Below are 107,762 nucleotides of genomic sequence, written 5' to 3' on the forward strand. Positions count from 1 at the left end.
GCAGCCTTGTGTGATTGAACCCTTAACTTGGGTACTATCCCTGGGTAGACACTATTAGAATTGAGTTAAGTTGTAGGGTTAAGTTGACTTGTCCAGGGTTCCCTTGCTGCCTGGCGTGGTGCTGGTGGCTCCTCCCTTGGTTGCACACCCCAAACCAAGTCTGGCCTAGAGGTCACCACGGAATCCATGCAAGAACAGAAGGACCACACATGGGGAGTGGGGCCAGTCCCAGGCCCCTGAGGTCAACTCGACCTTCTCTAGTGCCTTGGGGTCCTCCTTGCAGCTCAGCAGTCCCTGATCTTGATGTGCCATGAGCCTGGATCTGAATGACCCAGGGAACTTGGGACTCCAGGGCCACCACTAGCACTTACAGGGTGTATAAGCCTAAGCATTACATTGAACTGTATGAAATGGTTGTTGTGTAGGTCAACAATGATTATATATCGTCAATTTCATGATTCAACCTAACGGTTAAAGGCATCTACTTCTAGCAGAATCCATGGCAGGACCAGCAGAAGGTATGCTGGACTCTAGCCCCCTTTGGCTCCCTCCAGCCTGTGGAGCCCCACTTTGCGTTCACTGACCCAGAGCTCTGCTCTGAGAAAGGGCAACAGACAAGAGGCAGGGTGGCGGAAGCAAGTGGACCGGGCCTGCTGTTGCAGGGTCTCTCTTGGCTCAACTGTCGCCTGCAACCGCAGACCCTTGAAAGCAGCTGGGACAGTGCTAAGAATTAGGTACCCAGGAATCAGAGGAAACCAGACAGCAGAAGGGAAGTGATATCAAACTTGATCCTGCTCCTTTTGGGTCTTGGCCAAACACAAATTGCCTACCATAGAAAGAAACTTGAGCCCAGAAGAATGGCATTATTTGATGGCTGAGTGGCCAAGGACATTGGTAAAAAGCCTCATGTGTTTGGTAAACCTCAGGAGTTGCAAGTTAAATGGAAGGGGGTCTTAAATACTATTTCTACACACACACACACACACACCACTGCAAAACAGCCCCTATAAGGGAGCCTTTCTTCCCCAATGTCAAAATGAAGTCACCACAAAACTCTCATTGAACATGCTTGTCCCGTAAGTACACACCAGAGGGCAGTGTACACCAGGGCAAGGGAAGGAAATGTGACAGGATTCTCCACTGTAGCCTACAGGGTGAGGCATCACAGGGCCTCATATCAAGAGGACGCTGGGGAAATGGGTGTTGAGTGGATTCCTGACGCAAGGTAGCCTTTGAAAACCATCAGTGCTAGGCAGAGGGGGTCTGGCAAAGGTGTGGAGAGGAAGCGTTAGCTATCTCAGAACTCACCTGCCTCCAAATCCTCAAAGGGCCTTGCCCCCAGCTCAGGACAGGAAGGTTATCGTGCACTTCTTACGTGCCAGGCACTGAGCTAGGGGCAGTTTTCCAAAGGTGGGTAAAAATAAGTCACTTGCCCCAGTTGAGGGCCTATGCTATACCAATCTCTTTACATGTATTATCGCATTTAATCCTTACAACCTTAAGGTGCTTTAAGAATCCTCCCCATTTTACAGATGACAAAAGACAGGCTCAGAGGGGTGACATACAGTCCAATTAGTAACTGGCAAACTTGGAGTTTAAACCCGCTCTCTATAGATTCAGAGCCTGGGCTCTTACCACTGTACCAGAGCCTTCTCAGCATGTGCTCTCAGCAGCAAAGGGGTCCATTTGCTATCTCAGTACCAACCAGGCAATTGCCACTCCCATCCTATGCTGCCAGACTGCCCAGGAAAGGCCTGGATGATGTTCATCCCATCCCCAGAAGCACAACAATCTCCCCTTGGCTAGGATATCAGAGTAACATAAATACACGACTAAGATTTCAGTAACATACACAATATATAAAATAGACTCACAGAGTGAGGATACCAGTGCATGAGTACGTGAGTGCAATGCCTGTTCCCTATGGATTTTGAAGGGAGAAGGCTGAATTTGACCCAATATGGAATGGGAAGTCATTGCAAATCCCTCAGGAGAAGAAAGATCAGGCAAAAGTGGTATATCTGTGTACCTTTATATCTTCCCTTTGCCCCTCCAGGTTCACTCCCCACTCTCCCCACCCTGATCTGTACCCAGGAGGCTGACTGTATGGACTGCATTCCCCAGCTCCCTTGAGAAACACTGGAGGGTGTCTCTCAGGAGGGAAGGACAGAAGTGAAATCAGGGTTTTAATTCCCCCAGCTCCTTCCCTTTTGGGCTTCAGTAGTTGATATTCCTCTCTCTAAGGCCATAGCTCCTGTCAAGGGCCTTCTCCGCCAACTCTCTCTAGGTCCAGTAATTGCTTCCTTCCCTGGCCCCTAGGGGTAACAGTGGCCCCCCACTGTTACAGACCTGGGGCTTTGCTCCATCCCTCGTTGACTTCCCTAAAGCCCACCTGCACCTCTGTTACGAGTCCCTTTATTACACTCCGCAATTACCTAGCTTGACTGTGCCATGTCTTTCCTTCTGGAACCCGAGTGTTCTAGGTGGATTAGTCTGATAAGATGGGAAGCCCACTGTCTGAGCAGGACTGAGTGGAAGTGCCTTATGAGATGCCAACCAACAAAGGAAGAAGGCAAAGACACTCCAACACCTGTAGGCCGAGGACGCCAGATCGCGAAAGATGGATCTAATTGTACATTAGTCTCTGTGTGAATTAGTGAGGAAAGAGGGGGGTGACAAGGGAAATGGTTAATTTGATTTCAGCCAAACTGAGAGTGGAGAGATGTTGGCATAATAATAGGAAATTGAATGGACTTTTCTTGTTGCCTGGAATAGGTCCCTGGGCTCAAAGTTGGGGACAAAGAGACATTAAGTAATCCATATTCTAAGAGAATATTTACCAGTGGAGGGCCAGATTCTTCCGGGGGCCTATGAAGAGTCTGCCAAATCTCTGAACATTGCTGAATATCTGTAACTTTTCCAGAAAAAAATAAGTAAATAAATGTTATGATAACCTTCAAACCAGCCAATACTGTGACAATGACATAGAGGGTTTAAGTGCAGGCTTCAGAGCCAGACTCCCTGAGTGCAGATCTTGCCAGGTCCACTTACCATCTGTGTATCCCTGGGCAAGTTAGCCTCTATGAGACTCAGTGTCCTCACCTGTAAAGGGAGATGAATACAGCACCCACCTCAGAGGTGACTGAGCAGATTAATGAATAAATACATTAAAGCACTTAGAATGAAACGCAGATCTTAAGAAGCCAATAAGTGTGTACTTTTGTTAAGAGCATTTCCTCCTCCAAGTGACTTATATCATAATGAAGTACAAACTCAAATCTGCTGCAAGAGGAAATGAACAGCATTTGGCCTATTCTCTTGGGTAAAGGGCAAGGAGAGAAAGCAATAAAAGCAACTTTCATTTTTGCAGGTTGTTGAAGAGCTGGATTAGAGGCCTTTGGGTAAGGGGTTGGGTCATGCCCATTGATCTGGTAAATTCTTTCCTGGAAAAGGAGAATGCAAGACAGAACTGGAGCAAATGTATACAGCAGATAAGGAAATAAATGCAAGTTAGTGTTCAGAGACCAACCTGGCTTAAAAAAAAAAACAGGGGCCAGCCGGTGGCTCAGGCGGTTAGAGCTCCATGCTCCTAACTCCGAAGGCTGCCGGTTCGATTCCCACATGGGCCAGTGGGCTCTCAACCACAAGGTTGCCAGTTCAATTCCTCGAGTCCCGCAAGGGATGGTGGGCTCTGCCCCCTGCAACTAAGATTGAACACAGCACTTTGAGCTGAGCTGCCGCTGAGCCCCCAGATGGCTCAGTTGGTTGGAGTGCATCCTCTCAACCACAAGGTTGCCGGTTCGACTCCCGCAAGGGATGGTGGGCTGTGCCCCCTGCAACTAGCAACCGCAACTTGGACCTGGAGCTGAGCTGCGCCCTCCACAACTAAGACTGAAAGGACAACAACTTGAAGCTGAACGGCACCCTCCACAACTAAGATTGAAAGGACAACAACTTGACTTGGAAAAAAGGCCTGGAAGTACACACTGTTCCCCAATAAAGTCCTTTTCCCCTTCCCCAATAAATTCTTTAAAAAAAGAAAAGAAAAAAACAGCTGCAGTCGTGATAAAGGTCATGTAATCTATTTTACAAACTATAGGTGTTGCAGAGGGGTCAGGTCACGTAGCTCATGGTGGAAAAGCCAACTAGAAAATCATACTACCACAGCCTAAGCTGATGGTAAGATGGGGCATCTTACTGAGCTCCGCCATCTGCTCCTTCAAATCCCCCTCCACCTTTTTCCATTCCCAAGCATAAGAATAAACAGACTTCCCTGAGAAAAAGAGAAAAGGAAAAACAAAAGCCAACAGGTTGGCTGATGTCCGCTGAGGAAGAAGGGACCCAAACTTGGGTGGACTGCTTTCTGGTCAGAGTATTGTCAATGAAAGTTCAGGACTTGGTCAGGTGTTTGGTGGGACTCCTGCCTTTATTAAATATCCAGGCTCAGAAACACAAGATACAAATATGTCAATTTGCTACTGAATACCATATATCAGTTCTTATTACAAAATGGCAGCAGTTATCGACATTAATGTATGGAGGGCTTTACTCTGTGCCAAAATCCCACTCTTACTCATGACAATCCTATGGGATAGGTACTATTATTATTTCCATTATCTCCAAATCTCAGCCTGGAGAGATTAAGTAACTTTCCCAAGGTCACAAGACCTTAGAGAGCCCAGCATACAGCAGGCATCTGTACTTTGGAGGGCTGGTTCCCTGTACTAATGACTTTTTAAAGTTAGGGAGCATCCCAGCTAGTGGTTAGTGGTGCAATACCTGTTCAGTAGTTCTATCCTTAGATCTCACATTAGCCACCTTTTTAATTTTGCTCCAATGACATATGAGGTGTGATCAAACAATACAGTGAATGTTTAAATTTTAAAAACTTTATTACAGTAAAGGACATATTGCCATTAATCTCCCTCAAAATACTCCCCCTCGCTTCGAACACACTTATCCCATCATTCGTGCCACTTTCTGGAGCAGTGCTGGAAGTCCTGTTTCGTGAGTGTCTTTAGTTGCGCTGTCATGGCTGCCTCGATGTCCTGAATCGATTCAATACATTTTCCTTTCATGGTCATTTTGACTTTGGGAAGAGCCAGAAGTTGCACGGTGCTAGATCCAGTGAATAAGGTGGATGAGGACACACAGTAATGTTTTTATTTGACAGAAATTGCCACACTGGAAGCGATTGTGACATGAAGCCTTTACGTTGTGATCACAAAATACAATGAATGCTGCTGCCGAGTGCCATCCAACAGAAATGCAGGGATCTTTAATACGAGGAATGGCATGTTGAACCTTAATCACAGTGTGTGACAAGTTTCAACTTGTTTGGTGCAGTCAGCCAAGTGTGAGCAACGATTAAGAGAAGGTGTGTTTTAAAGTGTGCCGTAAATCATCCTCCAGCATGACAATGCTTTATGTAACACATCGTTTCTGGTATATGGCAATTTCTGTCCAATAAAAACATTGTGGTGTGTCCTCATCCACCTTATTCACCAGATCTGGTACCACGTGACTTCTGGCTCTTCCCCAAAGTCAAAATGATTCAGGACATCGAGGCAGCCATGACAACGCAACTAAAGACACTCACGAAAGAGGACTTCCAGAACTGCTTCAGAAAGTGGCAAGATGATGGGATACTGTGTTCAAAGCGATGGGGGAATATTTTGAGGGGAATTAACAGTAATGTGTCTTTTACTGTAATAATTTTTTTTTTAAGATTTTTTTTTTTTTTATTGGGGAAGGTGAACAGGACTTTATTGGGGAACAGTGTGTACTTCAGGACTTGTTTTTTCAAGTCAAGTTGTTGTCCTTTCAATCTTAGTTCTGGAGGGTTCTGTTCAGCTTCAAGTTGTTGTCCTTTCAGTCTTAATTGTGGAGGGCGCAGCTCAGCTCCAGGTCCAGTTGCGGTTGCTGTTGCAGGGGGCACAGCCCACCATCCCTTGCGGGAGTCGAACCGGCAACCTTGTGGTTGAGAGGACGCACTCCAACCAACAACTGAGCCATCCGGGAGCTCAGCGGCAGCTCAGCTCAAGGTGCTGTGTTCAATCTTAGTTGCAGAGGGCAGAGCCCACCATCCCTTGCGGGACTCGAGGAATTGAACTGGCAACCTTGTGGTTGAGAGCCCACTGGCCCATGTGGGAATCGAACCAACAGCCTTCGGCGTTAGGAGCATGGAGCTCTAACCGCCTGAGCCACCGGGCCGGCCCCACTGTAATAAATTTTTATTTAAACATTCACCATATTATTTAATCACACCTCATATTGTTACCATAGCCTAGGTAGGCCCTAAAACTGGAAGTCTAGACCCTGCTAGAAATCAAGCTTCTACTCCCTGGAAACCTCCCAGACATTGTCAACACTGAACAGACACTGGAAAGGCCCAGTGCTTACCAACAGCAAAGATGTGTGTGTGTGTGTGTGTGTGTGTGTGTGTGTGTGTGTGTTGCTCCTCCTCCCACTGCCCATCCAGCATCAGATGGAACTGCAGCTGCAGTACTCCTTTCCTCTCATCTCCACCTCATTTTCTTGGAGGCTCTTTCTTTTTCTTTTTCTTTTTTTTTTTAAATTTTTTATTGGGGAACAGGGTGTTTTTCCAGGACCCATCAGCTCCAAGTCAAGTCGTTGTTTTTCAATGTAGTTGTGGAGGGCGCAGATCACTGGCCCATGTGGGAATCGAACCGGTGACCTGGGTATTATGAGCACTGTGCTCTAACCAACTGAGACAGCCAGCCACCCATTGGAGGCCCTTTCTTATTTGCTACACTTAGACCTCACCATCACTTCTTTCCTTACTCATCCATTAGCCATCTACCTCACTTACCCTTTTACTCTCATCTTCTGCATTTGGGTCTTTGTATTAGTCAGTGATTTCCACCATAATGCTGTGTAACAAATTTCTCCAAAATCCCGTAGCCTACAACAAGCATATATTTTGATTACTGATGGGTCTGGAGGTCAGCTAACATCAATCTACTTCAGGCTGCGGGTCAGCCTGGCTTGAGGGTACAGCTTAGATTCAGGTTTGCTTCCTGGGATTTGTCTCATTCCTCTGGGATCAGCCGCTGCCCAATGCATGTTCTTCTCATGTAGAAAAGCATAAGCACAAGAGGAATGAGTGAATTGGCACATTGTCAGTTCTACCCATATTTCTGTTGGTCAAAGCAAGTCTCATGGGAAAACCCAAAATCAGTGAAGTGAGGCATGTACTCTACACACACCAGTGGGCAATAATACAAAATCACATGGCACAGGGTGTGGATGTATAGTTCTAATACAGGGAGGGTATGAGGAGCTGAGAACAAGAATTTCATGCAATGAATTTCATCCATCCTCAACAGTTCCTCCAAAACACCCAGGGATTCAGGAGGCTATTGGTCTTTTTTACTTTACAAGTGAAGGGAAAAACGTCTTCCTCTTCAGTCTTCTCCAACTCTTGTGACAAACTTGTAGTCCACTTTTCTGACACTTTGCTCATGGTTCACTCATGGGGCTTTGCAAAGACTAAGGCCTCGACTGCAGGACTGCCTGCTTCCTCCAAATCAAATGCCCTCATGATTCTCATGCTCTGGAATAAGGCAGGAACACGTCCTTCCAACACTGCAATCTTCCAAAACACTGTAATCTTTTCAAACTCCTATTCTGTTTATCCCAGAAACAGTCTAAACCAGATATACCTTTCTTCCAGATGAAACAGTCCTTTAAAAGTTCCAGGTGTTCCTCAACTAAAGAGTTCCTCACTCCCACAGGCTGGGTAGAGAAAGCAGCGAATGGGGACTTGTATCAGATCTCTATATACAGGGGAAGCCAGTTTCAGAATTCCAGGGGAAGAAAAAGCCAGAAGAGTCTGAACTCAGCACTCCTAGGCCCAGGAATTGCAGACTATAACTTATTTAACTGTTCCCTTTTGATGGTCTTTTAGGTTACTGCCAATATTTTGCAGGGAAAAAACATGCTACTCCGAACAATTCTGTACATGTGCGCATATTTCTATAGGATAAGTTCCTCAAAATAAAATTGCTCAGGAAAAAAAAGAAAGCTCCAGATGTTCCTTGTTCAACTAAACAGGACTCAGATTTAGGGAAGGGGTCAGGGCAGGAAAGAGGCAGAACTGCATACTTAACACATTTTTGTTTTAAACACTCTTGGATAGGAAACCCTCATATTTTAGGAAGCAAGTCTTTCAGAGCAGATGAAGAAGAAACATTCAGAAATCATCACTATTGGAAGAAGCATCTTTCAAACATGGTTTCGATTTCTTCTAAGACAGGGAGCTCATACCACCACTGAGCACTCAAACGAATCCACTTAAGGAGAAGAAATCCACTTATCACTATGGCAAGAGAAGTTAACTGTGAAGTTGGCATTTCCTGTTACTCACACTGGAGACAGCGGTCTGACCCTGAACTATTCACTGCCTAGCAGTTTCTCATGGTGATGACAGGAAATGAGAGAAAAATCCCTAAGAACAGTCTTCGAGGCTCCACTGCTAGCTGGGGACTGTCATCACACAGCGGGACATTAATAAACTTACACTAAATAAAAAGAAATGGGAGGCACGTGGTGTCTGAGGGCCACAGCCAGTCCACTCGACATTGAAAGTCCACCGCCACATAGGAGGTGCCCGGGGTGGTCAAATTCATAGAGCTAGAAAGTAGACTGATGGTTACTGGGGGTTGGGGGATATGGGCTGGAAGAGAAGGGACGGAGAATCAGTGTTTAATGGGTGCAGAGTTTCAGTTGGGGATGATGGAAACGTTCTGGAGAGGGATGGTGGGGATGGTTAAACAACAATGTAACTGTACTTAATGCCGCTGAATTGTATACTTCAAAATGGATGAAATGGTACATGTTATGTATATTTTACAATAAAAATAAAATGTTTAAGAAGTCCATAGCCACTGGAAAAATCCCTCCAGGAGTTCACCTAAGCTCAGCTTTCTGCACCTATGTTATACTTCAATGACAAGTTTTAAAATGGCAGAGAAATAAATATGAAAATGAGAGCTAGAGATAAGTGTTGTGAAGAAAATGAAACTGGGTAAGAGCATGGAGAATGAAGGAGAGTGAGGAAGGGCTTGCCAGACTAGGTTAGGGATTGCATTCTCTTTTCTAAGAACATCAGGAAGTCATTTTATACTTTTTTGGGGGGCAGGGAAATTAGATTACAATTCAACTAACTAGTGCAGTGTGCCAAATAGTTACTGCTCAATATATTTATCTATTATATCAAAGAGAACAATGTTAACTCATTCGGGGTAAATTAGAAGCCTTCTCATTTATAGTTGAAATTTCATTTCAGCCAAATTCAAGGGCTTTTTGTTCTGGTATTCTATTTAGTCCATTTTATTTATGTATTTATTTATTTACTTATTTATTTTGCATCTTTTTTTATCTGGTCTTAACTTGGGGGACTGAAAAAGTAATCAAAAAAGTTGGGGTGAGCCCCCAAGGAAGCCAACCTGAAACCACAATTCAGGGAAAGACAGTTGTCACGACTGGCCCTATTCTACCTCTGCTTGTTCTCTGTGTCCCGCAACTCACTCCTCTATCCCAACTACCATAATCTGGACTTTTTTCCTGATTTAATACTGTCTGGGGACAAGAAAATGTCAAATGTCTTTCAGGCATCGATATTTCTGCAAAACTGTTCCAAAGTAATTAATTACTGACATTCTTTCTCAGTCTGCCAAGTGCCATCTAATATCTTCAATTTGTCTTTCCTTGCCGTCCCTTGCCTGGGTAAGGGTATCATCATCCACAGAGCTGACAACCAGAGTTAAATATTTTGCCCATTATCTATCAGCCTGTCACTGAGGATGAGAGTGAGCGGGAGCCAACGCTGCTTCTGTGAGCACTCTTTCTTTTTAATCCTCCCAGCTCCTGGCTACTGCGTCAGCTTTTACCACTACTTAAAAATGAAAGAAGACACTATTAGCTGAAGACCCTCTGATTCCTGGATGACACACCTAGGTAATACCTGCTTACCCACATTCCAACAGGGCACAAAACTAAAGTTTGCTGGAAACTGTCCCGTGGGTGGGAGGCGCTTGGAACCAGAAGGAGAAAGAGGGGAACTCAAGATGTTAGTTTCATGGGACATGTTTCTCGGGGTAGAGAAGCTCCTGAATGGGCTTTTCAGCTCCAACTCCCCATTAAAACACAAGTCCTCCTCTCTGTAAGGGAAGCTCGGCACTGCCAAGAGCTAAATCACTGGTCCCTGTTACTTTACAAGTAGAGGGAAAAACATTTTCCTCTTCAGTCTTCTCCAACTCTTGTCACAGACTTGTGGCCCACGTTTCTGACACCTTGCTCACTGGTTCCCTCTGTGGGGCTTTGGAGGGAGTAAGGCCTTGGACTGCAGGACTGCCCACTTCCTCCAAATCAAATGTCCTCCTTCTACTCAGCTTGGATGTCCCTCCCAAGAGCCTTCCCGGAGGCCCCAAGTCGGGGATGGGTATTGTGCCCATTGGGGTTGATCACTTCCTATATCCGCAAGCTCGTGTCTGTGTCCGCCCCCTCGGCCCTGCACCCCACTGGCAGGGCTCCCTGACCACAAGGACTCTATGGCCTTGTCTCGCACATAGTAGCCATTCCATAAATATTTGTGGAACCGAATTGAATTTACATCCTCGCCTTATAACATCAACCTTTTTCTGCATTTAGAAAGTTTCTGGGGATGTTTCGAAATAATTAAAGTTGCCCTATTAGACCTCATTAAAGCTTGTTATTGAACCCTTTCTAAAATGGTTTGACTATGTCCTTGATTTGTTAACAAAATACAGCAAACATAGCATAACCGTTCTGTAATGTCCTGTGGATATTCATTGGCTTGTGAGTTTGGCTGCTCTAAGGGAGATTTAAAATGGTTTTACAAGGAGTATTTTTCTCTCGCATGAAACAATGCAGGAATGAACAGTCCAGGACACCCAGGGTGACTCCACAGGGTCAGGGATACAGCCCTTTTCATCCTTTGCTGTTATCCCTGGGTATTTCCTTTCTCACCACCTGACCCTAAGATCACATCCCAGCCCACGGAGAAGAAACGGCAGAGGGCAGAGCTGGTACGACCTGGCACATCTCGCTTCCGCTCCTAGTCCAGGGGCCAAAACTTAGCCACATGGTCCCACCTAGCAGGAAGAGACTCAGCAGCCACGGTCCATGGAAGAGTTGGGGGTTCTATTACTAAGAGGAAGAAGGGGAAATGGAACATGGAGGACAGCTTATTGTGTCTACCACAGCCATCTTTATACATCTGAATTGTGGTACTATATTAGGTTTTGGTGGTTCCTGCAAGGACAACTGAAATGTGCGGGAGTGACTCCTAGCAAGGAACCAGACTGCTTGAGTTTACAGGTTCTCCATCTGTCTCTTGATGTTATGAGTATGCTTGCTTCTAGTAGCCCTAATCTGCTGAGAGTTAGAAAACCAAATATATAAGCTTTTTAGAATTATGTGTGTTAAACACACACACACACACACACACACACAATCAGAGGAACACGAGTAGAAGTGGTGAAGGAGATAGGCTCTGGAGCCCGGCTGCCTAAGATCAAATTACTGCTCTGTCACTCACTGTGTGACCTTAAGCAAGTCACTTAACCTCTCTGTTTCTTCATCTGTAAAATGGGAATTACAATAATCCTCATTGTATCGTTGTGAGGATTAAATAAGTTATTACATACAAAGTATGTTACCTGGCAAACAGTAAGTCCCCAATCAGGGAGAGCTGTTATATTAATATTAAATAAGTTAGTGACTCCACAGGCCCTGAGCAAGTGTGGGAAAGAACCTCCTTTGAATTGAGCTTCTTGAGCTTTATGGCAGCCCTTTTCACTGCTCAGAGGCCCTTTTCCCCTACTCCCACGCTCTGGGCTGTGTTCCAGATCGCTAATGCTGCTGGAAGCAGGAGGGCCAGGGAAATGGAGCCATTGTAAATTGGAATCAACTTGAATTTTGATATGTTTTATCTCACTTGTATCCTGTATGCATTTTTAATAGCATCTCAAAGACAACAGAGTAAGCTGGTAACAGAGGGAAACTTCATTAATGTTAGGATTCCTAATTCTGTGTTTACTTTTCCATTCTCCAGACATCCTTACAGACAGAGGCCCCATCTCAAGAAGGGATAATGGAAATCTGTGTTCTAATTTATTAGATACTTATTACAGAGGGACTTGTCATCAGCAGTCTCCAGACCAAAGCCAGAATGACTATCTCCATCCCTAAAAGCTCAAACAAGAAAGAAGGAAGCATCAGGGAAATCAGATATGCTGGCGAGTGAGCTAATTTGATTCCCAGGAGCCACGGCCATCACATGATGCCTGACTTTGCAGCATGTGTTCTAGAAGACAACACTATTCTGCCTCCACCTAAATCCCACCTACAAGTACAGGCAGGGGTCGGCCCACATATCTTTGTGAAAGAGGAAGATGTAATGATAAACTATAGGATAAACAAAATTTAAAAAAAAAAACAATGAGAAATAGAACCAATATCGAAATAATGTACCTTGATGGATGAGTCTGATGCACGACATTTATTAAGACAGAGTTCTCTAACTCACTACGTAGGGCTGGTCTTTGTAACTAAAATTATGGTTAATCAGGGAACGCTGCCGCCTTATAATTTGCCATTTTTATTTATTCCAAAGAACTGGAAAGCATCATCTCATGTTACTCTATATGCTCTTTTTATATTTCATTTTGATTGGGAAATACATTTAAATAGCTTGCAAAATCAAAAACTATAAAAAGGTATGCAAGCAAAGCCTCCCTCCCACTGCCTCCCCTGTCCGGCTAGGCCCCGCCTCCACCCCATCCCAATAGAAAACACTGTTATTGCTTGTGCAGCCCTTCCAGAAAATATGAGCGTTCTTTTTCCATCCCTTTGTGCACAGTTACAGTATACACTCACACCATGCCGCGTGTTTTCCTTTTCACCTTTGGAGAACTTTTCATAGCTTTACAGAAAGAACTGCTTTATTGCAGATTCTCTAAGGAAGGAAAAAAACACTACACAGGTCCCCCAGCCTTGGTCAACTGTGAGGAGAGAATAGATTCTTAACTGTACAGCCCCCTGGAAAGCTACTCAGACACTTCCAGCACGAGCCTTACTGGCTACTCAAGCACAGTGCCAAGCAACAGGGCTGGGTTCACGGACATGCTCTTTGTACATCTTACCCTTTCTCCTTCCCCTCACAGCATCAAAGCACCTCTGGCCCACAACTGGAAGGTGCTTTCCTGTGCACCACACAACTGTATCCTTCAAAGCCACACTTAAATGAAGCTGCTCAATCTTCAGCTTTTCTACACTACATGCACTTCTGAAATTTAAAAAAAATATGCAATGAATACTACTTTAAAAAAATCAGCGAATACATACTGGTGCCCCATTAACATGTGGCCTACAAGTTTTGAGTCCCTTTTCCCACTGTCTAAAATGAATACCTCTAAAGCTATCCTATTTCTGATGCATTCTAAAAGTAAGAAATACCCGAATGCTTCACCTCTAAATAGTATAGCATGTATGTCATCAACTGGGTTGAATATTGGTTTAGTTTTTTAAAAAATTATACACCATGAAATGTTTTGACATGAGTTTTCACAAACGCCTACATTACCTTGGTTAGCCAGGGTAATGATGTTTCAGTTTTCTATCTGCCTATCTGGAAAAGACTGCTTGACTCGGGACTGCCGCTGAGATGATGAGAGAAAATCCCATCAGAGCCAATGTTAGTGATAAGTGGAAACTTGCTTCAGCTCCAACCAAAATGCGTTGTAGGAATAGAGGGTACAGAAAAATGCCACCCTCTGAGGTATCAAACGTGGTTCCATGTACCAGCTGGGAAGGTAAGCGGGAGGGATGAAAACCTCATAGGATTAAAATCCAAACAGAACCCATAAACTCTGAAAAGGGTCTGACAAATAGTCTGGGTACTCAGCTGGCTGTCTAGCTCTACAACCACGCCTTCTAATTTCTTGGCATTTCCCATTCCCCAAACGCGGGTTATTTTATGTACCTTTGACTCCGGTGTGCAAAGTTGTGGTTAAGAAGTCATGGAAAATACCCATTGGATAACTGACTTAAAATGTGACAACCTAACTCACTGTGTCATATGAAGAAAAAAAAAATCTGTTAACAGAAGCATGGAGTCTAGAAAGGAGAAGACCAAGGGTGAAAAGTGCGTTTCCAGCTCTGTCCAGAAGAGAGTGTGGGAAGTCCAGCCAAGGTGAACCTTCCGATTGGATTTGCAGGCCTGCATCTGGTCCTGTAACTCAAGGACGTCAGCCATTAAGCCATCATCCCACTCACTCCTCTTACTGTACTGTTCTGCTCCCCAAACAGGCTTCCGAAGATATTTGTTTCTCATGCCCATTAAGAGAATGCAATGACCACCTGCCCCACACATCCGACCCACTAGGCACTTCCATGTGTCATCATCTGGTCTGTGTAGTTTTCTACTGTGAAGGGGGATGGCATGATCTGGGCACATATGGGGTGCTCGGATGTTTTAGTTTCTGGACTTGCAATCCTGAGACCCAAACGCTGAGCCCTGGTACAATCATGCCACTTGGAGATCCTGCCCAAGTGGTCAACTGTCCTCCTTAGTTTATACTGCTATCTTGATTCTCCATAGTGTTAAGTGCCCGAAGCAACAGGAAAACCAGTACTATATGTAATCCCCTTGTCCAGACAGGTCCACCCTAGCTAAACATTCAAAGGTAGAGATTCTCTCTAATTGCCCTCCCTTTTTTCCATTCTCCATTCCTGATCCCCTTGGTCCTTTTACTCTTTCTCCCCACCCCCACATTAATACACACCTATCCAGTTCCAGGTCTATTGGTTCTACACAATTTCCCTTGAGTCCTCTGAATTGCTAAAGGGGTCCTTTCAGCCCTTCAGGTCCCACATTCTCTAAAGGTGTCTCGACCAGGTGCAAAATTCTCCAAGACAAAGAAAATTTCCCCCCAAAGAAAATTCATTATGAAAATTCCAAACATAAAATTGAAAGCATTACTAGTAATCATTCATATACCCACCACCTAGATGTTATAATTAAACCAAATTTTAATATTTATTTTTAATTAATTAAAATAAATAAATCCATTATATATTAACATAAACAACACATTTTTATGAAAAATATTTTTTTCTAAAGAAATAATGAGAAGAGAGGCACTGCTTTACATTTTTGCAAATCTCTTTAATGTCTGGCTTAAAAGACAGATGGCTCCTCATACCAACTTCTGCATTCAATCTGTTGTGATGTGTTGTTTTGGTTGGCGTATGTGAATAAAAGCCAACCTCACAGAGATATGTAGTTGGAAAAGGGAGGACCTCGCCAACCTCATAAGTGGGATTTGGGGGCCCCCAAAGTCCTTGTACCACACTTTGAGAAGCTCTGCTCTGGGGATTACAATATACATCTTTAACTTTTCAGAGACTATCTAAATATTATAACACTTCATGTCAAATGTAAGAACTTTACAACTATATAGCTCCATTTACCATTCCCTTCCTTTATGGTATAGTCAGTTATATAAATACATAACATAAAGGATGGGGCAATAAATAGAACCACACAATTGTAAAATTCTTTTGCTTTAAAGATTTAGGTGTGTTCTAAATCAATTGAGGGAAAAAGATAGCCTTACATATTCATTCACGGTTATCATTTCCAGTGTTCTTTATTCACCTAAAGACTCAACTTTCTATCTGGTAGTATTTCCCTTTAACCTGAAGAATTTCCTTGTGGCAATAAACTCTCTTAGTTTTTACCTAAAACTTTTATTTTGTCTTCATTCTTGAAAGATTATTTATGCTGGATAAGAAATTCTGTGTTGACAGGTTTTTCTGTTTCAGCACTTTAAAGATGCCTCTCCACTGTCTTCTGGCCTCTATGGTTTCTGATGAAAAGCCACCTTAATGACAACTTTTTCTCTTACTAAACTACTGACTATTTCTTTAACATAATTTTTAAATGTTATAAGCTAACAGTCTCTCGTCTCTTTTCTCCACCTTAAAGTAACAAAGCTTCCAAAGGAGGGAGGGCGCAGGGAGGGGAAGCCACATATCATATATATCATTTTTGTTTACGGTTTGTGTTTTAAGATTTGAGACATGATACTCACTAAGGCTATTAGATGAGATGAGCCTATGTGGATAGAGTTTAGAACTCAAATACTGAATGAGGTTCAGGACTTGAACCATTTCCCTGCAAACACCCTTACTCATGCCTGCCCCCCCCCCCACCTCCATCACACTCAGATGGCAGAACTCCAGACCCAATTACACCCCATTACCCGTCGGCTCTGTGCTTGCACCTGAGCACCTAAGCACGGACAGCGAAAACCCCACTGTGTGACGAGTCTCCTTTTAAATTGATAACCTCAAATCTTAAAAGAATGGCCAACACTGTTAGCTAATCCTACTACACTTCTCCAGTAAGTCTCCTTCTCTCTTTCAAGACAGGAATTTTATCTCTTCACCTCACTGTGTACTCACTAAGGAAATAGATGCATGAGGATGGGTACGCCCCAGCTTTGCCGGCCCTAGACCCACTGACCTACTAGCATTTGTATCCGGCTCTCCCTCTCTTATTATAGTGGAAGGAATGTCCCTGCTCATGGATATGGCCTATCCCTCCGTTTTGCACTGAATTTTTCAGTCTCTTCAGATACTTAAAAACTTTGCTACTGCGATCATCCTCTCATTCTCTTGCTTTATCAGTTTCTTCCTGGTACTGGATCACATCCATTGGCATACAAACTAGCCTTAAAAATTATTATTAAAAATAAACAAACATACTACCTAAAGCCCACAGCCCTTGCCAGCCTCCATTATTTTTTTTCCAGCTTTTCTTCCCAGCAAAAGCCCTCCAGACTTGCCTGCATTTCCTGTCCCCACCTTCACACCTCTCCTTCTCACTCACTCTGGCTGGGCTTCCCTTCCCACCGTCCCCCTGAAACCACTCCCATCTCGCCCAATCCATTGGTCAGGTCTCCGGCTCTCATTTCACTCAACCCTCAGCAGCACTTGATACAACTGGTCCCTCCCTCTTTCTTTTTTTTTTTTTTTTAAGATTTTATTGGGGAAGGGGAACAGGACTTTATTGGAGAACAGTGTGTACTTCTAAGACTTTTTCCAAGTCAAGTTGTTGTCCTTTCAATCTTAGTTGTGGAGGGTGCATCTCAGCTTCAGGTCCAGTTGCCGTTGTTAGTTGCAGGGGGCGCAGCCCACCATCCCTTGCGGGAGTCAAACCGGCAACCTTGTGGTAGAGAGGACACGCTCCAACCAACTGAGCCATCCGGGGCTCAGTGGCAGCTCAGCTCAAGGTGCCATGTTCAATCTTAGTTGCAGGGGGCGGAGCCCACCATCCCTTGTGGGAATCGAGGAATCGAACCGGCAACCTTGTGGTTGAGAGCCCACTGGCCCATGTGGGAATCAAACTGGCAGCCTTCGGAGTTAGGAGCACGGAGCTCCAACTGCCTGAGCTACCGGGCCGGCCACCTCCCTCTTCCTTGAACATTATCTTCTCTCCTTGAGGCTTGGATGTAATCACACTCTCCAGTTTTCTGCCTGACCCCGATTGCTTTCTCAGGCTCCCTGCAGGGGTCTCCTCTTCCAGCTCCCCAGCATGCAGCTCAGGACCTGCCCATCCATCCCACTTCTCCACCAGTTGATCTCACCTCATCCAGGACCAGCGACGTACTGCTAACTCCCAAATCTATAGCGGCAGCCCTGATCGTGTCTCTGCACTCCAGACTTTTACACCCAAATCGAGTGACATCTCCACTTAGATGTCTGAACTTCAACTCCTGATTCCCTTCCACACCTGGCTACCCCTGAGGTTTTGCCATGTCTGTGAACGGCACCGCCACCACCCAGTTACTGAGATCGTAAACTTAGAAATTAGTCTTTTCTCTCTTTTCCTGCATTCCATCCATGGGCATAGGTACTTCTGTCTCCACTTATAGTCTGAATCCAACCACTTCTTGTCCCTACTGCTGCAGTCCTGGCCCTCCCCTCTCTTCTGGACAACGACCTAACAGGCATTCATTCCTGCCTCACCTCTTGTCCCCATAGGCCATTCTCTCTCAGTGGGATGATCTTTCAAAAGCGTAAATCAGATCATTGCTCCCCTGCTTAAAATCCTCGAATGGAACATTTTATCTGTAAACATATATTCTCCCTATCTGTGTCCTCTATAAAAACCTAGAAACAATGACCAGCCCAGAAACAATGAGCATCCCTAGCACCCAGTTCGTAGTTTTGAGATACCATTTCCCACTAAAAGAAACCAGGACTTTTGGAAATGACTTATTCCAAGTCTGGGGCAAGAAATATACAAAAAGAGCCAGGAATATCTTCTCATAACAGAAAGCAAGAAACCTATCAATGACTCCCAGGGTCGTGTCAAAAGGGCTCAGAAGCCAAATCGAAGAGGTTCCCACTCACCAAAGGTGGGCCAATTTGAGGTTTAACAGAGATAATTGCTGTCATCATAAGACACGTCCAAACCTACAGAGAATTTTTATGAGTTTATTTGAGCCAAACTGACAACATAAGCCAGGGAGCAAGACCTCAAATGCTCCCAAGAATAGCAATTTTGCACCTTCTTTTATGCATTTGAAATTAAGGAGGGAATAAGATTATGTGCCCTCTTGAGAGTTAGTACCTCCTTCAAGGAAGTATTATTTCTGGCATTGTAAAGTTGTGTTAACCTAGATGCACAAGAACAATGGACATGGCTGGCTTCAAACCTTTCGCTAGAGAAGTTACAGGCCTGGGCGTGACTCCCCACCATGACCTGCCCAGTTAGGCGTTTATGATCAGATCACCCTGTGAGGTGACTTTCCATAGAACCCCTTTTTCTCGTCCACCTGGCCGTCCGTTTTCCCGTCCAATCCATGAGTTCATAATGCTATTGAAAAATAAAATGATAGGTCATTTTTGAAGAGTGATAAGAAACAAATTCATTACCTTAAACACTGATAACTAAAGGGGAAAGAAGTCAAGCATTTATCCTGCCTTTTCTACATCGACTCAACCACTGGTGAACAAATAATAGATTAGAGGAAGCACCTCTTTATGGAAAGATTCCAACTAATGAAAAAGAAATAATAGAATTAGAATATCACCACGTTTCACCCTCCAGTGATTTCACAGATATAGGCAGTATGTATAAGTGGCTGCTAAAACCACAGAAAGACAACCAGACATCAGCGTGCCCTCTTCTGAAAGAGCACAGTACCATCTAGAGCAAGAGTGTCCAAACCTTTTTCAACATTTTTCACCAAGGGCGATATGTGGTAAAATACACAAACAGCCGGGCCACTCACATGAGGTGAAGTACATATTGCCTCACCTGGTTTATTTAAGTAAACTAAATATATTTTTGGAATTTGCTGCAGGCCAATAAAAAAATGGATCATGGGCCGCAGTTGGCCCGCGGGCCGCAGTTTGGACACCCCTGATCTAGAGTCTTGCCAAAAGGATCTAAACCTGTGTCTGATCAAGTCTCTGGATCCAGATGCTAATGTGCATGAAAGGGAGAAGACAGAGGAACATGGTGAATGTGAGTTAATGTTGCATATGTAGACAGTAAAAACTTAAGACTGTGGGAAACTCTACAGGTCACACCTCCCTGGCTCTGCACTAGACACACTCTAAGGAAAAAAGGGGGATTAAGAGGAAACCTATAGACTTAAAACGCATATCAAGTAAGCTTTCTAAAATAACAAAGAAAACTATTAACATCAAAGGATGGATATGAGGACAAAATAAAGGGGTTCCATGGAAAGTAACCTCCCAGGCTGAGCTGATCATAAATTCTTAATTGGGGAGGTCAAGGTGGGTAGTCAGGCCCCAGGCCTGTATAAGGTTTATCTTTGTCTTAAGCTGAGGCCTGTCCATTGTTCTTGTGTATCTCAGTTAACACATTTTTGAAATACCAGAAGTAATACCAGTGGTATTATCCCTCAAGAGAGCATATACCTTATTATCTACCCTGTAATCCAATCCCCACCTTGTTTTCTCCAATTTTCCTTGCCTTTTCTACGTCCCCTCCTTAATTTCAAATGCATAAAAGCTGCTGCAAAACTGTTATTCTGTGAAGCGTTTGAGATCTTGCTCCCCCGCATATATCATCAGTTCGGCTCAAAAAACTCTTACAAAAGTTCTTTACAGGTTTGAACGTTTCTTATGTTGACAGATATTTGGGTGATAAAACTATAAAGACCGGCGAAGTAGTGATTACTATGAAAGCTGGGGGAGTAATCACCTTTGGGAGGAGGTAGGTGGTAGGGGTGAAGGCAGAGTCTAAGGAGGGCTCCTCAGGTGGTTTCAAAGTTCTATTCCGGACCTGGATGGTGGATACAAAGATGTTTGCCTTCTAATAATTAAACTTTTAAACCTCTAATACAGGGGTTGGCAAACTTTTTTCAAAGGACCAGATAACACGAATTTTGAAGGCCAGGAGGCAAAATCTAGGATATTGTGTAGGTACTTATATAACCATTTAAAATGTAACTATTTAATAATGCATAAAAACGAACCTGAACATTGCGACCCTCAAGGGTCCGCTAATTCTTTCATCTCTGATCCTAAGAGGCTTCCACCCCTGGAGCCTTGCCATCCGTGCCCTCCCTAGGTCTCCCCAGGGCGACGCTCCCCTCCGTGGCTGCAAGTTCGGGCTACCGCTGCGTCTCAGCAACAGGCGCGACCCTCAAGACCACCAAAGGTGGAGAGGATGGTAGGAAAATGAGCACGCATGCGCAGTAGGAGCTCTCGGCTCCACCCACCCTCTCCGGAATGAAAAGGAGAACCGAGGGGCACCCAATCCCGGGGGCCTGGCCCCAGCAAAAGTCTGTGTCCCAACTCATCCCACAAGTTCTCTACCACACCTTTGTCACTCAAGGTATGGTCTAGTAGACGAGGGGATGCAACAGCATCTCCTAGGATGTGCCTGCTAGAAATACAGAATTTCCACCTCATCCCAGACCTACTGAATCAGTGTCTGCATTTGTAACAAGATCTCAGGAGATCCCCATCCTTATTCATGTCTGACAAGCCTTGCTTTCACAATCCAGATAAGGCAAAAATACTTCAAGCTAGGGACACCTCTTATAGGATGAACTTTTAACCTAGACACTACAAGACAGCCTTTATAATTTATAAGAGGAAGTTCCCAAAGCTGAGTTCTCTATGCTCAGTAAGAGTGAGAATTCCCTCGTGTCTCCTCTGACCATCAGTCCAGGACACAATGCGTCACTGACCTCAGGTTCCTGCTCTGAAAGTCAATGGGGAAATCAGGAAGGACAAGTTTCATTCCCAGAATCAGGGTGTTGCTTCTTATGAATAACGTGGAAAGAGAGGGTTCAAAGAATGGGCACCTTGGATCTGCCACGATAAGTAAGTAAAATGGCAATGTAAGGGCAATCCTAGACCCAGGGAAAGCAGCACCCAAACCTAACTGAACAGCTCCCAGGAAACAGAACCCACTTGCATTTTAAACCCCAAATGAAATTCCTATGAATACTAAGTCAGTGGATAAATACTCCTGAGAGAAGTTCCCAGGTCAGTCACTTTCCAGTCTGGCGAGTTCTCTCCACATCCATCAATCTTGGGAAACTGCAGACCTCAAGTTTAACTTCCTCATCAGATGACAGTGGCAAACCAGAAAAGACACGTCCCAGTCTCAGAAGAACGACTTTGTTTAACTGGGAAATATTAAAAAGAAGAGACTGACTTACCAGAGAACACCACATTTAAAGAAAAGAAAATGATCATTTTCTTAACGGCAAGGAAAAAATAGTAAGATGGGGGGAAACCCTTTTTGAAACAGAAAACAAATTTAAAAAACCCACATTTCTAAAAATCCATGATACATGCTACAACATGGATAAACACTGAAAATATTACGCTATATGAAAGAAGCCAAACACAAACTTATTGCATGGTTCCATTTATAGGAAATGTTCAAAATAGGCAAATGTATAGGGACAGAAAGTAGATTAGTGGTTGCCTACGGAAAGAATTGGGAGATTGGGTTAATAGCTAAAAGGTGTGGGTTTCTTTTGGGAGATAGTGAAAGTGTTCTAAAATTGATTGTAGTGATGGATGACAAGTCTGTGAATGTACTAAAAGCCACTGAATTGTATGCTTTAAATAGATGAATTGAATGCCATATGAATTATATTTCCATAAAGCTATTTGAAAACAAAAATCCATCGATCCATACTAGATTCACACTAGTCTAAAAACATGAAATTCCTACTATAAGTTCCTACTATAAAAACTTTCTGAACAAAATCCTAAGGGAAAAAAAAGTTAACATCAGTACTAGGTAAAGACTCCAGCTAGATTTTTCTATGAAAACACTGCCATCTCAGTTTGGGGAAGAATTTCACAGAATTGTCTCAAGATCATCCGTCTCACAGAATCCCCCATCTGGCTTTAGGTTCCTTTTCCAAAAACACCGGAAAAAACAAAACAGGCAAAACACTTTCAAAACAACACCTTTCATCTACATTCGCAAAGGAAAAAACACAGGATCATGGGATTGATGCTATGGTCTCCGCCAGAATAAAAAGTTAAGAATTCACTATCACTATCTATAGAAACTCAAAGTCCAAAAAAAGACTACACATTTCCCAAGGAAACCATATTTCAAAAGTCCCTAAATAACAACTCACAAAGAACAGTAGCCAAAAGAACCCACCTGGATGGCGGAGGTCTGGTAAGTGACTACATGACCTCAGCTCTGCTCCCACGATTTGGGCTTTCACCGTGGCAAATTCTCTTCTCAATCTGTTTAATTTCCCAAACCAAGAGCAGAGGGCATCATGTGAAGCCCCATGACGACCCTGGCCGAATTTGTAAGGGTGAAACTTGGGAAATTAATGACTTAGTTAGACTTAGTTCAGGCACCTCATAGCTTGCTATTCATGTTTTCTTTTTGTTTTTCCCCTTCACTCCTTGACTTAATGACTCTGCGTGGTTCCCTTTCTTAAGACTACATATACCTTATTGATCTAACTAATCAGCAGAGCACTAACCCAGAAAGAACAATTTCTCAATTCTTAGATGCCCGGATACCAGGATCTATGGTTACAACTGCCCTGCAGTTTTTGCTGATGACACATGAAACACTCAAGCCACGGCAGCTGAGTTGGAGACAACCTTATGAAGCTGACCAGGCGATGGAAGGCGATTTCTCAGACCAGGCCCTGGGAGGCAATTTCTCAACTGTCAGCCCTGAAACTTACATGACCAACTCCTACTTTTCTTTATTCTTTCCCCCACCTGCCTGCCTGACTATAAAACTTCCTGATTATTCTCAGTTCAGGGAAGGTGGTTTTTTTCTGGACCTTAGTCTGCCATCTTCCTTAGCTGCCAGAATCTAGAATAAAGTACGCTTTTCTCCTCACCAACCCTTGTCACTCAAGTTCTCGGACACTGGATGACAAGCAGCGCTGGACCTATAAGGCTGGTAACACAACCACGAGGGCATGTGTTGGCCTCATGGTCACAGCTGTCACCATGGAGAGAAAGACAGAAGGGGAAGATAGAACAGGTATCTCTCTTACAAAGCAAAACACACAAAACCCTAGGGCATTGGGAGGCTCAGAGAGAGGAGAGGAGAGGGAGGAGGGAGGGAGGGAGGGAGGGAGGAGGGAGGGAGGGAGGGAGGGAGAGAGAGAGAGAAATCTCTGCAGCTATTGGCCAACAGCTTCATCCTGCCCTGACAACCTGGAGTCTCTCTCGTCCCCAGGCAAATAAATTAGAAGACCAAATGTTATTAAGCAATTAATAATGGAGCAGATGCTATTTGGCTTCTGCGTCTCTGCTAGACTCCTACTCTAAAGGGTCTGCTTCCAAATGGCCATTTCCAATGCCAGGGGCACAGGGAATTGGTAAGTGTCTAGAACAGTACCTGGCACATAGTAGGTAGTCAATAAATTTGTTGAATGCCTCTTGAATGAATGCTGATACTAACTTCCTTGCCACTCTCTGCCTTTGTCCCTCAGTCTGAACACACACACACACACACACACACACACACACACACACACACACACACGAAGTTGACTCCACGCCTGTTCACCGCAACTCCATTTGTAACTTTGCAAAATGAATAAACATAACAATTACTGCTACAATAGATTAATGGAGGGCAGGGATTTTTGTTACTTTTGTTACTAATATAAACTAAGCGCCTAAAACCATGACTGGCACATAGTAGGCTCTCAATGAATACTTGTTTAATGCCAAATGAATTAAGGGCCTACACTGTACCAGGCCGCCGCGCTAGGTCACGCCTGCATCATCCCCTTCACAGTCGTTTCCATCCGGGCGGTAGAGGCTGTCTTGAGTCCTCCCACTACTAGGAGGCGCTGTAGGAAAAGCCCGGCTTCTTTCCCACGTCACTTTCTATCCCCGTGGTGTCCTTTGACCCTGTGAAGTCTCTGCCCCGAGTTAAGATGGCGGCGTCGGTGGCAACGGCAGCCGCCCGACTGCGGCGGGCCATTCGAAGGTCGTCCCCGTGGCGGGGCCCCAGCTGTCAGCCCCTGTCATCCGTGCCCCCTTCAGTCCAGGCGGCGGCCGTGCGTGACGCCTTCCTGAGCTTCTTTCGGGACCGCCATGGCCACCGACTGGTGCCGTCCGCTTCCGTGCGGCCCCGCGGCGACCCCAGTTTACTGTTCGTTAACGCGGGCATGAATCAGGTGGGGGCGGAGTGTGAGACAGAAAGGCGCTACGGGATTGGGCAAAAGAAGCAAGGGGCGGAGCTCATAGCTTTTGGGGCAAGAGGGCAGTGCGTGGTTGGGCTAAGTGATGGGGGCACCGTTAGGGTTTGGGGAAGACTCGACCTGGGAACGCCTGGGTTGGATTGAGCTTTAGGCCCAGGAATGGTTGGGGTGGGATCCCCTGGGGAAGACTGGTGGGGGACGTCTGGCTTCATTTATTCATTCTTTATAAAGATCATTCATTCATTACATAAATATGTTTTGAGCACATGCTATCTGCTGGACTATGTTCTCTAAGCCTTTGACTTTGAGCACCAGTTAACCTCCCTACACTTCGTTGTCTTCATCTGTAAAATGGGCGAGAATAGGTTAACCTTAGAAGCTATCCAAGAGCCCTCTTAAATGCTGCCATTGTTAGGCCTGCCAGTGCCCTGTGGTCTCAGTTTTGTCCTCTGAAGTTATTGGATGTTGTTGAAGACGCTGAGATGGAGGATGTAGCCATTCAGGGCCCTTCTTCCAGCTACCAACACATTCCTCCTCTTACCTTACCTATTTTTTCTAGCAGAGGGTCTCTGTTTCATGATTTGTTTATCCTTTGCCTACCCCAGACACACCAGAGATGGGTGCCCCAAAGCTCCAAAGTTGCCCCCCTGGCCAAGATCACACTGCACTCTCAGGAGCACAGTCAGCCTTCAGCCAGAGCAGCCATCTCTGTCCTAACTCCCCACCTTTCTCTTCTACTGAGATAGCCCTCTCCCCTTTCATGTATTTCCAGTTCAAGCCAATCTTCCTGGGCACTGTGGATCCACGAAGTGAGATGGCAGGCTTCCGACGTGTAGCCAACAGCCAAAAATGTGTGAGGGCTGGAGGACGCCACAGCGACCTAGAGGATGTGGGCCGAGACCTTTCCCATCATACCTTCTTTGAGATGCTCGGCAATTGGGCCTTTGGGGGTGAATATTTTAAGGTGAGTCTCCAGGAAGCCTTGGAGTTAGGAGAGGGTCAGCGGTCAGCCAAGAAGTGGGTTAAGGTTAGTCCTGCCTCCATTCTAACAGTCTGCTTAGGCCTCATACCAGGCGCACAGGCAAAGAGCAAGATGAGCATGTATAATGGGAATGTCTCATTTCCCTAATTGGATTGCGTCTCATTTCCCTATGCTCCTTGAGGGCCAGGACTGTGCCCGCTGCCTAATGGTTGGTCAGTAATTGTATGACTAACTAGTAATACTAAAATGCAGGAGTTAAAAATCATCCCAGGCTAGGGTGGTTAGAGGATTTCATGGAGCAGGTGGGACTTGAAAGAAAGGAGGGTTTAGAAGAGGAAGGGAACTTTCTGGGCAGGAAAAAACTCATAACAGAAATGATCATGTCTTGTTCTAGAAACACGGTGGGCAGCGGAAATGGTTGTGTCTTAAGCTGAGGGCTGAGCTCACGTGGCTTGATTGACGCTTCAGGTGGGGTTTCTTCTCATCCATCTTCCTCTGCCCACCCCACGTGGGTTTCCACTGCAGGAGGAGGCTTGCAGCATGGCCTGGGAACTGCTGACTCAGGTCTATGGGATCCCTAAGGACAGGCTATGGATCTCCTACTTCGGTGGCGACCCCAAGGTGGGGCTGGACCCAGACCTGGAGAGCAGGGACATCTGGCTCAGCTTAGGGTAAGTCTGCCCTCCCTAATGTCCACTCCTGGAGGGCAGGAGCCTGGGAAATAGGGACTATTAGCACCTGTCCTCAGAGTCTCAGCGTATTCCAGGCGATCTTGCTGAACTTGATGGAGGGGCTCTCATGGCAGAGAGGGTCCCGGCTTCTGGCTTTGTCTGTCTCCCCACCACTCATCTGGCTTTCTTTCCAGGGTGCCTGCCAGCCGTGTGCTTTCTTTTGGACCACAAGAGAACTTCTGGGAGATGGGGGATACTGGCCCTTGTGGGCCCTGTACTGAGATCCACTATGACCTGGCTGGTGGGGTGGGAGCCCCCCAGCTGGTGGAGCTTTGGAATCTGGTCTTCATGCAGCACAACAGGTAATGGGAAGCTGAAGCAGGAGGAGAATCCCTGGCTAGACGTGGAAAGGGTGGCAGTCAGGAGACTTTGATCCATTTCTTATAAAAAGAGTTCAATGGCACTATGTGCCAGGCTCATTTCTAAACACTTTTCAGATAATAATTCTAATCTTTGCCCATGACAGTTTAAACTAGTCACTGCTGCTCTCTGGCCTCTGCTGTCTCCTCACATGATAGAGTTGAACTCTTAAGATTTTCTTCCAGCCTTGATATGTCTCTTTCCAAGGCAAAGAATTACATCCCAGAAAGGGGATGTCTGGGTCCAGGCAAGGGCCCAAGTGGGAGTGAGGATGGCGATGCCCCTTTATGAGAAAGGACGGGACCTGAGGCCATCATTGTCTGAATTCGGGAGGGGGGGTGGGGGAGCATACTGCCCTCAGGTCCCTGCCCTGTCAGCCCCCTTGGGCCCCTCCACATTCCTCTACTCCACTTGAGCATCTGCCTCATACCTGTAATCCTGGGCACGGCCTCACCTTGCATACCTTCCCCTGCCAGGGAGGCAGATGGAAGCCTGCAGCCCCTGCCCCAGCAGCACGTAGACACAGGAATGGGCCTGGAAAGGCTGGTAGCTGTGCTGCAAGGCAGACGTTCCACCTACGACACTGATCTCTTTTCCCCACTGCTCAACGCCATACACCAGGTGAGCCTGCCTTTTTCCTCCCAGAAGCCTCTCTGGCCTGCTCATCACCAGTGCTCACTGCTGTTGCTTTCCATCTTTGTTGAGAAGTCAGGGTATTCCCGCAGGTGGGGACAGTGACCAGCCAAGGATATCAGGGTGTTAAACACGAGGCTAGGATTCATCTTTGTTACCTGATGTCCTGATACGGCTCCTAATTCCTCTCTTCCCTCATTTATTCAAAAAATATGTGCTGAGTGCCTATTTTGTGTTGAGTTCTTTGTGCTTGGTACAGGAGATACAGCAGTAAACAGAAAAGGTATCATGAAGACTACATTCTAGCCTAAGAGATAATAAGTAAGTGTATTAAAGAACAAGATAGCCGCTTACAGATTGAGAATAGGCAGTAAACATGGGTGATAGTAACTAGGGCAGGGGGGGCAGGGTACAGAGGAATCTTAGACAAAGCATTTGGGGAAGACTCACCGAGGAGATGGTCTCTGAGCTGAAACCTACAGGAGGAGGAGTCAGCCCCAGGAAGATCATCCCAGGCAGAGGGGATAGCAGGTACCAAGGCCCCAAAGCAGGAAAGGAACAAACAGGGTGGCCAGCAAGCTACAGTCGAATCACATGGGATGTAGTTGGAGAGTGTGTCAGTTAGCTTTTGGTGTGTAAGAAGCCATCTGATACTTTGTGACTTAAAACAACAAGCATTTATTTAGCATATCAGTCTGTGGGCTAGCTCTGTAGTCTGAGCATAGCTGGGTCATTCTTTTGATCTGATATGAGCTCACTCACAGGTCTGTGGTCAGCTGCTTGGCAGCTGTACTTCTGGGAGTTGGCAGCTGTCAGTTTTGGGCAATGGGAGTGACCAGTCCGTGTGTCCCTCGTCATCCATCAGGCTAGCTTGGGCTTATTCACATCACAGCTCAGCAAGGTTCCAAGGAGAGCAGGAGCACACGAGGCTTCTTGAGGCCTAGGCTCAGAACAGTGTCATTTCCACCACATTCTGCTGGCCAAAGCAAGTCACAGGCTAGCCCAGATACAAGGGATGGAGAAATAGATTCTATCTCTGGATGGAAAGCAACTGTAAAGTTATATTGCAAAGTGGCATGCACACAGAAAAGGAAAGGATTGTGGCCATTTTTACAAACAATCTACCAGAGAGAGAAAGGCTGGAGTCCAATCTACTGGGACTTTGAATTCCCACGTGAGGCTTTTATTCTAAGTGTGGTGAGCAGGACTCTAAGGGGGGAGGGGCATGATCTGATTGACACTTTTAAAAGGCTACTCATATTGCTGTGTGGAAAGTAGGCCGAAGGGAGACAAGAGTGGAAGCTGAGAAACCAATTGGGAAGCTATTTTATAGTCAAGGGAAGAGACGATAGGGCATGGCTTAGGCTGATAGAGTGGAAGTGGAGAAAAGTAGATTGCTTTGAGAGAGCTCGTGGAGGTAGACGCAAAGGCCCTACTGATGGATCGGATGGGGAGGGCAAAGACAGTCAAGGCTGGCTAAGTGTTTGACTTGAGCAGTGCGTTGAATGGCAGGACTGTTTACTGAGGGGGGAAGATACAGCTCTGGAGCTGCATGAATCATGCACTCTGCTCTGGAGCACATAAGTGTACACGCAGCTTACACCCTCCCTCCCCGCCCCCTGTAAAGCCTGTGGAGGTGGGTGTGAGTGATGGAGTCAGGCCCAGTTCACATCTCAGAGCTGCTCCTTAGGAGTGGTGTGGCTTGGTGGCACTTAGCTCCTCTGGGCCTCGGTGTCCTCTTCTTTTTTTTCTCGTTACCTCAGTTTCCTCTTAAATCCAGGATAGTAATAGCTCCCAGAAGAGAATGTTTTGGGGATTAGACATCACATCATCCAAGCACCCACGCAGTTCTGACAGTAGAAAGTCAGTAGAGGGTCCCAGCCGTGATCAGCGTTAGTGTGAACGTGGGCCCTGTGAGGGCAGGGGCTGGCTCCCACTCATCTGGGAAGCCTCTTCCGCCAGGCGATTGCAGATGTGCTCGGCTGTAGGTGGTGAAGAGCATCCCAGCTGGGCCAGGTCAGGGGGGACCAGCAGCCATGTCTCCTTTCTCCTGCTCTCCAGGGTTGCGGGGCACCTCCTTACTTGGGCCGGGTAGGGGCGGCAGACGAGGGCCGCACAGACATGGCATATCGAGTGGTGGCCGATCACATCCGCACGCTCAGTGTCTGCATCGCCGATGGTGTCTCCCTTGGAATGTCAGGTGCCCCGTGAGTCTGGAAGGACTACAGAGAGGGGCAGGGGCAGCTGGGGCTTCCGGGGAGAGGAGGGAACAGATGGAGGGGTGGATTGGGTGGAGCTGGCAGGAGGAGCGGGGGAAGGGAGAGGGCTTTGGGATGGGAGCACACGCTCTGGACCCCGTCCTCCCCGCTCCCCATACTGCTGACCAGGGGCTGCTGGGGTTCATAGCTGGACTCTGAACCCCTCTAGGCTGGTTCTTCGTCGGATCCTCCGTCGAGCCTTGCGGTTCTCAACAGAGGTGTTGCGGGCACCACCTGGCTTCCTAGGCAGCCTGGTGCCCATAGTGGTGGAGACGCTGGTAAGGACAGAGCTTCCTCCCTCCTCTGGGCTTCCCTGGACACTCAGGGAACCTGCCGCTGAGCCCAGGCAGTGCCCCCGGCCTGGGCTCCCCACCCTAAATGTCCGGCCAACGTCCTACCAGCAGGCTGAGAAAGCTGAAATTGCTTACAAAAGGCAGGGAACCTTCAGGAGACCCACTTGTCCAGGTTGCTGAGCCTTTGACCTTGGGACGCCTTTCTGTCTATGTCCCCCCTACACACAGGGAAGCTGATTCCCCATTTGGGTCCCTCCCCCTGTCCATCAGCCTGTCTGAACCTCCAGGGCAAGTGTCCTCAAGGAAGCCCAGGGTGGGGAGGTGGAGAGCGGGCTGGTTGCCTTTAACCCCTCAGCCCTCTCCACTTCCTCCAGGGACACACGTATCCTGAACTGCAGAAGAACTCAGCCCAGGTACTGGGTTCGGATGGGGGAGGGAGTGGCTGACAAGAGTGGTGGAGAGAGGCTCTCCCTTCAGTCCTGTCCCGCCCCTGGTTCAGATAAGCAACCTGGTGTCAGAGGACGAGGTCGCCTTCCTGGCCTCCCTGCAGCGAGGTCGGCGCATCATCGATCGGACCCTGAGGCGCCTGGGGCCGTCTGATGTGTTCCCTGGTGAGTGGGGTGCCTCGCCAAGGCCTGAGCCCTCGCAGAGGTGAGCCAGGGCAGGCCGAGGAGGGCGCCCTGGGCCTCACACCCACAACCTCCTCCCATGTCCCTCTTCCCAGACTCTCCAACACCCAGACCTGTCTGTGGTGTGAACAGCACCCTGCTTCTCCCCATTTCCCCACTTCCCAGCTGTCCTGCTGGCCCTGCCTCAGTCTCTGCTTTCCAAGGCTGGCTTCATGCCCAGAACGAGCTTCCCTCCTCCTCGGAAATGACAGTTGCCGAGGGAGTATCCTGAGCTACTCCCAGCTCCGGCCTTGGAGCACAAAGCCTGAAGGTGACCCCTGTCCTGAGCCTGCCCGGCATGGGGAGGAGGCACTGTGCTTGGCACCTGCTGGCTCCTGTGTGGTTAAAAAAGCCCAGGCCCTTACTTCTCCCTCACTTCTCCTCCCTCTATCCTGCCCCTCCCCACTCAATACCCCATGTCTTTCTTCCCCAAAGCCCAAGTCGCCTGGTCTTTGTCAATGTCCGGAGACCTGGGGCTCCCCCTGGACCTGGTAGAGCTGATGCTGGAGGAGAAAGGGGTGCAGCTGGACTCTGCTGGGCTGGCACGGCTGGCCCAGGAGGAAGCGCAGGTACAGGCCGGAGCACCCCCACCGGGGTTCTGTTGGGACAGTCGGCCCCTTCCCCAGCCCTGAGTTCCTAGGGAAGGAGCTGTAGCTATCGAGGGAAACAGGAGGCTGAGGTAGGTAGGGTCTGTCCCTTCACCTCAGGTGCCACCCACGGAGGAACACTAGTGCAGTGGGCTAAACAGAGGAGTGAAAGAAGAGAGGGCAGCACAGCGTCCTAGGAGAGGCCTCCAGGGGCAGAGGTGGGTGAGGGAGGTCTGTCCTGAGACCCAGCACAATGGGTGGTGCACCAGCCAGCCCAGGGCCTCTAGCAACCAGCCACGCCCTGAGGGCTTATTTCAGAGGATTCCGCAGGGTCCACACAGCTGTGAGTCAGGGACAGGGATCTGTGGAGGCTCCAGTCCCATTGCATTCTCCGCGCACCCCTTCGTACATACACGCCCATCCTGCAGCACCGGGCCCGTCAGGCTGAGCCAGTTCAGGAGCAGGGACTGCGGCTCGACGTCCATGCACTGGGGGAGCTGCAGCGCCGCGGGGTGCCCACCACCGATGACAGCCCCAAGTACAGCTACTGCCTGCGACCGAGGGGGGGTTATGGTGAGAGCCTGGACTGAGGTGGGTGACCACAGGCTTGCCTAAGCGTCATGGGGAGGGACGGCAGAGATGGTGGCTACCAGCCCTATGCACTCCCAGGGGTAGCCACCAGGGGTCACTGTGGCCCTCAGCTGAATTTGATGCCCCCCCCCCCCCCCCCCCCCCGCACACACCCCCAGCCAGGTGCCTCTTGGCTTGAAGACAGACCCACATGCACATCCCAGACCCCTGCCTAGCACTAACCATTGTTTGCCCTGGCAGAATTCAGCGCCTGTGAGGCCCAGGTGCTCCAGCTGTATACAGAGGACGGCACAGCCGTGGCCTCTGTGGGGGAAGGCCAGCGCTGTGGCCTCATCTTAGACAAAACCAACTTCTACGCTGAACAGGGGGGTCAGGCTTCAGACCGAGGCTACCTGGTGCGGGTGGGGCAGCAGGTGAGCCCCCGTCCCCCCCCCCCCCCCATACACACACACACACATACGCAGAGGCTGACTTCTGCAGGAGGCAGACCTGAGCCAGGAAGGGAGCCAAGGGGAGGGAAAGGCTATAGGCGGTCACTCCAACACCTTGTCCCGTACCCTTCCCCAGGATGTGCTGTTCCCAGTGGCCCGGGCCCAGGTCTGTGGAGGCTTCATCCTCCATGAGGTGGTGGCCCCTGAGTGCCTGAAAGTGGGGGACCAGGTGCAACTGCACGTGGATAAGGTAAGGACCCCAGCCCAGCTATTCTTCATATCCTGTCGCCCCTGTACTTTCCCCCGCCCTCACCCTCACCCAGGACGCTGGGTGACACTAGTGTTTCAGGCCTGGCGTTTAGGCTGCATGGAGAAGCACACCGCCACCCACCTGCTAAACTGGGCCCTGCGGCAGGCCCTGGGCCCCAGCACAGAGCAGCGAGGCTCCCACCTCAGTCCCGAGCGGCTGCGCTTTGACGTGGCCACCCAGGTGAGCAGGGCACAGAGACAGGTGTCAAGTGAGAGAGTCGGGGCAATCCGAGGGCCTGGGCTCCTTGTCACTCGTCACGGTGGGAACTGGGTGGGTGTCTTCCCATCGGGCTCCTCCTGTGCCAGCAAGGGGTCAGCTACACAGTGTCTGAGCCTTCCCTTCACCTCCAGCCACCCAGTCCGTGTTCCTGCTGTCACCCAAGCCATTCTGCTCAGGCTGAGCTGCCCTCTCCCTTCTCTGCCACCCTGTTTCCCTCCTCTCCTTGCATATCTGGCTCAGATACTTCCTCCAGGAAATGCTCACTAAGTCCCATTCCACCTAACTACTCCTTGCTCTGCAGCGCTCCCATCCTGTGCTTCTCTTGCGCTGGGCTGCCCCTTGTTATAAGTTCCCTGAGTATGGAGCCTCCATTTTCTGTTTCCCCATCAACTTTCAGTGCCTAATAAAAGGCCTGCAGCTCCCAATAGGCCCAACTCCCAGGTAGCTTTCTAAGGAAAAGAATTGTCTGCTCCACAGGTGTTTCCTGAGCACCAGTTATGTGCTAACCAGTATTCTACAATCCCAGGGAGCTCAGTGAACGGGGAGCGCTTCTGAATGCATCAGTTGCAGGCACGGGGGGGCCGACTGCCTGTTGATCAGTCCTTTTCCCCCTGACCCTGCCAGGCTCCATTGACCCCAGAGCAGCTCCGGGCAGTGGAGGGCCTTGTGCAAGAGGCCGTGGGGCAGGATGAGGCCGTGTACATGGAGGAGGTGGCCCTGGCACACACCGCCCATGTCCCTGGCCTGCGCTCTCTGGATGAGGTGAGTTGGGTGACACCCCCTGGTGGAGATCGCCTTCCCCTCACACACACAGGCCAATCAAGAGACCAGTCCCCTCTCATCCACAGGTATATCCAGACCCAGTGCGGGTGGTGTCAGTGGGGGTGCCCGTGGCCCACGCGCTGGACCCGGCCTCCCAAGCTGCACTGCATACTTCTGTGGAGTTGTGCTGTGGGACGTGAGTCACCTGCCTCCGCCTGCCCTGGCCTGGGGCTGGATTCTCACCTCTCCTTGGTCTTTGAAGCCACCCTCCCCTGGCTTGGAGCTCAGGCTGCTCTTTTCTCTCCCATCATCCCGTCTTCCTCCCCCCCTGTGCCCATAGGCACCTGCTACGCACGGGGGCTGTAGGGGACCTGGTTATCATCGGGGAGCGCCAGCTTGCCAAGGGCATCACCCGCCTACTGGCCGTCACTGGAGAGCAGGCCCAGCAGGTGAGCACAGCAGCAGGGCCCAGGAGGCTGCTGAGTGGGGCGCGGGGGGGGGGGGGGGGGGACACACAGCTGACAGTCTCAGGCTGGGGGACGCCCAGCAGCAGAACCCGTGTTCGTGCATGTGCACTGATGTGGCCGTAAGCTGCTGCCATCTATTTTGATGATTTGGTACATTGATTGGTCCTGATTTTTAAAAACTTCTAATTTGGCCCCAAGCAGCAGTGGTGTGAGAGCCCCGAAAGTAAGCTGCGCAGCCCTGACCATCCTGTTCCCTCCCTGCAGGCCCGAGAAGTGGGCCAGAGCCTGGCCCAGGAGGTGGAAGCAGCTGCAGAGCGGCTGAGTCGGGGCAGCCGGGACGTGGTGGAGGCTCAGCGGCTGTCCAAGGACATGGGACGACTCACTGATGTGAGGGCCACCCCAACATGGAGCTGCGCCCCCCACCCCACCCCCGTCTCCTGGCTCTGTGCCCCTCCCCGAGCCTCCTCGGATGCTTCCAGTCTCCCCCCAGCATTCCTGTTGGGCCCCAGCTGGCCCAGATACTTGTCATTTGTCTGCAGGGCAGGATGGTGGGGATGGTCTCTTCCCTGACCCTGCTGGTCCCTGCAGAGGCTGTGGTTCAGGGGGAGGGCAAAGGTGATGGACTGCTTCTGGCCACAGGCTGTGGACAGCGCTCTGATGCCCCAGTGGCAGCGGCGGGAGCTGCAGGCCACACTGAAGGTGCTGCAGCGGCGTGCCAACACTGCCATCCGGAAGCTGGAAATGGGGCAGGTAGGAGGAGGCAGATACCAGGCACACCCAACATGGGTCAGAGACACTAGTGCACACACCGAGACGCCTCAAGGCAAGGCCCTCTCCTGCCAGCTGGATGCCGTCACCTGGTGTCCCTACTTCTCTCTGCCAAATTGTCTCCCCAACTCCCAAGTCTGCCTCAGGCTCTTCCTCCAGGAAGCTGGCTGATGTGGTGACTCCATTCAGCCCTAATTACTCCTTGACTTTCACCCTCCTTCCTCCTGCCCCCTCTCATCCATCAGTGCTCCAGCCTTAGTCCTTTTACTTTCAGCAACCTATTTGTAGGGTCCTGGAGCTAAAATGAAAGGTAACAGATGAGGTAGGAGAAGAGGGACATAAGTGGGACCCAAAAGAAGGAAGTCATTCTAGGCAGAACTCCTGGCCCCTCTGGTCAAAGCTAAAGACCTTAGCCAGAGGGAGGGAGGGGATTTCTGGACTGGGCCTCAGGTCAGAAGTGGGGGCCAGTTGCCCTCTAGCCTGACCCATCCACTTTCCTTCCTGCCCCACAGGCTGCACAGAAAACCCGGGAGCTGCTGCAACGGCACTCAGAGGAGCCCCTGATTGTGGACACAGTTTCCACTGAGTCACTATCAGTGAGTTATTGGGGTTGGGGGTGTCCCCAGGGTCTGGGAAGGGGAGTCCTGACAGGGAAGTAGCTGGGAGCCTGGGGCCTATGGGGTCACCACCTGCCCTCCCTTATTCAGGTGCTGGTGAAGGTGGTCCGGCAGCTGTGTGAGCAGGCGCCCAGCACATCCGTGCTACTACTCAGCCCCCAGCCCATGGGACATGTGCTATGTGCCTGTCAGGTGGCCCAGGTGAGGGACGTGGGAGAGCAGCCCCCCATCCTGCCCATCTCCTGGTCCAGCCCCCTAATTCCACGCCTTTTATTCCTCCCAGACAAGGGAGCCAAGGCTGGATAGAGGTGATCTATGAGGACACCCCAGGACGGGGATAGGGCCATCTTCTTGTCCCCAACCACCGGAGAGGGTACCATGAGATTCCCTAATTACCACCACCCCCCTCCAGGCTGCACGTCCCTGCAAACAAGTAGCAGACATTCATCAGCCTCCACACACACCCCCAACCCATCCCTCGCCTGTCTCCACCCAGTGGCCTCACCGTGTGCCCGGCGAGGGAGGGGTTGCTAATCCCCATGACGCCACTCTCGAGGGTACATTGAGTGGACGGGGGCAGAGAGGGCTGCTCTGCATTGCTGCCCCTTCTGTTTCTGTACAGAGTGCTACGCCGACCCTCACAGCAGAAGCCTGGGCACTGGCCGTGTGCAGCCACATGGGGGGCAAAGCCTGGGGCTCTCGAGTGGTGGCCCAGGGCACCGGAAGCACTGCTGACCTGGAAGCTGCCCTCCGTACAGCCCGAGCCTATGCCCTCAACCAGCTCTGACCCAGGGACTCATACAGACTAAAGAGACAGCAGACAGGCCAGTGCCAGGAGCCCTGGAGGAGTGAGCAGAAGCTCCCCGAGGCTGAAGTAGAGGACTGGAGGCCAAGACCAAGCGCCTGGGCTGCGCCGACGCAAGCATGGACGCAAGGGGATGTGGGCTGGTGAAGGCAGAAGTCGGCCCAGAGACACACCCACACTAGGTGAATGTGAAAACACGGCTGTCCTGGCTGTGATTGCTCATTAAAAAGTTTCACAGAAGAAAGGCAGTTCCAGCAGATTATTTTGCTTTAAAAAAGAGCAGACTTTCCCCTTCCAAAAACCTGGTATGGGGGCCCCATCACCAGTCTGACCTCTCACACTGGGCTAAAAGGCCACCCAGTACCCACATCAGGACCGTCCTCCTCATCACGAGTGCTCAGTCAGGCGCTCTATGCCAGCCCGTTCTGGGCACCCACTGGGGCATCCCTGGCCACCAAGATCCAGAACTGTGGTGTAGAAGTCATTACAGCAGGGCAGACCCTCTCTGGGGTCACTTCTTTAACAATGACTTGTCTTAGTGAAGGCCCTGGGGATTTGTTGATAAAATGAGTAACAGGTACCGGTCAGTTACTAAGAATGTGGCAAGAACCAAACAGACAAAACTTCCTGCCCTTGTGGAGCTTACGTCTTGTGAGGAAACAGGCAATACAGAGAAGAGGGTGTCAGAGGCGATGTCTATGGAGAAAGAGCAGCCTGGGGATCGGGTGGGTGGGGTGGTGGCATTGCCTCACTGAGGCGGCGTCTGAGGGGAGGGTGTGAGCCACATGGTTTTCTGAGGGAAGAGCTTCCCAGACAGGGAACAGCCAGTGCAGAGGCCCTTAGGGGGAGAAGACCAGGCACAGTGAGCTGGGAGATGGCAGCTCCTGGGCTCAAAGAGCAGGAACCAGGGCGACTTTTTGCACAGCACCTGCCCTATGCCTGAGCTGAAGCTGAAAATTGGCAGCTCAGAGCAGGAGGAAGCTGAAGGATAGAGGGCAGCCCTCCTTCCCTACCAGGACCTATCCAGATGCCGGAGCGCCACCTCTATTCCCAAATCCCTGTTGCTACATAAAGGAAAGGACCTCATGGACTCATCTTCAAGTCAAAGGCTCCTGGCTATTAAGTTCTGGGGCTGTTTAGTTAAAATTATTAGAGCAGAGCAGGTCCTCCTGGCTTCATTTCCTGCACCATTTCTCATTCTGATTGAGGCACCTGCGGTATATTGGTAAATCACTGCTTGCTCAGCTCTGTGGGATTTGCAAAGCTTTACCTCGAGATCTTGGTAACTGCAGCTCAGCAAGGGCCTGGCGCTTTACAGGGCCCGGCTCTTTACACGTGGACACTGGTGAGAAGTTATACTCCCATTTACTGATGAGTTAACAGCTGCTGAGATGTTACCTTATCCAGGGTAACCAATTACCATGTTTCCCTGAAAATAAGTCCGGGTCTTATATTAATTTTTGCTCCAAAAGATGCATTAGGGCTTACGTTCAGGGGATGTCATCCTGAAAAATCATGCTAGGGCTTATTTTTCAATTAGGTCTTATTTTCCGGGAAACGGTCGTAGAGTTGACCCTGAGCAGTGCAGGGAGCAGAGTTAGAGGAGCCAACCATCCTTGCAGTTGAAATCCACGAATAACAAATCAGCCCCCTGCATATGTGGATTCCCGGCCACTGAGCAAAAATACATAATCATTATTGGTGGGCTTAAAGCTAAGCTCTGCCTCTGTGAAACTTGCCACCACCCTGGTTGCCTTTCTCCTCCTGAAGGGCAATTTCTGCTTCTTTCTAGCCAACCCTTTGAAGTTGGTCATCCATGCCCTCAGGGGCACCAACCATGTCCTGTCACCCAAGGTTGGGGGGGAGGAGACACCACATCCTGTCATCCAGGGCTGTGTTGGGGGGGCATCAGGCTTAGGACTGAGTGAAGGAGTGCTGTGGAGGCTGGACCCTTCCTACCTGGTGCCACACATCAGCCTTGTTTACATCTTAGAGAAAGGTGGAAGGTGCCCCTCTGCAGGGATGCTGCAGCCCACAGCTCTCCTGCAGGGCCTGGTGGCAACGGGAGGCTGCGGGAGTTCCAGTAACTTCCAGAAGAGACTGTTGATGCTTCTCCCAGATCTTCCTAACACCCCCATTTCCAACAAAATGCACCAAGAAGGAATAGCACTCCAAGAGTCCTACCCGAGTTCTCCATTCCTCGCCTTCCCCCACAAAAGCCCGTTCATAAACGTCCCCCAGAAGCACAAAGAAGGCCTCATGCAGAGTTCCCACAGCCCGCACAGCGGCCCTGCACAGCGTATGAGACAAATTTCCTCGCGTCAACCCCTTGCCAAGGCTCGTAGTGACAACCGCCGAAGGACAGCCCTGCGCGCCTGCACCGCACCCGACCGAGACCTGGTGCAAGCACACGCGCGGGCACGCGCATGTGCACACTGGCCCTCGAACCCGCCCCCTGGAGACGCCGGGCGTCCCTAACGACCGGTGCTGGCCGCGCGGGGGCCCTTCCGGAAGAAAAGTGCCTGGGTACCCGGAGCGGGTGAGGTGACCTCCGGGAGAGAGAACACTCAACTCTGGTTCTCCACTATCGGGCTGAACTCTCCCTGCCCCCACTCTTGCCCGCGGGGTGCCCTCAGCTCACCCGGCCCGAAGCCCGCAGATGGCCCCAGTCTTGGCTCCCACATTTCGCATGGCGGGGTAGTACCTGCAGAAGGCCCTCCAACCCCACCCATTTGAGCCAGACCGGTGCCTCCTCCCCTGCCACAGCCACTGTCTGCAAACTGGCCCAGAGGCTTGGGTTTGCGAGTGAGGGGAGGCGGGAGGGTGGAGAGGGGACCTTAAGAAGGAGGAAGAGAAATGTGGGGCGTCCCGTAGGGTAGGTCGTGGAGGAGAACAGCCCTAAGCCCGGGGCCCCAGTCTTCTCAGGAAGGCTGATCCCTCACCCCCCACCCCAGCTCCTGCGGGCTGCACCCTCCTGCAGGTCCAGAAGCTTCCGCACCTTTTTCCCTCCCACAGCGGGACTGGTTTCCCTGGGTTACCGAGGAGAAGCTCGGGCCTCATCACCCTAGGCGGGTTGGGGGAGGGACTCGCTGGCCTTTGGAGATAAGCTTCCCCGCTGCGGTATCTGAGCTGAAGGTAGGGATGAGGGGTGGAGAGAAAAGGCGCGGGTCCTTTTTAAGACAACAGACTTAAGTGGACGAGTGGGAGGAGGGCCAGGCCCAGGGCTCTGAGAAGGGTGCTTGTTTCACTCCCCAGTGACCAAGCAGGCTGGGCCTGCACCCCGACAGAGAAATTTTTTTTCCTTCTTTTGTGATTCCACAAAAGGGGAATTCCCAAATGGGGATTTGGTAGTGACCTGGCCTGAGGTAGGATCTGACATGATGGGCATGAAAGAGATCGGGGAAATGTAGACAGAAGCCCAAGGCCCTGAGGACAGATGCCTGAGCTGAAGGAGAGGCTGGCTGAGAAGGCGTGGGAAGCACCAGAGAAGTGGGTGGAGTGCTGGGGAACTGGGGGGGCTGTGCCAGGTAGCACATGGTTGTGTCCAGGGGCAGAGGTGCTGGTGGGCCTAAAGAAGGCCAGAGGCTTCAGCTTCTCGGTTCAAAAGAGGGAGGTGAGGACAATTGAGGACCAGGGGTGTGATGAGCAAAAAGGAGAGAGGGCTTCCTCCAGCATCTTCAACTTTCCCATTTGGGCAGGTGGGAGGAGCCTCTGCCCAAAGCGGTTAACTGGGAACTTGAGGAGGATGCAAAGGGTCTGAGACCTCCTCTGAGAGGACGGAATGTGTAAGAGATTCAAGCATTGAATCCTAGGTCTATGAGGAACAGGGAGGGCAGTGTGAGCTGTGGGGCAGGCGAGCACAGCTCTGCAGGATTCTCCTGGGTCCAATGGGGCCTCAAGCAGAAGGATACAGGCCACAGTCCAGTTCGGTGGAAGGACCCTGTACCTGGCAGTGATATAGGGGGTGAGGGAGACTGGATTGTTCAGGTCAGCACCAGAAGGGGACCCTCAGGCTCCATACTAGTGATGAGACGAGAGCGCTCATGAGCTGGAGAAATTGAGAGGTCCACGGGGAAAGTGCTGTGAACAACCAGCCTGGGGCATTTAGGCAGCAACCCCCACATCTCACTAGTTCTTATGCTTTTGTGCACAGAGTAAGAGAGGACTTTGAACAGACATCTGCTGAAACCTCAGCTTATCCACTTACTAGCTATGTGACACTTAGCAAGTTACCGGTACTTAAGCTTTCCTTATTTGTGAGATGGGAATAATAGTGTTAAAACAACAATAATAATCCTCCACAATAAATCTGAAGATTTAATAAACGTAGGAAGGTCAGGCATCTAACGTCTTCATACAATATCGAACCCATATCTTGAGTGCTGGCTCCGGGCCCAGCACTATATGAAATGTCTCACACACATTAGCTCCTTAATCCTCTAGATAATCCTATGAAGTAGGTACCATTAATTACCATTTCCATTTATAGATAAAGAAATGGAGGCTTACTGGGGTTAAATGACTTGCCCAAGGTCTCTCAGATGCTAGGGAGCAGAATGGAGATTCGACCTTAGGCAGCGTAACTCCGGGGTCCTTAGCCAGCTGCTACACTGCCTCTTGCTGTGCACATGCAACTGAGGGCCTAGACGTCAATAAATTGTAGCTCTATATAGGCAAGGATATGGTTCCCAGAATACTTGTCCACCGGACACAAGCCATCAAAACTAAGGACAATCTGGCCAAACTGGGAGCATCTTATCACTTTATATTACCTGTGCCTGGGCATGTAGAGAGCAGACCTTAAGACCTAATCCTTTGAGGTGTGGCCTGAATCTGACTTCAGGACCCTGGACCCTGGTCCTGAGGACTCAGGGTGGGGACCTGGAAGGGAGGAGGATTGGCCTTCCCCCCGGGATTGTGGTCCTGGGGTGGATTGGCTTGATGCTGGAGACATAGCATGTGAAGCCCAACAGGCCCATGAGACAGGTGCCAGGCGATGAAAGGTCCCTGAGCATGTCCCCTCTCCCCCATCTCAGAGCATGTCCCCCTTAGATGAGGACACCAGGTGGTGGCACAAGAGGCACTCACTGCTGTTGGCCCCAACCTTCTCCCTGGAATGTCAGGGAGGATTCCTGCCCCGGAGGACTAGAGTTCTGAACGAGCTTCCAGCCTTCAAACTCTGGGATTCTCTGACTGCCCGGGGCGTTCCCTGGGGAGAGAAGGCTCCAGAGCGGAAGGCGACTGCTCTGCCACTTCTGGGGCTGCCATCTATGGGCCCTTGGGGGCTGTATGGGTGAGGCCCCTGGATAATGTATGTCTACCCATCCCTGCAGGCTTCCAGGAAGGATTTTGCCACCTACTACCACTCTCAGCTGAAGACTGGTGATGCCCAGGCCAGACTGAGGCCACCCTGTGAGGTAGGTCTTCTGCCTTCTCGTTCTCCTGTGGCCCTCCCCACTCTCTCCCCACTCGGTGGTACATTCTCCTTCTCCCCTTCCCAGCTTTGTTTTTGGATCTGAAACTTATTCACACTGAGGCATGGATGACTGATAAAAGGATATGGAGATATATATATATATATATATATTTCATTTCTGTACACTTAAACTGTTAGAATAATATATCAAATGACTGCCAAATTATTTCAGTTTGCTACATTAGCGTCAGTATATATTTCATAATTTACTACGTTTGACTAAAATGAGATGCATTTTTAAACAGCAGTTCAAGGTTAACATATGAATATATACACACCTGTATAATATTAAGATTTCATTTCATCAAGGGAAAAAGTACATTTTAATGTAACAGGGATGAAAGCCTTATGTTAGGAGCCTGACATTCCCACTGTGGGGTGCCAAGGCCTGGTTGCCCTCCCAGCCTGGAAGGCCCTCCCTGACAGGTCCTCTCTGTGTGACGATAGGACTCCTACTCTCCAGGGAACATGCTTTCTTCTTTCCAAGTGGAGAGTAGGAAAGTGTGGGGAGGGGGACACACCAAGTGACTGTGAAGAGCAGTGCACTGTACTTAGAGGCAGGAGTCTGCCCTCAGGGCCTGGCCCCACCCCTCCTAATGTCCTAGGGCTAGTCAGTTCCTAGAGCTAATCTTGTCCTCAGTTTCTTCATCCATAGAATGGGGCTAAGAAGCCTGCCCTGCTTCCATTGTAGAGTGCTTATAAGACTCAAATGAGAGAAGAGTTAGTTCTGAAAGGAGCTTGTAAGTGTTAAGTGCTGAGTTGTAAATTGCCGATACTGACCTATGGCTGGAGAGATGGGAGTTGAGACCGGAAGCTCAGGATGGTCAAGACAGGAAGAGGCCACAGAAGTTAGAGGTCAGGCCCTGTGCATAATAGCCTGCGGACCTTTGGCCCTTCTCGGCCATCCCCTTGAACTATTTCATTTGCTGATTGAGTAGCTTACCCATAATTTCATTCACCAAACAGTGAGCCTATCAAAATGGTCAGGACCCTTTGGTCAGAAAGGGGCAGAAATCCAACTCAGCGTCAGCAAAAAGGACTCATCAGAAGACGCCCAGTTAGGTCTCAGAATTGAAGGAACCGCGGAGGAACCAGGCAGTTCTGGGGCCTCAGGGACTAGGAATGGGGACTGAAGGTAGCCCGGTGCTCTCTGTCCACCTCTCATTCCTGCTGGTCTCCACCAGGCTTCTTCCTCCCGCTGCAGACAGGAAGGAAGGGAAACTGCTGCCAGCAGCAGGGCATCCGAATCCTTCAAGGACAGATGTCCTCTGTCTACCTCCAAGGACTCTGATTGGCTCGCATCAGGTGGCCAGCCTAAACCAATCACTCTGACTGATACAGGACACTTCTATTGGCCAGAATTTATTATCAGAAGGGGGTGGGGCAGCCCAAAACACCAGCTACCTCACCTAAAGCAGACCTGATGTTGGCTAGGAGCTAAAGACCAAAATGAGTAGGAAACAGTCCCTGCACCCCCAGGAGCTCACAGTCTAGTGTGGGTGTGGGGAGAAAGTAGTCATTCCGATCATTGAAGTGACACAGGTACAGGGGCTCTGATAAAGGGAGGGATTGTTTGGGGGTGGGAGTGGGGGACAAGAAAGGCTGAAAAGCTTCAGAGAAGAAGTGGTGCTTGAGCTCAAAAGGACCCTTGCTTCCTTGGCTGAGAAGGTAGAAAAGGCATTCCAAGCAGCGGGGATGGCATGAGCAAAGGCTGGGCAGCATAAACTAGCCTGAGGTATTCCAGATGCAAAGAGGAGTTTATTTCAAACAGAGCATCCAGCCACGGAATACCTTCCGTATTGAGCTGAGGAAGCTGAGCTGTACCCAGTGAGCGGCGGTGAGCCATCAAAGGGCTCGCACAGAGGCCTGCCAGGGTAACCGTGGGAAGGCTTGATGTGAGAGGACTGGTACACTGGATGACAGACTCAGGGGCTGTACGGCTGAAGTTACGATCCAGGCAGACCATGAGGCCCTGAGCTAAGGCAGCAGCAAGAGGGAGACCACGGGCTGCTGGGGTGGGAGGCAGAACTGAGACACTCCAACAGTAACCAGATGTGGGGGGCCTGAAGAAGAGCAGTGAGTCCCCAGCTCCTGGTTTAGGCACCGTGGTGGCCCTGGCCAAGGTCGGGAGCCAGGAGAAGCAACTTGGGGGAAGCACTGAGTGCTCTTGGGGGGCAGCTGAGTTTGAGGGAACTGGGAGGCCAGTGGACCCAAGTCTGCAGCTCAGAGGATAGGTGAGAGCTGCCATCCATCAAAAGGAGTGAGGCAGGGTGACGGCCTCCTACAACAGAATCCCGAGGAACCGCAACTTGTGCAGGGCAAGCAGAGTGAGGGGAGCCTGCGCTGGAGACTTTGAGAGAATGATCAGCGCAGGAAAGAGAGCCCAGAGGGTGGCAGGCTTGTGGCGGTGGAGAGGGCAGGGGTCAGGCGCACGACCTGCCAGGGAGGGACCACACATCACATCATCTTCGTAACATGAATAACAGCAAGGCAATGAGCTTGTCTTGCTCCTATCCTTTTAAACGTACTTTGTTTTGTATATTATTCGTTTTTAATAATAGATTTTTTTTTAATTGGAACTAAAGTTCTCCTTAGAAGAATCCTCCGTGTTCGATAATAATTTGTTTCCCAAAAATACTTTTTGAAAAATCAAGAAGTTCTTAAGTGAAAACGATCAACTCTGACCTTATTATGAGGTTAATGGTTTCAACATTTGCCTTACAAATGACATCAGACCTGGGGCCACGGAGGTTTCTATAAACATCACGGGACGGTAGGGGCTCTCTTTTATACCAACCATGCATGTGGAGCCCATGGAGGGACGCTTTGCCCCTTCCTTTCAAAGAGATGGTTCTGGGCTCTGGGACCCACCCCGTTTCAAGTCCGGCAGTGTTCCACTCAGAGGTGGACTGCAGGCTCCAAACAGCCGCAAGAGCAATTAGGACCAGACCTCGGGAGGAGATGCCAAGTCCTGAGACAGTGAGGCATTAGGCAGTGGGGCTGGGCCCACCCCGCTTCAGAGGGTGCCCCCCTGGCCCCAGATGAGGTTGCCCAACATGTGGCCTCCCGGGAGGAAGGAAAGGCATCACCTACCAGGATGGTGAGGGCAGACAGTATTTTGGGTAACACCGGGAGAGCCAGCTCCAGGGCAACACCTGCCAGTCACCTGGGGCTTCCCCTGTTAGGCTGGGTCCCACTCCCTTGGGTGTGGCCCTTATGTTGTCTTGGGCTGCATGTGGGACTGAGGAGGACACAGACATGTTTCAGGCCAGGACTTTGGAGGGAGCCCAGGGGTGGAGCTAGCAGGAACAGGGCCGGCCAGCGGTCTCTACCCTCTTCTCTTGCCCGGAAGGCCAGGCCCACCTGTCCTTCCATCCAGCCCTGAACACCACCACCGCCACCTTGCCCCTCACATCTCCCGTGGAGATAGGGAAGGGTCTCGCTCAAAGATATCATCTCAGGTCAGCACTCAAGAAGCAGGTGTCCAGGTATCCTCTCCCCAGCCTGGGACCCCTGTCCTTAACGCCTTCATCCTCCACAGACCCCCTCCAGTACTCTTGAAATATCATCAATATTATTCAAATATTATTTCAGAGAAATCTCCACAACAGCCTGCCTACGTAGGAACATAATAGTATCCCGTTTTACAGATAAGGAAACCAAAGCTCAGCTAGGTTAAGGAAGTTGGCCAAAAGTCACAGCAAGTCACTAGCAAAGCCAGAAATACAAACTCATCTGACACCTCTAAGAGCAACCCCCCCCATACAGCCACACCCTCTGAGGAGCCATGAGTCAGAGGGCACCAGTCGGTGATTCCACAATGCAAAACAGCCTGTGAATTTGCATTTGATTTGCATTCGGTGTCACAAACAGAGATATCCTCCATACACTGCCCTCTTCTTTGTCTCTCCCTCTCTTTCTCTGACACACACACACACACACACACACACACACACACACACACACACACACAGCCAGGCTCTTCTTCCTTGAGATGCCTGGCAGGCTGGGGAGCACCATCTGGTTCCCTCCATCTGCCAAGGACACCTTCGCTGGTTCAGAGTGTTCCTTCCCACGGGTCACTACACAGGACCCAGAGTCAGGGAGCAAATCTGAGGGGAAACTGCCTGAAGGAGGAACTTCAGGCCGGGCAGCCCCATTGCTGCTGCAGTCCCGGGGCAGGAATGGACAAAGGGGAGGGGCCCCAGCCCCTCCCCCGCCCTATACGCCCTCTGTCTTTGGTCTTCAGCCCCAGATTTAGCTGCCTTTTTGCCTCCCACAACTTCCCACTGCTGTCTGGAATGCAGAGAGGCTGGGAAAACTAGAAGGAAGACTAGGATGGGGAGATTGAAGGGAAAGGGGCCCAGAGTTTGAGCCCTCACAGGGGAGGAGGAGAAGGTGCTGGCATCTGGCAAGGCGTGGGTCTGGATTCCCCTCCCCTTAATCTCTCAGCCTGCCCTGTCCAAAATAGTAGCCACCAGCTACTTCAGATTCTGAAGGCTTAGTATGAAAAAAATATATAAAATATCTCAGTAACTTTTATATTGATGATATATTTCAATGATGCTATTTTGGACATATTGGGTTAAATACAAAATTAGTTTCACCTGTTTCTCTTTACTTTTCAATGTGGCTACTAGAAAATTTCAGGTAGTGTATGCGGCTTGCCTTTGGGCTTGCTTTCTATTTCTGTTGGCCGGTGCTATTCCCAAGCCATCCTCTGCGCCAGGAAGTTGCTGTTCTGTAAAATATTTAGAACAGGGAGCTGTTTTGAACGAAATAGTTCTTTAGTATACCTCGGTCTTTTGGCAATAGACACCTCCCCAGCCCTCACCCTCAGAGGGGCAATACGATGTAATGGTAAGAGCATGAAGTTGATAGACTGTGTCGAAGTCCGTCTTTTGTTATTTTTTTTTATTAGTTTCAGGTGCACAAGACAAAGCAAAACTTAGACGTTTATCATTTATATCCCTCACACTGTGTGAACCCCCCTCCCCCATCCACTATCCCTCTGTACGTTCCCCAAATTAATTTTCAAACCGTCTTTTGTTATTTTTAAGCTGTCTTGACATTGAGCAAGTCAGCTAACCTCTCTGTGCTTCATTTTTCACATCAGAAAAATGGGAATATCACAAGCGCCTTTCTCAAAAGGCCTTTTGTGAGGATTAAATGAGTTAATATGCATACTAAAAAAGTGTCCATCATACAGCAATTACTGGTAATTACTATGCAGTTATCGCATAAAATTTGGGGCTGTCCCTTGCTACAGTGTGGAAGTATGCTATGCATTCACTCCTCCCAATCATCTTATTGGTAACTGTTATCCTCATTTCACACTGGAGGCATTTGAAACTCAGAGAGGTTCAGTAACTTGCCCAAGGCCACACAGCTAATCAGTGGGATTTGTACCTGGACCTGCTCTACTCCAGAGACTGTCCCTCCAGACTCTGTGCTACCTCTCTTGGTAAATGCCCACTGAGACCCTCCAAAGTAACACTTCTACCCACCCCTCTGGCTCCAGGTGCCCATCAGCCAGTCACCAGTATGCAGGAATCCCTAGCAACACCAGCACCCTCAGCTCCCAGCCGCTCCTTCATCTCCATCCAGGACCCATCCTCCACTACAGATCAAGTTTTGAGCTCAGGTCCACAGCTCTCAAAGCCCTCAGTCCCACCCCCCGTGAAGTCCAGGGGCCCAAATTCTGGGGCTGGTGCACATCGGCTGCGCAGGATTATCGCCGAGGATGCTGAGTGGTCACTGGCCATCGTGCCCCTGCTCACAGAGCTCTGCATTCAGAACATTGTCAAGAACTTCCCAAGTGAGTCTGTCCCTGCCTGAGGCAGGAGGGAGAAGGCCAGGATGGGGCAGGGTGGGTGGGGACTGCCTGGAGGAGGGGCCTTAGATGCTGGGCCCTGGGGCAGCCACTTCCCTCTCACTCAGCATCCTCATCTCCACTCAACACTTCTCTTCACCCCTGCGGCCGGGACAGTTTCTCCTGCTAGCCCTATTTCCAGGCCCCACCAGACTCACACCCACACTGTGCCCTCCATGCCTATGCCCTCTTCTCACCTTTCCCATTCTCTCCAGCAAAACCCAGCCCAAACCCTATCTACCGCCTCCTCCAGAAAGCCCTCCTTGGTTTTGATCAACCTTCACTCGCTTGGGGTCTTCCATGGCATGGATGTTCTGCACTCTGTGCTCTGTGTATGTTCAAACCTTTCAGAGATGAGTTGTCAGCCTCTTTCACTGGATGGGAGTTCTCTGAGGACAGGGCTCTCATTTTGTCTTCAGCACCTATCACCACCTGACCTACAATATATTTGCTTGATTTGTGTATTGTTTGCCTCCCCTCATAAGAGGGAGCGCCTTCCTCTGTTTTGTTCACTCTTGTACCCTCAGCACTTCGAACAGCGTCTGGCACATAGTAAGTGCTCAAATTTTTGTTTGTTTGTTTTGAAATGAGAGCATCAAATCAAATTGGGAACCTCTGAAGTCAGGGATTGTCTCCACCATCAGACTAAGTGATGACTGAGGGCTGGACCTGAGATTCTTCCTCAGCCTGGGAGCTCCCTGAAACCAGATGCTAAGATATCAGCCTTCAGGCATGGAACACCCCAAAGCCAGGGGCTATGTCAGCCCCCTCAGACTGAGACTTCCTCAGAGTATAGTCTGTCTGCTCTCTCACACTGGGGCTCCCTGAAGGCAGGGGAGGGTATTCCCTGTTGTTGGTGCCCCCAGGTAGGCCCAGCCCAGATCACCCTTCCATCCCCAACTCAGCGACTCCTGCTTGCCTTCCTCTGTTCCCAAAGACAACCCTATCCTGACGCAGCTGCTCCCAGAGCACCAGCAGAAGGTCCTGAACGACCTGTCTCCTGACCTGCCACTGGCTGTGACCGCCAACCTGATCCACGATGAGAGCTACTGGCGCCGCTGCTGCATGCATCGCTGGCCTGTGTGCCACGTGGACAGCCATGGCGGCAGCTGGAAGTGCATGTTCTTCGAGCGGCACCTGGAGAACCTGCTAAAGCACTTCATCCCAGGCACCACGGACCCCGCGGTGATCCTGGACCTGCTGCCGCTGTGCCGGAACTACGTGCACAGGCTCCGTGTGGATCAGTTCCTTCCGCCCGTGCATCTGCCTCCCACGCCGCGGAGTGAGGACCAGTCCGACTCCGGCAGCGAGGGAGAGACGGAGGAGCCCACCAGGGACCACTACCAACTGAATGACCTGGTGGCTGGCCTGAGCCAGTTGGAGGAGCTGGACCTGGTGTACCGTGTCAAGGACTGTGGCATGAATTTCGAGTGGAACCTCTTCCTCTTCACCTACCGCGACTGCCACTCCCTGGCGGCTACCATCAAGGCATGCCACACTCTCAAGGTACCATCCGCCCCCAGCCTTCCTCCATGTCCCATTCTCAGCGTCGCTGATTCCCTGCCCTCTCCTCTTCCTCCGCTATGGTCATCTTTCTCCTCCCATTTCCATATTCGTTGACCAAGCGTCGTTTTTATGCACGCTGCACCCAGGTGGGTTCTGGGGAGGCTGAGACGAACAAGGCACTGCCCTCCCCCAGTTCACCAGCCATTTATTCATCCAACGAACATCTGCGCTCCAGGCCCTGTCCTAGGTGCTGAAGACTCAGCATTGAGCAAAATTATACCATTTGTGCCCTGTGGAGCTAACTGTCTAGTGCGATAAAAGGCACTCATCAGCAATCATATGAATGTAAAATTGCAACTAGGGTAGGGCTGCCAGATTTAGCAAATGAAAAAAAACAAACAGGCTGTCCAATGAAATTTGAATTCCAGATATACATCAAGTAATTGTTTAGTATAAGTATGTCCCGAATATTCTGGTTGGAAGAGGGAGAGCCCGCCAGGAAATCAGAGAAGAACAGGGGACAAGGTATTGTGTCACCAAGCCAAGGGAGGGCTGTGTTTCAAGAAGAGGGGGTAAGCAGCACTGGGGTGAGATGGGGATGGAACTTAGATGGATTTAGCAAACGTGGAAGTCCTTGAAGGGGTGCTATGTCCGTGGAGTGCCAGGAGAGAGGCCAGAGTGGAGTGGTTTATGTAGAGAGAGGGAAAGGAGGAAACGGGATGACTGCAATCAACTTTTTCAAGAACTTGGCTGTGAAGGGAGAGAAAGGTAGAGTAGTCAAAAGGTGAGGGGTTCGGGTTTTCTTATGAAGAAACTGCCATGTGTTTAAAACCAATGTAAAGTTCCATCCAATTGCAAGAAAGGGGTTGCGTACAGAACAGAGGCCCACATTCATTGACCAAGAAAGGTTCCTGAGAAGGCAGGAGAGGGCAGGTGGCTCTGGGCAGAGGGGAGAGTGGATGTGGTGGGTAGCAATGGGTTTGTGTTTGGTATTAGGAAAATAAGGGATTCCCATTCAATGGCTGGGGAGGTGAGGGGAGATTTACTTGCTGAAAGGAGGCTGCAGGGTGGCCCCTGAAGTTTGAGGAGGCTGGAGAAGGTAGAAATGGTTGTTGTAGATTATGAGAAAGTATGTTGGCCAGAGAAACAGAGTTGAATTTTCACACAGCATTGAGGGCCTAGTGGTGGTTCCAGTGAAACCAACCAGTCCTGTCATGTGACGTTTTTCATCATGTCAGTTGCCTGGGCACAGACATGCAGAACATAGAGAGAGGGCTGGATCCAGGTTCGGAGCTTTGCCAGATAGATGCGATGAAAAGACTAGAAGCGCTAAGAGGAATGTAAAGAAAGGAGAGGACCGAAGGATAGGGAGAGAGTGGAGAGGCCAGCCACTCCGAGGTCTCAAGGAAGAGGAGGAGTGGAACCAGCCAGTGAGAAGGGAAGGGACTGGGGTGCCCATCCCCAACACCCACAGTGTTAGTTCCACCCCCTTCTTTTATCTTTTTTTCCCCAACCCATCCATTCCCTGGTTCTCACCCTTCCCACTTTCTCTCTCACTCTTACCCTGGCAATCTCCTTCAAAAAGTTCCTCTGTTTGCCACGGTTGATCTTAGCCAGCTGAGGAGGGTGCAGTGAGGGGCTACAGACCTGGATTCGAAACCTGCCTCCACAACTTCACCCCAATGTGACTCTGGGTAAATGAGGCGTCTACTCTAAGCCTGTGTTTTTTTTTTATCTGTGAAATAGAGAGAACTCGTTCTATCGCACTGGGATGCAGAGGGTGAGAGACAATGGTTATGACATGTTCTAGCAGCATGCCCAGCACATAGTAATTTCTCAAGAAATGATAGCCTTTTCCGCCTACTACCTACCACCAATTCGGCACCCCTCTGCCGTGCTAGGCAGGCCTTACCCAGCCAGGTGACCACTACAGGGTGAGCAGAAGCTCCGGCCTCCCTGTGGCTCCCCCTCTACCTGCAGAAGGTAGGTAGGCAGGCAGGCTATCCCTGGCTGCCAGGTGCTGGAGACCCCTTACCTGCCCACAGATCTTTAGGTTGACCCGAAGCAAGGTGGACGACGACAAGGCACGTATCCTAATCCGCAGCCTCCTGGACCACCCGGCCCTCGAGGAGCTGGACCTGTCACACAACCTCATTGGGGACCGTGGCGTGCGCGCGGCCGCCAAGCTGCTGAGCCACAGCCGCCTGCGTGTGCTCAACCTGGCCAACAACCAGGTGCGTGCCCCTGGTGCCCAGTCGCTGGCTCATGCCCTGGCACACAACACCAGCCTCCTTTCCCTCAACCTGCGCCTCAACTGCATTGAGGACGAAGGCGGCCAGGCACTTGCCCACGCCTTGCAGACCAACAAGTGCCTCACCACGCTGCACCTTGGCGGCAACGAGCTGTCGGAGCCCACGGCCACGCTCCTCTCCCTGGTGCTGTCCGTCAACACCACGCTCACCAGCATCAACCTGTCCTGCAACCACATAGGACTGGTGAGCCACAGCTTCTGGGGCCTTGCGGGTGGACATGGAAGCGAACGGTCAGGGGGTATTTACAGGGTGATTGCTAAGATCACAGGCTTTGCCTGGTTCAAACCCCAGCTCTGCCACTTAGCACTTAAGTTCCTTAACCTTTTGGGGCCTCCACTGTCTCCTCTGTAAAGTGGGGATAATAAGAGTATCTACTTCTAAGTGGTCTCACTAGAAGGATTAAATGAGTTATACTTGTGGCTTAAACAAGAGGAGTATTCATTATGTCCCATAATCAGAAGCCCCAAGGTAAGGGGTTCTAGGGTTGGAAAATTCCTTGGCTCGGTGCCAGCCTCTGCTCTGCCCACTCCAGCCTCATGTCCTGGGGCCTCTCTGATAGCCCTCATGTGGTCCCAAGGTGACTGCTGCAGCCACCTGGGGCCATGCTCAGAGGCCGACAAGGGGAGAACACTCCCTCTTTTGTTCTCTTTTTGGAATAAGGAAAATCTTCCCAGAAGCCATTCCCTCCAAATTTCCTCTTCACATCTCATTAGCCAAGTTTGTCTCACGTGCCCATGGCTGAACGGAAGGAATGCAATTACCATCATTGCCATAGAGACATGTTTTTCAAACCATTGCAGTTGAAAAATCAATGTCGTGAGTCTTGAGCACCCTTTTTCTTATGGAACAGGATAGAAGGAGATAAGATAGGAATAGAATAGAAAATGCCAGTGTACTGCGCAGATAGGTTACGTACTGTTCTGTGAAATTTTTATTCCAGTCACATCTCTATATAAGTGTGTGTGTGTGTGTGTGTGTGTGTGTGTGTGTGTGTGTGTGTGAGATCCTGGGTAAGGATGTAAAATGATCCCTTCCTTTGTACTCCTCTCCCAGGACGGCGGGAAGCAGCTCTTGGAAGGCATGTCAGACAACAGGACTCTGCTGGAGTTTGACTTGCGCCTGTCTGAGGTGGCCCAGGAGAGCGAGTACCTCATTGGACAGGCTCTCTGTGCCAATCGTGAAACAGCCCGCCAGAGGGGCTTGAATGCCAGCCACTTCATGTCCCCACTCACCGCCAAGGACCCTGAGAACCCTTCAAGATAGGATGAGGGATAGAGCTGGGCAGTAACCAGACCTGGGTCGGTACCCCAGCCCTATTCTTTATTTCAGGCCCCCACCATGCCTGCAGCAGAGGGATGGGGGAGGGGGAGACCATGAAAATCCTTAGGGTGTGATCAAGGGTTCTATGGATAAAGATATGGGGAGGGGGAGGGCCCTTAGATGGGGGAGAAGGGGATGAAGTGGGACCCAGCCCTCTACCCAGGGAGAGGGACCCCCTAAAACAACTGACTTCTTCCAGGTATAGGGAAAAGCAGAGGGACTGTGCCTGCCCAGCTCTCCCACAGGGTCCCCCATCTCTATGACTCTCCCCCCACACGCTACAGCAGACCTTTGTTTGGATCTTCCACCTTCATCCCTGCAGAGGCTACCTCCCTGTTACTTGACTCTGCTTAAGGGACCCAGCTCTACAGGCCATGTCATCACCGCATCCTCTCCCCCAGCCTGGGAAGGGGGAAACAGTGGTGACGGGAAGGGCTCAGACCCAGGGGTCTCCCTCGAAAGCATCTCATGGGAGGAAGAGTGGTGGTGGAAGTGCCACACTGGGAAGGGAGGTCAGTGAGTCATCCACAATTTTATTATCCAGTTTCATTTGTACAATCTTTGCGCTTGGAAATCCATGACAGAAAGGCCACAGTGTGATGCACCCAGTTGACAGAGACCTGTCTTTTCCCCAGCCAGGCCCAGCCCACCCCGCAAGCCCTTGTCCCCAGGAGCCTTCCAGGTACCCCCCAGCCACTCCGTGGCTGCCCACTCTGGAGCCACATCCACCCTGAAATCACATCAACCCATGAGGCCACAAGAGGATCTGACTGATGGATTCAGGCCAAGCCCCATGTCCCATCCTCCACAGGCTGAGGGACCCAGAACCTCCATATCTGTGTTTCCAAAGGGTTGGTCATGGGCTGCAATCACAGCCTAGGGGTGCCTGCTCTCTGGGGACTCCTTCCAACAAGGAAGCACTGAGCAGAGCACCGAAGGGGGCTTGGGAGTGACTGCTGAGTGTGTGCCTGTCCGGGCAACCCAGAGTCTGTCTGCGCCTGATACCCTCTGACAGTTCCAGAGTGCAAATGTGTAGGTGTGAGGGCGAGTGTGTGAGTGTGTGTATACATAGCCACAGCTGCTAGCAGAGGTTCTAATTAGAGAAACAAGAACATTCAGTGTAAAGTTTAATTTTAGAGATTAATTAATTTTCTGGTTTTCCTTTCCCTGGCAATCAATAAAGCTACCAAAGAAATAGACCAAAGAATTGGTTTCTCTCTAAGTCTGTGCGTGTGTGGGGTGGGAGGTGAGGCTGTCTGAGAACACCTAGGCAGAAATGGTTAATACAGGCAAAACTAATAAGGCCCCCCTCCCTTCCCCTTCTTCTAGCTCAGGCTCTATCTCAGGAAGGGCCTGAGGGAGAAGGAGCTGAGTTCCTCCCTCTATGGAGCCAGGAGGCGTCCAGCCTGCCCCCACACAAGGGCAAGACGTCCAGGTGCCATCTGGCCAAGAACTGGGGCCTGAGGCCACAGCTCACCATCTGTACCTCACAGATGTCCGTGCAAAGAGGGGTGCTCCAACCACCAGGCCCCCAAGGAGCACAGACTCGGGGTCTAAGAGGGTTCAGTGTTGGCAGGCAGGTGGGCACTGCTGCCCAGGGAATCCTAAAGGGCAGCTGTTCCCTCTTGCCCAAGCCTCCCCTTCTTTGGCCTCCTCTCCCTTCCCATTCAGCCACCTCCACAGGAAAAATAAAGCTGAACTCCGATGGTCCATGGTGTCCCCACAATCTGTGCCTCCCAAGTCTCTCTCCCACCCCCCAGGAAGGAGGGCAGGGGAGCCAGAGGAGATGTTGCATAGGTGGAGGCCATGCCCTTGGTGGGTGCAGGCCTGACTAGGCTGGAGGAAGATGAGAGCGGCTGCAGGAAGGGAAGGAGGAGCTCAGATGGCTCAGGTGAAGTGAGAAGCATCAGGGACAAGCAATGTCCAGTGGCCCAAGGTTTATCCTCTCCAGCTTGAAATGTAAACTCAATCTCTGGGCGCTAATTTTGCTGGGAAAACTTCAGCTGGGGCAGTTGGGAGGGCAGTGGGGTTGTACACAAACATGCACACGGAAGCGTATCAGGGTGGGAGTGGTGAGGAGATAAGGTGGCATCAGAGCTTTGAGGGAACAAGATGTGGGGCCGGGGCCCTGGGATGGTGGCAGGATGCCTCTTTGAAGACCCTGGGACACACAGCAGGGCTTCTTCAGCTCATGGTATAGGACAGAGAGGTCGGGCAAGATTTAGAGAATTCCTGCCTCTGACCCTGCCATTGGAATTGAGTGTTTCTCTAGCTGGGGCTTGTGACATTGTCCTCAGCCCTACAGAGGCAATGTGTGGGGACAACCACGCTCCACTCCTCCCCAGAAAGTCTGAGGGAAGCAAGGGCTGCCCTCCACAGACAGGTCCTCCTTTGGAGGTCTTTCCCTCTACGCTTCACGGCCCTCTCCCAAATCCCATCTGCTTCCACCCAGGTCTGTCTCCCACTCTCCCCATGCATTTCACCTTGGTCAGTTTTAAGGAATGCTGCCCAGGTGGGATCTCACCCTCTCTGAAGAGAGTGCCCTCCCAGAACCCAGGTGAGGAGGAGGCTTGTACAGGAAGACTGAGAAAGTACACTCCCGTCCCCTCCCTGCTGGCAACAGCTCTTCAGAGCCACGGAGCAGGAGGGGGGGTGGAGAGTGACGTCTGTGCGGTGAGCACAGTCCCTCCAGGACCCAGGCTCTGGGCCCCAGTGAAATAAACAACAGTGGAGGGAGTGGTAGAAAGGAAACCCCGATCTTTGGGGCCAGCGCCAAGAAGAGGATAGCAACATTTCCCCGGTTTTTAGATGGAGTCTCGGGGCTGACACCTGGCCGCGGCCTCAGACCCACTGAATTCATTAGCTGGCTGGAAGTCAGCCCTGCTGCTGTTCACTAAACCACCGCCCCCTCAGTAGAGAGAGGCCCCAGGGGGGCCAGGCAGCGGAGGAAGGAAAGCCCCAATTTCCCTTCCCCGCAGCCTCTGAACCTCCCCAGCTGCACAGCAAGGGCCTCTCACTCTAGGTGAGGCCTAACACGGTCCCACATCACAGTTGCCACATAACAGTCAGAAGATCTGTTGAAAGGCTGGATGGAAAATCTCGAATGTGCGTGTTGAAAGAGGAGGTGTCCCCTTAGGAACTCAGGGGCAGGCCTGTAAGAAAGGACTCTGCCCCGGTGGGATTCTCCAGGAACTGCCGACCCCCTCCCACTCATCTGTCTCTTTATGTACAGGGAAGGCGGGGGTCTCCGGCCCATCGCGGTCTGTCCTGTCCCACGCGCCCTCCCCTCCCCTCAGTACAGCCTCAGTCGCCATCATGACTCCCCCTGCTACACGCAGGGACCACAGTCCGGCGAGGGCCTGTCGGGGGCCGTTGGTCACAGTGAGGTCTCCACGCAGGAGCCGTGACGGTGCAGCGGCCGGTGGCTGTGGCCCAGACACCCCTCCTGCCGATGCACGATGAGGACCGGGAAGTAGAGGGCATCGTGGTAGGGCGGCGGCGGCCCGCCTTCCTCCTCGTCTTCGTCCTCGTCGTCCCCCATGCTGGCCTGGCTCGACAGCCGCGTCTGCTCCGTGGGACAGCTCGCCTCATTGACGCTCCCGCTCCGGCTGCGCCACAGGCAGCTGCGCCGCGAGCCGTAGAGGCGACCGAGCGAGAAGCGGCTGCCCCCGCAGCCTGGCCCTCCGCCGGGCCCCGGCCCGGCCCGCGGGCTGGCGCAGATACTCAGGGCGCTGCGTGAGAAGATGGACGAGCTGCTGACCGCCCGCTGACAGTGCTCGCAGCTGCGCCGGTACGGGGCCACGCCCGCCGCGCCAGGGCCGCCCACCCCGCCGTAGCGGCAAGTGGGGGTGTAGCCGCCCGCAGAGCCCCCCGCGCCGCGCGCCCCCAGCCCAACCAAATCCATGAGCACCGCCTCCGAGTAGCTGGGCACCAGCTGCTGGTTGGAGCGGATGTGCCACTCGAGCTCCGTGCTGTCCACCGTGTTGACCCGCGGCAGGCGGTGGGTGAGCGGGGGCAGCAGCTCATCGCTGGGGCTCAGGCCGCCCGCGCTGCTGGCGGAGCCCGGGCCCTCTAGCCCGAAGAGCTTCTCCACGTGGTAGTGCGCGTAGGCCGTGCGATACTCCGCCAGCACGCGCAGCGGCCACGACAGCGTCAGCAGCGCCGCGGCCCAGAAGGCCGAGGAGCAGGCGTACCACGGAGGCCTGGCCGGGTCCGGGAAGGCCACCATGAACTCGCGGAAGTCCACGTTCTTGAGGTGCATCCCCTCGCGTGCCTCCATGTAGTCGTCCAGGCCCTCGTTCTCGGCGAAGAAGCGCGCGCGCTGGCACAGGTACGCGTTCTCGGCCTCCACACTGGCAAAGCTGAAGCACTTGGTGAAGCGCAGCCGCGTGGCTGGCGCGCCCTCCAGCCCCACGAGCGCCTTGGACACGTCGCGGACGCCGCAACGCGCGTAGTCGAATTCGGCCTCCGCCACGTGCGTATTAACACGCTCATGGTAGACCTGCGGTGCCGGGGAAGGTGGTGGGAGTCGCTTCTGTCTGCCCACCCTCCTCCGCCCCATCGCCGCTCTTGTTGCCTGGTCAAACCCTCAGCCTATCTTGGATTGATCCCAGTTGGAGCGGGTAGGATCATCTCATCTGATTTATAGAGAAACTGAGGCCCTCCATTTAATCAGTGAGTTAAGAGATGAGGGCAGGACTCAATCTCATGCCTACCTGTGTGCGTTCTAATTTTAATTAAACGCTGCTTCCTCTCTGAGTCAGGCTCTCGCCATGAACTGCTCAGCTGGCTTGCCTGACCTTTTGCCATTGCGTCCATTGTCCCACACTGCCCTTCATCTGCACAAACGGCCTGCCCCTCTTTCCTTTTACAAACATGTTTCCAAATAGGCCCTGGGGAGGAGCTCTCTGGTCTCCGTTTCCACCTTAGTTACCACCCAGCCTCCCTCCTGATTCTCACAGGCTCAGGGCTTCTGTTACCCATCCCAGTACTGAAACAGATGTCACGCTCACATGGGAAAATCTCCTCCTTCTCCTCCTCCAGGGCTCTAATATGTCTAATCCTGAAGGGACCAGGCAAGTGCTGATTGACCATCCCCCCCCCCCACTGTCCGTGCCTACCTCCACCTTTTTGCCAGCTGACCCCCACCTCTGGGAGCCCTGGACTTGGGATCCAGGGCCCTAGGTTTGAGTCTAGCACTAGCACGTAGAAGCTGCAGACGTTGGGTAAGTCCCTGAGCTTAGGTCTCCTTACCTGTGAAAGAGGACTTGGTAGCAGCCACCTGACTGAACAGGTGAGAGCACGCTGTGAGAGTGCATGTGAAGCCATCTCCAACTACTAATCACTAAACCGTATAAACCCTGGAGCCACACTGACTGGGTTCAAATACCAGCTCCCCCACATACTAGCTGTTTGACTTAGAGCAAGTTACTTAACCTCTGCATGCCTCAGTTTCCTCATCTGTAAAACAGGGATAATAGTTACCTACCTCATTGGGTTGTTATGAGGGTTAAACGATTTTTGTAAAGTACTTAGAGCCTGGCTCCTGGTGTTTGCTGTTATTATCATGGTTGTTGTTACTGCCCTCCTGTTGCAGTGCCCCCAAGAGCTCATTGGTACCTGTGCTCCAACCCCTGGGGACAGTCAGGCAGGATCCCAGCACCCCCTTCCATCTGGACTGCCCTGTATTCCCCTCCAGCCCCTCACCTGGGTGGTGGTGTAGGCATCTCCATTGCGGTATCGGGTGACCTGGCGTGTGCGGCGGACATAGTGGTAGCTGATGGCCTTCCACCAGATGCAGGGCGTGGCCTGCTGCATCCGGCCCACGCGCTCACGAACACTGGTCACGTCAACACGGTGCTGCAGCTCGTGGCGGGCTTGGCAGTGCCAACACTCCACCAGGTAGACAGCATACAGCATGAGCAGAAAGGCCAGGGGGATGTAGACATAGCCGTTGGAGCAGGGGCTGTCGTGGTACATGAGGCTGTTGCCCTGGTAGGCGCTGCTGAAGGTGAGGCGGGTCACTGTGGTGACATGGCACCAGGCCACGGCCCCCAGGCAGCCGTACATGAGCAGGGAGAGCAGCAGGCACTTCCAGTGGGACTCACGGCAGAGGGACTTGGTGAAAGAGGGCTGGATGGGACGCTGCTGCTCAGAGGGGCAGGGAAAGGGGCCGAGATGAGAGGGAAGTGAGTGAGACCGAGCGGCAGGACCCAGCACAGAGATGGGTGCAGGGATGGAGGGGTAGAGGCCAGCACCAGAGATGACAGAGACAGGAATGTGGAGAGAGGGAGGCCCAGGTTCAGAGAAAAACACAGAAGTGATCCAGAGTGAGCCACGGGGACAGGAAAAGGGAACAGAATGCCAGGATAGGGAAGTACAAAGAGAAAGACACCCCAAGAAGCAGAAAGGGATCCAAGCCAGAAAAGGAGGGAAGAGGCCCAGGTGGCAGAGGAGACACAGATGTATAGGATGGCACGCAGAGAAACAAGAGTGCAAAGACACAAAGATGGCAATGAAACAGGAGAAGGCGGATGGGGAAGACAGGGGAGGACAGACAGGCATCAGCAAAGGCAGGTCCCCAGCCCGGACCCCTTCAGGAGTTCCACTGACATCACCTTCCCACTTCTCAAATGGGGCCCTCCCTTCTTCCAGATGCTTTCAGTCCTACGTTCTGAAGGAACCACTCGTCTTTGACCCACACATCTCTGTGTCCCTCACAGACAATTAGCCTCCTACCTCGTTTGGAAACCCCAGGCCCTATCTCCCCGCATTGTGGACCCCAGGCCTCCTGTGAGTCTCCCTTCCTGCACCCTAATACCCTTCCCCTGTTCTCAGATAAAAGGGAGGGGGCTGGTGTCCCTGAGCAGAAGGCAGCGCCAGAGGAGATACCTAGGAGGGCAGAGGCATGTGGCTGGGGAGAGGGGACGTGGGGTGGGAGTTGGGGGATAGGAAGGAAGAGGTTTGCAGCCCAGCCATTTGTCAAAAAAAGGCAATTTTTTTGTGCTCTCCCAGGGCCTGTTAGCCTGTTAAAGCACTTGGTACATTCTGTTTCACGGTCGCCCCAGTGACTTGTTTACATGTCTGGCTCTACCACCAGACTGGGTGCTCCTAAGGGCAGGGCACCATCCACTTCGCACCTTGGCTGCCTGCCATGGTGCTGGCACCCAGTAGCCACTTAACAGTTGGGTATTCAGTTGGGTTTCTGGCTGTGTCTGGGGCCTTCCGATTCCTCCTCCCTGCTGTCTAGCTTTAGGAACCCTGCACACACCCTCTCGCTGAGATCCTCACTTATTCCTTCAATTACAAGGGCCCAACCTGGAGGCTAGTCAGGGGAAGGGAGAAAAGGGTATGAAGGAAGGGCACAGTAACAAGCAGTGGGTCCTGGACCTGGTGTGAAATTAAAGGAAAGATCTGGAAGTTCAGAGAGATAGGTGGGCTAGGAAATAGCACATGGCATAAACAAACCCGATTAGGGTACATGAGCCTTTCAGGGAACCTTGTCCTTGGGGGGGGGGGTGTATATTTGTGCAACTACCTGGGTGTGCACTTGTCCCAACGAGAGCACATCTGAAAGGGACCCTACCTGCAGGCCCGTCTGCCTGTGTGCTTCTGCCCTAGTGCAGTGTGCATGTGTGTGCATGAGTGTGCATGGGAAATGGGGGTGTTCCTGGTACTTTGCTCAGTCTCTTTGTCTTAAGGTTCGGAGGACTGAAGAGTAAGGCCTCCTAACTAGGGATATGCTTAGTACCAACACTCTGAAGGATTCCTGGGCTCAGGGCCCCCTGGGGGAGCTGCATGGACATTGGGAGAGAGAGGTGCACCCCCCACACACACTCCCAGTGACGGGGGTGCCTCACCTCTGTACACATTTGACCTTCTTAGGACCCCAGCTCGGGTAACACCACCATTTGCCCCTGGTACTCCTGCTTCTGTAGCCCCTACAAGTCGGCCTTTCTGGCCTTTAAGATAGCATCCCCTCCTCGAGCTAGGATCCCTCTCACCTTCCCTACCCCCATCCGCCCAGGGTCCGCGAGGCTCCGCCCCTAGGCCCCTCCCCCTGTCCAGGACCCCCGAGCCCCGCCCCCGGCGCGGCCCCTTCCCCGCCACCGTGGACAGCTCCGGCCGCTGTGTTGGGGTAGCAGCGCCGGACTGCGGCTGCGGCGGCCGGCTCGGGGTGCGGGGCGCCGGCCGCGTTGCGGCGGAACCGGCGGGGGCCGCGCGCGGCGGGGGGTGGGGGAGGGGGCCAGACTGCAGCCGCGCCCGGGGAAGGGGCGCCTCCGGCTCTCACCTCCTCTCGGGCGGGGCCCTCGTCCGCCGCCGCTGTGGGCTCCTCCGGGACCCCGGGGCCGCCACCGCCGCCGCCGCCGCCGGCGCTCTCTCCCGCGGCCGAGCCAGGGGGGGACATGGCGTAGAGGGGGCGCGTCGAGCTCAAGGCCTCCCGGGGGGCTGCCGGGGGCCGGGGGCATCCTGCGCGGGCCCTGGGGAGGGGACAGGAGGGGGCGGGGCCCTCGCTGCTCCCCACCCCCCGCCGGGGGGAGGGGACCTGGAAAGGGCACCGGGGGTAAGGGAGTAGGGGCTCGGGGTGGGGAGGCGGGCTGGGGGGCCGGGCCGGGGGGGCCGGGGCCGGGGGCGGGTGTCACCTTGAGGCCCTCGCGGCGCCGCTCCGCCTCCCGCCCGCTCCCGCCGCCGCCTTTTGTCTGAGCGGAGCCGAAGCCAGCGCGCCCCCCCTTCCTCGCAGAGCAGGAGCCCCGCCCCCAGCCCCCCAAACTCCGCCTTCCCCAAGCCTACCTAATAACCACCCCCAAAGAGGAGAAGCAACAGGGGCTCCCCGCACCCCTTCCCTACTCTCAGCTCTGCTAACTACGCGGCACGTGCGCACGCGCGTTCACACACACACACACACACACACACACACACACTCACACTCACACTCCCACACTCCACCACCATCCTAGGAAGATCTATGCCATAACTCCTTTCCTCCTATTCTCCGTGGAGGGGGCGCCAGCGGTTCAACCTACATACCTCCCCATCCTTGGTTCCCTCAAATTCCTGGGGCTGAGGATGGGAAGAGGAAATGGAGTCTTGGAACCCCAGGATGATCCTTACTCCCAGTTGGGTGGTAAAGGGTTAAGGCAGGAGCCAGTCTTCAGAGGCCAGACCCAACTGAACCAGGATGGAATAGGGTGAAAGGGAAAGGATTGAACCTAGATGTGAGAAAGGACTAACAGAGGGCAGAGGGGAGGACATTGGAACCAGCCTTCATGGAACCATCTTCCTTTCCTAGAAGAAGAGCCCCAGAGAAGCAAAGTGTGTACATTGCCCTAGACTGGAGATCAGGAAACCTGAGTTCTAATTCTTAATCCTCGTTCTTCCATTAACTAGTTATGTGACCTTGGGTAAATGCCTTCCCCTCTCTGAGCCTTAGTTTCCTCATCTGTGCAGTGAGGAAGTTGACTGGACAATCTCTAAGGCTCTAACCTTCTGTGGATATAGGAGGCAATGACACAAACCATAGGCCAGGCTGAGTGACTACCCCTTCGTGCCATCCACCTGCACTGCTTTTCCCTGCCGCCCCTCAGACAGGCAGAAAGGAAACATATTCATTCATTCCTGGGTGCATCCACTCAATGAATAGGTGTTGGATAACTACTCTGTGCTCTGTTCAGAAGTGAAACACACACTATCCTACCCTCAAGGAGCACAGCCTAAATGGGAAGAGGGGACATGGAAACCAATCATTATGATAGAATAAGATAAAGGCTATGCATGATCATTGCGTGCACAGTCACTGGGGAATCCTCCTGTGTCATGTGCTACATTGGAGTCTTTAACATATAGTAACTGTTGCCCCATTACCCTTCAGGAATGGAGGCAGAGGGAGGGTGAATGACTTACTTAAGGTCACCGGCTCGTACTCACAGAGGTAGTTGTAGAATCCGTATCTTTCCCATTCAAAAGTCCGTGGGGATGTCAGGGAGTAGAAAGTTAGCTTGAGGCAAAGCCTGGATATCTGGCAAGTACACTGACTGCTGGGATGGTCCTGCCCCTCTTCTGGGGCAGAAGGGCCACTACCTGAACCACCCCCCCGTCCTCCCCCCCCCACACACCCCACTCCTGGTCCTGCCTCCATTTTCCTACTGTTCCCTTACCAGGCCAGGTGAAGGTGACTCTCCGTCTGCCAATTGCTTCAGAACTATCCAGCCTGCGTGTTCCTCCCCAGGTCAGTATGTCCATCCTCCCTGCCCTAACAGAAGAAGGGTACACTCCTGAAGAGGCAGCGGTTCTTCACTCCCAGGGCAGAGGAGGAATTTCACTGGGTGGCTCATTCCAATGTCTCCCACCCATGCTTTTGGGGAAGTTCTGCTTCACAGCTCACTCCAACCCCTCTACTTCTGGTTTTACCCCCTTCCACCTAGTTCAGTCCTCACTGCAGACAGAGAGCCGAGGTCCTAACCCTGCCCTTTCCTAACCCAGATAGGCTCCTCACCCTCCCCATTTAGTTGTTATAATCTTCCTTCTGTCCCCCACCCCCACTGCCTTCCCTTCCTCACTTCGGGGGGCCTTTAGAAGAGAGATAGATAGCCCAACTCCTTTTGGCCAACCCCAGAGCTTCCAAGAGATAAAAGACTACCCCGTTTTCTCCATTCACATACATTACCCTTCCAGGGAAAAGAGGGGTGAAAGGAGGGGGGTTGGAAGGAGCCAGCTGACCAGCTGGTCACCATGGCAACCGGGCCTTTTTCCAGACAATGAGCCTGGCTAGGAGTGGGGGCCCAACTAAGGAAAGTAGAAAACACAGAGAGAGAAGAGGATCAGAGGGGCCCAGCCTCAGAGAAGACTGGGGCTGAAGAAGCGAAATTAGGGTTCTGACTCTGCTGTGGCCCGAGTCAAACACCCCAGGCCATCTTTCCAGATGACAATGCATGGTCCCTCTCCCCATTCCTGAAGTTTCCCCAGATGGGCTTTCCTGTCAATGCGAGGTGCTGGAAGCAGTGGGCAACTCAATGCTGACCTCATGTGGCCAAAGGGGATGCCACACACCTCTTATGGTTCAGAGCCAGACACGGGGCTGGATGGGGATAGGTTTTTCCTTGAATTCAGCCTCGGTGTGAAGCAGACGGGCGGTCACTGCACACTCCTGAGTTCTTGTGTCCTGGCAGAGGGCTCAAGTGCCCCAAGCCATTAGATCTTCATAAAGGAAAGAAAGTTTCACTGAAAAAACTCTATAAGTTTTGGATTAGGGACAGGAAAACCCAGCTCTGCACTTTCTGACTGTTTGACCTTGGGCAAGTCAATTCACCTCTCTGGGTCTCAGCTACCCAACTTTAAAATGAGGCCTACAGTGCCAGATTTTGAACACAAGTGGTCTGGGTCTGGAGTTAATGACTGTACTTTTGCTCCAGCCTTTGAGGATGGGAGAGGAACATGTCAGGGGAGGAAGTTGAAAACATCTGAAATCACACTGACCCCAAGGGAAGGAGATGCCTCAATTTCCTTCGGATTTCCCCTCATGGCTTCTCACTGCCTCATGCTCAACACACCCTCCCCATTCGGGTCCTCCATGGGGATGGAGAGCAGTAGGTCATCTCCTCCTCTCTGCCCTCCCCGTCTCCTCTCTCTTTACTAACCCCTTCCTCCCAGAGACTAGGTACTTCTCTTCTCCCCAGCCCTCTTCCCTTCCCATTTCCAGTTCAAATGGGAACTCCCCTGCCCCTCACCCCCACTGGGTAGTTGGCTCCACTATGTGCCCCCACAGGACCCCGTTCTCATTCCTGTCTTCGCACAATTACTCTGTGTTGTAATTGCCAGGGAGCTGTCTGAAGACTGGGACCATGAACATTTTTCGGTGTTGGTGGGGTTGGTAGTATGTGGATATTACTGTTACTGTGATACTCGGTTTTGCTTCCAGCAGAGAGAACAATGTCAGACATGTAGGAGAAGCTCCATGCATGTTTGTCAAATGGGTAAATAGATGAATAAAGTGAGATGGCACAGGGGAGGGCAGTAGGGAAGCTGGTTAGGAGCTGTCTGCACTCACCCCAGCATTCTCCCCTCAGTGCCAGAGATGGAAAAGGATACTCCCTTGGAAGTGATGTTCTAAAGGCATTGCTGGCCCATGGTCGATGGCACTTGGGGTAGGGGGTAAATCCTGGGGCACTAGTTTGGGGCTCACCATGTGGGTGGGGTTTGCCTACAGCCTCCCTGGGCCCAGGGCAAACAGGGACAGGGAAGCATGAAAGATGCGTTGGCATTGGGGCTGAGGCTGGGGTGGGCACCTCAGCAGAGTGTGGCCAGTATATTTGGCTCTCCCTCCCCATCCTGGCCTGACCATGAGGAACTTAAACTTCCCTGACCACTGGGGGTAACCAGATGCTGTAACCACTAAGGCCAGTGTTTCTTCCATGTGAGGAATGACCACTTATGCTTTTTTAGACAACAATAAAACAGAACCGTCCTGCTTTTTTAGACAACAGTCTGCCTGAGAAAATCTACTTTTGAAAAACACATCCTCATGCCCAATTCTATGTGATCTGGGAAGTTGACACAGGAGACCCTCTGTCCAGGACCCAAAGGGAGAACCTCTCCTTTAAAGACAATGGGTGTCGCCTTTTCCTACCCAAACGCCTGGGCACTGGTAGATGAGAAAGTAAGAGAAATGGAGAGAAATGAGTAGGAAATAGCAATGTTTCCCCAGCCCACCACCCACGTGCCCTAGACGCCTCGTTTGTATAATTAATACTCCTCTAAAAACAAACGAATTAATAAATGAATAAAAGAAATCAATGAAGAAATGGAGGAAGTGAAAGAAGGAAAAAATGAATGCATGGAATTAATGAATGGAATGAAGAAGGAGAAAAAAGTGAATGAATGAATGAACAAACGGACGAATCGGTGGACGTATGAATGAATGATGAATGGGTGAATTAATGCAAGAGTGAGTCAGGACCGGGTAACCCCTAACTCTCAGCCAACGCAGAGGGCGGGGAAGGGGGATTCCGGGGGGCGGGGCCTTGGTCCGGAAGCGCCTGTCGGGGGCGGGGCCTAAGGTTCGGGGCGAGAGAGCGCGTCAGACTGGGCAGCCAGGCTGCCCTGAGTAGCCTCTGCAGCGGACCTCACCAGCGCTCCGGGCCAAGCCGGAACCTCCCGCCGACCCTTCGGGCCCCCGCAGCTCGGGAAAGAGGCCACTCCAGGCCGGGCACCCGTTCCGCAAGGCAGATCTGCAACCCGGAAAGGCGGTGCGGCGGAGCCCAAAGCAGGATCCTGCTCGGACCTGGCCCCCGCCGGCCGGAGCTGCGGGCATGTCGGAGGCGCGGAAGGGGCCGGACGAGTCGGATGAGAGCCAGTATGACTCGGGCATAGAGTCTCTGCGCTCTCTGCGCTCCCTGCCCGAGCCCACCCCGGCCCCAGCCTCCCGGTCCTCTGACGGCGGAGGCCCCCAGCCCTGGACCCATCCTCCCGGAACCTCCAAGGAGCCACAGGAGAAGGAAGACACAGATGGAGAGAGGGCTGACTCCACCTATGGCTCCTCGTCTCTCACCGAGTCCCTGACCTTTTTGGGGGGCCTCGAAACCGAAAACCCATCCCCAGGCTCGCCGCTCCCACCAGCGGGGGCGCTGAGCCCTCAGCAGCTGGAAGCACTTACTTACATCTCTGAGGACGGAGACACGTGAGTATGGGGGCTAGGCTGAGACAGCACCCCTTCTTCCCGATGCTAACTCGGCGCCTCCCCAGGAGCTGCAACAGGCCAGGCGCCCCCTCTATGAGGATCCCTCAAAGCACCTGCCCTGGAAGGGGCAGTCCCGACTCTTCCAAACTCCAAACTTAGAGTTCAGCCAACCTTTGAACTCTATCCAGGCCCAGACCAGAAGACCTGGCATTATCTCTCTGCCTTCACTTAAAGAGGTGGGCAGAGCTGTTGGGGTCCTTACTAAGCAGCTGGAACCCCAGCCAGCATCTTGGAAACCTACCAGTAACCCACCACTAGGAAGGGAAAATTCCCCCTGAACAGTCCAGTTTTTTTCTTGCTGGGCAAGAGGGCATCCTTACTTGCACAACATCTGGGATTCCCAGCACATGACCGCAGAATACCCTGTCTCAAGGAACAAGAGGTGCCAGTTACAGGTTGCCAGTGGGGTCCAGGAAGCTAGGGGTGGGGGTGCCGCCGGGGTGCAGAGCTGAGGCTGGACCTGAGGAGGGGGTGAGCCAGCCTGGGGCATTCTTGCCCCAGCAGTCCGACAGGCGGCTGGCTGCCTTGGCGTACTTCCTCCTCTGCTGAGAAAGGGGAAGTGTGGGTTGGAGCCAGCCTTACCTATATACCTTCTATCTCCTGAGCCCTCCAAGTCCTCCTTCACTGTCCTGTCTGACCCCCTCACTTTACCATTCCTCCCCCAGGCCCAGGTGGAGCTTGGTGGGGGCTGGGCTAGGGGGCAGTTGAAGTAAGAGGCAGTCGTGAGGGAGGGGCTGGCCAGTTGAGGATATGTCTCTCAGGAAGAAGAGACAAAGTTAGGAGAGGGGGTGGCTGGGATTTGGGGATGAGAAACAGTGGAGGGGGCTGGGGTTCCAGATAAGGGATGCTGAACCAGGGGAACAGGTGTGTAGAGTGGCAGTAGGTGTCTGTCCTGACCTGCTTTTGTGGAGATGCAAGGGTCCTAATCCTGAGTGGCCTTTGACAAAGATAGCCCGGGGACCCAGTGGGTGGGAGAGGAATGACCCCAGGCCTTTTGTACTCTGTGTCCAGATCACCAGCCCTCAGGCCCAGAATCAAGATTGGGGGGGGGGGGGGCTCCATGAGGAATACCTATGGCTGACCTTTGATCCAGGGAGTGGGGACTTCTGTCACTGCCCTCCTTTGTTAGCCTCTCAGCCCAGGCTTTACCTCTAATTCAAGACAGGTGTTGTATCTAGATTGGGCAGGGGGAGGTGTCAAGACTCCCCAAGGGGTTCCTGGAGCGGAGGGAGCACTTTCTTCCCTAGGAAGTGTCTGGGCTGTGGGACCTATGGAAGTGGGAAGAGGAAGTGGGAGGAGGGGCAACTGAGGGAGAGAGGGAGGTGGCTGCAGGAATGTGACCCAGAGAGCAGGTCCTGGCAGAGGGGATTTCCAGAGTGGCTCCTCCCACCCGTTAACACTCTCTCCTGGGCCTCTTCTCCTGCCCGCCACCAAGCCTGCCCCCCTCCTGCCAGAGCAGCCCCCTCCCCAGCCCAGACAGGCTATTTAGCTAAGCTACCCCACCTCCCATACGCCCCAAGGCAGTGGTCCCAGCCTAGACCCTCCAGCGCTGGCTTTCGTTTTCCCCACCTGACGTGGGGAAACCCCAGGACTGGAACTTCCCCTCCCAGCTGCCCCCCCCCCCCCAGGCCTAGGCTAAGGCTCTTTGTCCCCCAACAAGCGCACATTTTCTGCACTACACAGACCTCCCCCTGGAGGTACACACCGAGTGGAGGGCTCTGGCCAGACCCACACAGTCTGTGCTGTCTGAGGAGTGGTTCTCTTGCCTCCTCTGTAAGGGGCAGAGAGACAGGATGTTGCACTGTCTCCTTGCTCCACATCCGAAAGCTTCTGTTTTCTCTCCCTTGGCATGTGCAACACTGAGTTGTTATGGAGAGGGGGTGACCTCACTTCTGCCATCTCTGTCTTCCCAATTGTGGTGGTGGGGAGGTGGGGAGCTCAGCCCTGGAAACCACCTCTGCACTACCCTGGCAGCTTTCAGTTTGGCTTTGAGCTGCAGCTGACCTGGTGGGGCCTTGGGGCCAGAGGGGAGTGGAGTGTGGGCAGGCTGGACAGGAAGGACCCTGGCCCATCAGCCCACACTCCCACTGAGCCAAGGCCCTCCTTGAAAGCCAGAGATGGGAACTTGGAGCTCCAACCCCCAGGATTCTGGCTTCCCGTATCAACCCTCACTTCCTGGCCCAAACTCTCACTTCCTGCACCTACCCTATGGGCAGCTTCTGAGAGATGTGTTCCTTCTAACCCCAGGACTCCAGCCCACTCTCTTGGGCCTGGGCCCTGACACTAAACCCTGCCCGTGCCCTCCAGGCTGGTCCACCTGGCAGTGATTCACGAGGCCCCAGCTGTGCTGCTCTGTTGCCTGGCTTTGCTGCCCCAGGAGGTCCTGGACATTCAGAACAACCTTTACCAGGTGGGTGGAGAGGGTGGGCTGTGCCCAGATACTCGTATCTGCTCTGACCGCCATCCCCAACAGCCACATCATGAGTGTCTTTAGGCTGCTCGCTCAGGAAACCATATGCCAGACACTGGGCTAGAAGCTGAGGATGCAGACATGAGTAAGACACAGCCTGTGCCCACAAAGTGCTCAAACCTGGGCTGGGAGACTGGTATTAACACCTAATCACACAGCACAGTGACAAGAGTTGTAACGGGGACACATAGCAGCTACTATTGGATCCAGTGTCTGTGGGGAGCAGCCAGGGACGGGTTAATACAGGAGGTGACATCTGCATGGAGCCTTAAAGAGGAGTGTGCCAGGTAGAGACTGGCTGGTGTCTCTGTCTTGTTTCCCCTCTAGCCCCTCCCTGTCGCTTAGCCTCTGGGGATAACAGAGTTCTCCCCACAGGGTGAGAAGGTAGACCTGTCCCCATCCGTCCTTTCTCCAGGGGCTAGGGGGACCTACAAGAAGAGCAGGACGCTGCTTCCCTCATCCTGCCTCCAGAACAGGGGTGCCAAGAACTTGGTGGGGCACGACAGAGGGAAGGGCTTGGTAGTGTTGCCTTGGAAGATCAGGGCCATAGCCTCTATAAGCTGCCCTCAAGGAAGGTGGTGGCAGTTGGCAATTCCTGTGCCCACTTGAGCATGTTCCCAAGGGTGGGAACATGCTGTAGTGTCCCTGTGACCCTCTGTTTGTGCCTACAGACAGCACTCCATCTGGCTGTACATCTGGACCAGCCAGGTACAGTTCGGGCCCTAGTGCTGAAGGGAGCGAGCCGGGAGCTACAGGACCGGCATGGTGACACAGCTTTGCATGTGGCCTGCCAGCGCCAGCACCTGGCCTGTGCCCGCTGCCTGCTGGAGGGGCGGCCAGAGCCAGGCAGAGGACCACCTCACTCCCTGGACCTCCAGCTGCAAAACTGGCAAGGTACAGGCAGCCTCAGGGCTCGTGGGATGAGGAGGGGACAGGAAACAAGGACTCCACTCTCAGGAAGCGGGAGCCATAGCTTCTCCATTGAGGCACCTCCAGTTCTAAGCACATAGGTACTCAGTATATCTTTGCTGAATGAATGAATGAATGAATGAATTTGATTTAGAATTTACTGAGAACCTACTGTGTGCTAAACAGAGCTAAACCTTGCCTTCAAGATAGTCAGTTTACTAGAGATCAGATGAACTCATTAATTCATTCAACAAAAATGTTCTGAGGGCCTCTATGTGCCAAATACTATTCTAGGAACTGGGCTTGCATCTGTGAACAAAATGGAACAATTGAGACAGACAATAAATATGAGAAGTGAGTTCTCTAGTCGGTTAAAAGGCAGTAAGTGCTGTGGGAAAGTAGAGCAGGGTGAGAAGAACTGGAATGTGGGGGATGGATTATATGTGATAAAATAGGCTGGTCAGGGAAAGCCTCATGGAGCAGGGACATTGGAGCAGAGACTTGAGGGAGGGAAGGGATGTGAATCTGAATCGAGTTCTCTAAGCAGAGGGGGCTCCAGGCCAGAAAGAAGATAGCAAAAAGGCTAGGGGAGCACACTGGAGGAAGTGGACCTGGGGAGGGGCGGGGGGCCTGAGGATCCCAGAGACATCTGAAGAAAGTGGCTGTGGACCAGGCTTGAAGGCAGGCAGAGTTAGCGTTAGAGAATGGGGAAGGGGTGTGTTGGGGGAGGGTAGGTATATGGCGGTGTCACTTAGCAACCTGACCCCTGAAGCCTGAAAGTTTCAATAACATGATTCTGAAAAGGTGGAAACTTTGAGTTCCTTTCCCCTCAGACTTTTGAGGGGGTTTTTGGGTTTGTGTTTTAACAGTTCTGTGATCAGAGGTATTGAGTGGGCAGAGGGTCCCTTGAGGCTGAAGGGTAGGGAGGTCCCTGAAGAGTGGGAGAGAGTTGGTAGGTGCAGATTAGCAGCCCCCATGTTCACCCCATCCCAGGTCTGGCCTGTCTCCACATCGCTACCCTACAGAGAAACCAGCCACTCTTGGAACTGCTGCTTGAAAACGGAGCTGACATTGACACGCAGGTGAGGCGGCCAATCAGGGCGCTTCCCCACCACATGGTCCAGCCCCAGGGCTCCTCCCACTGTCAGAAGTGGTGGCAGTCACCGTCTCATGTAGGGCCCAGGCCCAGCATGCTTCCTCTTGAGGGCGTGGGCTGACATACTTCTGTTCCTACAGGAGGGCACAAGTGGGAAGACAGCATTGCACCTGGCCGTGGAGACCCAGGAGCAGAGTCTGGTGCAGTTCCTGCTCCGTGCTGGTGCCCGGGTAGATGCCCGCATGCTCAACGGGTGCACACCCCTGCACCTTGCAATGGGCCGGGGCCTCAGCAGCATCTCATCCACTCTGTGCAAGGCAGGTGCCGACTCCCTGCTACGGAACGTGGAGGATGAGACTCCCCAGGACCTGGCTGAGGAGGTAAGAGGCATATGCTCAGTTCTGCTCTCCAGAGCCTCCCACACCCATAGCAGAGACAGGCACAGTAATAGCTGAAATGGCCAAGGTGTTAGGACACAGCGTGCAGTCCAAGACTCTGCCACTCACCAACTGTGGAACCTTGAGCAAGCCTCTGCCCCTCTCTCAGCCTCTTTTCTTAGTTGGTCAGGGCCCAATCTTGGACTCCTATAGGAGCCCTGCAGCTAAAGTGGATCAGTGAAAACAGGCCAGGTGTAAGACAGCGGGCTGCTGGAGCCTGTGGGAAATCAGTCTCTTCCTGAGGGTCACTCTTTTAAGCTTCAGCAGATAGTTACAGAGGAATATGGGCCCAGTATGTCTCCCATTTTTAAATGTCCAATGTAAACAAATAGTCAAAGTGTTTGTGAGTACCCTTCCCCACCACCTTCTCCCCCCACAAAACAGACTCGGGCTGGATCACCTCCTTGGTCCTTCTTATCTGTGGTATTCTGGCATTATCTTAGAGTCAGGGCTTGCCTAAGTCCTCAGGGCTCTGCCTAGCCCAGAGGGGCCACCATTTGGGAGATTAGTAGGAAGATTTGTTCCCTGTATCCAGCTATCATTTGGTAGGAAGGAAATGGCCCAATAGGTCTCCCCAGCTCCCTTTCCCCACTGCCGCCTTTTTCCCCTGGGCCCTGATTTTGCTTCTCTCCATTCTCTTTCTCAGCTCTTTAGTATTTTGCTCTTTGATGACCTGAAGATCTCTGGGAAGCCACTGCTGTGCTGACTGAAGCCAGGGCAGGGTCTGAGGCCCTGGAAGCTTCACCTCTTCCCATCTGGAAGCTGGAGCCACTGTTGCTGCAGTTTGGGCCCCGGCAATGTGCCTGTCTGGTGTCATGGGGACTGCTGAAGCCAGCACAGTCCTGAGCTGAGATAAGGGATTGCAAGTGAGAGAGAGCCAGTCTGGAAGGAAGAGCTTCCCAGGCAGACGGAGATTCTTGGAAGACCCCCCAAAGCCCCAGGTATCCTGGGTGAAGCCTGTTTACCTCTATGGAAGATGGCAGGGGCTCTTGTTTCTACCCACATTGGGTCACCCTGAAACTGCTAAACAGTAGGAAAATCCGGACTCTCCTGATTGAGGAGAGAAACTGAAATATGAGCAAGCAGGGCCCTGAGGGTTTTCATCTCACTGCTATTGAGGACTCTTAAACACTGTTGTTTAAAGACTTCACACAGAAGGCCCCAAATGGAGCCTTGGGGAAGGGGAAGTTTCAATAACATGACACTAAAACCGTAGAGACTTTTAAAAAGTTTTCTCCCCCTAGAGTTGTTTTGCTTGCATTCATGTCTGTGTGCGTTGGGGATTTTTTGACAGCACTGTCCTGTGACCTCGTGGTAGAGGCCGTGGCAGTGGCCGAGATAAGGAAATTGTCACCTGAACAGGGTAGGAACTTGCTAGGCAGGGTAGGGGGGCTAACAGTCCTCAGGCCTCTCTGTCCAGCACAGACCTTTCTGTGGAAATGCAGAGGGGGGGAGGAAGAGAAAGAGAAATAAGACACAGGCAGGAGGCCTCACCACTGCCCTGGAGGTTGCCATCTGGAGGAGCCTGGAGAAAAGGACTAGCCTCGGGAACTGTGGCTTTTCATGTTTTTTTCTCATTCCACACGTTTGAGGGCCCTGTTAAGTCAGGCCTATGCTGAGATGAAGAATATGGGGGAATAAACCAACACAGTCTCTGGCTACTTGGAGCATATAGGCTAGTGAGATAGCCATTAAAATCATAAATGTGTAATATTTACATGTAATATGTAAATATGTCGCAATGGATGCTGTGAAGGAAAAATAATGGGAAGGAGAACAATGGAGTGGGTGGAGGGCCGTACTCTGAGTGGTCAGGGGAGGCCTGTGTCATCTCAACCCCCGGCATTAGGATGAGTAAGGGAGGGGGGAGGGCATTGGGGGAAGGCCACTGGTGAATTAGAGGAACTGAGAACAAGCCAGTGGGGCTCTACAGTTGGTGGGTGAGTGGGCGAGGTAGACTGGGGCCAGGTCATGCAGAGCCTTAAAGGTCATGGGGAGTGGGGGAATAGTACTGAAGAAGGCCCAGCTAAGAAAGGGAGGCATCTTCCCGTGAGAAAATGGTAACAAGGGGAAAATGTTTGGGACACAGAACCTCAGTGTCTCCGTTCCTAAGATGGCAGTGATCATCACTACCTCCCTGGCTGGTTGTGAGGGCTAAGGGCCATGACAAAGCAGGGACAGGCATGGGGCTGGGGGCTCCCTAACTCCCCTACCCAGGGCGGCAGGAACCCGGGCACCGAGCCGAGTCTCCCTCCGGGCCGCGCGGGGGCGCTGTGGCCCGGCGGCTGCCCGGTCCCTGCGTGGTCGCGGCGGGGGGGAGGGGCGGCCGTGGGAAGGGAGGGAGGCGGCAAGATCCCGGCACTTCCGCTAGCCGCTGGCTCACTGGCTGGTTTTGGAGGCGGCAGCGGGAGCGGAGGGAGCACGCGGCCCGGGGCCCCGCATTCCCCGGCCCCCCTCCGCCCCACGCAGCCCGGACCATGGATGCCAGGTTGGGGGCTAGGGGGCGTCAAGCCCACGTGACGGAGCCCCCGGGCCACGTGACTGCCGCTCCTCAGCCCGGGGGGCCGGGTGGGGTCCCAGCTGCTGGGCGGTGGGCGGGCAGAGCGCTGCCGCTAATCTGCGGGGCCGGCGAGGGTGGGTACGCAGCGTGGGCTTGTGCTCCTTGGGGGACTTCGGGAGTGTCAGGCGGAGGAGGTGGGGAACCCCGGCGTTCTCGGAACCTAGAGGGCACGGGTGGGGGAGGGGGCGCCACCTCTAGCCGGAGCAGCCGGCGAGCCCTGAAGGGAACAGAGGGAACCTGTGTGGCTGGAGGGGCGGATCTGTCCCCGGGGAGGGAGGGAGCCCTGCCTGGCCGGCGCCGGCCCCCCAAGGAGAGAGAGGCTCTTTGTCCGGGCTGGGCTGCAGCTGAGGGGGGCGGGAAGGCGATTCCGGGCCCTTCTCCAGAATGGTCCCCTCTGGAGGGCCGAATGGATGGGGAACTGCACCCTAATACTTACGTCTGCTGTCCCCACAGGTGGTGGGCAGTGGCGGTGGTGCTGGCTACGCTTCCCTCCCTGGGCGCAGGTGGGGAGACCCCCGAAGCCCCTCCGGAGTCGTGGACTCAGCTGTGGTTCTTCCGCTTTTTGGTGAATGCTGCTGGCTATGCCAGCTTTATGGTACCTGGCTACCTGCTGGTGCAGTACTTCAGGCGGAAGAACTACCTGGAGACAGGTGTGTGGGGAAGTGTGCTAGGTCCATATTAAGCTTGCTGGCTGGCTGTCTAAACAAGGACGTAACTTGGAAAGGGAGGCAGGACCGCAGGCCTGACAGCAGGGTGGGCTGGCTGCTCTGGGGAAGATATGAGGTGCTGGGGAGAAGACTGGGGCTTCACCTTGTGTGCCTTCTTCAGGCAGGGGTCTCTGCTTCCCCCTGGTCAAAGCTTGTGTGTTTGGCAATGAACCCAAGGCCTCCGACGAGGTTCCCCTGGCGCCCCGGACAGAGCCTGCAGAGACCACTCCCACTTGGCAGGCCCTGAAGCTGTTCTTCTGTGCGGTGGGACTCCAGGTAGGTAGGGCAGGGAGGCAGGCTCTGCTTCTCTTCCTGGCTTGGCTCCCGTGGGCAGGGACTGTGGAACCATAGTTTCCACCTGACCAGCCCCAACCGTTTGCTGGTTAGTGTGTTATGTGTCCCCCTCCTCCCACAGGCACACAGTACCACCATCTTAGAGGTGGTTGAAGGAAATGTCTTTTTTCCCCTTTTCTGTGATTTATACTGTGCTTACTATTACATATCTCCCCTGCAATGATGGGTGGCATATACTGTAAACCTAATGGTAAAAGTTTGGGGAAGCCATTCAGCCTTCCCCCACACTGCATGAGACTGAGACGTGCTCAGATGCTGACCTCGTAGCATTTTGGAGTGGGCACTAGTAGTTCCATCTCATATACCATGTTGAACTGACAGATGTCCGATCTTCTCTAAGAATTCTTGCCTCCCTGAATTGGTTGGGAATAGATAGGAAGATACGTGGGATGAAGTCAGCTTTAACATACCCTACCTACCGTGGAGACAATTCGGTCTGGGCAGTCCTAAAGCATCTGTTGCTTTGTTTCACACACACTTGATTCCCTGCAAGGTGAATCCAGGCTTGAGAAGGGAGGGGCAACTTCTACCGTGTTCCCTCGAAAATAAGACCTGGTCGGACCATCAGCTCTAATGCGTCTTTTGGAGCAAAAATTAATATTAAGACCCGGTCTTATTTTACTATAGAACTGATGGTCCAGCTAGGTCTTATTTTCGGGGAAACGGTGGTTACTACAGAGCAAGTGCTTTAAATCACTTAAATACCATTCTGTAAAAGAGGGAAGTTGTTGAGATCTTTTTGCCCTTTTTCCTCTCTGTTTCCACCCTCCCCCACCCAGGTGTCTTACCTGACGTGGGGAGTGCTGCAGGAAAGAGTGATGACCCGCAGCTATGGGGCCACAGCCACATGGGCAGGTGAGCGGTTCACAGACTCACAGTTCCTGGTGCTAATGAATCGAGTGCTGGCACTGATCGTGGCTGGCCTCTACTGCCTCCTCTGCAAGCAGCCCCGGCATGGGGCACCCATGTACCGGTACTCCTTTGCCAGCCTGTCAAATGTGCTTAGCAGCTGGTGCCAATATGAAGCTCTCAAGTTCGTCAGCTTCCCAACCCAGGTGCTGGCCAAGGCCTCTAAGGTGATCCCTGTCATGTTGATGGGCAAGTTGGTGTCCAGGCGCAGCTATGAACACTGGGAATACCTGACAGCCGGCCTCATCTCCGTTGGGGTCAGCATGTTTCTGTTGTCCAGCGGACCCGAGCCCCGCATCTCCCCGGCCACCACTCTCTCAGGCCTGATTCTGTTGGCAGGCTACATTGCCTTCGATAGCTTCACCTCAAACTGGCAGGATGCCCTGTTTGCCTATAAGATGTCATCGGTGCAGATGATGTTTGGGGTCAACTTCTTCTCCTGCCTCTTCACAGTGGGCTCTCTGCTAGAGCAGGGGGCCCTCCTGGAGGGGACCCGTTTTATGGGGCGACACAGTGAGTTTGCTGCACATGCCCTGCTGCTCTCTGTCTGCTCTGCGTGTGGCCAGCTCTTCATCTTCTACACCATTGGACAGTTTGGGGCCGCTGTCTTCACCATCATCATGACGCTCCGCCAGGCCTTTGCCATTCTCCTGTCTTGTCTCCTCTATGGCCACACCATCACTGTGGTGGGGGGACTGGGGGTGGCTGTAGTTTTTGCTGCCCTCCTGCTCCGAGTCTATGCCCGGGGCAGGCTAAAGCAACGGGGAAAGAAGGCTGTGGCTGTTGAGTCCCCTGTGCAGAAGGTTTGAGGGGCAAAGTGGAGGGCCCTTACTGTATCCTTTTCCTCTCCTACTGTAACTTCTGAGGCTGCTGGCTCAAGGGCAAAATGCAGGTGTTTTCTGTATGAAAGCAGCTCTGCAGTTGGGGGTGGGGAGCCCAAGGAGGCAGCCTTCCCTTTTGCCTTAAGTCACCAGTCCTCTAGTAGGCAGGATTCTTGAGCCCCAGGTAAGAGATGAGTCCTGTGTGGAGGGGCCTCTCCCCTCAATTTCCCGGAAGTCTTGCCCTTGGCTCTGCCACCAACACCTCACCTGTGCTTGTCCCCTACCTTGAATAGCCAACCCTTTTAGACTTCCAGAGACCTGCATTTCTTACTCTGGTGAGAAAAGCACAAGTATTGTAAGCTCCGAATGCTGCTTTCCTAGGAGTAAGTGGAAGGCGGTGCGGTGCTAGGGAAGGAGGATGGGAGAGCCCTGCCTAGCACCACCACCCTCTGCTCCTGGATCCCTAGGCTCTGCTCCATGAGCCAGTTGCAGGTTTTGGTACTTCGGAAATGTTTTAACTTTCTGCTCTCATAATTTTATTTTATTAAATTAAATTGCTGCAATGGGCTTGGTCCCGTGTTTTGGTTGACTTGCATTTACCTTCAGCCAATGCTTTGACTTAAACTGCTACACGGCCCCCAGTGACCTTAGCTTTTGATGTACTACTAGCATGTACCAGGTAACCTGTATTCAGGATGATGACAGCAGGTTAAGATTTAGACAGAAGCTGAGGAAACTTCAAAGGTAGCATTCTATCCACTTTACAAGGGAGAGCAAAACTGTATAAAACTGCATCTTCTTTATTTTGCATACTTTAATTTCAGGACAAAATAAACAAAAACTCCCACAACACACAACATCCAAACCCAATGTCAAATGTGGGAAGGGAAGGCTGGAGGCCCTTGTATCCCCACCTTAGGCAGAAAGACAGGAGAGGAAAAAACCACTAGACATGAGCAGAGGAAACCAGGTGCCAGGGCCACCTAGGGCTGCTGGGGGAGCCACGGACACTATACACAGGGCACACCGTCTGCAGGTAGAACTCCTCCTAATCTACTTCTTCCATGCGAGATGCATCCTCGTCACCCTCCAGGGGGGGGATCTCGTCTGGAACAGCAGCACTGGGTTCTTCTGCTGTCACTTCATCTTCGTCAATGCCTGCAAGTGGGAAGAAAGTCACATGACGTTTGACCCAAATAGCATTCCGAGGAATCTGTCCCGGGGAGACAAGTTCCCTGGTAAACGGCACTCACCTAGGCCCAGCTTGATCATGCGGTAGATGCGGTTGGAGTGGGTCTGGGGATCCTCGAGGGAGAAGCCTGAGGACAGCAGCGCGGTTTCAAACAACAGCACTACTAGGTCCTTGACGGCCTTGTCGTTCTTGTCGGCCTCCGCCTTCTGCCGCAAGGTCTCCACGATCGGGTGGTCGGGGTTGATCTCCAGGTGCTTCTTGGCCATCATGTAGCCCATCGTCGAGTTGTCCCGAAGGGCCTGGGCTTTCATGATCCGCTCCATGTTGGCTGTCCAGCCGTAGGTGCTCGTCACGATGCAGCAGGGTGAAGACACAAGCCTATTGGAGATTGTCACCTGAGGACAACCAAAAACCTTAGGTTGGCACTGAACCACATTACCATGTGAAGGCAACAATAATGGTATTTTAAGTTCTGTTCTCAGAACAAATGCCTCATCTTCCAGAAAGCAACGCCCAGATTTACAAAAATGGCAACCTTAAACCTGCCTGCTTGAGAGGGAAACGGCCCTAAAGGCATTGATTATAAAATAGATCTTAGTCCCACAATCGCTTACCTTCTCAACCTTCTTATCCAAGATTTCTTTCATGAGTTTGCAGAGGTTTTCAAACTTGGCCTTGCTCTCTTCCATTTTCTTCTTCTCCTCTTCATCCTCAGGGAGCTCCAGGCCTTCCTTGGTAACTGAGACCAGGCTCTTCCCATCAAATTCCTTGAGCTGTTGTACGCAGTACTCATCGATAGGCTCTGTCATATACACGACCTCGAAGCCTCGCTTCCGCACTCGCTCCACAAAAGCCGAGTTGGCAACCTGCTCTTTGCTCTCACCTGTAGGGTTATTGAATGTGATTCAGGTACTAGAACACATTTTACCACCAGTTCCCAGGCATCCCTCAATGTCCCCACCTCTCCCCTACACCTCTAAGGAGAGGCTTTGATCAGATGTAGGCTCCAACGCACCAGTGATGTAATAGATGCACTTCTGGGTCTCTTTCATGCGCGAGACATATTCTGAGAGAGAAGTCATTTCATCTCCAGACTGGGAGGTGTGATAGCGGAGCAGCTCAGAAAGGCGTCGCCTATTAGTTGAGTCCTCGTGGATTCCAAGCTTTAAGTGTGGAAAAGAAACAACCAATCTTCCTTAGAAACAATCTCTTACCCTCTTAACACAAATGAAAAAAAAATCCACAGTAATTAAGTAAGCATTTGCTGCCTTCTTACCTTTAGGTTTTTAGAAAACGCCTCATAGAACTTCTTATAGTTCTCCTTGTCTTCCGCCAGCTCGGAGAAGAGCTCAAGGCACTTCTTAACAATGTTTTTACGAATGACCTTCAAGATTTTGCTCTGCTGGAGCATTTCTCGGGAGATGTTCAAGGGCAGGTCCTCAGAGTCGACCACACCACGGATGAAGTCTGCAATCAAAAGGGAAGGAAGCACAGGTGAATGAGGTAGACAGCCACCCAGATTCAGCAGGCTACATTTTCCCATGGAACCTTCTGTACTTATGGTGCAGAGAATCCTTAATTATCTGAGACAAAGACTTTAGTCCCCTTGAGAATGCTGAAAGCCTCACAGGACTTGACCCAACTGTTACATTAGGCCAAGATACTCACTGAGATACTCTGGTATCAATTCATCACAGCTGTCCATGATGAACACACGCCGGACGTACAGTTTGATGTTGTTCTTCTTCTTCTTGTTCTCGAAAAGGTCAAAAGGAGCCCGACGGGGTATGAATAACAAGGCCCTGAATTCCAATTGACCTTCCACAGAGAAATGCTGTTAAGAAATTCAAGATGTCATTAGTGCACTTTCAGGTAAAAGACTAGCTTTTAGTCCCAACACCAAATTATCAAAGTGGAACAAGGATCTTCCCTAAGTACTAACGATAGGGCAGCTGTTGAGAAAATTAAGCCCTGATGTCCTAAACGACGAGAACAGTATAAGCTTTGTATGATCCTTGAGTCAATGAGAACAGTCAATTGAGAACCCAGGATGTATAAGGCCAGCATGAAGACAAAGTTAGGTCACTAGGAAGGATGTCATTTCTCCACCCCGTGGAAGTGTCACCAGTAAGTGAACTCATGTGGTTCCATGGCTTTCACTCCCAGCTACCAACCAGCTGGGCAAGTTCCACGTGTGTATGACCAGCAACACCCTTCTACCTGCTCCTATTGGCCCAGCATGCAAAGCGTGTCACCTTGACTGCCAAGTGGTCTTCCCAGTCATTGGTTAGGCTCTTGTAGAACTCTCCATATTCCTCCTGGGTGATGTCATCAGGGTTTCTGGTCCAAATGGGCTTGGTCTTGTTCAGCTCCTCCTGATCGATGTATTTCTCCTTAATCTTCTTTGTTTTCTTTTTCTTATCCTTAGCACTATCTTCGTCATCGGAGCCCACGTCTTCAATTTTGGGTTTATCGTCATCATCTTTATCCTCCTCTTTCTTCTCACCTTTCTCTTCCTCTGCTTCATCATCACTGATTTCTTTCTCTCGTTCCTTCTCCAACTGAAAGCACCAAAGACAATAGTTTCAGAGTACAGACACCAGGGATAACAAAAAACCAGGAACCATGCAATTCTCCAGAGCAGCAGACGTCATGTGTTGGCAGTTTCCAGCGCATACTCACATAAAGGGTGATGGGGTACCCTATGAACTGTGAGTGCTTCTTCACCACTTCTTTGACCCGCCTCTCCTCTATGTACTCTGTCTGGTCTTCCTTAAGATGGAGGATCACTTTGGTACCCCGGCCAATGGGCTCACCTACAAAGTCAATCACAATGGAACATTAAAAAATAAAAAAAAACAACTAAATGCACAACTGTAGTGAAATAAAACTGCTTTACAGATAGGACACTCAAGATGTCTATTTACGTTTCCCCTGCATTCTAAGCCAGACACTTTCACAGTTAAGCCAGCTTACCGTGGTCAGCTCGTACAGTGAAGGAACCGCCGGCAGACGACTCCCAGGCATACTGCTCATCATCATTATGCTTTGTGATCACAACCACTTTTTCTGCCACCAGGTAGGCAGAATAAAAGCCCACACCAAACTGTCCAATCATGGAGATGTCTGCACCAGCCTGCCAAAAAGTTTCAAAGTCAAAACAAATTCTGAAAACCATAGAAAGCCAAAGAAAATAGATAAACACGAATGGTGTGTGCCTAGCTAAAATACCACATACCTGAAGAGCTTCCATAAATGCTTTAGTACCAGACTTGGCAATGGTTCCCAGATTATTTATGAGATCAGCTTTGGTCATGCCAATGCCAGTATCCACCAGAGTCAGAGTACGTTCCTGGGGGTTGGGGATGATGTCAATTTTCAGCTCTTTACCACTGTCCAACTTGGAAGGGTCAGTCAGGCTCTCATAGCGTATCTTGTCCAAGGCCTGGAAATACAAATTTTATTCTTACAATGCTGCTTTCTTAAAACACAACTCTTCATCCAATAAAAAACTTCATTTTTTATTCCTCAATAGCTTCAATTCTGATTACCCTTTGAAGTTTAAAAACCACATACAGTTAGTTACACTATTCCATCTATCCATAGAGTAAGACAAACCTTTTTGGAACGCTAGGTTTATCCCCTTCAATAGCAGGCCCCACAAAAATGCCAAACCACCCCTTATCACTTTTCCGGATTGCTAAAAACAAACAAATACAGCCACGAAGACCCCCTCCCCAGCACTTACATCAGAAGCATTACTGATCAATTCCCGAAGGAAAATTTCTTTGTTCGAATAGAAAGTATTGATGATGAGAGACATAAGTTGGGCAATTTCTGCCTGGAAGGCAAAAGTCTCCACCTCCTCCTCTCCATGGTGCACTTCCTCAGGCATCTAAATAAGAATAGTCAAGAATTACAAAAGAACAGGATGGCCCTGAATTTAAGACTCCTAAAACTCACCCCAATTACAGTGAACACTGAGAGAGAGTTGGTTCAAACTGCTCTGAGCGAGGTACTACCTATCCATTCCCCAAGAGGCTTTGCTTTCTTCAAGATTTCAGGATGCACCCTTAGTCGCAAACCATTTGGGGGCTGGGAAGCCAACACATTCTTCAATGAAACAGAAAAGCAGGTTTTTTGGACGTCAAACTACTGTTAAGCGGTCCATGTACCAGCAGCCTCAGCATCACCGGGTTACCTACCTTGTTAGAAATGCAGAATATTGGCCCCCAACCTACATGTCTCAAGTTAAGAATTCCAGGAAATCCACACGCACGTTTAAGTGTAGAAATCCCTAACCACAGTTTTATTACCTTTTTTTGGTCTAGATGAAGTAGAAAAACCCGAGGTCACTCGTTTTATGGTAACGGCAATAACGTGCAACTGCTTCCCAAGTAGGTACCTCCTACCTCGCCCAGCACGGGATTGCTGACTCACGTGGTAGGGGAGGGTAACCCGAGAGCGGTGGGATACCCGCCGGCAGGGGAGGGGGACTATTAAGACAAAGAAGCCGATAAAACAAAAGCACAGTCGTGACCCCTCAGCTCACGTGACTCAAGTATAGGCCTAAACACAACTAAGATGGTGGCCGTGGTCTACCGGATCGACCCTCGTCACTACCGGACATGCGTCGGCCAGAGCCACGCGAAAACGGGGTGCCGCCGCGCAGCCTCCCTGCGCTCCAGCATTCGGGCACCAGGGCGGGGCGCCGGGCTCCAGAAGCTTCCAGAACAATCTCAGCTCTGGGAGAAGGGCGGGGGTTGAGGAGCCCACGAATCTTCCAGAACCCGCCTCCTCCCCTCCTCCACAGGAAAGATCTAGAAGGACGGTGGGCTAGTAGGGATCCAAAGCGTTCCTTGCCGCGGACACTCACGGACTTGAGAAACGCGTCTAAATAAAACAGGTGGCACAGCCAGAACAGCACCAGGCTGTGCTGAGTCACACCGAGCGCGCACACCCACAACCCTTGCGGACCCTCTAGCGCCCCGTAGCCGCGGTCCGGAAATGGAGGGGCAAAGATGGCAGCGTCCCGGGCCGGCGCAGCCACCACGTGCAGTAGCCCACTACCCCAAGGCCACTGCGCGGCCCACCTCAGCCAAGGCTAGTCGTGGCCCGGGGAACCTCCGCCGCCTAAGCATACCAGGGCAAGCAAGCTCCATTCGAGAACCCCCTCCCACCCACCTCGGAAATTGTGTTATCCCAAAGGCAGCCCAGCACAAGATCTGGGCTTTGGAAGGGAAAAGAAAGATGAAAGACGCTCAAAGACAGAAAAGGTTGAAAAAGTGCGGCCATACCTTAAAGGTGAAGAGACGCAAGTACTAGAGAGAAAGGTGGACAGCGACTGTGACCGGCGCACACCCCGCTACAAGCGCGCGTGGGGATAACTCAAAAGAAGGACTATGTGACCCTCTAGTCGCTCTATATAGGGCGAAGTACAAGCCAGATGTCCTCCCACGGATCCCTCCGCCTTAAAGCAGGATGCCTGTCAGCTCCGCACCTGCCGCCGCCCGCCCACCTTGACGTCATGGCCAAAATAGGGGAGGAGACAGTGAAGAGCGGGAGCAGGCGTTCGCAGGAGCGCACACTATTTTATTGGCTTACGTATCCCCATCTCCGCACTTCACAGGCATGACCCCACCAGAATTAGAGGTTGGGAATGCTTAGATGGTCTAGGTGGATTTAGGGTCCAGGGTCCCACTGATTTCCCTTAAAACCTGTGGGGCAGGCCCCTCCACTGATACGTCCTGGCCTTGAGGGACACCTAAAAAGGGGCGGATGGAGGCGGCCAATCACTCCGACCTCCGCTCCCAGGCTAGACCTCCCTCTTAGAATCTGCCCTGCACATTCCTACATCCCGATGACGGGAAAGGGTTTTCTCTGGGGCGGTACAGAATTCCAGGCCCAACTTCGGGCAGCCGCCGGATCCCGGCCCTCCGGTGGTTGAGCGGTGGTGGGCGGGGGGAAGAGCCAGCGTTTCGCAGCGGGGCGTGGCGCCGGCCCAGACTGGTGGAGGGACTCTTTGCGGCGGAGGGAGAGACAGCGGCAGTACTGCGATGCTTCCAGCAGTTTCCAGACCCCAATTGGCGGTCCCGCCCCCGCCCCACCCTCTTCCCTTGAGGCTCCGCCTCGCCCGCTGCGGCCTGGGTGGTGTCTCTGTGGCGCGGCGACAATTCTACCAGAGTCACCCGGGAGCGGGTAGGCTGCGCCAATCCCCTGTACTCTAGGAGGCCGCGCGCGGGACCCTCTATCTCACCTACCGGGTCCAGCTGGCTTGGCACTGCCTCGTGGGTGGGGTGGAGCCCAAAGGGAGTGATTGACTGCTCCTGTCCCCCTTCAGTCACACAGCACCCTGCTCTGCGGGAGCCGCCTGGCTCAAGCCGAGATAGGTCGCTTTGGAAGGGACCCTCCCTCTGGGAGGGACCCAGCCTCTGTAGCTGACCATGTGTGGAACGCAGAGACGTGCCACCTCCCTACATACCGAGGTGTGATTAAAAGATAGGGTGAATATTTAAATTTAAAAAAAATTTATTGGGGCTGGCAGGTGCCTCAGGTGGTGGGAGCGCTGTACTCCTAACGCCCAGGGAATCAGCGCTGTACTCCTAACGCCCAGGGAATCCGCTGATTTCCCACATGGGCCAGTGAGCTGCGCCCTCTACAGCTAAGATTGTGAATGGCTCTCCCTGGAGCTGGGCTGCTGTGAGCAGGCATGAGCTGCTGTGAGCTGCCCTGAGCTGCCGGCTGATGACCGACTGCCTCAGCTGGGGGGAGCGCAAGGCTCATAATACCAGCATGGGCCAGGGAGCTGTGTCCTACACAACCAGACTGAGAAACAGTGGCTTGAACTGGAGTGTGGGGGGAGGCGGAAAGGGGGGAAACAGGAAAAAAATTTTATTACAATAAAAGGCACATTGCCATTGTCTTCATCCTCCATTATGGCAAAGCTCTGTGTAACACATTGCTTCTGGTATATGGCAATTATTGTCAAATAAAAACGTTATGGTGTGTCCTCATCCACCTTATTCACAGGATATGGCACTGTGTGACTTCTGGCTCTTCCCTAAAGTCAAAATGACTACGAAAGAAAAACATTTTGAATCGATTCAGAACATCGAGGCAGCCACAACAGCTCAAGTAAAGACACTCACCAAAGAGGACTTCCAGAAATGCTCCAGAAAGTGGCCAGAATGATGGGATAAGTGTGTTCAAAGCGAGGGGTATTAATGGCAATGGGTCTTTTACTGTAATCATTTTTTTAATTTAATCATTCACCGTAGTTTTTGATCACACCTTGTAAGCACATAGAGCTGTTTCTCAATCTGGTTTTGTTTCTTTTCACCCGCCTACCTCCTGCAGCTACCTAGACCTGGGGAGGGGAGGGTCTCCAGGGGACCCCTGCAGGATGCAGTGCCTTTTGGAGGCCGCGTGAAGACACTGGTCAGATAGCGCTGACGTCAGACGTCCAGAACCAAGTTGTCCTCCTTCAGCTGTGGCGCCTGATGCCCAGAGAGCTGCAGGTTGCCTTGCCTCACCCGGCTCTGCAACTTTGCATGCCCTCCAGCTAGCAAACTGACTTTGCCTTTCTAAGGCCTTATCTTGGAAGCCTGCTGGACCCATAGCCTCTCCAGGATAGAATGGCCACTCCCTGCTCTGTGACCTTGTAGATGTCCATCAACTCCCTTCCTGACCCACTCTGTCTGTCCCTGCAATGCTGGGGAGGTGTTCCCCCACCACCACCTGAAGTCCTCTATCGCCAGCCTTGGTGCCCAGTTTTCTTTCCTTCCTTCATATTTTCTTTGTTCGTGTGTGGAATTCCAAAGAACAAAGGACCCTTGCTTTCCTTGCCTCACATCCGAGACCTCATCACCCTTGCCACCAACACCCCAATTTCATCTCTCCTTACCCATCTACACCCCATCATTATGGTCTGTGAGAAACCTGTGGTTGGGAGATGTCAATGAGTATGGGAAGGGGCATGGTGCTGCTTCCAGGAAGGCTCCAAGATTCTCTCGATCGAAATCTCAAACAAGGAGCATAGTCCCTTAACACACCCCCTTTCCCTCTGGGCAGAAGGGGCCTAGCTAATTACAAATCTGTTTTCTAGTTCACAAGGAGCATTCACAACATCTCACAGTCCTGTGAAGAGGTAAAAGTGAGACTGCATATTCTAGGTATTGGGAGGGGAAGGCTTCAGGGACTACATCAGGGTCAGTCAGCTCAGAGCCTTTGGTACACTAACTCCCTTGCTGCAACCCTGCTACAGAAATGGAGTGGGGAAGCTGTCTCCCCTCTCAGGACACAAGTCCAAAGCAGAGCGGGAATCACTCCTCTGGATCAGTGTCAGGACCAGAGACTACTCAGGGGTTTTCTAATGGGAAAAATCTCAAATCTTGAACCAACACAGAAATTCCAACTTCTCTTCTGGAGGCTTCCAAGATGACTTCTCCCACTCATTGATGCTCAGTAAGCCCCCACTGTGAGCCTCACCTGGGGATGCAGAGATGCATGAGGACAGGGAGTCTTTAGCTACTGGGCACTGCCCCAGGCCAAATGTGAATCATAGCAGTATGGGAGAAGATCAGAGTCTCCTAACTCATTCCTGGGGAAGGCGGCAGTCTTAGGGCTATGGCTAGCCAGGCCACGTTACCAGTCTAAGAGAAAAACAAGGCACAACCCTGACAGAGGGACCATAGTCCACGAACCCCTGAGGAAGGCAGGAAGAGCTGAAAGTGACTCTGCAGGCAGGGGTCAGGTTTTAAAAAGGCCCCAAATGCCATATCAAGAAGTTCTGACCTTAACTGAGGGTGAGAGAAGCCACTGGCGGCTATTAAAGATGGTTTAACCTCCCCGCCCCCATCTCCAGAATCCTACTCCCAGCAGTACTTGCAATGCTTGATGTTCCCTAGATATCCATTATTCCTGACCTGGCCTCAAAGACCCAGCCCAACCTTTTGCCATTGGAGGGCGGCGACATGAAACAAGACAAACTATGGCCTGCAGCTAGTGAGCCAGTTGCTTGTTTTTGTATGGCCTATGGGTAAGAATAGTTTTTACATTTTTTAATGGTTGGAAAAAAATCAAAAGATAATATGTTGGCATGTGAAAAGTATATGAAATTTAAATTTGTGTCCACAAAGTTTTGCTGAAACACAGCCACACTCAGGCTCATTTGTTTACATGTTGTCTTTGGGGCTTTCGTGGTGTGATGTCATGGTTGATAGTTCTGACAGAGACCACAGAGCTTGCAAAGTCTAAAATATTTACTCTCTTACCTTTTACAGAAAAGGTTTGCAGATCCCTGATTTAGCTAAAGCTAGGTGAGGTCTTGGAGGGAGCATGGAGACTCAGGCTGGGCAGAGGCCTCCTGCCGCTGCTCAAACTGAGAGATCTCCTAGTTGGGCAGCACCACTGGCGTTTCAAGGGGATCTAGGAGGCTGCTGAGGGGTGCTCTGATAAGGGGCAATGGGTGAACAAGGTACCCAGGGGGCATCAGGACATCAGGGATTGTACAAGCATGGGGAATAGCTCTGGATCCTTAGCTCTCAGAACAAGCTCAGGACCTGCCAGGTGTGTTCTGTCAGTTCTGGTCCTTTCCAGTTCCATAGGGTTTACATCTCTGAATTTCATATGGAATACCCTGAAGTGACATCCTCACAAGCCAATAGACTTGATGTTCAGATACTCGTACATTAGACAATTGAGCAGGTCTGCATGGCCAGCCTGGACTCTGTTCCTTCACCTCAGTTTCCATGTTCTGCTGGGACATGCGAAGTCTCTTGTACAACTTTCAAAGCTCGCTTTATGTGTTAGTTCATTATTATTATTATTATTATTATTGATGCTATGGTAAATGGAAAATTTCCTTCAATTTCTGTTTCCCAGAGCTTGAAAGCAATGGATTTTTGTATATTGAACATGCATGTTGGCAAATTACCTTATTAATTCTTTTTATTTTATTTTATTGGTTTTAGGTGCACAAGACAAAGCAATATTTAGACGTTTATCATTTAAACCTTATTAATTCTTAATTTGTTCATCAGTTTTTTTTACGTTTTCTAGGTATAACCTTATCTATCAGCTGAGAACAATGACAGTTTGGTTTCTCCCTCTCTAATCCTTGTGTCTCTTATTTCTTGTTATACTGCACCAGCTAGGACCTGCAGAACAATGATGAGTGGAAACAATGATTCTGGGCCTTTCTATATCATTTCTGATCAGAAAAAGAATGCTTCTACTCTTCATCATTGAGCATATTTGCTCTTTCTATCCCTAACTTATCATTTTAATCTAAATAGGTATCAAAATTATTTTTTCTGCATCTATTGGGAATATCATTTAAAAATTTAATCTATTTATATGTTTAATTTATTAATGACTTACTAATATTAGACTGAAATGATCTATTTCTTTAAAGTTTTGTAGAACTCACCTATGAAACTGCCTAAGTCTGTAGTTTTCTGTATGGAAACATTTTAACTAAGGACTCAATATATATATTTTTTTAATAGTATAGGAGTATTCAGGTTTTCTACCTCTCCTTGAGTCAATTTTGCTTAATATTTTTTCTGGATATTTCTTGAAATCTTTAAATATTGTGGCATATTATTTTCTTTGACTATCTTTTTAATCTCTGTTCTATCTAAAACATGTCTCCTTTTTCATTCCTAAAATTGTTCTCCATATCTTATCCCTTTTTTGTGTGACATTTTGCCAGAGATTTATCTATTTTATTTATATTGACCTTCATTTCATTGTTTTCTTCTTCTTTAATTAATTAATTTATTTTTTAATTTATTTTTTAAGGAGGGTGCAGCTCACAGTGGCCCATGCGGGGATCAAACCGGCAATCTTGGTGTTATCAGCACTATGCTCTAAGCGACTGAGCTAACCGGCCACCCCTAACTTCTTTATTTTTTAAATTTATGCTGAATTTTTATTTCATTATTTCTATTTTCTCTGGGTCAATTCTGTTGTCCTTTTTCTATTTTCTCAACTTTAATATTTAGCACATTAAATTTCAGCCTTTTTCCCTTTACCGATATAAGGATTTAAGGCTACAAATTTCTCAAGTACTATTTTAGCTATATCCCCATAAGTTTCAATGCATATTGTTTTTATTATAATTCGGTTTTAAGGATTTTCTGATTCTCCTTATGGTATCTTCTTTGATCCGTCTGAAAGTGTTTTATGCTTCTACAGACCCCTGATCTAGCTAAAGCTAAGTGACGTCTTGGAGGGAACATAGAGACTCAGCCTGGGCAGAGGCCTCCTGTTGGTTCTCTGACTGAGAATTCTTAATTTTTAAAAATATTACCCTTTAGTTGTGTTGTAGACATACAAAGTGGTGTGTATTAATACTGGGTCTTTTGTATTTGAGACTTCTTTTGTAACCTAGAATGTGGCTAATATTTATAAATGCTCCATACATGCTTGAGAAAAAATATATATTATCTAGTTGTTGGTAAAGGTCTAAATATGTTATATCTATTAAGTCAAGCTAGATAATTGTGTTGTTTAAAACAAAAAAACACTTAGAAACTCCACAGGACATAGCTTGGAGAAGGGAGAGGCCGAAGGTGGAGAGATGGGACAGGGTGGGGAAGAGATGTGTGTACATCTTTTCTCAGAACGATAGAAGGTGGGGGCTGCGGGGAATGGAGAAGTACCGCTCTCGGTTGCAGGAAGTCTGTTTTAGGTATGTTGTGGGCCACCACGGAGAGATGTCCTAGAGGCAGAGGCTGATGGCTGTAGTCATGGGCAAGAACCAAGTCCTCAGGGAGTGTAGTGAGGCCAGAAATTGCGATCTAAGTTATGCTGGAAGCGTAAATCAGACATCTTTGGTAACTTGCTCTATTAATACACATATGACTGTGTCTTAACTCTCCAAGGATATAGTATCAGTGGCCTAAGGGGTGTGACTCAGTGCTGCCTACCTGCCATTGTCAGCCCAGCCCAAAATTGTTTGTCCTCCTCCTGCTATCATGCCCACCAGGCCTCCCTTTTTGTCTTGGGTGTTATTCAGTGTTCCAGCCCCCCTTGATGAAGAAAGTAAAATTTAACCCCAAATTAGTTCAGCCCAGAGCAGACTATAGGCAGGGGAAGGTGCAGGGGTCAGACAGTACCACAAACAACCGTGACCTACTTAACTGTTCTGCCTGCCACCTGTTTGGCCCCCGGTACAAGTCACTCCTCAATGTACAGGTCTCAGCTGACTTCTAGGTCATTCATTGGGCCCAGTGCCTGCTTGGTCCACCCACACCCAGATAAAGGACTAGTAGTGCTACTGGGGGGAACTGAGGTTAGATGTCAGAAAGGACTTTTCTGGTTTCACCTGGGAAAGATGATATGGGAGTTCAAAATTCTAGGATGCTTGGGATCCCTGTGAAAAGAGATGACTCTGGAATGTTTTGGAGGCAGGGAAGGGGCACCAACCCTGCATTACGGTGCCACGCGGTCACATGAGACCTTGTAGTATCTTTCCATCCCCTTCACTGCCTGGGAACTCTCTCATCTGTGTGTGTGTGTGTGTGTGTGTGTGTGTGTGTGTGTGTATCAGAGAGAGAGGGGGATGCAGACATTTATCAGGTGCTTTGCAGTTTACAAAATATTTTCCATCTTTAACCTTTTCAGCCCCGGTTTTCTGGAGTAAAATGGGTATAGCAACAGTTAGCATTTCATAGGGTAATTGGGATAATGTAGGAAATAATACATATGTGATTAAGACAGTGGGCAGTGACAGGTGCAAGTAATAGTTGTTTCACAACCGCGAGAGGTAGGCTGGGCAAGTGTTACTGGCCCTGCTTTACAGATGAGTGGCTCCGAGATGGAAAGTGCCTGGCTCAAGGTCACTCAGATTTAAAGGGCAGTGGAGTCCACCTGATACCCCGTCTGGTCTCCCTGGCCAGGGGTCAGATGCGGAAAGCTGCAAGGGTTGGGGCTGCGTTCCCGCCAGGGGGCGCACGGAGGGGTGACGTCATCCTCCTCCCCTCTCCCTCGCTGAGGGGCGGGGCTGACCAGGATCATCGGCTCCGGTGGTTTCTCGCTCCGCGTGGAGCCCCCGCCTGGGCCATGTGGTTATCCGCTTTCCGCGCCAGGCGGGGTCCCCAAGGGGTAGTTCTGAGAATGGCTGCGGTGGGGGAAATGAGGCTTGGTTCTCGAAGCTTCCGGGGCGGGAGGGGGGCTGGAGGTGTGGGGCAGAGGAATGGCGTCTGGGGAGGAGCAGCGAGCCGCTTAGGTGGGGGGCCGGGAGCGCACCGTGCTGGGCACCACGCGTCTCTAGGGTCCTCACATCCTAGGTCCAGGCTTTCCCGCAGACTCCCTTAATTCCCTTAGCAAGTCCATACATATATGTTACCCCGTTTTAAGAACAAGATGCTGGGTCATAGAGGATGAGTAATTTGTCCAGCGTCCCACAGCTGGTACCTGGCACGCCCAAGATGAAATCCTAGGCTCTGAATCTCAACCACCCTACAACCCCATAGGAAGGTCTGGGAGAAGGCAGCTTTCATAGAGGGCCCCACTTTTTGGGGTCCTGCTGACTCATTTAGCACGAGCCCTGCAGTCTAGAGCCAGAATGCCAACTGGCTCATTGACAGGGAGCACCAGGACTCCTGAGGCTTTTAGTGGGCTTTAAATGAGCACATCCTCTCCCAGAGGGGACCCACTGTAGAAAGCCAGGTCATGTGGAGACAACAAGAGCCCCAGCTAGGAAATAGGCCATTGATGGGTTGATTGGGTGGGTGGGTGGCTCCTCCCATCTGAGGTGCCCATGTCTACACTCATTGCCAACTTGCCCCAGGAACCAGACAGGCCTCACTGCCAGCCTGGCCTCCCTGTCTAATCGGCTGGTTGGCTGACCTCCCTCAGGCTGCTGCTTTTCCTGTGTGACAAGACTTATGTTTCAGGCAGGGCCTGCTGGCCAGAGAATGGCTCTTTTTAAAATGACTGCATTTCTCTGCTCACATCTATTTTGAATCACTATCATAGTTTAACTCTCATAGTTGAACATTCTGAGAATAATTTATGTTCCCAATAATCAGGTTTTTCCTGTCAAGCCACCCCCCCCACACACACACACATTATACTGCCTTCACCATCTTTCCATATTCACCTGAAAGAATTGATATATTCATCAGTTATGCCTGAGGCTTCACTTCCGTTTTTAAGGAAGACTGATTGTTGGGGCTCTTCGCTTTTGAAAAATGTAAAGCCCCTACAATTTACCATATCAGATCAGACTAGAGGGAATCTCTGTGTTGCAGTAGCAGCCATCCCAGGGTGGAGAACAGCTGAATACATAGACTGATGCTTTGGGCAGAAATGTCCCATGGAAGGAAGGTGATGACCAGCATAAGTCTGGCAGTATCAGGAATGCCTGGCAGATTCTCATGCTCAGACCTCCCCACTTTATAGGAAACAAAGTCCTACAGTGTTTCCCCGAAAATAAGACCTAGCCGGACAATCAGCTCTAATGCGTCTTTTGGAGCAAAAATTAATGTAAGACCCGGTCTTCTATAATACCGGGTCTTATAATATAATAAATATAATACCGGGTCTTATAATAAATATAATACCGGGCCTTATATTAATTTTTGCTCGAAAAGATGCATGAGAACTGATTGTCCGGCTACGTCTTATTTTCGGGGAAACACGGGAGTAAAGTGAAGCTCATGCCTCCCGCAGGCGGTGTTGCCTGCAGAACGCCCACTTGTGGTCTCGAGCCATCACTGCAGTTGGGCAGGCAGAAGACCTGGATGCTGCTTTTTCTAGCCCCTATTCCTCCCCGTTTTCAGGTGAAAATACTGTGGTCAGGAGAACGGAAATGAGTGAGATTGCAAACTTTCGTCATTTGCATTAGGAAACGTCCTGCCTTTCTGGGAAGAGTCTAAGATAATACTTTTGGTAAAATATTCTAGTAATTTTCTTCAACATCAGAGTAAGTACAGAAAGAAGTGACTAAATGTTTTTTCCTCCTTCAAATCATTGCTGGGCTTGGGGAGCGTACTTAACTCCTATCTCCATCCCATGGGCACAGACAGCGAAATGAGTGCTACCACCCAGCTGGAGTCAGGCATGTGAAGACTGTGTGGGACGGAACCAGCAGATACATGGAGCAAACATTTATGAGTACCCCTGGGAGCCAGGTACGGCACTTACAGCTTAGCCAACCTATGAAAAGAATGTAGACTCTTACCTGAAAAACAAAAGTCTGGTAGCTGGAATAGGAGAAGTGCCTGATAAAGGATGTGTTGCAAAGTTACAGAAGTTCCGAGGTGCAGAGAGGGAAGAATTGCATCATCTGGCTGTTGATGTTGCTGATGGTGGAAGATTTGGAAATGGTAGGCCTGTTCCCGGGAGCGAGACCAGCAAATGACTAAATTTGTTTTCAGATAATCCTGTGGCTATGTGTGGGATGGTTTGAAGGAGACCTGGAGTCCTGAGAAGCCAGGCAAGAGGCGGCGAAGGGACCCAAGGAAGAAACACAGGATGTCTGCAGGGCTGACAGTACTGAGGAAGGAGCCCAATAGGTCTTTCAGGTTTGGGTATAATAGGGAAGTCTCGAAGGACTGAGAGGAGAGCACAGGCTTATCTCCGCCTGACTCACTGGCTCTGCAAAGACTGGAGACCCTTACTTTTGAACCTCAAAGGAACTGCCTTGTTGTCACCAACCTCAGATATGTACTCTGGTTCGATATGGAGTACATGAACTCATTCCCCGTACAATGATATACTAACTACCCTTGAATGAGGCCTGAAGCCTTCAATTAAATTAGACTCAGAAACGAAGCCCTGACAGAGAATGCCAACTCTTTAGCAATTTGCTGGTCACGGATCAATGAACAATCTGGGCTGTGTGGTAATACCTCCTGCCCTTCTGGGAAGTGTGAGACATGTGCTGAGGGCCAGGGTCAACGAAGTGTGTGATGGGGGGTTTGGGGGTGGGGGTGGGTCCACGGTGGCCAGAGCTCTGGTCCCATTTTCCGTCAGGAAGAGTCTTTTTTTTTTGGGGGGGGGGGGAAGGGGAAAAGGACTTTATTGGGGAACAGTGTGTACTTCCAGGCCTTTTTTCAAGTCGTTGTCCTATCAATCTTAGTTGTGGAGGGTGCTGTTCAGCTTCAAGTTGTTGTCCTTTCAGTCTTAGTTGTGGAGGGCGCAGCTCAGCTCCAGGTCCAGTTGCCGTTTCTAGTTGCAGGGGGCACAGCCACCATCCCTTGCAGGAGTGGAGGAATTGAACTGGCAACCTTGTGGTTGAGAGCCCACTGGCCCATGTGGGAATCGAACCGGCAGCCTTCAGAGTTAGGAGCATGGAGCTCTAACCGCCTGAACCACCGGGCCGGCCCAGGAAGAGTCATTTTTGAGAAGGGGGACCCAGTGGTATGGCCCCCTCCACTGAGACGCTCTCATGGTTCCACACCATCCCACCTCTCCCTAGGCCAGAGTTTCAGAAGAAGAGGGCCCAGCTTCCATGCAGAGACACCTAGGCCCCTTGTTCGCCAGGAAGTCTGAGCTTTGGTGTCAGGGCAGAGTGCCAGGTAGGGGAGAACCCTCAGGTGCAGCTTCTTCTTGCCGGGGTGTGTGTGTGTGTGTGTGTGTGTGTGTGTGTGTGTGTGTGTGTGGGAGTATAGCCAGGAGCTGGGTGAGGGGAGGTGGGTAGGGGAGAGCTGACCAGTTTTGCAGAGCTCATTCCCGGGGCTGGGGTTGAGGACAGTCGAGAGGGTGACAGTGAAGACAAAAGAAAGATGGGGTGCTGTCTCCATTCCCCAGTGCTATGGAAGGAGTGAAGCAGCCAACAATCTGGGTGTTGTGGCTCCAGGCCTATCCCTCCTCTGTGGTCCCAGCAGGGGGCACTGCAGCCCCTCTGGGGCCAAGAGGATGAACTCCCACCCCACCCCCAAACTTGGACCCAGGCCCAGAGCTCGCCAGGACCCAGCTGGGTCATGCTCATCCCCCCAGACTCAGGCTGCCATCTCTCTACTCTCTCCTGGGCATGAAGCCGTGGCTGGAGGACACAAGGAGCCACGGAGACAAAAAAAAAAAAAAAAAAAGTTTATTTACTCAGACAGCCTCTGTAGGTGCCTGGTTTCTGTTGAGTATAAAAAAGGCAGTACAATGGCAACTGAGCAGGGTGCATGATGGGTAGGAATAAGATGGGGAGCAGGGAAGGGACAGGGAGAGGTTACGGGAAGAGGCACGGGGAGAAAGAGGGGGATGGAAACATCAGACTGGACCTTAGAACAGACAGTCCTGGCCCCTAGCCAGGCAGACAAACATACAGCAGACATACAAACACACACACACTGAGCCGAGGAGCCTCTGCTGTGCCGCTCAGTCAATGATCGGTAAGAACCAAGAGTGGGGTATTCGAGCACAGGCAGTGACTGCGTCCCCTCCCCCGACTCTGACCCTCAGGCTCACAATGTCCCCACTGTCCACCCAGAGGCTGGACACCGGGGCCCCGCACAGGTCATGAGAAAGCAGAAGTCAGCTAGAAGAGAAAACCACCAGCTCACCCCTGCCCATCTCTGAAGAAGGGGCAGGAGCAGGAGCCCAGCGCAGTTCTCTATCCATCCACGGTCACACGATCGCCCGGAACAGGAAGGAGAAGACAGCCCCCAGCGCCAGGCCCAGAGACAGAAAAAAGGCCATGATGGCTCCAGCTGTTTCCGCCTCAGCCGGCTTCACTTTCCTAAAGGAGGGAGGGAGGCAAGGCCACCTTAGGATGGCTCCCACCCAGAGCATCACGGGAGACTTGACTGAGCACCTCATTCTGCTGGCCAACCCGTCCTGCTTTCCCAACCCCAATCTGTCTTTTCCCTCCTGGGGGAACATGTCCTGGGTGCTGTCTTCCACCTTACTTGCGAGCCCCCTCCCACATCCCCACCTAATCAAACCTGTGCACCCCAACCCTCACTCCTCACCTTCAGCCTAGGTGCCCCTCCCTGGCTGTCTCCTCTCTCCACCTGGGAACCTTAAGCTCCATTATCAGGGTTTCCTTTTGCCCTCTCTTCCTCCATTGCGTGTTCCCCACTGGGGCTCTAGACCCTGCCTGATGCCACCAAGTTCCCTACTCACTTGGGCCCGAAGCACATGCAGAGACTGGCAAGGTAGCCGTTAGAGAAGGCGAAGGCAGCCACGAAGATGAAGAACCAGGCGTCGTGCTCAAAGACCACCGTCAGGTATCGGCGGGGCTGGACGTTGCACAGCAGCAGCAGGGGCACGAAAACCAGCCGGGCTAACACCAGGCTTGGTAGCCAGCGGCTGTCCTTCCCAGGCTGTGGGGACCAGGCAGTGCCTCAGCCCGGGCTGGCCCCCAGGGCTCCATTTGGAGCCCCTCAGGATCTGTACTGACACCTCAAAGCCTGGTTACCCTTGGGGGTACTGATTGAGAGGGGGCAGAGTAGAGCCTTCTGGAATGCTATAAATGTTCTCCATCTAGACCTGGATGATTATGCAGGGAGTGTGTGTGTGTGTGTGTGTGTGTGTGTGTGTGTTCATTAAGCTGTACACTTAAGACTTGTATACCTTACTATACATACTTCATGCCTTGTTTTTTTTTTAAAAGCGTGGTCCCCTTGCCACATACTTTCCTGGTGCCCTTTCTGGGTTTCAAGGGGGGCTCCTGCATCTCACAGGGGCTTGGTGCCGTCTTCTACTTACCCACATGGTTACAGCTGTGAGGCTCCGGCCCAGCCAGTCAAAGACATTGAAAGTCAAGAAACAGGACACAGGAATGAAATAGTCTCCTGGAAGAGGAAGACTACATTAGGGGATGGTTATTAGGTCCAGAGGTAGATTTAGCAAACTTGACCCTCACGGGGGCTCAGTTTCCCCAGCTGTCAAGTGGAGAACATGCTTTTAGCCCAAGGAAGGGCAAATGAACCAGGAGAGTCCCAGGGTCCCTCTCCCCGACCCCAGTCCCTGCCCAACCCCATCCTGGGAACCCCTGGTGTCCTCACCCCAGGCACTGGTGCCTGCAATGCTGGACTTGACCTCAGCAGTCACAGCGGGAAACACCCCAATGGTGACCGTGAAGATGAAGCAGACAGAGAGAGCCGGGACTAAGATCTGGAGGAAAGGGACCCAGGCCCACGTCTTCATGGTGTCTGTGCATTCAAGATCGAAGAATCCCCACCCCGACACACATACACACACACGCACACAGACACGCACATGAATCCCAAAGAGTGGCCAGTCTCAGGTCAGAAAGGGATGGACTGCATAGTGCTGGGCAGAGGGTGGAGAATGAGGAGAGAAAGAGGGTAAGAGATAGAGGGCAGGGCACCCATGCGCCACGCACATTTTTGAGGATGGCTCGGACTGAGTGGCTTTTGTTGGTGGGCTGAGAGTTGGGAGCTGAAACTCTAGACTCCTCTTTGCCTGCTCTTGGCTCCTCTCCTGGGAGGGGACAGGTTGTGGAAGAATCTTCAAGTTATAAGAAAGACAGAGCAACAGGAAATGACACCAACATTTCCCAAAGGGGCCGGGGTTAGCTGGGGGTGGACATTCCCTTACACAGTACACAGCCACACCCTAACACTTAGCCAGACCTCCTCTAAATCCCCATAGCGACAGTCCCTGGGTCCAGTGCTCTCCCAGGAGCCTCAGCTCATGTTACACCTTTTCCAAGAATCTGAAATTGCTTCCCACTGCCCTCAGGCGAATGCCTTGAATAAGGTCATTCAGGATCCCCCCCCACTTTATTTTTCCCAGCCCTTATTTCCCATTGTCCCCCTTATCCGACCCCTGGCCCCTCTGGCCTCTGGCTCATTTCTCTGCCAGCAAATTGTGTACTCATTCCTGTCCTCTGTGCCCCGCTGCCCCCCGCCAGAGGCCGTCCTCCACCCCAGCTTCCTCAGGAGACTCAGACCTTTACTAATGAGATCCAACTTGGTCTCCTGCTCCCCAGGCCCTTCCAGCTTGAGCTGCCGATAGTAGCAGTAGAACTCCTATCAAGTGAGGGAGACAGGAAGTGGATTCAGGGGCGGGGTCTCGTGAACCTTTGCCTCCCCCCAGGTTTCAGCCTCAGAATACCCTTGCTCTGGCACCCTGGAACCCCCCCCCGACGAAAACCCCCTATTTTCTCCTTTTGCTCACCAGCCGGGGCAGGCACAGGTAACAGATGATAGTCAAAATGATGACCACACAGGCTGTGATAAAATAGCTGAAGGCACTTTCTGACAGCTCCGAGCCACCTGGGGTGGAGGGTGTCAGTGATGAGACAGGCCCCGCCCCCTTCTCCCCGCAAAAACTAAAGTGACAGGCAGATGGACAGCAACACTTACTGGCAATGGCACAGATCATGGCCACCGACGCGAAGATGCCTGCCAGGCCCTGACCACTCATGATGGGGGCCGTGTAGTTGGCAGGCAGGAGGCCAGCCAGACCAAAGAGGCTGCCCTGCAGGATGGCACCGAATGCTGGGGGAACAAGGTGGGCATTAGCAGGGGAGGGGGCCGGTTGGGGTTCATGGGAAAAAAGGTCCCTGTGACTCCTGCCTTCCTCCCAGGGAGTCTTGACGCTCAGTGGCCCTTCTCTCCGGCCCCACTCTGGCCTCTCAGCCCTGACTGCCCATGGCATCCATTTCCTCTGGGGGTCGGAATGGACTCCCCTCTGGCTGCCTGTGGTCTGAAGGAAGGGTGGGGGCATGTGGGAAGGTCTCTGCCCCAGGCCCCTCCCAGCCCTGCTTACAGTTAATGAGCATGATCTTGACCATGGTGATGACGAAGAAGGGCAGGGCGTCCAGGTGCACCTTCACCAGGAGAGCAGTGGTCAGGAACACCAGCAAGATGGCCACCAGGCCGCCCAGGATCCGCACAGACTGGGGGATCCTAGGGGACAGGCCAAGGTGGCAGCGAGGCGTAGTTAAGGCAGGGGCTCAGCCCAGGGCGCCGCGGAGGCAGCCAAGGCTCAGGCAGGGCCTGGGCGCTCACCTCTGATGCAGGAACGAGTTGAGGCAGGTGAAGATCAGCAGGGGCAACATGGCACACAAGGTCATGACATTGTTGAAGATGGCACTCAGAAAACTCCGTGGTGGAGCAGGTGTCGGGGTGGCGGCCGAGGCCTGGATGTCCCTGCTCACGTTGGCAGTGACCGAGGACGCATTCTGGGGCTGGTTCAGGCGGTTTGTGAAATACTGTGGGGGACGCAGAGATGCGTGTGGGCACCTCTCTCGCTGTGCCCACAAGTACAGACCCAGACCCGACATGCCCAGTGAGATATGCCCCTCGGAGCCCAGTCCTCCCAGGCTCACCTGAGTGGCTGTCATGAAAAAATTCCAGGGGAGCAGGGTCCCCAGACCCAGCATGAAGAAGATAAGCCAGACGGCTTTGTACCTGGGGATGGGAGAGGAAAGAGGGGCCAAGTGACCCGCCATCCCACCCTCCTTCCCAAATCAAACCCAGGGAAGTCCATCCCTCCCTGACATTCAGTCCCCAGCTGTCCCAGGGCTAAGGGCATCTGTTTTTTTCCCAGTGCATGTGCCCTCCTATGGGTGTGTGTGGAGGGGGAGGACTCCTGGGATAAGGAAAAGGGCCCGGCAGAGTCCCCAGGGGTGGGGGAACCAGAACTGAGTGAAGGGCATGTCTCAGGATGGTGGTTTTCAGCCCCCTGAAGACTTGGGGGACCCTGCAGGCTTGGAAACCAGTGGGACACACACATCCGGAGGTGGTTTTGGAAATCCTGCTAAAGGCTGGGGGTGGCGGGTGAGTAAGAAAGCAAACAAAGTATTTTTCACCCCTGCCGGGAAGGCTGGAAGTGATTATACAGTCTGGGCAGGGAACTGTGTAGCTCCCCAAAGAGGATTCTGAGGTCAAGAAACTCCAGACCATTCTGGACCTAGGGGACAGGCAGGCGTGGTGTCTTGGGGCAGCTGGGAAGTGAGGGAGCTGTTTTTTCTGGGCCCAGACAGAACTGGCTTTGTAGGTCACACCACGTAGGGTAGGCTAGGAGGTATCTGGCCATTGGATGCCAACCTGGGCCCCAGAGTATAAATAAGAGCAGCTCCAGCTTTGGCCAGCACATAGCCCCAAGCCCTATACCTCAGGGCCTGTGTGGGAGGGGCCAGCTTCCCAGCCTTCAGCCTTGGGCCCCCGCACTGTGGTCTCCAGATATGTCTACCATACCCTCCCACAATCAACATCTGCTTTCTTCACAGAGATGGCAGGGACAAAGCCCATGCAGTTGGACAGGTCTGGCCAGAGCACTGGGCGTGCCCTCACACAGGGAGGGCCTGGGGGAGAGCTCCGATTAGGCAGGTCTGAGCCATTACAACGGCCTCTTATACCCCCTACCTTGAAAAAGAGAGCGAAGGGCTTGATTCAGAGACCCAGGATGGAGAAACTCCCAGCCAAGGTCACACACGATAGAGGGTCAGAGTGGGGCTGGATGAGTGCAACAGGTGATGGAGATGGAAAGGGGTTCAGAGAACGGCTGGGAGTGGTGAGGCTGGGAAGGGGCAGGCAGGCAGCCTTGGAGTGGAGGACACAATGGAGGGAGCCAAGCCTGCACTTACTGTCTCCTTAAATTCTCTCCCATTCAAATAAACCTCCCCTCTATTTTACAGGTGGGAAACAGTCCCAGAAAAATCAGGCTAAGTGCCCAAGGTCCCACAGCTAGAGCTGGGCTAGTTCTGTGGCCTTTGGCACAGGTGGGAGACAGAATGGGCAGGGGTAGATGACGGGGTCAGGGGCCTGTGTTGAAGAGCTTTGGCCCTGAGGCATGACTTCAACTTTCTTGGGTCCTAGGCTCCTTGGAGAACTCGAATCAAGCTACAGCCTCTTCCTCCAAAACATATGTGCATGATTACAGTTGCGGGTCTAACTTGAGGGCAGTCACAGGCTCCAGAGGTGGGGAGGAGAAGGTCATATGAGGCAGGGGCAGCCCTGAGGGAGGGGCGAGTTCTGCCAGATGTGCTCTGGAATGAAGAGTACTGCCAAGTGCCTCCCCCATGGTGGTAGAGAAGCCAGAAGCTGCTGGCTGGCTAGAGAGCAACAGTGGAAACACTGACAGGCCAGGGAGGGGCTGCCACTCACCAACCCTGGCTCCCCCCACAGACACCCCAGCCAACATCCAGCTAAGGCATGTATAGCCCCCACCCTTGATACAACCTGACTCACAGCTACATGGATGGATGGCCAGTCAGCAGTGAGAACTCCAAATTACAAAGAACACTGCCTCCAGCTCCCCTGGAAACCCATCTTCACTCCCTTGGATCCCCAGCCCAGGTCCCTCAGTACCTGTCCCGAGGCTGGTGACTGGTTGTCATGGTGACGGCGGTCTTGGTTTTGTCTGGCTGACAGCTCCCTCCCTCGGAGGCTTGCTGGGGGCAGAAGCAGTGTGAGGCCTTGTCTCCACCCTGTTTCCCCACAGGCCTCTTCAGACTCTTGAGGGGTGGTTAGGAGGGGGCAGGGAAGACATGGCTGGCAAGCTCTAGAATCCAGCAGGACCCTCTCCTGGCCCTGCCTCTCAGGATTGCTCAATCTGACCCCTCTGGCCAGTCCTGTTGGGTCCCCCTGCCTGCTCAGGCTTTACCTGGCACCAAGCCTGGCCTGGCTGCTGCCACCGCTATTTTTATCCAGCAGCGAAGCAGTTTGTAAGCTGGGAAACCAGAGGGTGGAGAACAGGGAGAAGGAGGAGGACTCTGAGAGGGAGGGAAAGACAGGCAAAGGCAGGGAAGAGGATGCGAGGGGTCAGGGACAATGACGACAATGGAAGGAGGGACAGGATGAGGGAAACAGAAAGGAGATAGAACAGAGGGGGGAGGGGAGGGGAGAGGGAGAGAACAAAACGAGCAGATCTGCAGCAGCACAGCCACAGGGTGAAGAGTGAGGCCAAGCCACAGAGGCCTCCCCCACTTCTCTGCAAGTCTGACCTCTCCACCCTCCTGGGGGAGCCCCTGGACTCATGGCTAGGGTGCGCTCTGAAGAACCTCCTAGAGGCACCCCAGACTCCAGCCTCTCTGCTGGTGGCACCTTCAGCTTCCTTTCCAGCCATTGCCAAGGAGCTTCCTAGTTCCTGGCCAGTTTTCCAGGAAAATACTTCCTGATAGGTGTGGAGCACAGCTTTTTCCACAACATAGCCTGGCCTCTCCCCTCACATCCACTCCTGGCCTCAGGGTCACCCCATCCCCCCTTGGTTCCTCCCTGACTCACTTCTAAGCCCCAGCACTCTTCCCCTTTCCGAGAGCAAACTTGAAGGGAAGATTGGAGGGGAGGGGGGGACAGGACACAGGCCTGACAAACTGCATAGTCCCAAAGCTCCTAGCCTCCCCACTTGGTGTCCCTCTCCTGCTCCCCCTTTGTGTTATTTCTGTAGCCAGGACCTCTTCAGCGCCAGCTTTCCCTTCGGATAGCATGGAAAGCCAGGTAGGCATGTGCTGTGCATCCCCCACATGCAGGTCTAGCTCTGGAGCCAGAAGGACATGGCTTTCCCCCTCGCCCACCTGGGCCAGCACTCACCGGGTGCCCAGACTTGCCTGCAGAAGGGTGGGAGCAAAGGGGCCTGGGCAGTCCCTGGGAGGTGGTCCTAGCTCCAGCTCAGGTGGCAGGCTTTGTCCATAGGATCCTCCTGAGGAAGGGTCCAGAATGAAGACAGTGGCACAGGGCATATGCGGAGAGAACCCCCCAGGCCTTGCTGTGAGAGAAAGCGTCCCCATTCTGAGGAACCACATACACTCAACCAGGGAGATAAAAAAACAGCCCTGTAGCCCAGGAGATAAGAGACCCAACAGTCTCAGCAGGGGAGCTGGGGGTGGGTCTACTCACAGGTACAGCCGGTGCTCCAGGTCCCAGCCCAAGGCAAACAGACAAGGTCGGCTAGGCGGGACCCCAGCCCTCAATGGGCTTTTCTGTCAGTCCCAGTAAGTTCTCTCAACCCCTTCCTGGGTAAACTCCACCCTCCAAAAATCTTCCTGAGCACCCCAGCCCACACCTGAGTTGTGAGACAGGGAAGGGAGGAGCATACCCAGGTCCTTTCAACAAATATTTACGGAGGACCTCTGCCCACTAGCCAGGCACTGGGGACAGAGTGATAAACAAGTTTTTACATTTTCTAGAGGGATGGGGGCAAGAGGGTTCTACCCTGAGGGGTGGAAGGAGAAGGCTCAGGACTCAAATTTTCTATTAGGAAATAGGGAGGGGAACCCCCAGCTTCTCACTTCAGCACATCGTATGCTTCACCCTACGCCCACCCCACACGAAAGGTTCCCAGCAGTAAAGAGCAGGAGCAGTTTCAAAACAGAGCAGAGACTGGGTGGCGAGAATAGGGTATGTCCCCATCTTTGATGAAATCTGCCTCAGGCTAGAGGAGTATTACTTTCTGCCCTATCCCCCAGCTAACACCCCTGCTCTGTTCTCAGGAAACCCACCCCAGTCCTGGGCAAAATTCAACTCCAAGGACAGCCCCCACCCCCCCATCCTGACACGCAGCAGGCCAGTCTAGGTGTTTTACTTCTGCCTTTGCCCAGTAGCAACCAGGGATATGATAACAGCTCAGGGCGTCTGGTGTCCCTCCAGCCTTGCCTTGGCCAGCCCAGATGGGGTCCTGAAAGCAGCTACCAACCTGAGCACCTCCCCACATCCAGGTTCCCAACACCTCTCATGCACCCCAGCTTCTAGACACACCCTTGTGGTAGCATCAAATGCTCCACTCCCCAGGATCCCATAGGGGGCCAGCCACTACCTGCAGCTACCTACTCTTCCCTCACAACCATCCATAAACTAGTTCTAAATTGTCTCAATTGAACATATAAGGGCAGCTCAAGTTCAGAGCCTAAGGTCACAGATCTAGTGCATGAATGAGGTGGAATTCAAATTCAACAGTACAGCTTATTCTAGGCTCCTTCTGGGATGGGGAGGAAGGTATAAAGATGCTGGGAGGTGGGGGTGCTCTAATCCAACTAAGGGGGGAACATTAGGTGGGGGCCGAGGTCACCTCCAGTCTGACATGACTGCCAGGTGTAAAGCAGCCCCATCCCCCGCATTAATACACACAGCCTGCCACGGAGAGCTCACACAGGCAGGTGGACAAGTGGAAGGGTCTAAAGGTTACCAGAGGACTACACAGAGGGGAGGTCCCAAGAGGGGTGAGGGGCAGCCCTCACCCACCACTGCTCTCCCCTGGGAAGAAAACGTGAAGCGTGTGTGCCTTGTCCTTTCTCTGAGTGAAGGAAGGGTCCTCTTTTGGGGAATAAATGAGGACGCGACCAGGAACACGAGTTGGCAATAAAAGGCGGGGGTTAAAAGGACAGCTCCTCCACCTCGGGTTCAGCGTGCCCTCAGCCCCATTCTCCTCACCCTGCGTAGTTAGCGGCGCAGCCCCTCCCCTGTACCAACAGGATTGATCGAGATTAACCATCTACTAGCCCTTTGCGGAGGTCAGCTCAGCGACAGCCAGTTTCTGGCCCAGAAGAAGTGCCACCCCGGCACCACTCGGGTCCCGGTCCCCGCAGGGTCCCCTCTCACCCCGACCCTTGCATGCGGCTCTGTCAGCTCCGCACGGGGGTGCCCTACTGGCGTCTCCTCTCGCGGCCGCGTAACTGCCAGGCCCGACTTCCCTAACCTCGTGGCAGGCAGGAAGTGGTGTCTTCTGCCCGGGGGTCCCCAATTCCCCTGTCCCCCGGCCCTAGGCAGCACCTGCTGGGAAGAAGTCCTCCCGCGATGAGATCCACACGCTCTCTGGTCGCTTCCCGCGCCCGCCGCAAAGCATTCAAACCCGCCTTCCGCTGGGCCCGCCCCGGGCGCGCCCCCGCCCCCGCCAGCTCGCTCGCCTGCCCCAGCGCCGCTCGGGCCCCGCCCCGGAATGCCCCTGCCACCCGCACAGCCGCACGGGACCCGAAGGGGTCCCCCATCCCGAGCCTCTGCGCCCCCCAGGGCGGTCTGGCCCACACCTTGTGTTATTTCTGTAGCTTGTACCTATCTGGGCCGGGCCCCACTAAAACCTACCCCAGCAAGGAGCACGCGGCGCTGGAGCGTCGAGTCTCACACGGGTACCCCCAGTCTCTTCTGCGCCAGGGCTTCACAAATCCTACGGAACTCGTCTCAGGGCTCTGTCAGCTACAAACCTGCTCAGACAGGCCCCGCCACCCCCACGTGCGTACTCCATCTCAGATGTTCCGCTATCTCTCCCTAAACTCCCTCGCACACCCCTTTCTTCCACACTGCACCTTTTTCCTTTCCAGTGACGCCCTCCCGTTTCAGTGCCATGTTCTTCCTTTCAGACCTATACGGCCCTCTGCTTTTCACCTTCCTCCCACCCCCACCCCCCACGCCTTGGGATCCCTCCGACATAATCTGTTTAATCAGTGACTTGCATGGTGGGTTTTTTCCCACCTCTAACACACACGCACACCACCTACACCCTGACTTGGAGGGGGAAAGTGTGACTCCGCGTGGGGTGATAGGTAGAGGCACAGCCCTGTACCTCACCTCATGGCTCACTCTTTCTACATCCAGAACTTTGGAAAGATTGAGGCACAGTTGGGGATGGCAAGAGAAAAAGCCCGGAACAGCCTTACATCCTGAGTGAATCCTATTGTCCTGAAAGTCAGGGTCAGAGGCAGAAGCTTTACCCTGCCCCACAATCTCCACTGGTGGAGGACGAAGGAGGTGGGCATGCTGAGGAGTTCATCAGGCCTTCTGGTACTTCCAAGGCAAGGGGAAGGGAGTCCCTCCTTTTTTGTTGGTTAGTAAACTGTGGGGAGGGGGAAATCACTGCCTCTACAGCAGCCCGTAGTGCTGGAGGAAAACCAAAGGCTGAGGAGCGAAAACCCCATCCCCTGCCCCCACCACCAAAGATCTGTCCCCGGGAGAAGCCACAGACACTAATCAACAATTAGGAGTACTGGGGGCTGGCACGGTGGCTCAGGCGGTTAGAGCTCCATGCTAACTCCGAAGGCTGCCGGTTCGATTCCCACATGGGCCAGTGGGCTGTCAACTACAAGGTTGCCAGTTCGATTCCTCGACTCCCACAAGGGATGGTGGGCAGCGCCCCCTGCAACTAGCAACTGGCAACTGGACCTGGAGCTGAGCTGCGCCCACCCTCCACAACTAAGACTGAAAGGACAACAACTTGAAGCTGAACGGCACCTTCCACAACTAAGATTGAAAGGACAACAACTTGACTTGGAAAAAACGCCTGGAAGTACACACTGTTCCACCAATAAAGTCCTCTTCCCCTCCCCCAATAAAATCTTAAAAAAAACAACAAAACAAAAACAATTAGGAGTACTAACATCATAGGGATAAGGCAGAGTCACACCCTCTCCCCAGAGAACAGACTGGGTCCTGAGGGGAGGGGTAGCTTTTCGACTTAGGATCAGTGGGTGCTCGCCAAGCTACTCCAGAAGGGGTATTTCCAGCCTTCCGGCTCCTTGTCCCACAGAGACATGGCACAGCATCATCCCCCAGCCTTAACCAAGCAGAGGGCAGGAAGAGGGGTATTGGTGGTATTTTTCTAGGCACTGCCCCATGGCTCAAGGGCAGCTTCATGTCTGGGTCTACACTCCCCCGTTTCCACCCTGTGTTTGTCCAGTCTCTCTTTCTTCCTCTCCTGGCCCTCCTCTCGCCTATTCCTTGGCCCTTGTCTCTATCCCCAACTTCATTGCCTGGCACTGGGCCTGAGGGGGTGGCAGGCCTTAGTGGTCAGACAGATCCGCCAGGCATGGCCAGGCTGGTGGTCAGTATCTGCAGTTGTATGCAAAGGGAACTGAAGTGGAAAGAAACTGGAGGGAAGTGGTGAGGGTCCCAGCTCGGAACAGGGTTCCTCTCTCCACCCCCACTGAGCCTGGCCTGCTCCCTAACCAGGACTGTTATTGCTGGAGAGAAGCCCATCTGGCACTCAGCCTGCCTGGGCCCCCAGCCAGCACCCAAACACCTCCTGAGCCACCTCCCTGGGCAGAGATTGTTGCTGGGTGCCAGGGCCCTCTGCTGGACAGACTAGGAGCCCCAACTCACAGGGGCCTGTGCCTGGAGGTTTTCTAGCCAGGCCCAGGCAGTCCTCCTCACCCTCTGCCCAGTTTTATGGCTCCCTCAGGTGTCTGGCACAGGAGTGGGGTGGGAAAGACGGATCCAGCTGCACCCCACCCCCACCCTATTTGAACTGTGGCTTGTCCCAGACTCCCTCCTCCCCCCTCCAGGCCCTAAGCTTGCCTCACCACCTCACACACAATCCTATCTTCCTCTAGCGCTGTATCCATTTGTGTTCGCTGGAAGTGTGTTGGCTCAGCCCTGCGTTTTGCCACCAGCACATGTCTCATGACTCTGTGTGTTCTCAATTGTGTTTGTGGTTATATCACCACACCTTGTGGCAGGGCTGGGATGAGGGCAAGGCCAGTGAGGCACTTGCCTGAGGTGTAAAATTTAAGGGGGCGCCCAAAACTTCAGGAATCAAGATATTTTAATGCAGTATTTTTTTTTAAAAAATCAAAGTTAATGCAAAAAAATCCATGATGAACAAAACATCAACATTTAAAATAAATACAGGATCGGGTCTCCTAGGGTCAGCCTCACCTCACTTCCCTCACTTTCTTTGAGTGGGTACGGGATCTGTTCACTAGGTCTGGACTTGGCCTTCTAGCCTAATTTCTCAGATCTCTGCCCCTACTCTCTGCTTGGGGAGGGTCTCTAACCTTGCGTGATCTGCACGTGGTTGACGTGGTTGGGATGAGGGGCAGTCATCTAACTGCGGCAGTCAAAGTCCCAGAAAAGTACCCCCTTTGCCAGAAATTGCAGATTCTGGCTCCATTGATATCCCCACCCCATAAGGGCCCCATGGGCACCTCTCCCCCGCCCCGCCTCCCCCCCCCCCCCCCCCGGCCCCGCCTCTGCTCCACGCACACCTGCGCTGACCTT

The 107,762-nt window shown here is 51.9% G+C and overlaps 7 protein-coding genes and 1 long non-coding RNA gene across 25 annotated transcripts; 5 read left to right on the forward strand and 3 right to left on the reverse strand.

Moving 5' to 3' along the window:
* Positions 1-24,473: 24,473 nt before the first annotated feature.
* On the forward strand, positions 24,474-36,487 carry AARS2 (alanyl-tRNA synthetase 2, mitochondrial). Of its 2 annotated transcripts, XM_074333023.2 has the most exons (23): positions 24,482-24,737; positions 25,534-25,725; positions 26,269-26,414; positions 26,609-26,776; positions 27,311-27,455; positions 29,529-29,674; positions 29,895-30,003; positions 30,393-30,431; positions 30,518-30,629; positions 31,122-31,255; positions 31,702-31,846; positions 32,105-32,277; positions 32,432-32,545; positions 32,645-32,785; positions 33,449-33,586; positions 33,673-33,782; positions 33,927-34,035; positions 34,318-34,440; positions 34,693-34,803; positions 35,334-35,417; positions 35,529-35,639; positions 35,722-35,746; positions 36,061-36,487. In XM_074333023.2, exons 1-23 carry the CDS (start codon positions 24,495-24,497, stop codon positions 36,171-36,173), a joined length of 2,931 nt encoding a protein of 976 aa, XP_074189124.1. In that variant the 5' UTR covers positions 24,482-24,494; the 3' UTR covers positions 36,174-36,487. The 2 variants fall into 2 exon arrangements, with proteins under 2 accessions (XP_074189122.1, XP_074189124.1); XM_074333021.2 differs by lacking the exon at positions 35,722-35,746 and having other exon boundaries at positions 24,474-24,737.
* Positions 36,488-38,493: 2,006 nt separating this feature from the next.
* Positions 38,494-53,933, forward strand: DRC5 (dynein regulatory complex subunit 5). Its single transcript, XM_019734716.3, has 6 exons — positions 38,494-38,782; positions 41,577-41,660; positions 47,241-47,537; positions 48,529-49,097; positions 51,143-51,592; positions 52,463-53,933. Exons 3-6 carry the CDS (start codon positions 47,264-47,266, stop codon positions 52,670-52,672), a joined length of 1,503 nt encoding a protein of 500 aa, XP_019590275.3. The 5' UTR covers positions 38,494-38,782; positions 41,577-41,660; positions 47,241-47,263; the 3' UTR covers positions 52,673-53,933.
* TMEM151B (transmembrane protein 151B) lies at positions 53,243-62,710 on the reverse strand. 2 transcript variants are annotated; one of them, XM_074333020.2, is made up of 4 exons: positions 61,020-62,702; positions 58,837-58,876; positions 58,436-58,730; positions 53,243-57,230 (listed from the first exon to the last, which is right to left on the reverse strand). In XM_074333020.2, the coding sequence occupies exons 1-4, from the start codon at positions 61,195-61,197 to the stop codon at positions 56,106-56,108; spliced, it is 1,638 nt and encodes a 545-aa protein (XP_074189121.2). In that variant the 5' UTR covers positions 61,198-62,702; the 3' UTR covers positions 53,243-56,105. The 2 variants fall into 2 exon arrangements, with proteins under 2 accessions (XP_074189121.2, XP_074189120.2); XM_074333019.2 differs by having other exon boundaries at positions 58,436-58,876; positions 61,020-62,710.
* A 3,060-nt stretch (positions 62,711-65,770) lies between these two features.
* On the forward strand, positions 65,771-72,618 carry NFKBIE (NFKB inhibitor epsilon). Its single transcript, XM_019734780.3, has 6 exons — positions 65,771-66,401; positions 68,769-68,871; positions 69,603-69,825; positions 70,834-70,922; positions 71,077-71,316; positions 72,020-72,618. The coding sequence occupies exons 1-6, from the start codon at positions 66,034-66,036 to the stop codon at positions 72,077-72,079; spliced, it is 1,083 nt and encodes a 360-aa protein (XP_019590339.2). The 5' UTR covers positions 65,771-66,033; the 3' UTR covers positions 72,080-72,618.
* A 1,094-nt stretch (positions 72,619-73,712) lies between these two features.
* Positions 73,713-77,287, forward strand: SLC35B2 (solute carrier family 35 member B2). 2 transcript variants are annotated; one of them, XM_019734696.3, is made up of 4 exons: positions 73,713-73,861; positions 74,387-74,583; positions 74,762-74,916; positions 75,774-77,287. In XM_019734696.3, the coding sequence occupies exons 1-4, from the start codon at positions 73,851-73,853 to the stop codon at positions 76,710-76,712; spliced, it is 1,302 nt and encodes a 433-aa protein (XP_019590255.1). In that variant the 5' UTR covers positions 73,713-73,850; the 3' UTR covers positions 76,713-77,287. The 2 variants fall into 2 exon arrangements, with proteins under 2 accessions (XP_019590255.1, XP_088651804.1); XM_088795678.1 differs by lacking the exon at positions 73,713-73,861 and adding an exon at positions 73,979-74,007.
* A 217-nt stretch (positions 77,288-77,504) lies between these two features.
* HSP90AB1 (heat shock protein 90 alpha family class B member 1) lies at positions 77,505-84,272 on the reverse strand. Of its 3 annotated transcripts, none has more exons than XM_019734695.3 (12): positions 84,177-84,272; positions 81,665-81,811; positions 81,155-81,361; positions 80,893-81,052; positions 80,599-80,732; positions 80,172-80,477; positions 79,585-79,750; positions 79,193-79,383; positions 78,932-79,079; positions 78,531-78,799; positions 77,978-78,311; positions 77,505-77,882 (listed from the first exon to the last, which is right to left on the reverse strand). In XM_019734695.3, exons 2-12 carry the CDS (start codon positions 81,809-81,811, stop codon positions 77,773-77,775), a joined length of 2,172 nt encoding a protein of 723 aa, XP_019590254.3. In that variant the 5' UTR covers positions 84,177-84,272; the 3' UTR covers positions 77,505-77,772. The 3 variants fall into 3 exon arrangements, with proteins under 3 accessions (XP_019590254.3, XP_019590252.3, XP_019590253.3); XM_019734693.3 differs by lacking the exon at positions 84,177-84,272 and adding an exon at positions 83,214-83,384; XM_019734694.3 differs by lacking the exon at positions 84,177-84,272 and adding an exon at positions 82,233-82,875.
* LOC148758816 (uncharacterized) lies at positions 83,532-87,636 on the forward strand. Its single transcript, XR_016020312.1, has 3 exons — positions 83,532-84,114; positions 84,257-84,401; positions 84,946-87,636. It is a non-coding gene; the product is annotated as an uncharacterized LOC148758816 (long non-coding RNA).
* Positions 87,637-94,944: 7,308 nt separating this feature from the next.
* SLC29A1 (solute carrier family 29 member 1 (Augustine blood group)) lies at positions 94,945-104,690 on the reverse strand. 13 transcript variants are annotated; one of them, XM_088795681.1, is made up of 14 exons: positions 104,547-104,690; positions 102,389-102,480; positions 101,151-101,233; positions 99,167-99,248; positions 98,847-99,049; positions 98,605-98,744; positions 98,199-98,333; positions 98,011-98,108; positions 97,784-97,862; positions 97,214-97,338; positions 96,873-96,981; positions 96,574-96,659; positions 95,989-96,188; positions 94,945-95,602 (listed from the first exon to the last, which is right to left on the reverse strand). In XM_088795681.1, the coding sequence occupies exons 1-14, from the start codon at positions 104,617-104,619 to the stop codon at positions 95,491-95,493; spliced, it is 1,617 nt and encodes a 538-aa protein (XP_088651807.1). In that variant the 5' UTR covers positions 104,620-104,690; the 3' UTR covers positions 94,945-95,490. The 13 variants fall into 13 exon arrangements, with proteins under 13 accessions (XP_088651807.1, XP_088651805.1, XP_088651808.1 ...); XM_088795679.1 differs by having other exon boundaries at positions 101,151-101,296; XM_088795682.1 differs by having other exon boundaries at positions 97,214-97,311; positions 104,547-104,689.
* Between the last annotated feature and the right edge of the window lie 3,072 nt (positions 104,691-107,762).

This window comes from Rhinolophus sinicus, chromosome 2, assembly GCF_057876585.1.
Source record: "Rhinolophus sinicus isolate RSI-liver-muscle chromosome 2, RSI-T2T, whole genome shotgun sequence".
Taxonomy (NCBI): Eukaryota; Metazoa; Chordata; class Mammalia; order Chiroptera; family Rhinolophidae; genus Rhinolophus; species Rhinolophus sinicus.

What these genes read in the sequence shown, in the direction of transcription:
- AARS2 (XM_074333021.2), top strand. Translation starts at nt 24,495, where the DNA reads ATGGCGGCGTCGGTGGCAACGGCAGCCGCCCGACTGCGGCGGGCCATT. An exon ending in TTAACGCGGGCATGAATCAG is followed by an intron (nt 24,738 to 25,533) that starts GTGGGGGCGGAG and finishes ATGTATTTCCAG; the next exon opens with TTCAAGCCAATCTTCCTGGG. An exon ending in TGGCCCAGGAGGAAGCGCAG is followed by an intron (nt 31,256 to 31,701) that starts GTACAGGCCGGA and finishes CCCATCCTGCAG; the next exon opens with CACCGGGCCCGTCAGGCTGA.
- SLC29A1 (XM_088795679.1), bottom strand. Translation starts at nt 104,619, where the DNA reads ATGCTTTGCGGCGGGCGCGGGAAGCGACCAGAGAGCGTGTGGATCTCA. An exon ending in ACCTGTGCCTGCCCCGGCTG is followed by an intron (nt 97,863 to 98,010) that starts GTGAGCAAAAGG and finishes CTCACTTGATAG; the next exon opens with GAGTTCTACTGCTACTATCG. An exon ending in TCACAGCTGTAACCATGTGG is followed by an intron (nt 96,189 to 96,573) that starts GTAAGTAGAAGA and finishes TGGTCCCCACAG; the next exon opens with CCTGGGAAGGACAGCCGCTG.
- HSP90AB1 (XM_019734695.3), bottom strand. Translation starts at nt 81,811, where the DNA reads ATGCCTGAGGAAGTGCACCATGGAGAGGAGGAGGTGGAGACTTTTGCC. An exon ending in TGGATAAGAAGGTTGAGAAG is followed by an intron (nt 78,312 to 78,530) that starts GTAAGCGATTGT and finishes GGTTGTCCTCAG; the next exon opens with GTGACAATCTCCAATAGGCT. An exon ending in CATGATCAAGCTGGGCCTAG is followed by an intron (nt 77,883 to 77,977) that starts GTGAGTGCCGTT and finishes TCCCACTTGCAG; the next exon opens with GCATTGACGAAGATGAAGTG.
- SLC35B2 (XM_019734696.3), top strand. An exon ending in GAAGAACTACCTGGAGACAG is followed by an intron (nt 74,584 to 74,761) that starts GTGTGTGGGGAA and finishes TGCCTTCTTCAG; the next exon opens with GCAGGGGTCTCTGCTTCCCC. An exon ending in TCTGTGCGGTGGGACTCCAG is followed by an intron (nt 74,917 to 75,773) that starts GTAGGTAGGGCA and finishes TCCCCCACCCAG; the next exon opens with GTGTCTTACCTGACGTGGGG.
- TMEM151B (XM_074333019.2), bottom strand. Translation starts at nt 61,136, where the DNA reads ATGTCCCCCCCTGGCTCGGCCGCGGGAGAGAGCGCCGGCGGCGGCGGC. An exon ending in AGGGCCCCGCCCGAGAGGAG is followed by an intron (nt 58,877 to 61,019) that starts GTGAGAGCCGGA and finishes CCCTCTGAGCAG; the next exon opens with CAGCGTCCCATCCAGCCCTC. An exon ending in ATGCCTACACCACCACCCAG is followed by an intron (nt 57,231 to 58,435) that starts GTGAGGGGCTGG and finishes CCGGCACCGCAG; the next exon opens with GTCTACCATGAGCGTGTTAA.
- DRC5 (XM_019734716.3), top strand. Translation starts at nt 47,264, where the DNA reads ATGCAGGAATCCCTAGCAACACCAGCACCCTCAGCTCCCAGCCGCTCC. An exon ending in AGGCATGCCACACTCTCAAG is followed by an intron (nt 49,098 to 51,142) that starts GTACCATCCGCC and finishes ACCTGCCCACAG; the next exon opens with ATCTTTAGGTTGACCCGAAG. An exon ending in CCTGCAACCACATAGGACTG is followed by an intron (nt 51,593 to 52,462) that starts GTGAGCCACAGC and finishes CTCCTCTCCCAG; the next exon opens with GACGGCGGGAAGCAGCTCTT.
- NFKBIE (XM_019734780.3), top strand. Translation starts at nt 66,034, where the DNA reads ATGTCGGAGGCGCGGAAGGGGCCGGACGAGTCGGATGAGAGCCAGTAT. An exon ending in ATCTCTGAGGACGGAGACAC is followed by an intron (nt 66,402 to 68,768) that starts GTGAGTATGGGG and finishes CGTGCCCTCCAG; the next exon opens with GCTGGTCCACCTGGCAGTGA. An exon ending in CCCAGGACCTGGCTGAGGAG is followed by an intron (nt 71,317 to 72,019) that starts GTAAGAGGCATA and finishes TCTCTTTCTCAG; the next exon opens with CTCTTTAGTATTTTGCTCTT.